At 37.2% G+C, this 144,179-nt stretch overlaps 9 protein-coding genes and 2 long non-coding RNA genes across 14 annotated transcripts; 5 read left to right on the top strand and 6 right to left on the bottom strand.

The window, feature by feature from the left end:
* The first annotated feature begins 2,049 nt into the window (after positions 1-2,049).
* LOC122147259 (SERTA domain-containing protein 4-like) lies at positions 2,050-14,888 on the top strand. Of its 2 annotated transcripts, none has more exons than XM_042769164.1 (4): positions 2,050-2,800; positions 12,656-12,824; positions 13,027-13,154; positions 13,768-14,888. In XM_042769164.1, exons 2-4 carry the CDS (start codon positions 12,671-12,673, stop codon positions 14,485-14,487), a joined length of 1,002 nt encoding a protein of 333 aa, XP_042625098.1. In that variant the 5' UTR covers positions 2,050-2,800; positions 12,656-12,670; the 3' UTR covers positions 14,488-14,888. The 2 variants fall into 2 exon arrangements, with proteins under 2 accessions (XP_042625098.1, XP_042625099.1); XM_042769165.1 differs by having other exon boundaries at positions 2,057-2,800; positions 13,771-14,888.
* Positions 14,889-22,182: 7,294 nt separating this feature from the next.
* LOC122147258 lies at positions 22,183-28,922 on the bottom strand. 2 transcript variants are annotated; one of them, XR_006161531.1, is made up of 5 exons: positions 28,790-28,922; positions 27,424-27,645; positions 27,181-27,297; positions 22,896-23,008; positions 22,183-22,804 (listed from the first exon to the last, which is right to left on the bottom strand). It is a non-coding gene; the product is annotated as an uncharacterized LOC122147258 (long non-coding RNA). The 2 variants fall into 2 exon arrangements; XR_006161530.1 differs by having other exon boundaries at positions 22,183-23,008.
* Positions 28,923-29,246: 324 nt separating this feature from the next.
* LOC122147257 lies at positions 29,247-31,726 on the top strand. The gene is made up of 3 exons (XR_006161529.1): positions 29,247-29,772; positions 30,239-30,306; positions 30,463-31,726. It is a non-coding gene; the product is annotated as an uncharacterized LOC122147257 (long non-coding RNA).
* A 3,608-nt stretch (positions 31,727-35,334) lies between these two features.
* Positions 35,335-48,340, bottom strand: LOC109112424 (hypoxia-inducible factor 1-alpha-like). Its single transcript, XM_019125356.2, has 15 exons — positions 48,083-48,340; positions 42,214-42,404; positions 41,974-42,119; positions 41,141-41,225; positions 40,945-41,057; positions 40,630-40,829; positions 39,228-39,334; positions 38,991-39,138; positions 38,629-38,882; positions 38,117-38,298; positions 37,899-38,003; positions 37,516-37,748; positions 37,254-37,356; positions 35,893-36,001; positions 35,335-35,764 (listed from the first exon to the last, which is right to left on the bottom strand). Exons 1-15 carry the CDS (start codon positions 48,109-48,111, stop codon positions 35,604-35,606), a joined length of 2,166 nt encoding a protein of 721 aa, XP_018980901.2. The 5' UTR covers positions 48,112-48,340; the 3' UTR covers positions 35,335-35,603.
* Positions 48,341-52,642: 4,302 nt separating this feature from the next.
* Positions 52,643-68,229, bottom strand: LOC109112021 (protein kinase C eta type-like). The gene is made up of 14 exons (XM_042769163.1): positions 67,387-68,229; positions 62,624-62,687; positions 61,738-61,891; positions 60,978-61,012; positions 60,791-60,873; positions 60,343-60,472; positions 60,097-60,230; positions 59,676-59,816; positions 59,147-59,320; positions 56,572-56,726; positions 56,118-56,256; positions 55,538-55,726; positions 53,731-53,877; positions 52,643-53,436 (listed from the first exon to the last, which is right to left on the bottom strand). The coding sequence occupies exons 1-14, from the start codon at positions 67,735-67,737 to the stop codon at positions 53,191-53,193; spliced, it is 2,142 nt and encodes a 713-aa protein (XP_042625097.1). The 5' UTR covers positions 67,738-68,229; the 3' UTR covers positions 52,643-53,190.
* A 6,028-nt stretch (positions 68,230-74,257) lies between these two features.
* On the bottom strand, positions 74,258-83,585 carry LOC109112020 (probable sodium-coupled neutral amino acid transporter 6). The gene is made up of 16 exons (XM_042769161.1): positions 83,343-83,585; positions 82,077-82,198; positions 81,760-81,833; positions 81,152-81,204; positions 80,908-80,947; positions 80,106-80,184; positions 77,778-77,860; positions 77,626-77,684; positions 77,498-77,557; positions 76,662-76,712; positions 76,426-76,505; positions 76,237-76,337; positions 75,998-76,122; positions 75,779-75,923; positions 75,586-75,680; positions 74,258-75,019 (listed from the first exon to the last, which is right to left on the bottom strand). Exons 1-16 carry the CDS (start codon positions 83,430-83,432, stop codon positions 74,936-74,938), a joined length of 1,341 nt encoding a protein of 446 aa, XP_042625095.1. The 5' UTR covers positions 83,433-83,585; the 3' UTR covers positions 74,258-74,935.
* On the top strand, positions 83,574-86,122 carry LOC109082929 (tRNA (guanine(37)-N1)-methyltransferase-like). 2 transcript variants are annotated; one of them, XM_042769159.1, is made up of 5 exons: positions 83,574-83,691; positions 83,952-84,580; positions 84,943-85,067; positions 85,142-85,796; positions 85,930-86,122. In XM_042769159.1, exons 1-5 carry the CDS (start codon positions 83,672-83,674, stop codon positions 85,983-85,985), a joined length of 1,485 nt encoding a protein of 494 aa, XP_042625093.1. In that variant the 5' UTR covers positions 83,574-83,671; the 3' UTR covers positions 85,986-86,122. The 2 variants fall into 2 exon arrangements, with proteins under 2 accessions (XP_042625093.1, XP_042625094.1); XM_042769160.1 differs by having other exon boundaries at positions 83,642-83,834.
* A 16-nt stretch (positions 86,123-86,138) lies between these two features.
* On the bottom strand, positions 86,139-103,625 carry LOC109044906 (CDK-activating kinase assembly factor MAT1-like). The gene is made up of 8 exons (XM_042769162.1): positions 103,412-103,625; positions 99,418-99,570; positions 99,232-99,305; positions 99,045-99,148; positions 98,732-98,872; positions 98,187-98,318; positions 92,561-92,682; positions 86,139-86,537 (listed from the first exon to the last, which is right to left on the bottom strand). Exons 1-8 carry the CDS (start codon positions 103,498-103,500, stop codon positions 86,423-86,425), a joined length of 930 nt encoding a protein of 309 aa, XP_042625096.1. The 5' UTR covers positions 103,501-103,625; the 3' UTR covers positions 86,139-86,422.
* Positions 103,626-105,100: 1,475 nt separating this feature from the next.
* LOC109113525 (homeobox protein SIX4-like) lies at positions 105,101-113,615 on the top strand. The gene is made up of 3 exons (XM_019126326.2): positions 105,101-106,133; positions 108,824-109,470; positions 110,136-113,615. The coding sequence occupies exons 1-3, from the start codon at positions 105,349-105,351 to the stop codon at positions 110,606-110,608; spliced, it is 1,905 nt and encodes a 634-aa protein (XP_018981871.2). The 5' UTR covers positions 105,101-105,348; the 3' UTR covers positions 110,609-113,615.
* A 5,339-nt stretch (positions 113,616-118,954) lies between these two features.
* LOC109089334 (homeobox protein six1a-like) lies at positions 118,955-123,474 on the top strand. Its single transcript, XM_042769158.1, has 2 exons — positions 118,955-119,864; positions 120,757-123,474. Exons 1-2 carry the CDS (start codon positions 119,305-119,307, stop codon positions 121,046-121,048), a joined length of 852 nt encoding a protein of 283 aa, XP_042625092.1. The 5' UTR covers positions 118,955-119,304; the 3' UTR covers positions 121,049-123,474.
* A 7,089-nt stretch (positions 123,475-130,563) lies between these two features.
* LOC109089322 (homeobox protein SIX6-like) lies at positions 130,564-133,795 on the bottom strand. The gene is made up of 2 exons (XM_042769157.1): positions 132,524-133,795; positions 130,564-131,857 (listed from the first exon to the last, which is right to left on the bottom strand). The coding sequence occupies exons 1-2, from the start codon at positions 133,093-133,095 to the stop codon at positions 131,692-131,694; spliced, it is 738 nt and encodes a 245-aa protein (XP_042625091.1). The 5' UTR covers positions 133,096-133,795; the 3' UTR covers positions 130,564-131,691.
* Positions 133,796-144,179: the final 10,384 nt, after the last annotated feature.

Below are 144,179 nucleotides of genomic sequence, written 5' to 3'. Positions count from 1 at the left end.
TTTGGACACAGTGTCAAAGACAAATTTCTGTCAGCTACAGAGTATGAAAGAGTATGAAAGATTTATGAGGGCAACTGTTTTGCCTCACACATACCTTTTTACACATACATTTACCATCATACCAGTCGTTCATGTACTTCTCCTTTCCTATGCACTCTGGATGCTCATAAATATGATGTCACTACCCGAAGTGTGTGTCTGTGTGGGGAGAGTGTATTTTGAAGGGCCCATTAAACTTTCACTTTAATCCTGAGGGAAAGAGCTCTCTTCAAAGTGCTTAAACATGGACAGCAGCTCCGTGCAAGTCAATATTTATTCCTCACTGCTTGGCTGAAGTGAATAAAGATAGATGCAGAATTGAACTCTGTGACCTTACTACCATAATGTAGCAGAAACCGAAGCATGCTGTCAAAAGCTCTAGTAAAGGATGAACAGACATCAAAACGAGGGTATGTAACTGAAGATTATTAGGTATCCTTTACTGCTGAAAGGAATAAATATTCACCTAACCACTTGTACTGGATTGTAGCCAATAGATGGCACTATTGTCGATCGTCATTTTAGGATTTCCAAAACAGCATTGTATAAAATTCTATTTGTAAAATGTACAAATGTCAGATGTAAACTAAAAAAGGGGGCATACCAAACAATAACAATAATAATAATTTAAAAGGCATAATTATATAAAAGTGATATGTAACAATTAAATGTAAATGTGTGGGTAAATCATAAAATAAAATATATATAAAAAAAGTGACGTGCATACAGCCAAGTATGGTGGCCCATACTCAGAATTTGTGCTCTGCATTTAACCCATCCATAGTGCACACACACTGTAAACACACACCCGGAGCAGTGGGCAGCCATTTATGCTGTGGCGCCTGGGGCATTTGGGGGTTCAGGGCCTTGCTCAAGGGCACCTCAGTTGTGGTATTGCCGGCCTGAGACTCAAACCCACAACCTTAGGGTTAGGAGTCAAACTCTCTAACCACTAGGCCATGACTTCCCCAATATATTAGTTATAGCCTGCTCAATGTACAATGTTGCAGACTACACAAAGTACAGAGCACTATAAAAGTGCTGGTACAGTAAACCACAATGTGTGGTTTCCATTTATTTAAAAGATGCTGTTTCTCTCTGAAGCCCCCATCACCTGGAAAAGTACTTCAACACAGGGCTGCTTGTCACACAAGAAAATAAATTATGGACTCTGGCACAGGAGTGGATGTCTGCTTCTAACCAAAAACAGGGTGTGTTTTTTGGAACCTGGAGTCAGTTAGAGGGAAACTGAGCAAGAAAAAAGCCTTTGTGTGTGTGTGTGTGTGTGTGTGTGTGTGTGTGTGTGTGTGTGTGTGTGTGTGTGTGTGTGTGTGTGTGTGTGTGTGTGTGTGTGTGTGTGTGTGTGCTTGTTCTTGTGCGGGCCACATTTCTAATAAGCATTTGTTTAAAAAAAAAAATCATAAATAGGCCAAAAGATAATTACTTGAAGTGATGGTCATTTGTGATTATTTAAAAAATAATAATAATAATAATTTAAAACAAATAAATAAAAATACAATATAAGTTGGTTTGGAGGAGAAAAACCCTGTTTGCTAATGAACAAGGAACCCATTTGTCAGGTTTTATAATAGTAATAATGCATCAAATATATTAGTCTTATTACTAATTTATATGAATACATAACATAAAATAGAAACAGCAAATGGAAGTTTGGGAATGTAGCAATAAAACAATTGATTAAAGAAATTTTTAAAAATCAAAATGGCTTTATATTTTATCATTTATTTGATATCAAGTTTTAAATAAAAAATATATACATATATAAAATAAAATAAAAAAGTTGGTCTGAAAAGGGGAAGGTTGGTGTGTTTTGATTATCATCTTAAGTTCAGAAAATGTCCTCAGAAACTGACTGATGGTTTCAATTGTTAAAAAAAGATGGGCAAAATAAAATCTAAAAATCACAACCAAACAAAAATAAAATAGATCTGTAAAGTTAGTGGGGGGGGGGGTCTACGGGAGGTCTTTACACTTTACAGGTATAGGTGTTTGTGCGTGTCAGAGGACAGAAAGTGATGAAGGGAGGCAGCCAAAGCGCCAAATAAATCGGAACACCTTGGCGTTCACTCCACCTTCTATAAGGAAAACCGGAGAAATCCGCGCAGGAGCACGGCTGGAAAATACGGACCGCCGCTCCTGAAAAGGGAAATGTCTAACAGATGATTGGCGCCGTGCCCGCCCGCTCCACTTCTGCTGCGCGCTCCCGGGCGCAATTTAAACGCAGCTCTTCTGACCAAAACCAGACACACACAAACACACACACACACACACACAAAGCACCAGGGAAGCATTGCTGCTGGGACGTGACGCGACTGATCCTGAGCAAAAAGCTGCTGCTGTTTATTCCGAGGAATGGGGCGACGCTGCTCGTGTCCACTGACGTTAACAAGCCCAGCTCAAAGCAAACGCAACAACGTCGCACCGTCTGCCGGTGAGGTCACTGTGGCACAAAGCAAAGCGACCTGCGCGGACACGCAACGGAGATTCCGTCACATCACAGAGGCTTTATTCGTGCGCTGATTGACTGCTTGGCTTTGGATGATATTTTCTCAGTAGAACCTCTATCGATTATTGCAAGACAAAAAGGCTCTCGCTGATGGATCGTGGATAAGTAGTTATTGATGAACCCAGCGGGACTACAGCAGCGGAGCCCAGAAGAGAAAACGAGAGCGCGTCCATAACAACACATCCGATTAAATAAAACAACACACCTTTGACCTAGTCACCATTATAGTTAAAGGTAAGCAAAAGTTAATATTTTAAGGACATCGCACTGCTCAGAGTTACGCGCCACCCGCCTCCGGAGGCAAACAGACATGGCACAGTGCCAACACAAATGAACTACACTTATGATCTCTCAAGTGTGTTAAGAGCGAACAACATTTTTTTAGCACTCAGAAGCACACACAGTATCCCGTTTGCGTTATGATAACTGGTACTAATGATCAAACATTACATATATAACTATATTTTGTCTTTATGAGGAATGCACAAGGCAAAGAGTGTACATTAGGTCCATGTAGTCACCTTTTTTCTTTTACATTTTAAGCACATTTTTGCCTTCACTAGTTTGTTAAATGGTCCTACAATGACAAATTAATTTTTGAAATCATAAAATATTAACATTTTGAAAATATTTCACAGTCTCTAAATGTATACATATGTATGTATGTATATATATATATATATATATATAATTATTATTATTATTATAAATGTTATTTTTTAATTTTTAAAAGTATTTTGAAACTGTAAAAATTTTATTAATATTAGCAACATTTATATCTATAGATCTATATGCATTTATATTTCTATTTTTATATATATTATTCAGAGACTACATATTAGAAATGTAAATATATATTATATATATATATATATATATATATATATATATATATATATATATATATATATATATATATATATATATATATATATATATAATTGGTTTACTATCCTTGTGGGGACTCTCCATAGGTGTAATGTTTTTTGTACTGTACAAACCGTATATTCTATCACCCTACACCTAAACCTACCCCTCACAGAAAACTTTCTGCATTTTTACATTCTCCAAAAAAAAAAAAAAAAAAATTTTCTTCTGTATGATTTATAAGCTTGTTTCCCCATGGGGACCTCAATTTATGTCCCCACGGTGACACGAGTCCCCATGAGTCAGTGTGTATTCAGGTTTAAGTCCCCACCGGGAAAGAAAAACATGTACACGCACACACAACAATGTTCCTTTCACACATTAAAACACTCAAGCTCTGTATGTGTGTGTGTTGTAAGGGCAGGGAGCCAGAATTCTGTTACCACTTGATTCCCTTACAAGGAGATGAAATTACAAGATGAAAGCACAATAACTTTATAGATGGATGCAGAGTGTGTGTTTTTGCCCTCATGAATGCGCAATTACTGTTGCACAGGAAAATTGCGCATTGGTATCTGCGTAGTGTAAGGCAAGGGACAGTTCTATGTGTATGAGGCTATTGTTGTTGTTGTGTAAGAGAGAGTCGCTATTGTGCATGGCTGAGATGGTATGTGTTTGTGAGTGGGATTATTTCTTGCTTCGTTATCAGCAATGGGTTCACTGCGCTAGCTGTGGCATCTGATCCTGGTGCCGTGGGGCAGGAGTGTGTGTGTTCGTGTGCATGTGGGTATTCCCCCTGAGATCACTGTGCCAGTTTAAGAGTGTCTGGCATACTGCCATGCATTGATCCCTCGATCTACAGCAGGCACAAAGGAAAACCAACGCAATCGTTTACCGCCTGTGGTTCTCATCAGTCCGTTCCAGTCATTTGTGTCTGGGCATGGTGAGGATTTACTTCAGGAGACTTCTGAGGGGTGTGCGGGCTGCTTGTAATTATCTAAAACTTCAAACTTCCAAACTGTGGTTTGTGGTAAAAACTGTACTGTCATCAAATTTGGTACAAACACATGATCCACAATCTGAGAGCAAGTATATACATTTATATGAGCAGGTTTTTGCATAGTCAAGCTACACTCTTCATCTCTCTGTCATCTATCTGTATACATGACTCAATGTATAATTGAATAGTTAAAGGTTTAAAAATACACATGCTGGACAAAGCTGAACTACAAGTGCATTACACCAATGTTGAAAAGTTTGGGGTCCGTAAGATATATAATTTTTTTTTTTTAAGAAACAAATACTCTTATTTGGTGAGGACATACTAAATTGGGCAAAAGGGACAAAGGCATTTATAATGTTACAAAATATTAGCAAATAAATACTGTTCTTCTGAACTTTCTATTCATCAAATAATTCTGAACTAATGTATAATGATTTCCATAAAAAACTATTAAAGGGGTCATGAACTGCATTTTTTTAATATATATAATTTTCCCTGAGGTCGACTTATAATGTTAGCAAGGATTTTACATAAAAAAAAAAAAAAAAACGTAATAATTTAGATTAAACAGGTATTTTCCCTCTCTGCAGAACAGTCTATTTTTATAGGCGGGGTGCACTAATGAAATAAATGCCCACTGCTATGATTGGCTAACAGTTCCACATATTTAAATTTAAGGTAGACACTGCTGTGACATACTCTGAAAACAACATGGGTCATTTGGGTTAAAAATGTATAAATACTAAGTATATATCAAACGATCTGGAACAGATTTACTCCCACTATTGTGTTGCGATATTACTGTTGGATCCAATACAGTCAGACTCAGCACTGCATCATCTTTTACTTTCAGTCTGAAAAGCCTATGTCAAACTGTCATTTAAAAATGAATCAGTAGTAAAGTTAAGCAAACAAACAAGCAGTGTTTCACTGATCCGATCTGGAGCCCATGGATCAAACAAGAAAGAGAAATGAATTCGCACAACACAAAAACGCTCACATCCTATGTAGATACGGTGTTAGGATCACAAGGAAAGCAATTTAAAACTTACACTGCACAGCATCTTGTAATCCTCTGAGGATCTCTATGGCTTGGTTCATAGAGTAATCCTGTGTTTGGATCTCTTTAGCATTTCCTCCCCTCCTACAACATGTGTGAATCAGTGGGCGGGATTAAAGAGGCAATGATGTTGAAGTAGGCGTTGCTCTTCTACAGAGGAGGTCTTTCATTGCACTATGATGTCATAATGTGACAAATTCCAAAACAAGACATTTTGGTAGCTTGGTTTCAATAAAAGCTGTTTTTGAACTAATGACAAAGTTTTGAGTTCTGAAAATTACAAAATGTTTTTATAGTACATTGACCTGTTATATGTCAAAAGATCCAGGCAAATTAGATTTCTCAGTTCATGACCCCTTTAAGTAGTGCAACTGTTTTTAACATTAAATACAATTTAATAAACAATACAATAGAAAACATTTTAAATTGTAATAATAGTTTTCACAATATTGCAGTTTTTACTGTATTTTTGATCAAATAAATAACCCTTGGTGAGCATGAGATCCTTTCAAAAACATTAAAAGAGCATTAAAGGGTTAGTTCACCCAAATATTAAAATTATGTCATTAATGACTCACCCTCATGTCGTTCCAAACCCGTGAGACCTCCGTTCATCTTTGGAACACAGTATAAGATATTTTATGTTTTTTATGAGTGATTTTTGTTTCTTTATTGAGAATGTATGTACGGTATACTGTCCACGTCCAGAAATGTAAATAAAAACATCTTCAAAGTAGTCCATGTGACATCAGAGGGTCTGTTAGAAGTTTTTGAAGCATCGAAAATACATTTTGGTCCAAAAATAGCAAAAACTACGACTTTATTCAGCATTGTCTTCTCTTCTGTGTCTGTTGTGAGCGCGTTCACAGCACTGCAGTTTAGTGATATCCGGTTTGCGAACGAATCACTCGATGTAACCGGATCTTCTTGAACCAGTTCACCAATTGAACTGAATCGTTTGAAACGGTTCGCGTCTCCAATAAGCATTAATCCACAAATGACTTAAGTTGTTAACTTTTTTTTTAACATGGCTGACACTCCCTCTGAGTTCAAATAAACCAATATCCCGGAGTAATTAATTTACTCAAACAGTACACTGACTGAACTGCTGTAAAGAGAGAACTGAAGATGAACACCGAGCCGAGCCAGATAACGAACGAAACATTGACTCGTTCTCGAGTCAAGAACCCTTTCTGTCGGACGCGTCCGGTTCGAGAACCGAGGAGCTGATGATACTGCGCATGCGTGATTCAGCGTGAAGCAGACTGACACACAGCGCGTCTGAACCGAACTGGTTTTCTTGATGATTGATTCTGAACTGATTCTGTGCTAATGTTATGAGCGCGGGTAAACCGAAGGCTTGAATCAAGGGCAATCATCGCCAATGACGTCAATACTTCGAGCGCAAAAGAACTGGTGAACAGTTTTCTTCAACCGGTTTATTGAATCGAACTGTCCGAAAGAACCGGTTCGTGGAAAAGAACCGAACTTCCCATCACTACTAGTGATCCGAAAACCTATGCAACCGGTTCTTGACTCGAGAACGAGTCAATCTTTCGTTCGTTATCTGGCTCGGCTCGGTGTTCATCTTCAGTTCTCTCTTCACAGCAGTTCAGTCAGTGTACTGTTTGAGTAAATGAATTACTCCGGGATATTGGTTAATTTTGACTCAGAGGGAGTGTCAGCCACATTAAAAAGGTAACAGCTTACGTCATTTGTAGATTAATGCTTATTGGAGAGGCGAACCGTTTCAAACGATTCAGTTCGATTTGGTGAACTGGTTCAAGAAGATCTGGTTACATCGAGTGATTCGTTCGCGAACCAGATATCACTAAACTGCAGTGCTGTGAACGCGCTCCTAACAGACACAGAAGAGAAGACAATGCTGAATAAAGTCATAGTTTTTGCTATTTTTGGACCAAAATGTATTTTCGATGCTTCAAAAACTTCTAACGGACCCTCTGATGTCACATGGACTACTTTGAAGATGTTTTTATTACCTTATCTTATTACGTTTTTTTGGGGGTGAACTAACCCTTTAACATACACATTTAAAAAGATAAATTACTATAGTCTGAAATATAACTTTTAAAATGGATGTAAACAGTTTGTAATTCCCTTTTTTTTGGAACTTGAAAAGATTAAGTGATTTTAATAATATAATGCTTAATTAATCAAAAAAAAAATTTTATGTTTTGTGAGTTTATAAGACAAAAAAATATAGAGACTTTCTATAAATAGACTTTCAGTAGACACATATAAAGTATTGCTGTCGAAACACAAATAAATCACAACCATAACATAATAAATCAGAGCCCACCGTGATGTAAATATCACACTCATTTAAACAATAGCAGGAATGATGTGATTACCCTTTGAGTATACAGAGGGCACGTGTTGCCCTTCCCCTGTCTCTAACACACACACACACACACACACACACACACACACAGAGCTTCAGGCTCTGACTCTTAACAGCAGGGATGCATGGGTAGCCAGAACATTCCTTCAGAACTGATGTGGCGTTGTGTCAACACGATCATGTTACTACGCTAACCTCACACACACACACACACACACACACACACACACACACACACACACACACACGAGGATGGGATGCAGGGCTGCTGGCCGAAGTCAGTATAATTTTTCTCTTATTTTATCTGTCTAACACCGTTACAGTCTTTGCTTGCAGTATAGACATGGTGTAACTCTTTTTTTTCTCTGTCCCTCCGAGTTGGATGTAACCGAGACAAGCTGAGCAGCCACAGAGCTCTTGGCAGGCGGGAAGGGTGTTCCTACTTCTCTTTTTTTCCCTCTTTCATTTTTTTCCCTCATTTCCCCCTCTCTTTCCTCAGTTTTTGTATGTGTGTGTGAGACATGTTTAGATGGATGTTTTACCTCCTCAACTGGGTGTTGCCTACATTTTCTGTCTGAGCATGTGAGAATGAAAGAGACTACCTAATGACCTAGATTACAGTCTGCAGGATGTGTTCAGATCCCCAATGCAACATTTTGATTCTTAAATAAACCTCCTCTGTCTCGCTGATAGATTCAGGTCATGGAAAGCTTTAACCCAAACTGTTGAATGGAAGTCCTGCACCCTGAGGAGGACACATATGGTTTAAATGCTTCCAGCACCCAGACAGAAAGCAGTTTCTGAGCAGATGGATGATAGTTCCTGGAGAGGTGTGTAAGTGTGTGTGTAATAGCCTCATGGTTGGCAAACTCTCTACTGCGGTACTTATGGCAATACATTGGGGTGTCACTTCAGCAGGGTGTGTTTCACACATGTTACTGTGTGACTCTTTGTAGTCAGTGTGGGTTCTGCACATGCGTGCATGAATTAAAGATGTATCTCATGTCATTCCAAATCTGTAACTTTTTTCTTCTATGGACAAATTACAAAAAAAGCACAATTAATGCATCATAAACTGGTTCATACAACTTGCATTCTCTGAAGCCATACAAACTTTGTGTTAAGAAATTAAAATTTAAATCATTATTCCCTGCTCTCCCTCTGCCGTAGCTTTCATATTAAATGTCACTTTTAGACATCATGTCAGCTTTGAAGTTATTGACAATAACTTTGATTTCACAGATGTCAAACATGATGCAGTTTGCTTAAAGGCACAATATATAACTGAATGCAGACATAAATAAGACTTGAGACCTACACTGGAAGCCAAGATTTTTAAGTGAACAACAACTTGGTTTGTTTGTTTACAAGACAAAAATATCATATGACTTAGAAGACTTGTAATATAGTTCTTGAGTTGCATGGACCACTTTTATGATACTTTTATGCTGCTTCTTTGTCATCCCATTCAATATTCAGAATTTTTAACTTTTCTGTTCCACAGAAGAAAAAGCAAGTCATGTGAGTGTGTAAATTAAAAAGAAATAAATACATTTTGCTTGAACAATTTTTTAATGTTTAATAAACTCACTAGAAAGTCATAAATACCCACAAAATATTGTTGTCTCTCTGTTTCACCTTCATATTTTGTCATAATTTACATCTTTGAACGTGTGTTTATATCAGTTACTCATGTTTCTCATAAATCATGGGTCTGTTTCTGGTTCAGGCCGTGTGGGCAGACTGTGGCGTTTCTGATGACTCTCTAGTTCTGTGCATGTGCCAACGTGCCTCTGCTGCACAGACCAAGAACAAGTTTGTGGTTGACATTCACTGGAGTTTTAGAATGATCTGTCAGCCTGGTGTTCCAAGGAGCAGAGCAGGATATGAGCTGATGCCTAAAGCTCTTTTCATAACCTGTCTAATTGTGCAGTGCTTTGTTTTCTTTCTGTCTGCTCTGACTCTCTTTCTACCGACAAAGCATTTTGAAATTTTTTAAAATAATTTCAGAAGATTAAATTTCCTGGTAGAATAACCACTCAATAAGACTATTGTTCTTAATAAGCTATACATGAGAAGTGCATGTTCCGAGAAGTTAGCTAATTTGGCAAAACCTGCCTTTGAGGGCCTTAGAAGATGTGGACAAATAATCGATAAATTGTTTAAAACAATCATAAGAAATATGTTAAATACTTTATATAAATACATTTATTTTATTTCAAATAAATGTTGTTCTTTTGAACTTTCTATATATCAAAGAATCCTAATTATATCAAATGTATGTAAAATGTAAAAAAAAAATTAAAATATTAAGCAGCACAACCGTTTTCAACTATTATAATAAGAAATGTTACTTGAGCACCAAATCAGCATATTAGAATGATTTCTGAAGGATTATGTGACACCGAAGACTGGAGTAATTGCTGCTTAAAATTTTGTATGTATATATATTCTATATATATATATAGTACAGTAAGTCCCCATTAAGTAAATGAGTGAGTGAGCTTTACACAGCTTTAACAGCTTTTATGACCCAGTAAAGAGCATCATGAGCTTTGGATGTTTTAGTTTTAGTAAGTTAAGCCAAAGACTACATTACCTCAATGGAAACTTGTAATTGTGGTTTTCGCATAGGAAAAACCACAATAGCACAACTGAAAGCTTATCCCTTACACGATTCCTTAGTTTGAATCACTCATTTTTTCTTTCTTTCACTCTTTAGCATAAACTGCTTTTTATCATTTGTAGTTTTAGCATTACTGAGCTTCACAGTTCTAGTACACAATCCCTTCTGTACCCTGTGATATTTGTGTATGTGTGCGTGTGTGACTGATGAGTTGCAAATCCAACGGATCCAGCACCTTTTTATGTTTTCTTCACATGAAAAGGAAAGTGGAAGAGATGGAGAGAGAGAGTGCATAAAAGCACAAAATGAGCAAAGAGACAAAGACAGACAGACAGCTTGTGTGTATGTGTGTGTGTGTGTGAGAGAGAGAGTGCTCTGCTTCTGTGTCAGCTCTCTGTCTTCTAAAGCGTAAATTCAAAGCAGAGTTGTGGGCGGAATGAGAAACAGGTAACAGTACAAGGGAGAGGAGGAGAGCGGGATCTGCGCTGATTAAACACGTCTCGCTCACATGAGCTCAGTGTGATCCAAACCCTGCGGACACCGACTAAAAACAGGATGAGTTATTACAGCCGGATTAAGTTTACTGCAAGAGGAACCATTTTTGCATCTGTGTGCATGCAAAGAAAAAAAAAAGTATTTGTGAGATTTTTACAATTTTAGTTTTACAGACTTCTCATTTACTTATACAATTAAATTTATTAGTTAATTTAGTGCAACTGATTATTTAAAAATTAATGCAATAACATTAACACAATTAGTCATGTCCATTAACCTGTATGCAAATTTCCCAACACAGTACATTTCTCAAAAACTTTGTTTAACCTTTTTAACACTAAAATATGTGATTAATTTGAATGATTAATTAATATATCATTTGAATTCAATATTTTAATCAGTCGACAGCCTTAATAGCTACAAATAAACATTGTTTGCAGCCTGGCATAACAGCAGTTCAATATGTGCCAATTGAACTCACTACATGAGAGTAATAGTGTGTGCGTGTGTGTGTGTGTGCAAGAGAGAGAGAAATTGTCAGTGAAGATTACTGACCTTTGTAGAGGCAGTCATCCAGAACTTTTCCTCTCTCTTCCCTGTCACTGCGTGTGGTAGAACAGAGAACAAACTGATTAAAGAGAGATCACACAAACAGATACCTTCCCTTTCTTAGCAGCTTCTATTGAATTTTGTTCTTACTCTATCTCGTTATCTGAGTGTTTCAGAGTGTGTGTTTTTGCTCTATTAGCTGTTTTAAAGAGTCTTGATGTGTTTTTCAAATGCCTTGTTAGTGTAATCTTCAAAGATAGAGGAAATAACTCTGCAACCGAAGCGTGTTACGGAGTAGCACAGTGTTGTTGAGAGGTTGCTTTCATTAAAGGGGTCATAATGAGGATTCAAATTTTCCTTGACCTTTTGAGATAAAAGAGTTCATTGTAATATGAAAACATACTGCAACTTTCAGAATGCAAAACTTGCTCCCCAATGAGAAAATAAAATGTGTTGATAACTAGAATGCAAGAATCTCAATAAAAGCCACAAAGAAACTAGTGATCATTTCAATTAGATCTTAACAGTGTTAGCTGCACATTTCAGCACAGATTGTTTTGTAAACCTGTCACAAATGTAATACAAGCTTCACAAAGTTATTGAAGGATTATGAGTTGATTGCAAAAACTTTACTGACATTAAATTTTACTAGAAGTGTGCCTCGTGTTTAAATCAATAGCAAAAACATTTTAAGGTATGACCTCTTTTATGAACACACAAGCTGAATAGTGGTACAGAACATATACTGTATTCAGACAATCTAAAATAAAAACCTGTGTTTAAAGGGATAATTCATCAAAAAAAAAGAGTAAATTATTTCATCATTTACTCATCTATATGTGGTTCCAAACCTGTATGATTTTTTTGGAACATATGTCATTTGTAACATATTTTGCATGTAATATAAATATGTGGAACAGATTTGAATATATATAAATATTTCAACTGTTTTGGTGAATACAAAGTTAATGGGGTACAAAACAACACTGGACCCCATTGACACTGACAGGGGAAGAAACACATCTTCTGTATTCCATGGAAGACAAGAAGTCATACAGGAATGACATGATGTGATTTTTAATGATGTGATTTTTTAAAATAATTATCTTTGTGTGTTTGTTTTTCAGGACTGAGGCGAAACTATGGCTTTGGTCCTATCAATGAACCCTTTTTGTGAGCCTGAGGCCGAAGCCCCGCCGCCCATCTACCATCCGATCTGGGAATCGGAACATTGCAGTAAAAGCTGTATCTCCAGCCCCTCACCACCGGGGGGTGACACCCATGGGCTCATAGAAGGTCTGAAACTAATCTCATCTCTGAAAAACAGACTTCTATGAACAGATGGTGCTGATGATGTTCTGTTCCAAAGTAGATGTTTCAAAATCTGTTATCCAATTTGGGAACTAAAATAGGCCAGAAATTCTCTTCATACTAGTCTTTGATCTAGAAGACATAGCCATTTAATGAAACTCTGTCTGAACCTTGCCATTGTCTCCAGAGCCCCGTTACAGACGAGCTCCTGATCATGTGATGGATCGTGTGGCTGTGTCACGGATCTCTTATTTCAAGAGGAAGTTTGTGGAGGATGAAGAACATGTATTGAGATTCAGGAGTTACTGCCACACTGTAAGTCTGCTAGCCCTACATAATTTTGCAAATTTCTACACAACATTTTATATTATTTATAGTATAACACTTTTACCCCTGGTTTCACAGTTAAGGCTTAAACCTAGTCCCAGACTAAAAAGTAAGTCTGAGCTGTTTCAGCTGAAAGAAACTTGCACTGATTGATCTTAAAATATGTCAGTGTTTTGTCTCAAGCACACCAGTAATGTTTTTTCTAAGGCATGTTTATAAAAATTACTTAAATGTCCTAATTGAACTATGGCCTAATCATGGCTTGGTCTAAGCCCTGTCTGTGAAACCAGGCCTTAGTAATTAATAAAATTTTATGACATTGTAACAATTTTTGCATAGTTTTTTTCAATTTCAATTCTGTTTTCATTTCTATTCCTGTTTTATTAAACTGAAATATTTTTTCACTTGGTTTTTATCTTTTAATAGTTTTTGTTTCCCTAAGTTACTGTTTATCACTACATACCTCTGCGAACAAAACAGAGCATTTCACCCTTTAACATCCTGCACCTTGATTTGATCCTCACAACACATTATGAATCATAAACTTGATAGCTGACCTTCATACCTCACTTATGAATTCACAATTTTTCTTCCGGGCCAGCAGGTGTCACCAGTCCTGGAGGAGCGCACTCACATTCTCCGTCTCTCTCTCGAGAAACTGCGTTTCATGGATGACCCAGAGTCCTTCTTACGGCGCTCCGTGCTCATCAACAACCTTCTCCGTCGCCTCAGAAATGAAATCCTCCTCCAGAGTGACTGGTGCTTCCCATCAGGTCCCACAGCAACACCTTGTCCCCTCCAAACCCCTGCCACAACTACCCCTCTTCCCGCTCCAGTCCTGCAGACCTGCATTACACCACCTGGGCCGTATCGCAAACGCCTGCGTCTGCTGAGGAGGGAAGGCCCAGAATGCATCCCAGCCTGCTGCTGTTTATACGCAGCCGGCCATTACCTTCAGCTCCCTCTGTCTGTGTACGAACGGGACGTATACTCCAACTCTCACTCTTCTTCTTCATCACAATCTTCAGTTAGATTTCCACAGCTGCTGGAGGAGGAGGAGGATGAGGAGGAGGACAGTGATGAAGAAGAGGACTCTGTGTGTCCTATGTTGGCTCTGTGTCAAGCTGAAACCAGAGAGCAGAACAGGACGTGGGATGGTCTACGGCCACAGAGCCACAGGGAAGAGGAGACCCAGGTGAAACAGAGAGAAAAAGGGAAAGAGAGGGTTAGAGGAGGAGAGGTATCACAGAGATGGATTTCAGATGCTATAGGTACTGGACACCATGGGCCTCTCACCAGGGCTCACGTGAGGAGAAAATAACATGCGAACACTCGCTGTGGAAACAAAGGACGTAACTGGTTTCCAGCGGCCTAATAGATGAGTTATACAAACCAGAATATCAATGGTCAATGTTTTTGACTTTTTAGGTACTTTTTTTGTACTTCTGGATTCCGCAACACCCCAGATCGAAAGGGACAGCAAATTCACATATTGCTTGTCTCTTGCGAAAACTACCGTACTGTGCCTTAAATGTTCTTGTTTAAACTGTTTGATGTGTTTGTAGATATTTGTGACTGAACCAGTTTAATCCACAAAGTATGGAAGCTTGTTTCAAGAAACTCACAATTCTTAGAAAAAAAGACTGAGTTGCAAAATATAAACTCACAATTGTGAGGGCAAAAAAACTGAATTGTAAAAAAAAAAAAAAAAAAAAAAAACTAAGTAACTATCTTATTTTATTTCATGGCAGAAACAAAAAAAAATTGAGATATAAACTGAGTTCTAAGAAAAATTTGTAATTGTAATATACAAACTCAGAAAAAGAAAGTCAGAATTTTGAGTTTATTTCTTGCAATTCTGACTTTTTTCTAAGAATTACAAGCTTATATCTCGTAATTCTGAGTTTATATCTTGCAATTCTGCAATTTTATTTTATTCCGTGGCAGAAATGGTCTTCCGTAGTGATGGACACCATGTGAAGTAAAAAAGATTCACACTCATTCAGAATTTTTAAAGAAAGAAAAAAATGCTAATAATAATACAATTTTATCCATTGTTAGTCACTTGAGAAATGCATGACAAGGGTTGCTGTCCATGATGATCACGTTTGCAGTGGGTTTTAGCCAGAATGCATGAGGCCCTGAAGGTGGCTTTAATGTTTAATACAATACTATTCCATTTAGCACCCTTAACATTTCATACATTTGCATATTCACGAGACAAAACATCCTAATTGACGTCAGCTGACAGAGATGACAGATACAGTTACCTTATTGTCCATATTAATCTGTTGTTTTGAAGTCCACTGATTCTTGATTATTGGTACAGATGAGAGAATCTTCATTCACTATGAAAGTTTTTATTTTCATGCACTTTCTACATTGTTTATGTGTTTTCTCTACATTAATTTTTTTTATTTCTAAAAACACATAATGGGAGACCCTAAGACATGCACACACCGCTGGTAGGAAATTAAATCAAATCTTAAAGAGCAGGTCATATGGGTTTTCAAAAATATTTTTTTTTTGCAGTTTGATTCACTTCAATGTAAACAGTCTGCAAAGTTCTTAATCAGAAAAGTGCAGGATAAATACAGATATTGTCTCTCAAAAGAAAGAGTCAACTCTGAACCACCTTAACGAGTCTTTAAATTTTAGAATCTTCTGCCTGTTACCTATATATACATCACACGGTAACACATTTGCATAATTCCCACCTGCCCGCAAAATACGAACACTCTGACCTGCCCACAAATACTTCTGCTAGTTGAGCCTGTGTTATACTTTCCACGTCCGTGAGTCCACTAGGGACTGCTATGGTAGGCGTGACATAAAAATCGTCATCGGAGAGTGTGCACGGAGACTCTGAGCGGACGACTGCGTGCCTCCGATTTTTTGTGACCGCGCAGACAAGTACGCACGGTCAGTAGGCTTCAAAAGCACCATTAAACATGTGCAGGCAGTGTGAAGAAGCCCGTTGCTACTCAAACCTGTACAATCCGTCAATAAAACAATATAAAGACAGCCAGATGTGCAATAATTCTTGGCAATTGTTTGTTCACATGTTTGTTGCGGAGTGGACCATCAGCGTACAAGTAGTCCGCATCCGCGCTGTCCGTGTACACGTCCGGATTGCTCACGCGGAAAGTATAACACAGGCTTTAGCGTGTTTACATACATCATGTCGAGAAGACGATGTGTTTTCAGCCTCACTGGGCATTCTAACACAGTTCCCACATGAACACCTCAAATAAGTAAACAGTAATAATAATGAAAGCAATTAAACTGTTCTCACATCACTTAAAGTACCACATACAAAGTTTAAACTTACCACTGAGAAACATCCTGATCAAGTCGTGCTTGCGATGGAGTCAGGCACGAATTGATAAGGTTATATCGATGCCATTTTTGTAAACTTACAGCATCTTTGTTTACAAGTAACCCTCCAAAGCAAAAAATTAATTATGGTGTTTCATTTCTGACCCGCATTGTATACAGAAAGTCCAATCACAACAAACTTGGCCAGCTGACGAATTATAGCAGAGTAGGCTTATGAAAGTGAGGAGTTTACAGACCTTAAAGTGGTCATCGGATGCTACATGCACTTTTACAAGCTGTTAGAACTGAAATGTGTGTTGGCAGTGTGTGTACACAACCACCCTATAATGATAAAAATCCACCCGGTGTTTTTTTTATTTTTATCTTGTTAAATGATTTCCTCTTTCTCAAATCGAGCTGATCTCAGATGCCTGTCTTTGTGACGTCACACAGACAGGCCCCTCCCACAATAGTTTGATTGACAGAAGCGTTTCAGCTCAGACTGGACTGGCGTCTTACCTTAGACCCCCCGGAGTGAGCTGTCATCAGTCCGCCATTGTTTCACCACGGGAGCAGATATAGACAAGAATGTTTCCTAAGCGATTGAGGTGTTTTGTTGTTGGATGTTATAATGAACATAGCAGTGGTCATTTACTCTCGACATCTGAGCCGCTGAAGACACAGTGGATTACTTTTGTTTCTGAAGAGAATGCACCCCCGATCTACCTAAACGCGTCTATGTTCATGCAAATCATTCGTGATCCAGCTTCACCTCCAGAAGAAGTGAGTGTAAGGTTTTTTGGTGAATCTTTGCAAATCGCCTTTCCTAATAATGTGCTAGTTAACGAGTTTTACGATGAATGTGGCTAAAGTAAACAGCTCGGAAAAGAGAGGCGCAGGGTCAGCAGAGCTCATTTGAATTTAAAGCGGAATGCAATAAAACAGCGTGCTGTAGACAGAGCTGTTTTTGACAGGGTAAAAACTGTTGTTTTACACTACCATTGAGAAATTTTAACCAAACTATGTTACAGACTTTTCATTAAGATCTTAATAAATCAAATCACCTTGTGGAAAATGGGCATCCGATGACCCCTTTAAGCTCAGAACTGATTTGAACGAATCGTTTGGAAATCATTGAAAAATAATTCTAATATTAAATACATTCTGAGAAAATTACAATGTTTTCTGACCTTAGATGCATTTAAACCTGTTGTAGGGGACTCCAACACAATATCAGCACACTTTAATATATCATATGACCTGCTCTTTAAATATTTTTCGGGTTTTAATGTGTTTTTTGTGAAATGTGTTCAGAATAAAGGAATGATCCCAAACTCACAATGTTCCCTTTATCTCCTTGTGATGTGATTATATCTGGCACGCAGCTTATTTCTTTGGATTCTCTCTCTCTCTCTCTGTCACACACACACATTCTCTCTCACTCATTCTCTCTCTTATTACTCTTGCTGTCACATTTTCACATCCTTCCTCTCTTCCCCAGTATCACTATGGAAACAATGTTTACTTGAAGAGAAGTCTGGGATCCCCTGAGGCAAAAAAGGTTCATGGCAAGCACAAACCCCACAATCAATCATGCACACATACACTCAGTGGTTATTATGAACACACGCATACACGTCTTCACACACCCTGAGATGAGATGCTCCTAGATTGAGCACATAGTGCTTCCGTTGAAGTAAACATGATGAGGTGATGTAATTCATTGAGTCCAGCTCTTGATGTTGTCGTTAAGTCTAGTTGTCATATGGGCTTTTCATGTCTGAAATTCAGCAAATGTCATTTTAAACTTAATTTTAAAGTTATCTTGGTCCATGTTTCACACTTAAGTATCCTCAGGTTCGTCGTCAGGTTTTGACATAACACGAAGTTCATTTGTCATTTGTTCATTTTAAAGCGACTTTACCTGTAAATAGCTACAAAAATGAGCTGTTCAAACAGGCAAGGACGTTCCGTCTTTTTTTCCGGTAAAGCGCCATTCACACATCAGTTTCAAAATACCGCTAAATTATGTGGCACCATTAACTGGAAATAATCTCTAAACAGCTGCGCCATCCGGGGTTGTGTTTGTAAACATGGAGGATATGTGGTCAGTGTTTTTCTTGATGTTTTCATTTTTGAGTCAAATTTGTCCCAGAGAGATCGCTTTAGACGACTTTAGACATTTCTTTTGCTGTGTCACAAATGACGCATTATACACTCATACACTATGTAATTATGCTCTACAGTATGTACTCAACCATGTATAGTATGAATTCTATAAGGTTATTTTTTCATTCATAATCTGAGTCTTATAGCCCATCCCCCTTCGGTACATAATTAAAGCTGCAACAGTTGAGTGCTGGAGTGCATGAAGTCCCCAACATTCCAATTTTCTATTTGGAATTTTCAGTGTGAACGCACTACTCGCACTATTTATACTACAAAACGTAGTGCATAAGTATGCGATTTGGGATTGGCCCAGAGTAGACCTCTTACGTCAGTGCGTTTTGAACTCGTACGTGCTCATACTGGTAATTTTGTGCTGCATTTACACCAAGTGACAACAATCCGGTCTCTCTCTTGAAACCAAAACGGAAGTTACTTAAACTGCAATTCATCGACTGGCCCCTAGAAACTGGCTCCAAAAGGGAGTCAATCTCATAGACCCCCCCCCCCATGTTAAAATGCCCAACTTTACAGCAGAAAAAAAAAATTTGTTTATAACTCATCCATTTAAATTATTTAAGCCTTGAATCTTAAGCCTGTATACTTAAGGGCGTGGCCACTTGAGTGACAGGTGGAGTGCCGCAGTTGTCACCACTGTCAAGCTACGCGGGCATGGTTTCAGCAAGCAGCTCCACCCACATCCCACCTCTTTGATTTTTTTCAATTATCCAGGAGTGACGCACTACCAAGTTGGCACCGTCTGGCTTCACCTACTTTGGGCTTCAGAAATGCTGTTCAGAAACCTGCGGCTGACGTCACGGACACTACGTCCATGTTATTTACAGTCTATGGTTCACACAGAGCGCATTACCGGTACTGATAATGTTAAAAATTGCTGGAAATTGTTGCAACAAATTTACCAATATTTTTGAAAATGTCCTGTTCACATCTGCGGTCTGTCAGTTGATTCAAAGATTCTGTCATAATATTCAGAAGGAGTCGTCACCACCAACAATAATCTAACCTATAGAAAGATTCTGAGTGATTCTTTTTGCTGGGAAAAAAAATGATTTGATTCACTGGGATGAATCAAAAATCATCATTCACAGCTGGCTCTTTTGGGGAGTGTAGTGGCTTGGTATTCAATGTAACCGAAGACACATGCTCAAACATTTTACACTCATTCTAAGGCCATGTCCACACGTACACGGGTAGTTTTATAAACAGAGTTTTTTCTTCTTCCGTTGCTATGAAGCACTGTCAAGAGCATGCCAAACCAACAGGTACCAATATAATCCCAACTGTAAAGCCATGTTGTCCCATCAGAAGCCTGAAAAAGTTTCCAGTTGGTAGAGATAATGGTGCATGTGCAGACGTCACAAGCCAAAAACTCCAGTTTCGCTGTTTACACAAAAAGATTTTTGAAAATCTTCACCTTGGCAGTTTTCAAAATTGTTCAGTTTCAGTGCTGCGTTTGCATGTGGACAAATGGCCAAATTGCATAGAAAATGCTGCAGTTTCGAAAATAACCATGTTCGTGTGGACAGGGCCTAAATCAGGGATAAGTAACTTCGTAGACCCTGTTTTAAATGATTCCTCTAATTCTGAATGGACTCCAAGCTTTGGAGTTGACTGTCAGTGCCTACCAAGGGTCAATCATTCTTGGGACTGATTAGCATTAAGAGAGGCCCTCTTTCAGAATTAAAAGTGGATTCAAGCTTAACAAAGACAAAGATTGCAGAAGAAAGTTTTCATACTGTGCTTGCTTTTTTTCTCATTACCAAATGTTTTGTCTTTCTCAGTCTCTCCTGAACCCTTCTTGGGTAACATATTGTTGTAGTTCAATCATTCTCTCGCACACTTCCCCCCACCAGTCTCCTTTTTTCATATCTGTGTAATGACAGGTCTGGCTACGCTTTTGAATTATTTGAGAAAAGTGTTCCCAGTCTGACTAATGATACAGGATTCGGGAGCTATCAGACAGGGAGAGGTATTTTTCATTGGGAAGAACATTATTTGTAGCATATATGCACAGTTAAACAAACAAGATGTAAACAACAACAACAAAACAAAGCTTCACACACTGTGAATGCACTTAAATGTCACATGAGTCTAATTTCAACCACGACAGCCGGCCTCAGCGTTCAACTCACATTCCCTGGGGCACCATGGCAGTTTGAGAGAGAGGAAATGTGTGTGGGTGTGTTGTGATGCACAGTATGACAAGCATTATGTCATTGTCAACACTAATAGAGGAGCAGAGGAGCATGATGCCTCTACTCTCTCTCTCTCTTTCTGTTATTCCAGGTGTAGAATCTGTATAATGCTACTGGCTCAAACTGTCATCCATCAACACATATCTTTGGCAGCTCGGAGTTGCCATGGCAACTTGCCCCTTGCCAGGAAGAGGTTTTAAATCAAAAGGCGTTCAGTGCCAGCTTTCCCCCTGCCCCTTTTCACCTTGGTCGACTTTTTTCTTTTTTCTTTTCTTTTCTTTTCTTTCCTTGTCTTGTCTTGTTTTGTCTGGTTGTTTCAACCCTCATCTGCTCTTTCTCCTTCTCCTGTCTTTTTTCATTCTTACATCATCCCATGTTATCCATCCTTACTGATTACCGGACCTTATAAATATTTCTCTCTTTTGATAAATAATTCCATTAAAAAAAATCACTCCTGTTTTTTGCTTTAAATCATCTCATCAGAAACACTGAAGGAAAAGAACTATAAAAGGTATCTGTATTGGCAAGATTTCAGTGAAAATAATCTTTAAAAGCACTTCTCACACTGCAGTGATCTTTTCATTTCTGGCTGACTGGTTTTACTGATATAATCCATTATCATAAGGTTTTTGCTAATATACTAAACATTGGCCACGGCCATAGATGAGTTGCAACACAATAGATTCTGTGTCTAAAAACAGTTCTGCTGAGTAATACAGAACTGAGTCATCAAAATATTCTGTGCTATTCCACCAGTTCTCTTAAAGCACATTAAATTAATCTCAAAGTCTTTCATAATGCTGAAGACCTCTGCACTGGGATGTGTGTTATGTACTGTATATTATACATGTTGTGTATGGGAGGCAATAACCTTGTGTAAGTGTGACTAGATTGTGTGTGTGTATTGTAAAAGTATTAGTCATATTAGTAAGCAATAGATGAAACCAGTTGTTATTTGTCTATTTATTCTGCTATGCTTGATTATATTAGTAGTTGCATATTATTCTTTGCATTACTGTGATTCAGCATACCTTTAAATATATTTTTTATAATTAAGTTTGTTGCATGTCTATCATGCGATCCAGTAGAGTTTTTGTTGATGTTTTGCATTTTAACCCAGATCACCTGTATTTCTGGTTGTTAACTGGGCCAATATGTTTTGTTTCGCTAAACAGGCTTCTTGTGAAGTAACTCTGAATCCTGTATGTATGTTATCTCTTTGAGATTTACTGTTACAAAATGAAAAATAATTTGATATGAGAAAGTTCATTATTAAAATCATTAAAATTTAGGACAAAAAAAAGTTTGTCCAAACTTATTTATTCTTTCTAAGGTTACCATATATTTTCCATACAATCAATGCTCATTTGTTTATTTCTTCCCAAAAGGAGATATTTCACTCTACCCTCTCTTGATCTGGACTGCCTTCTCTCTGTGAAATGGAAAATCCGTCAGGAAGGATTGCTGAACTCGCACCTGAAAACCAATCTTGACTTTTCAATCCGAGCCCTGGAGGCCTTTCCTGCATCCAAGCGGTGTGACATCTCTCTAACACTGGAAGGAGAGCGCCACCTGGTGCGTATCACCACCAGAACACCTGCCCTGTCCTACATGGTACATCTGGGCTCAAAGGGGCCACAGCTCCTCCAAAGGACCCATCTGGAATCTCGACTCACAACCTCCAGCCTGGCAGATAGCCACTTTGCTGGACATCACTGTCATGATGAGTTGGAAAGCTGCTTTGAGCAGGCTAAAAAAGTCCTGAGCAGCGAAGGCTGAAAATAATCCATCAGTTCTGGATCACATGGAGCTCAAGATCACCTGTGGAGACCTGCACCTCATGTACAGCACTCATCAGCCCCTGCACACCCTCCACGCCAGAGAATTTTCTTGGGCAAAACGCTGCCCCTAGAGAAGATCCTGAAGACAAAGACACACCTGGAGAAGAGTGAAGAAATGAGGAAAGATCTGCTCACGTGTTTTCAGCACTTGCTGCAGCACTCTGACCAGTATCAGGAGGAGAACGCACGTATCATTCTTCAGGGTGATAGGGAGATGCTGGAGTTTGTCATTGGCAGAGCAGACAACCATACAACTCAGTACTTCATCTTCACCGATGCCCGGAATAAAGCTCAAAGCCAGCTGGTGCAGGAAATAAAGTTGTGGGAGTATGATTAGGAATAATGGGACAGCTGCTTCCATCTCTGTTGTAGAGGGGATCACCAGACATATTAAGTTATTAATCAGGTTACTGAAGGATATAGAATTAAAATTACATAAGTAATACATTAATAATTGTATGTATTTAGGAGTGTGATTTTCTTCAATGGAGCGATCCTAATCTCTCTGTCCAGTTGTAAATTGGTTCTATTAGCTTGCCACTGTATAAAATCAGAAATAAAGTTATATTTTTAGATTATTATTATTTTCTGGCATGCCCAAAAGTGAATGTTCATTTGTATTGTTTGATACAGTATTTTAAACATTACATAGAATACATTACAGCTCTATGTGTATATGCTTATTTGAAATAAAACAATGGTCTTTCTTGTTCTGGGTCCCGTTCTTCATACGTCACTATCTCCGTTAGCTGGATTGATTGTTGACGATTTGGCATGATCTAGGATACTTTGGTTCTTTGAAGCTCATCCCGGAGTTGCTGTCATAGCAACAGGTCCGTAAGCTTAAACCTGATCGGGAGGAGGCTTATTAGGGGATGGACGATACCACTTATTTTGCTTTCGATATGATATCATTACTTTTCAAGGCCAGTATCGTTGATATCGATACCGATATGATACTTTGAACGGAACTTTTAAATTATGAAATTTATTAAATTATTAAAGTAGTAAAATGGGAAATGATACCTAATTAACTTTATATTTGAAACACATTTTAACATTCAATACGCCTTAATTATTACTTATTAGGTTATAGTTTTTATTTACACATGGTTCAAATATGTGTACTGTAGTGGTAACCATCTTCATAAGGGACTGCCAGTGACAGGCTGTTGCATGCATTTAAAAAAAAAAAAAATAAAAATAAAACACACCTTTTTATTCTGACAGCGTATGATCTATGTTAACATTACAGAATAGAACATGATCAATATAAAATTTTAACGTTCAATTTAAATAAATGTAATTGCACCAAATGATGTAGGCTACAATTTAAAAAAAAAAAAAAAAAGAAAAAAAAAATATTATAAAAATAACTCAAACATATGTTTTTTTCTGTCCTCTGATAGGCATTGTTCTGGGACCGCCGTTTCCAAAAGCATCAGCTTTCGTATGATACTTTTGGGCAGGGGCGTCGGACTGGGGGGGTAAAGGGTACCGAGTACCCAGGGCCCGAGGCAGGGGGGGGGCCTTTGAATTAATTTTAAATTGTATGATTTTAAGTTGAATTAGGTTTGTTTTGTGTTTTTTTTCTTGCTGAAGAACTCCTGTGCAAAACTAAACTTGTAGTTAGGCACTGGTTTGGTATAAAAAAAGCAATTTTCATGCTGTGCAGGGCCCCACCACCCCTCTCGAATCAATGTAAATGGTACGACCCGCAGGTCAGGTGTTTCTGCTGCGGACCTGCGGTGAAATTGAATCAGTTAATGAGACAGGAGCTGGAGTTAGCCGTGATATGAACTAGGAAGACAGGGGAAGAGTCATGTCTTTCCTTAAGAAAGGAAAATCGGGGCTCAAAAACGAAAAGAAAAGACGATTAAAGAGAGAAAGGCAAATGAGGGCAAGCAGTTGCTCACTCAGATTTTTGAAAAGAAAGGTGAGCTCCAAATGCATCATCGAGCATTGACATTGTTTTAACATAAATATCTACTCCAGGTAGAATAGCATACATTTATGTTCGTACTCTATTTGAATAATATACCAATAATTTATAGTATCACATCCTTCATAGCGAGCAAACAATATTTCTGGGTATAAATAACAGGGAGTGAGAAGCAGACGGAGGCGGAGCTGGGAGCTTAACACACTGCCACTCCAGGCAGCTGCGTATGAAGTGCCCATGAACCATGGTCTCCTCTTCTGCTGCAGTTCTCCCCAGAGTCAGAAGTTTACATGAAAACACTTTATATTTCCCTCCATTGTCAAAATCTAACACCCGCGAAAACACAGATCGTTAGCGCCTATTTTACCGCTTTGTTATGCAAATTAGTTCGCGCACGCTCTTACATTATGTACAGGATTGTTTTCAGTTTAATGCACATCTTAATGATTGAAAATGATTTACAGTATTTTAAAAACGTAATTCAAAGACTGAATGTCTAGTTTGGCGGTTAGTGTACCCTGTGATTCTATAGTCTGCATTTATTTTAAACAGACAAATAATCAGCAATTAACTTGTACTTAGCCTAAACTTTAAAAAAGGTATTGTGACAATAAAGGATATTTTAGCAACCATTTGAAGGCATATATTTCAGTTTCAGACCCTGCAGCAGCAGGCCCCTCATCATGGCCTGGTGAAAGCAGTGACAGTGAGACAAGGTGAGCTTAAATGTTAAGAGGAAATAAGGCAAAATAGGTACATTGTTATTGTACACATTTAAACTTTAAAGGGATAGTTCACCCAAAAATGAAAATTCTGTCATCATTTACTCTCCCTCAAGTTGTTCCAAACCTGTATGATTTTCCTGTATGATTTTCCTTTCTTCTGCTAAACACAAAAGAAGATATTTTAAAGAAGGTTGCATCTGTCGTTGGTAATTAAACAGTTGCATCAGTCGTTTGGTTACTGACTTTCTTCAAAATATCTTCTTTTGTGTTCAGCAGAAGAAAGAAAGTCATACAGGTTTGGAACAACTTGAGGGAGAGTAAATGATTACAGAATTTTCATTTTTGGGTGAACTATCCCTTTAAACTGTAATTACTAATTACAGTTTAAAGTTTAAATGTGTACAATAACAATGTACCCATTTTGCTTATTTCCTCTTGTAGCAGAGGCAGAAATAGAAGATGAGGTTGATATTCATATAAGTGATGAGAGGGAAAGTGAAGAATGTGATGAAGGTAGTCAGGAGCAGGAGGACAGAGTTCTTATGAGGAAAGAGAAGAAAATGAGAGACTTAGGCCATTGGTATCACTATGGTATTTGGTACGGGGGCCCAGCAGGATGGTTTGTACCCAGGGCCCAAAATTTGGTGCTACGCCCCTGCTTTTGGGAAACGCAGCCCTGCTTGAATGCACTGTCAGAAGTGAGTAAACACTCTCTGTGATCGATTGGTTCTTCCTTGAATGAGCAGGGAAATAGTTTTATCTTACAGTTATTCACTAACATAGGTTATTCGTCCATTCCAATGCATATTGTACACTTTTTTCTGTTAAAAAAAAAATTATTTTTTTTTATGTATCGATACTTTCAATACTCACGTCAGTATCGATATACCCATCCCTAAGGCTTATTTCATGTAAACCGGATTAGATCGCGGCTTTAAACGGAGGTGATACGAGAAGTCTGTTGAATTCGCAGCCACGTCTTGCCCGTTTTTACGAGAGCAACCTGTTGCGGAAAGTGCGAGAATAATCCGCAGAGCTTTTAGAATTAATCGTGTTTTGCGACACAGACAGGATCCATTAGCACAGCGCGATAACGTACTTTTTGAAAGATAGTTTTTCACGTGAGGGTGTCATTTACATAATTTGTTGGAACCTCGTGTACACATTTTTAAAAAAAAGAAAGAAAGACTGTGCCATGTCACAAATGTGGAAGTGGTCAGGATCTGTGCATGACTCAAGAATTTTCAGAGTCACGTTTATGCACATTATTTGAACGTGTTAAGGAAAAATATTAAGGGTCAAGCTCAGTGTATTACACAAACTTATTCTGGGCCTAACAGAACTGCATTTTACCATTGTACATGTGATTACGATGGGATCCTGGTCAGAGACAGGGGCCTGTAGGCAGGATCTTGTGACGCCCATTCCCTGACCCCAACCCTGGACCACAGACCCATTACAAATGTAGCTCTAGCCAGGACAAGGGCACACATTGAAATGATCTTTGGGCAACTAAAGGGAAGATTTCATTGTCTGAACAGTCTTGAGGGTTGCACCTGACAGGGCATGCATCATTGTCGCATGTGCTGTATTACACAACATTGCCAACATTAGAAAGGAGAGGACCCCGTGGTGGAAGTGCAGCTTGATGACCTCCAGGCAGTGCACTTGGACAGGATTGTGGAACACCATTTTTGAGAAAAAAAAAAAAAAAAAAAAAGTTTCCATTACTTTTAATAGTGCCTTTTTTGCTTTTTATGTGCAAGGTCACCAGTAGTGCTCTGTGTCAAATGGTGTTTTACTTACTCTGAAGTTCCTTGTGCAGCCACCATTTCTAGTGCAACTTTCTTCTTCATTAGCTGTTGGAGTTCTATTTGTCCCCTCAGTTTGTTTTTTACTTCCAAATATTCAACCTGCTGCAGGCTACATTTATAGAGGGAACAGATGTCACCCTGTGCACTTTACAGAGAAAATAAATTGAAAACATACCACAAAAAAAAAAAAAAAAAAAACCCATTAGAAAAGAGACTGATAAGCAACACTCTCCACCTCTGTATCATTCTCTGTGCAGACTCCATATATCTCATCCAAAGGACCCATCCAGAATCTTGCCTCACAACTTCCAGGCCAGCAGAGAGCCACTCTGCTGGTTATCACAGTTATGATGAGTTGTAAAGCTTCTTTAGGCAGACCAGAAAAGCCCTTAGCATCGAGGCTGACAAAAGCCCATCAGTTCTGGATCACATGGAGCTCAAGATCACCTGTGGAGAGCTGCACCCCACCCATCAGTCCCTGCACACCCTCCACATCCCGCCACCTCTCTAATTTGTAGTCTGGACTGGACAGACAGAACATTCTACCAATCAGACTGTGCCACCAAAATGTTTGCATTGTTTAAGGGAAAGTTTAGGGTAAGGGTAGGTATCGACATTAAAAAAAGCCTCAAACTACATAAGATGCTGGTAGCACAGTCTGATAGGATTTTTCGCTTGATTTGTGCTACCTACCTTTTTAATAGGAGGTAGTACAATCTAAGCGGGTAGCACAAATCTTCAGAACATGTACGAGTCAGTGCTAATGGCGAAAATCATAGTATGCAGATTTTGTCAGTAGTCATTGGCAGATTTCACAGAAATTCACGTGGTAAATGATGGGCACAAACTCCGAATTTTAAGCCTTAAATTGTAAGATTCCATTCAGATGGAGGATATCGAATATATTTGATATTTTGAGCCAAATTAAAAGGCACAATATGTAAGATTTTTTATTAAAATATCCAAAAGCAGTGTTATATATTTTGCTGCCTTGTGTACTTACATTATCCCAAATGTTTCGAAGAATGTTTAAATCAAGAGAAATAAGCAATTTTAACTAGTGGCACGGACCGTGTCCATAGTGTCAGTGTGTCGCCTACCAATGATGTCATAACCCCTCGATTTCCGGTTTTGTTTTGTAGAACACATGAAAACACCAAAGACGCTTTAATATATTATGTGTTTTATTAGACAGGTGATGACCGCACAGAGTAGCATTATAACAGAACTTTCAAATGTATCTAGTATGATAAAACAGCGCTGCTTTACACATATTCACGACCGGAAGGAGTGGAAGCGGTCGACTGTGGCATAATAAAAGCTCTGCTGCTTTCAGCCTCACCCTGCTTCATTCTGTTATGTTAATAAATCATTACCTCAACCATGAACATGATTTCTGCCCGAGTCCCGTCAGATTGCAACGGCTGTGGGGATGAAGATGACAACTTCCAGGATTCCACACTCAGTCACGGTATCATCAAACTATGCTTTTTTGTTTGGTTGGTTTGAATACGCGCCCTCTAGTGGCGAAAACATACATATTGTGCCTTTAAGATCGTTTTTGGCCCTGTCCCAAATGGAACACTTGCGGTCTTACTTACAATGGCCGCGGCGTCCGCGTGTCCGTTAAGTCCACGAAACCATAGGGCAGGGGTCTCCAACCCTGCTCCTGGAGAGCTACCGTCCTACATATTTCAGCTCCAACCCCAATCAAATACACCTGAACCAGCTAATCAAAGTGTTCAGGGCTACTTGATAATTACAGACAGGTGTGTTGGAGCAGGGTTGGAACTGAAGTCTGCAGGATGGTGCTCGCGAGCGCCCCCTTGCGGCTGTTATGCGCCCTCAATCTGCACTTCTGCCAAAACCCGCACCAGGGCGAGCTCCACAGCAGACTTCTACCCGACAGCCAAAGCGGCATTATGTCACGAAAAAGCGGACTCAGAGGAAGACCGCAAGGCTTTAGGGTGCCATTTGGGACGGTGTCTTATTTGTCATGCGTCTCTGGCCCTGTCCCAAATGGCGCACTTAATGTGGACTTTCGGTCTCGTGGACTTAAATTGCGCGTGCTCGCCGAGTCTACGAGTCCGTAGGCCGTCCCATTCAGCATTTTAACGCTCTGAAGTGTGCTCAGCAGCGCCCCTTTGTACCCTTGAAGCGGTCTTCCGCGAATCTACCCAATCTAAAGAAAATCTAAATGCAACTTATGCAAACACAAGACCTGAGTTCAATATAATTGTTTCCAGGTTTTTTCTCACACTCATAATTACAGCAATCTACCCAGGAATCCTTGCGAAATCCTTGTGAAACTGTGGTCTCTTTTTTTCTGTTTCTACTCTCCCAACTTATGTAAGGACTTGTTTATTTCCTGGAAAATGAAAGTATCGCATCCAGCAAGAGCTTTGTGAAACTGAAACTCACGGTGAAACTGAAACTCACGGTGAAATTGTCGGTGGTCCTGCAAGAGCCTGAGAAGTAGCCAAGAACGAACCTCTGATACATTTGCTGAAATCACTTTAAAACACATTTTTATTTCCTCCAAACAGAGTTCTAGCTTTCATTTGACCACTGGACAAAGATCAAGGTAAGTCAGTTCTGCTGTCTTTTTTCAGAATAGGCTACACAAACTACAAAACGTTTAGTAGCCTAGTATATTTTAAAGTAATTTTAGACATCTGTTAGATATTCTGTAAATTTCATATAATGCATCTCAGTCAAACTAGAACTAACTACAGACAACAACTGATTATTTAAAGCAAAATTAACTTAAAGCTATGAAGGATGATACCTAGGCTTACTAACAAACTGAAAAGGATATATTTTTGAAAAGTTCCCTACAAATGGACCTCTGTAATTTTTGTTTGCACACCCTTCAAATTATATCTAATCCGTTATATAATCTGAAAAGGTTGTAACTGAAAGACAGAAACATTCTGCTATATACAGTGTAATGAATGTGATTGTTTAATTTGATCACTTCAGGGTTATAAAAGTATATTTGAGATAATGACTGTACATTATTTTTCATAAATGAATGTATCTGATGACAGTTGGATCATTCTGAAAAATTTTTGGTCTGCCGGAGAAACCCATCCTCCTTCTCAATGGAAACGTCATTGTAAGTACATTGCTATTGATATGGAGGAAGAAATTAAACTTTAATTAAATGTATAAATTTTCTTTCTTTCTTTCTTTTTCTTTCTTTCTTTCTTTCTTTCTTTCTTTCTTTCTTTCTTTCTTTCTTTCTTTCTTTCTTTCTTTCCTTCCTTCCAAGCTGTTACCCCAGTTTTCTACCTGACACAGAAAGCATAATGTCTGTGATGCATGAACTGAAGGAAAAGAACTTAACAGACAACACCCTTCTCTCCAACTTGGAATTTGCTGAGAGATTCATTAGAGACCATCCTCTAAAACCGTACTCCAAATTGCTAGTCAAAGGAAATTACTTTTGTGTACAAATTGGTCAGAATCCCTCGCAAGTTTTTACTGTAACATCAGAAAACAACCAAACCTATGTCAATGTCTTTATAGGCAACCAGTGTGGTGAAAAAATCAAAACGTCTTTAATTGAGGCCAGGCACTTTTTCAACCACTCCTGCCAGGATGAGATTAAATCCTGTTTTACACAGGCACAAGAAGCTGTTACTAAAGAGGTTCTGATAAGATTGCACATCAAATGCAACAGGTTCTCAGTCACATATGCCACTCAATTTAGTGGTCCATGTGCAACTGTGGAAACGAAATGTCAGTTAAAGCTAGAGAACCTCACTGCTGAGGGTTTACTGAACAAAAAAGTCTGGCTGCAGAAAGAGAAGCCCACATGTCATGGTTTGATAGCATGTCTAGACCATCTCATAAAGCAATACCTGACCACAAGCAGTACTATATGCCACTCCTATAGATTTCTCATACATGCAGACAAAGAAATGATCAGAATCACTTCATGTGTAGAAAAAGAAAGAGAATGTGTATTAATACATGATCATGAAGGGGTCTCAATGTTTCCTCCAACATTGCAGTAAAAGTTATGACCGCACTCCAGAAAACTGCAACATAGTCTGTTGAAATATCTTCATATGCATTTTTAAAGACTAAAGATTAAATGAAATCATTATATTCACGTATTCACATAAATTCATTACGTAAAAAATTACTTTACTTTAAAATATTACTTGAGAAATAAATCATACAATGGCATTACTTGGAGTACAATACAGTATATGTAATGTTTTTTTGTTGTTATTGTTGTTTTTGTGGCAAGCAGATGTTTTTTATAGATTTACATTTGCATGATTAACTTCATCTGTGTTCACTGACAAAAATGGTAGATTCTGTGTTGACATTCTTTAACATCCTAAAAATAGACAATATGTAAATAACTTCATTCTTTGTTATTTGTAGTTCTTTATTCTGCATGTATTTTGCCTTGGATTTTATGAATTAAAGTGATAACAGTCAGCTCATCGGATACTACTGTATATATCAATGTACAACAAACAGAGAATTTCAAGCATAATAAAACTGCCTAAAACATTTAATGTATGTTTGGTGAATAATTGTGTGGTTGAATAATTGTTCTTTCTTCTTCTTCAGCTCACAATTCTAAGTAAAAAATACCAGTTGAGTTGTTACTTATTTGACAGACATCCATCGGCTGCTCTTTCCATCTGTTGTTCATCGATTCAAGGCCAGTTATTGTTAAAAGAAAGTGGAACATTATATTCAGTTACTAATAAAGTAACAAAGAGCCTTCATGAGTGTAACTCGGCTGCATCTGATAAATCACACCGCACTGGTCTGAGGCGGGGGCAATCTAAAGAAAATCTAAATGCAACAGATGCAAACACAAGACCTGAGTTCAATATAATTGTTTCCAGGTTTTTTCTCACACTCATAATTACAGCAATATATTGTACAGTTACATGAGGCCTTGTGCTGAAAGTCAAGGTTTAGTCTAGTTATTGCAGGGTTTATTTTACAAGGTTTAAATAAAAAATAAAAAATAAATCTCACTTTGGTAGCTCTGACAGTATGTTGACGCCCCCTGCTGTCCTGGAGGGATACTGCAATAAAACATTTCCTATCAACTAAAATACCCCATAATCTCATGTTTCAGAAGAACCAGAGGTCAGAGATTTCAATATGTTGCATAACGCATAATTTTGATTGTCAATAGTTGTCTCATTTGTGACAATTCTATTTATCCTAAGGTGTTAAAGAGAGCCATTTGAGTCAAACAACTTTATACTGAAAAAAGTTTTGGGGCGAATTCAGTTATGTTTCCTGAGCTATGAAAGAGTAACCTCTGAGCAATAAAATTGTGAATAGATTAGATACAAAGGGATGAATGATGTAGATATGGAAAGAGAAAGAGACCTGGTTTATTACACGTTTGAAGTGTTTGTGTGTGGCCAGGCGGATATATGAGGTTTTTCTGTTGGTGTGTGTCCATAGAAAACAGTAAAGCTTTCACATGTAGAGGGGTTTTATAACAGGTCCTTTGAGGACAAATAGTTGTGTGTGTGTGTGTATACTTGAGTGTGAATGATTGTGCGTGAATGCGCCGCCATGGAAGAAGAGTGATGTGTGGGTAAGTGTGTTTAACAGACGTAAGTGAAAACAGGCCTCCTGGCTGTCCGCTGGAAAAGCTTTTCTTCAGTCTACACATGCTTTTGCTTAGCATTTGAATGGTATACCATGTGAAGACATCAACTGCAGGAAACCCATTTGTGAGATTTTGTGTGTTTGCTGTTCCTTTTTCCAGCCTTTCAGCAGGTATTGTAATGTACTGATGTGGGATCAGTTTCTCTTAACCAAACTGCATTCTGAATCACTCAGACTAAAACTCTAAAACTGTCCACAGTTCATCAAGCTATTTAAAGCTACACTGAGAATCACTGGTTGTAAAAGAAACAGAAACATTTATTTATTTGCCCATCAGCTATGATAATGAGTGCCTCGAACCACATTCACCCGCACAGAGGAGCAGAACCGAAGGTAACACAAATTCAAATGTGTGATATTTTTATTTCATACAATAGTTTAATAAATAAAGAGCAATAATATCAAGTAACTTATGTTATATTGCCACTTTGTCTCAGCCACAGCAGAATCAGAATCAGCCGCTTCTCCAAGCAGGAGCTTACTGGTAGCTCGTTCATTAAGTGAATGATTCAGTGATTTACAGACAAAGCCAGTCACTTGTTGCATTTGTGAGTGAATTGTGCTTTAGAAGAATGATTCAGTGACTCACTCATTCAAGAAGTTCATCTTCCTATTGTGAACTTGCTGAACATGTTTATGAGAACAAACTGTTCAAAAGAAAACCAGTTTTCTTTTTCCTGCCTCCAGAAAACTGGTCGGTTTTTGATTAAAGTGCAGCAGTCCACAGAGACTGCGAACAGCCCTCTCTATAGCAACAAAAGTCAAGAATCATGGGATTTTCCCTCTAATTCAATGAGGGCCATTTACTCAACCTGGATGACAGACACAGATACAAAATGCAGTGTATAATGTTACCAAGGAATAAAGCCATTCGCCATGAGTAAGTATTTTCCCACAGAAATGTGGAAGGGACCTTCTGAGGTTTTGAGTGTATGTGTGTCTCGTATGTGTGCCCATGCAGCGTCCTGAGCGATGAAGTAAGTCCTTTGGCAAGGCCACCAGTAATTAAATACAGTTCTTGTTCTGTGTTGTGTTTGATGAGCACATACACATGAATACTGTTACAGATGCTCTTGACTCATTTGAGAATGTACTGTTTATATACAGAAGGGTAAGGTTACTGGTGTGGAGAATGGAAAAAGGCCTAACACAATAATAGGCAAAATTACATTTGTTTAAACTATGATTTGTTTCTAGACTAAGGTATTTAAGAGTTTACATATAGGAACTGTTCCATGTATATTGCAGTAAAAATGAAAAGACTTAAACTAAATATCCATATGCACTTTAAATCAGTTTAGGGTTGATTGGAGTGCACTGCATGTTTTACACATAAAAAAAATGTAAAGTTACTGTCCAGTAAAGGTCTATTGGCAATTTAATTATGTGGATGCAACTGTGCTTAATTTACTTAAGTGTTAAACTCTTCACATCATTTTATATTTTTCTCCCCTCTGTACATGACTTCATTGCACTTTACAATTAAGCTACACCTTATATTTTAAACATTTTTGTATATATTGTATCAATTAAAGTGAACTATAATGTATACAACTTTTATTTTTAATAAATGCCATGAGCAATAAATCAGCATATCAGAAAGATTTCGGACGGATCATGTGGGGTAAGTAGAAAGCAGTTAATTGTTAAATTACAATAACATTTCACAATATTTGATCAAATAAATGCAGTCTTGGTGAGTATAAAAAACTTTTGAAGGGTTTCCTGACCACAAACGTTTGAAAGGGCTATTATTTATTTATTTTGAAGGCTTTAAATTAAAACCGTACATTGATATCTGAAGCTGAATGTTGTTGAAAGACTTTTTTTATTTGTCACAGACATTACAATTGTCCTGAAGACAATGTGACACAACACAGAAGAACATGAAAAACACACAGCGGCAAAGCTCACACACCAGACTTGGTACCATATGTTATGCCTCCTATACGCCACTGTTAATGTAACACAGGAAACTCATATGGAACACAAGAGAACCTTTTAAATTGTCAATGCCCTAGATATATTTAGAGATTTAACTAAGTAGAACTCTCTAAAAATAATAATAACAGTGACTAATAATTTCAACACTACGGTAGTTTTAGGTAGTAATGTGGATCGCTCTACCAATGCTGACTACTCTCAAATGCTCTGTAATATATCAGACAGAATAAAATAACAGCCACTTTAGACATTTCACAACATTTACACATTTATATCCATGTTATCTACCATGTGGGACACACAGAGAGCTGAACAAAGAAAACACTTAGACATATCTTGAAAGTATTTATAAAAACAGCAGTGCTAATAAAATAACATTATCTGAAAGCTGCATGTAAATTATTGTCATTTGTGTAAGAATAATCTTTGCAGTTGTCACAAATACAATCTTATATAGAATCGAATATATATATATATATATATATATATATATATATATATATATATATATATATATATATATATATATATATATATATATATATATATTCTCTTCTCTGTGCGTATTTCTAACCTGTAAGAGCACAGCTCATAACTGCTCTATGAATTCAGTTTTTCCCCCATTAATTATTATTTATTAGTTTTTGCTTTTTTATGTCCAGCTTGTATTTACCATCTACTCATTAGAAGCAGAAGCATTCTAGCTGTTTTGATTGCTCACCACTATTTCTTTGAGATGTAAGTTAATCCATAATGCCACTGATATCTCCCTAATCATGGGAAAAAACAAGTATGGCTTTTTTTTTTTTAAATAACTAGGTCCAAGGCACACAGTAGCTCCTCCCCCTGTAGCAGGTGCTGCCGCCCAGTCACAGGTGCATTTACCTCACAGTCATAACGAGTAATCTGGGGGAAGGGCATCATTATGGCTCCACCCTCTGATCTGCTCAATAACCTTCTCGCAACATCTGTGTAAAAAAAAAGAGAGAGAGAAAGAGCAATTAGTTACTGTACAACCATAAAAAATAAATAAATACGATCTTGCAATATTCACAACGATTTCACACACTGACTTTTGGTCTCCATGGTGACATACCAGATGGCAGCAACAGTATCGTGGCGTGACAAAGCCCTTCTGATGATGAAGCATCTGATTTTCTGATCTTTTTCTCTGGAAAATCATTCACCACCTGCAGCACAGAATCCTGGGAGAAAACACCATCAACAGTCACTCATAAACTCTCCTTGCACACATGAATAAAATATAACAAACATTTAGGCCTCCTTAATTGTAGTTAAGTGTATTTATTTGTCTGAATGTCTGATTTAAACACCCGAAAGCGGCTTACTTTGCTATAATGCCCAGCTGACTGCACATTATTCTGTTCATAACACGACTTATTACCAAACAAATAAACATTTGGACACTAATGTACAACTCCTGTCCATCAATTAACGCCTTGTGAAGCAAAAAGCTCTGTGTTTGTAATAAGTAAATCAATCATTAAGCTGTCTTAACTTTAAACTGTTCCTTCTGGTAAAAAAATACCAGTCCATAATACATATTAACACTTCCTTAAGTGAAAAAGCCTATGTCCTGTTGTCCTCACGTATCAAAATCCAGCAACATATTTAAGAACTGTTTTTACTTGTAAACATTGCTTGATCTGTGCATATTTAGCTTGAAGTGACAGTTTGAAGTTAAAACATCTTGATGGATTTGTTTCTTACAAACATGCAGCTTTTCACTTCATAAGAAGTTACTTGATGGACTGGAGTCATGTGAATTAAAGGATTAGTCCACTTCCAAAATAGAGATTTCCTGATAATTTACTCGCCCCATGTCATACATAATCACGTTGGAAAGGTCGTGCACGGTTAGCTCTTCATCTGTGTAGTCCGGTTCAAAAAGGTAGGGTAGGGCGAAAAACTCATTTTCTCCTCCAACTTCAAAATCGTCCTACATCTTTGTTTAACCTTTTTTTGAAAATAACATTTGACTTTCTTTACACTGGGTCGGTACTTCCGCTACGTCACATGTGACCTTTCCAACGTGACTATGTAATGTGTGAAGTCGAGCTAGTGCAAGATGAGCATTTGTGGTTTAAAAGTATATAATTAATTGTTCGTTATTCTTTTTGAAAATGACGATTATTTTGCTAGATAAGACCCTTATTCCTTGGCTGGGATCATAGAGATCTCTTTGAAAAAACACACTCATCTAGATTTTGGATGACCTGAGGGTAAGTAAATTCTCAGCAAATTTTAAACAGTGGTGCAGACATACAGATGTAATGAGGTGTATGTATTTTACAATGGCGAGGTTCTGCCAATCACAATCAAGGAACTATCTGCTTTATAAACAAAGATATCTGACAGTTCATTGAAGTTAATGACCACTCAGAATCACATATTCCAGAGAGGTATGCATTAATACACACTAACGTTCAGACATACCAGCCTTATTGCTTCAGACAAAGGTATGGTCTCCAGTTTCCTCTTGAGTAGCTTTGGGTTTGTCTGACATTTAGAAGAAATATCACTGTCTTGAATAATTTCTCTAGAGAGTTACAGAAAGAAACAGGAAGAGAGACAGAAAGAGGAAGGCAACAGAAAACAGATTGTTCTTCAATAACTATTTATTTGTTCATCTGTTAAGCGTTTGTTTGCAGCACAAATCTGATCAACAAAGTGTGTCTCTCTGTATATGAAGTGTCACCTGCTGTTGCCCTGGTTTGTGGTTCTAATGTTCTGTGAAATGGTGTCACAGGACACTAAGTCTAGAGGGGCTGCTGGGAGAGCAGGGGCAGTTTGTGTGCTGCTGGAGGGGGTCAGTTCAAGCACTGAACCTGGGCTGGAACACATCGACTCAGCTGGAGAAAAAGTCTGCAGCTGGAAATCATCATTCATGGGAATGTATGGAGCTAACATCTCCAGATCCAAACCCACGCCCTAAAAAATCATCATAAGTAACAGCACTAAATGAACACATAAAGGTGCAGTACATTGTTATGTTACGTTGGTTGTTATGTGCATCATGAACTTATATACTGGCATCTGTGTAGATGCAGAAAGTTTGAACTTTTATTTTAAGTCATCTACCTGTGTATTAAAGGGTGTCTTGGACTCTATATCCATGGAAAATAGTCTTTCCACATGATCCGGTTTTAGCTGGTCACTTAATTCTGAATCCACAGGGAGATCAACCTGAATGTGAACAAACAACCAATCCAAAGTCACATTAAGAGTAAACTAGAAAAAGCATATCAAAACATTTGTAAACTATGAGGAAATGCACTGTAATTTTGACTAGACTTCACCTGGGATCTGGAAGAATCAGGAGCCGGAGATTGTGAGAAGGGGAAGTCGTCAGGTTGTAGAAGGGCTGTGGAGGCATCATCATCATTTAGGGAGAGAGGTGAGAGGGGTAGCAGGGCACTTGAAGAGGGCAACATAACATCATTGTAGAGAGGAATTTCTGTCAACACAGAGATCACGGAGTCTGCAAGAAAATTAACATTATGACGTCAAAATCCTCTGTACTTTCTTATGAATAGTCAAAATATATATACAATTCATATATTAATTAATTGTGAGCCATTCACATTTTTAATGTTTATACTGTTTAATAACGTTTAGTTATTGTTTTAACAACAGTTAGTGATAGTATTATACAGAAAGGCAAGAGTCTGTAACTTTAGTTTAATAAAAAAATAAAACAATCCTTTTTTTCTAGAAGATGTTTAATATTAAAGGTCAAACATTAGGATGAATCAGGATGATCTCATGTCAAGAAAAACTAATAAATCGGATTTCATTGTGGCGTTCAAACCTGTGCTGGTGATATCCAGTGTGAGGATAGGGTCTACTACAGTCAGTGCTTCTGGCTTCCCCTTCAGGCTGTCGTGTAGCTCCTCTCTCACACACTCTTCTTTCTGCTCGTCCTTTGCTTTTGCATCCTCTTTCAAATCTTCCACAGACACTTCAGCCCTGAGTGACTCCTTGTGGTGTTCTTCTTGTTCCTGTTTTATGTTTGTGCTGTTGGTTTGTTGAAGGGACAGGATTTGTTTGGGCTGTTCAATGCCACTGCAGAGTGAGAAAGGATGAAAATAATGCCACTTATACAAACAAGCACATACTGGAATTCAGGCCGACACACACATTTTAATGCACACTTAGTGTGTGAAGTCCCACCTGAGGATGTAGTTAACACAGACCACACACTGTGGCTGGGAGTTTTTACTGTTATAGATCACAGTGGCTTGAGTCTCTGCCCAAGCAAACCCTCCTGCTTTAGCCAGCAGCCGGTACTGTCCAGTACACACTTGTCCCTTCACAAACACTGCAAAGAGAGAAATATATAGAAAACATTATGATACTGTATGTCTTCATTTAGATTTATGTAAGTGAACTGCATTTATATGACCTTACAGTTGTGGTGTGCTTTGGTCATGTGGACAGAATCCAGTGCGTGATAGTATTCATACACAGAATGGTGCAACAGATCCACTGGATCAAAACCCAACAGCTCTTTGATCCTGCAAACACACACAAGTTGCATGCTGCTCTGTGAGGCTGCAGCTTTTCACAAGTTACCACTAGATGGCGAAGAAATCCAGGCCATAAGTCTAGATATATAGGCCACAGACTCTCTCTGCATCTGAACATGTATACTTCCTTACTAAATAGTATGTCCAAATATCTATTAATCCTGAAAGAGTAGGCAAAATACCCAGATGACCTACTTCACATGATTCTGAAGGTTTTGAGGCAATATAGTAAAAAGTAAATTTAACAGAATTTTAGTTTTGTTATTATTTTTATTCTCTGTAGTTAGAAATAATGACATTATTCATAATTATTTTATACTACAGACAGTCTTAGTTTTTTTTTTTTTTTTTTTTTTTTTAAGTTTTATACATCTGATAATTCTGATAATAATCCGCAGGGCAAAAAAGACATGCTGTAAACTTAATAGAATGTAAATATTTTCAAAATAATATTTTAAATAGCTTTGGGTTTTAATACAGTCACAAGGGAAACTTTAAAAATAAATACAATAATGTAAATAATATAATATAAAATATATATACACTACCTTTCAATAGTTTGGGGTCAGTAAGATTTTTAATGTTTTAAAGTCTCTTATGCAATACACAATACACAGCACAATACAACTGAAACTGTAATATTGTGAAAAATTACAATATATAAGATAACTGTTTTAAGTTGTATTATATACTTAAAATAATAATAAAATAGTTGACTTTTCAGCAGCCATCACTCCAGTCTTCAGTGTCTCCAGTCTACATGATCCTTTAAGAAATCATTCTAATATGTTGATTTGGTGGAAACTATGAAAAACTTTTTTTCTGACACCATGTTTACATGAATAAAAGTCCAAAAGAACAGAATTTAGGAGACTTTGGTTCTTAAGTCATTTAATTTATTTCAAACTATTTCTTAATTTCTTACTGAGCCTAAATATTTGAAATACAGAGCATAAAAATAATTAATTTTAGAAACAAAAAGTTGTCTTTATATTTAATGCTTAGTATTTTTCTCACAGAGGTTGTATATATAAATTTTTTTTAAAGCTGCCTATATATTTTAGGAAAAGGAAGATGGGGGTCCATGGTATCAAAAGGAAAAAAATAATAATAATAACAGAACTATGCAATGCACTTCAGACATTTTAAGTATGAGTTAAAAGTGTCCACCCTATAAAAAATGTTGCTCAGATGTTAGAGTCAGATGTTGCTGCTGTCAGCATATAAGCATTGAATTTTGTGCTGAGTGGGGCAGGTGTTATTGTACAGTACTGGGACTTTACCTCTCATCGCAATAGGTGAAGCGCATATCTAAAGTGTGGCGGCTGAGAAAGGTTCTAGAGTCCAGAGGAGCTTCAATGTTTGCCGGGTGTTGAATAGACTCACAGATGAGCACCAGGTACGCAGAACGCACATTTTTTTCCTCACACACCCCCTTCTTGATGCAATCTGTTGTGTGGATATGGCCCGAACAGCGCAGCACCTGTCAGAAAGAGAGGCTGATAGGGATAAATATGGATCCAGTTTCACTGTGTAGATGCTTTCAGAGTGAAGTGCAGTCACATGGTCAAAAGTGAAGCACAAGTAAGGGGTGGTACCTTCCAGGAGGCAGATTTGACATTGACAGTGCGCCCTCTGCTGGTCAGTGTACATTTCATCCTCAACAGAAAACTTCTGTTTGTGTGCTGCTCCTTCGCTTTCTTAGACAAACCTAAATGTGGGAAAAGGGAGAAAGATGAGCGTGAGTGATCATGATTATGACTGAGACAGAGAAAGAAAAAGAGAGAATATTACCAGTCCTGTGTGCCAGCATTTCTCTGAGCTCCTCATGGTCACATGGATGAGTAAACTCAAACACACTGTGTCCAGTAAGGTCGATCTACAGGGGAAATAATGGTTTAATACACATAAATCATGTTATTATTCTAATTTGTAAGACCTGGATACATATTCCTAGCCACATTAGTGATTCAATTTGTCCTCAGACAGTTTGCATTTTACAGTGAAATGTAATAACTGATTACAACGGCTACAGTAATACCTAATTTATTAGTACCCAATGTGTACAATTACTACAATAATACCCAATTTCTTACCCAAAATATTATTATTAAGCCTGCTATTGTAAAACCTGGCGTACTGTTTTACTTTTACTGTCCAGACTATTCAAACTATTTGTTACTCATGCACTACTGTTCAAAAGTTTGGAGTCAGTAAGATAAAAAAAAAAAAAATCATAATAATAATAATGCTTTTATTCAGCAAGGACAATTTAATTAAATTAAATTGACCAAAAGTGACAGCAAAGATACTTTCTATTCATCCATGAATCCTGAAAAAAAATATAACAGTTTTCATTAAAATATTACACAGCATAACTGTTTTCAATATTGATAGTAATAAGAAATGTTTTTTGAGTACCAAATCAGCATATTAATATGATTTCTGAAGGATATATGTCAAACCGAATTGAGCCAAACTGTAACTAAATTTCAGATTTTCATAATGTTGTTGATGCGTTGTAACATTCATGATAATGATCATAATCAAATCTAATTATTGTCAGTTCATGTTTTGAAGCTAGTACAAAAAAAAAAAAAAACCTTTCAGTGTGAGTTGGAACTCACCTGAGGAAGGCCCAGACACTTGCTGACACTCTCTGACAGGTAGACGATGTCGCCATCAGCAGAAAGAACCATGAGAAACCCATCTAGAGCTTTCAGATATGAACTGTTCCACCGAGAGTCTAATTCAGACTCCACGTCCAGTACATCTAAAGAGAGATAAGAATGAACACATGCTGTCAGTAACAAACACAGCAGAGCCACCACATGAAACTCACCTAACATTTGTCCCATCTCTCTCACCTGTTTTCAGTAATTTACGCAGGCGCAGGTAACTGAGTGCTAGTCTCATGACCGATGCTTTGTCCAGGTTAGAGGTGACACTGTGGGGGAGGGGCAGTTCTCTGGCCAGTTCATAAAACACCTCTGCCTCTTTTCCTCTCCGACAACGCGCCGCATCTCTGGATTTCTCCTTCCTTCGCTCTGAACTCACCCTATAAAGAACACATGCACAAATATAATCCATAATAAGGGGCTGTGCTGTGTGCTGTCAATGCCTTCAGCAATACACACCTGTGCACTATGAAAAACATACATCATAGAGCTTTAAAATGCACACATAAGTTTCACAGTGTATAAGCCAGCTGGAAATATTAAGCAAAGGTGCAGTTGAGCAAGCAAACTCAGGATGCTGAAAAAATATTGACAACATGATATGATGTTGCACTCTAGGGCTTCTGTTTTTTATAAACAATAAACAAACAATAATGTATTATAATGTGTGAATCTGTATTGTGAAGTGCTGTGTAATTTTGTGTTATGTAGGGTCAAGCAGGGCAGTTCTCCTGAACTGAAGACAGTCGCATTATAAACAGAGACTCGATGGAGACAAGGCAGACAAAACCACTTTCACACACACAAAGATCCTACTGTACAGTTCCTGACATCATGATGTTTGCTGTGAGCTGTTCTCAGGGCAAATATGGAAAACCAAGAGCTCATAAAACTTCCTTGGACAAGACTAGTCAGAGAAGTCAACACTGTTTAATTGATTTTGCTTGATTTATATTTCCACTGTCTCTTTCTCCAAATTTGAATCATGAGAAGTCACAATTTATATTGTAATATCATTCAAAAATTTGACATATATATCCCTGTTGAAAAAAAAAAAACAGCATATGCTGGTTAGGTATGTTTTGAAGGATGGCAGCTGGTTTAAGCTGGTTATGAGCTGGTTTAAGCTGGTCATGTGTTGGTCCTGAGGAGGAGCTAATTGTTTAAGGACTAGCACATAACCTGCTCAAACTAGCTCATAACCAGATTAAACCAGCTCATAACCAGCTAAGGTCCAGCTTAAACCAGCTAAGGTCCAGCTTAAACCAGCTCAAAACTAGCTAAGGTCCAGCTTAAACCAGCTCAAACCAGCTGCCATGCTTCAAAACATACCTAACCAGCACATTCTGTTTTTTCAACAGGGATGTATGAGTTTGTAAGCTTTTATATGTTTTTATACATTTGTCAAGTATGAAGGTCACATTAAGTTTGATGCCGACTTCACATACCTGAGGGTGTAATTGTAAACTTTGTGTCTGAGCATCTTGGTCCTGAGATAAGATGTCAGTGGGCCCAATTTTGCTATGTGCTTATATATTTAGAAAAGGGTGCATTGACAGATGCACATGTGAAAAGTGAAAAGCATATTTTTATTCTAAAAACATTTTTGCCATCAGTTTTCTACATGGCAGGTAAAATTATTTTACTGCCACTAAAATGTTTACAATTATCTAGATCTAATTTGTGTTGGTATTTATCAATGACTCTGTCTGCAGGTTACATCATTACGCCAGTAGGTGGCAACAAGTGATTGTGTTTATGAGTCAGTCACTGAGGTGAGGTTCACACTGCAGGAAAAGTGGCCCAAATCCAAATGTTTTTTTTATTTTTTTTGCTCATATGTGACTCAGATCTTTTTGATTCATGAACAATGTGAACAGCACAAACCAAATGCAATCTGATCTTTTTTATTCTGATTTGTGCCACTTTCATATATGGTCCTAAATCTGTTTTGCAATATGACCGCATTCAAAACGGAACTCATGAAACTTTTACTTCTTAAACTTTTACTACTCTAGAATGACGACATTCGTCATAATTCCTCAAATTATTTTATACACCAGTAATTACTTGATCTGTAAATATGACAGAAAGTTTCATTCAGAAAAGTGATTCATTTGGGAAGGACACAAGTGAATGTCTTTATGAGTGAGTCATTGAATCAATCACTCAACCAATTTGTTCAAAATACTTATTCATTCAGGAACAAAAGTGACTGACTATTAATGGTGTCAATGAAATAAAACTGCCTTATTTTTTTTTTGATCCAGTAAAGATCCAATACTTTTCAAAAACTTTCTTTTGTTTTATCTATCAAGCATTTTACATTTTACATTATTAAAATAAAAATAAAAATTTGCACTACATTAAAAGCTACATTAAACATTAACATTAAATAGCAGGCCTAAATAAAATAATTAAATAATACATTGAATAATAATTCAATTACATAATTTTTCAGCTTCATGGATATTTGTAAAATGCATATAATGTGCAACAAAATAATCTGGAATGGGAAAATGCATAATTACTTTTTATGAATTTTTAGATTATATTACATTTGAAATTTAATTAATTTACAATTCTTCAATAATTCAACCTGTCCACTTACTCACTTGACTTTCATTTGATTTCAATGGCCCCTTGTTATACATACTTTTTTCTAGATTTAGTTGTTAGCAGACATTCTACAATATAATTGTTTTTATTAGTGTTGTCCGTGTGCAAGTGGACCGAAAAGTTTTTGTTTGTGTGTGTGTGTGTGTGTGTGTGTGTGTTTGTATTTACTGTCTTTCTCTTGGGCCCCTCATGAGACAACACACAGCTATACATTAGAGAATGTAAAGCTTACACATAAACATACACTCTTGAACTCTGATAGCGCACTTTGAGGTCTGTACGCTGATGCAGCGCAGTTAGAGCTTCTGGATGCTGGCCAGTCTATCGCCTCAAAAGCGAATGCTAGAGAAACCACTTAGTCGTCTCACCCCTCTTCCTGTCTGTTTCTCTGAATCACTCCACCTGTTTGAGCATTATCTGCAAATGCTGTTTCAGATGCAACAGAACAGTGAAGACAAAAAAGACATTATTCATCATGTGCCAACCAACACACAGTCGCCCCGCTGACCATTTCCCATTCAACACACTAATTATAAATATACAATGAAACAAATGTAGATCCATTAAGGTCCCATTTTTGTGTATGTACTTGAGCTGTAGGAAACATGTTTAGCCCAAGAGTACACAACTGAAACCCTATTACTAATCTGTTTCCATCATTAGCATATCTGAGTAACCTTCACACTACAATGACCTTGACTACACGGTAGCCATGGTTCATAGCAACATTATGCAGGCTCCTTGTGTAGGTTAGTGTGTGTGATCTTGTCAGTATAAGTTAGTGATCGATAATAGACTTTTTTGTTTCAGATTATACTGGATATATCAGCCAACATTTCATATTTAATAGTGCATGCTTATTTCCCATATTTTAATATTTTAACATAAAATATTTGAACATCACCATCTATCACTCACTTAAAATTGAATCTTTAATAAGTGTTAAATGTAATCTTTAGTAAATCTCAAAACCAGTATCCAATTTCCATACTGTACATTTTAATGTTGTCATGCATTTAAATCAAATGATTTTAGTTTTTAGCATTTTATACTTTATTTAAATATAATAGTAACAAATTTTAAAACTGAAATAGATTATTGGAAAAAATATATAAACATTGTATATTTTAAATCAGTGTATCTCTATGGTGTTCATCATTGAAAGAGGAACAGTGGACACCTTTTTTACGATCTGTCAAAGTCTTTGAACTCTGAAAGGTTCTGATATACTGTAGGACATATTAAGTAGTTCTGTAGATTACTGTAAGTTACAATACAGCCACTCTGTAGGAAATTACAGATGCTGCCACAAACCACAAACCCCTGCTGAGAGAACATTAAAACATCAAACAAAGCTTTGTGTAGTATAATAGGTGACAAAGAGCCCCAAGGGAAGTTATTGAACACTTTGCAATAAGGTTCAATTTGTTAACATTAGCTGAACATTTCATGAAACTGAAATGTTAAAAATGTATTAGTAGTGAAATTAACAAGAACCAAAATGAATACAGTAAATGCTGTAGAATTACAGTTTTAATAATAATGATCCAATAAGCTTTCTGTCAGTCAACCTGCTCCGTTTTCTCTCCTTCTGACCAGCACAAACTGCTTCCTGCAGGGGACTACATGATTGATTATTTATAACACACACATAAGGCACACTCACTATAGTCTAAATATTTTACCAAGGACAGTGCATACATACTTGCAGGAAAATATCTCTGTTTAATGCATCTCCACTACATTTGCAACCTCAACCATTATTATGAACAATGTGGTTTATAACCAGTTTTAAGAGAGTATAATGTTTAATACTCTCTTTCTGAACCTCTTTACAGCATGAGCAGAAATTCTCTCTGTGTGTACGAGTAATCTGTGTGTTTAACAGGACACGATATAGGATCATGCCGGCTTTTGAATAGAATCTAGGTTAATGCCATTATCCTATAATTTAAAGCTCTCATGCATCATTTAGAGCTTCTTGGTATCCTGTGGAGTGTCCAATAACCACAGACGTGTTAATTAAATCCATACAAAAAAAAATAAAAAAATAAATAAAAACCTCTTCCATTAGAGGGAACCACGACAAGATGGCAAGCAGAACATTATTTAAGCAAAGGTCAACATTCTTCATCAGCTGTATGATAATAAAGTCTCTTCTATTTACGAATTCTGTTTCTAAGAGGATGAATGGCTGGTTTGATAAGTGCAGAAGCAGCCTAACCTTTCTCAGCTTTGTTTTACACCCCTGCGAATGACAGCAGCGACAGGCCACAAGCTGATAGCACACAGGGGACCTTTACCATAGAGTCAAGAGGAGAGGTGTCAGCTGATCCAGAGCAAAACAACTACAGTTGGCTTTCAGAGGAGAGCAGAGAAACACCAAAGATCTAACCTCCATGTATTTGCAGATTTAAAAGTGGGTGAGACCAAACAATTTACATGTGTTGCACAGTCATTTTAAATGTAAATCTTGAATGGTGCTACAAAAATATAAAATTAATTTCATAATTAATTTTTAACAATACAAGTCACTTGTAATTCAACATTGAATGTAATTCAGCTATTAAAATTAATTATATAAACATGAACAGGCTAATGTACTGTAAAGTGCATTGAATATCACAGCAAGAACCCAACCCATTTAAATATAAGGTGCAAAAAATCTGTTCTGGCGCTTGAATAGGTTTAAGCACTTAGCCCCACTTTTTAATTAAGTGGCACTAGGCCGTATCTTCCAGCAAGGCTCCTGGATGGTTTTTAGGGAAGAGATGATCAATCAAACCCACTATATGTGATGTGGAGGTTTAACGGGTTCATCAGAAATCCTTCAGCACTCCGCATCTGCAATCTTGGACAAATCCAGACTCAGATCTCTTTTGGACCAAACATGTGAATGGTGTGAAAAAGAGTTTAGTCCTCTAGCCTTTAAAGTAGAATCCATTATCTTAACAGTGATCAAGATCAAATGTCGAAAAAGACCGTTCTCACTGCAGTGAGGCAGATTTCCTGCCTCAACAACAGCTTGTTCGATTTAGTCTGATTCGTGAACGAATCACTCAGACCGGTTTTGTGAACCGGTTCGAATGATTCATTGAAAAGAAAATCTGTTATCCCAGGAACCTTAGCGCGTAACAGATGTGATAGTCCACTTTTTTATAACAATGTTGTTTTTTCTACAAATCTTCCGTTTCTACAGTACGTTTTAAAGCACAAATCTTGCAAAGCCTGCAAATACGTGAAATAAATACACTTGTCACGGTTTCATTCATACAGAGGTATGAATTATAAATGTAGGCTAACAACAGGTTATAAAGGGGAAATTGAGAGACTAGGCTATTGATAACAACTACAAGCAATAACGGAGAAAAAATAGTTAATGAAACAATAATACTGCCAACACAAGCGCATATCTAAACAGAAAGTGGTGCTTGTTTACCTTTTTTTCCCAGGTGCGAATGAATCCATGGTCAAACGGGACTCCAACACACACACACAAAACCTTTGCTAAACCCCTCGTTCGTTCAGATGATAGTAAGTCCTGAATGTGTTTTAGAATAAGTCCGGCTGGAGTTCCAGTGTTTTCGTTGTATAAAGTTAAATTAAGTTAAAGTGATGCTTCGCCTTTCCTCTCTTGCTTTCTCCGCATCTGTCTGATGGTTCGCGTGGGCGCGCAGTCACATGCCTCGGAGTGATCGAGAACGCGCGGTGATGTTCCATTGAGGATATTTTTGGCACGTGAGCCAGTAATTGCCATTATACGCTCCTGTAGAAGCTGCCCTGCGCTCACCGCTGTTGAATGTGCTTACAGATAATTGGATGTGGGACATTTATGAGGCCACGTTTGAAGACATGAAGATGAAATAGACATGAAAAGTCACATATATGCAAAAACAAAGCTTTATTTTTATTTTTTCATTTACTAATCAGTTTTTAGGTTTCAGCCTATTTTCTACCAAATTTTGTACAAAGATGATTCTCAATCTCAACTATGTTATGACATGACATAGAATTATTTAATATACTGTTATACTTTATATGCAATATGTGCATAAAATGTCCATAAATTGGTATTCCCATTCTATAAAATGTATCTGTATCTAGTTTGCATATTAATGTGATCTTGGGGCAAACCATAATGAAAAAAGAAATGTTATAATAGGAGTAATAACTTGGGAATATTTTCATAAGAATATTGCATATTTCATAGGAATATTGATCTATAATTTCTTTCCCAATTGACTTCTTGTGTTTTCTTTCAACTGTTTAATTTGACCTGGTGTCCTCTACAGAATACATATGAAAATTATAACGTTTTAATGACAAAAAGTCATTCCGATTCAAAACCCCATTAGATTTTTCTGAGTTTTTTTATAACAAATAATTTGATTATTAGTCCAATTTAAATTATGAAATATTATTATATTTCCCTAAGTGTGCTAAATTTGATCATTCTGACAATATCAGTCATTTTTTAAAGACCAAGGAGAAGGTGTGTTTATGATCAAACCTCCAAACATTTGATAATTCTAAAAAGCCCTGAATGTGCTCTGTACAGGACATCCAGAGATGTGGCATGTCTCAGAGTAATTCAATATAATATAATATCCTCGACAGAGGACAGAAGTCTATGCCTGGGTCCCAGGAGGATATGGTTGACGGACACTATGCTTACCATGGTAAAACAGTTTTCAATGTATCTGATTATTCAAATGTCATCAATGACATGCAATAACTATAACTGGGGAAGTCGTGGTCTAATGGTTAGAGAGTTTGACTCCTAACCCTAAAGTTGTGGTTTCGGGTCTCAGGCGGGCAATACCACGACTGAGGTGCCCTTGAGCAAGGCACCGCACCCCCCAATGATCCCCGGGAGCCGCAGCATAAATGGCTGCCCACTGCTTCAGGTGTGTGTTCACGGTGTGTGTGTGTGTGTGTGTTCACTGTTGTGTGTGTGCACTTTGGATGGGTTAAATGCAGAGCATGAATTATGAGTATGGGTCACCATACTTGGCTGTATGTCACGTCACTTTCACTTTTTTTTCACTTTAAAAGGTCTCTTTCTTTTTCCATATTGAAAGAGGCATGTCAACAAACATTTTCCAGTCCAAAAAATTCTTGAATGATGTTCTTTTTCCCAAATTCCAGCCCTGTGACCAAGACGAGACGTGCACACCAGCATAAACCCTGTCACCTCCTTTTCCACACAACCCCATGGAAAAACATGAGAACATTTCCCTGAAACCAGCCACACTTGCTTTCCTCTGTAACAATCATTAAGAGTACACGTGTTGACTATTTAAACATCTGTATTCTTGAAAAAAAGAACCTGTCCTTTTGTAAACATTCTTTTTCAGAATAAATTATTAAAACCTTTCCAATCTGATCTCAAAATATATTTTATCAGGCGACAGTTTGAAGAAATTCATACAATATTATTCATATGGATTTTTTATAAAGAGGTCCACCCTTAAACTGTCAGTGGTTGTTTGTTAAAGATTGCACGAATTCATACAAATTAACCACCAGTTCGCCATAAGTTAATATAGTTCTGAACATAGCCATGAGAGGCTGTTGACTTTTCTCACTGTAATGTTTTGAAAATCAAAATTTCAGATCCTATAAAATGAGTGAGTTTCCAATTGGAATCCAGTGGATATTGAGGAGAGAGCAAACAAGGCTAGATGAGTTCAATCCTATGCTCCATCTCCACTGTGTCCTTGAGGTAAACATTTGCTCCTGTGTAGTTTGCGGCTCAGGGACTGTTCCTGCCAGGTCTATTATACATTGTGTTTGGATGAAAGGGTCTCTGCGAAATTACATTTTCAATTTATTAGCATTGCTGCTTCTGGATTGCAGTAAAGAAATGTGATGTCGGTGTGTGAATGAGGAAAGCAGATGGACACGTGCCAACTCTAATCTGCAGTAATCTCCTTCATCCACCGGTTCAGAGATGATCTCTCCATCCCTCAGCAGGGGCCGAATGCACACAAAGGGACTTTGAAAGGAGGGCTCAGAGAAACATGCAAAGATCTTTTGGCGCAGCATTTAGTTGATGTAGTACAATGAACATCAAGCTATAAAATTCACACACACGCATGTATTATTGCTCTGTCAAGCCTCATTAAGCAATAAAGTGAAGCATAAAAGCTCTGGCCTACAGGTGAAGCACTGAGTGTATATACAGTATGATACATTTGATGTCAGATGTCTTGATGTCTTTTTTTTTTACCCATGGGGAATAATGATCTCATCGTTACAACCTTTCATTTATAAACCCAGAAATCAATACAATAAACAAAATCAGTCCAAGCCAAGGTGAGCTGAAGTGGTGCTAAGACAGAATGGATGTTCTGCATCCAATAAAGGGCATCCGTACGGGCAGAAGAGAAATCAATAAAATTTAATTATGGCCCACTGGACCTGCATGGCTGGAAACTGATCTGTCACCAAGGCCTTTAAGAGAGGCATTACAGAGGGCTAATTTTATAAGAGTTTAGACACAAGCATGGAGGACAGCAGTCTGTAGCCAATACACACAGCTGACAAATAAATCTGGGCCATACATTGTCTGTTTGTTTGATTTGCCCTATGTTGACATGTGTTGTAAGCCAGGATGTTGCACACATGTTTAGCTGTTTCTTAAGAAAACAATTGCCCTAAGATATATATATATATATATGTATATATATATGGGGTTTTTAATGTTTTTGAAAATTCTCTCTTATATCATGGTGGCAGCTTTGGCCTAATGGTTAGAGAATTGGACTTGTAACCAGAAGGTCGCAGGTTCGAGTCTCGGTGCTGGCAGGAGTTGTAGGTCAGGGAGTGAATGAACAGCGCTCTCTTCCACCCGCAATACCCACGGCTGAAGTGCCCTTGAGCAAGGCACTGAACCCCCAGTTGCTCCCCGGGCGCTTATAGCTGCCCACTGCTCCGGGTGTGTGTTCACGGTCTTCACTTCTCACTGCTGTGCACTTGGATGGGTTAAATGCAGAGCACCAATTTCGAATGGGTTACCATACTTGACAAATGTCACGACTTTCAAGGTAAATTCTCTCATGCTCATCAAGGCTGCTTAATAAAAAAAAAAAAGTGTTTAAATGTCTTAACTGTCACTTTTGATCAATTTAATGTGTAAAATAGAGCTGTCAGTAAGAACAGTTCAAAACCAGAGACATGTACAACACAAATTGCATTCCTTATTGGACTGAGGGGGAAAAGGGGGAAAAAAGCCATGCAGGGAACAAAACAATCTCACAGGATGAAAGGTCTGATATGAAGATATCAGACATCTTAGACCAGTGCCTTTTCTGGGAAGAGAACAAACACCGCATCCACAATGAATAGGTTTATACAAAGGACCACAGTACAAGAGATGTGTGTGGCAAAGAGATGTTAAAATATGAATAAAGAATATTAAGCAAGACACAGAAAATGACTGTGGCAACTGGCATTGAAGCATCAGGAAACTCCTCTGTGTATAAACCATTATAAGATGTGTCATCCAAGCACCACAAGACAGTGTCCTTGACCATACAAGGATTTCCATGTCCGCATACCCCCACTGCCAAAGACTGTAAATGGCACTAAGCTCTCTGTGTTTGTTGGTCTTCAGGGTTGTAATCTCCCACAGGAAAGTGGGCTGCTGACGCTGATTCTCCAGGAAAACCTCAACTATTGTAATTGGGGCTGGGCCAGACTTGTAAGGGCAAGTTGCTCAATGGGATCTCCCATGACATCTCTAATGTTTTTCTCACTCAACACCAAAGATCTGTTGCTAATCTTCTTTGCCTTCATTCATCAGATGTAAGCATGATAATGCAAAAATCAATAGGCCAGACTTTTTACAGATGTTTTTTTTTTTTTTTTTTTTTTTTTTTTTACTGTTACTGTTTACTTGTTAGCCTTTAACCCCTCAGAACAACAGAGCGGAGATGGCTTTTGACGAAGTAACAGACAGAAAAGGTCGGCAGAGAACTAAATACTGCAAACTTTATCAACAATAAAATACATCTAAAGATGCCAGTTTAATCATGGGTGGAATTTTGACCTGATAATAACAAACAAACAGACAAAATAACAAACTGCACAGATGTACACAGAAATGTCTGAAAATATCTTACAAAACTAGAGTCTCTATTTAAAAAACATTCTCATGAGTCTAATTTTTTACTGGTTCCTTGACAGCAGAATAATTAGTGATGCTTCTGCATGACGTTTGGCTGTGTTAGTCTCAGCATGTGCACAGTAATCAAATCAAGTTTCCTAAACATCTGGATATGAACACTGTTAAATCAGCTACAGTAGATATGGAACAGACAAACTGCTGTCTTCCATGATGGAGTCTCCTGGAGATCTTTGCATATCACTAATGATGTTTCTGACACAAAGACAATTACACTATTGTTCTAAAGCATAAGCTTAAGCAAAAATAATCTTATAGCTTAGGCAAAGACCAAAAAGCTAGGCCATTGAAATGCACAACCGGTTTCAATACACAGATATTCAAATGTTTCTTTAGACTGCTCCTGAAAGTTTCCATTGTCACAATTCATTTGGTTCTAACACATCACGTAATCCTCCCGCATTTTGTTCCTTCATGGCATCACATGTTTCTTCCTCTTTGCATTTCAAATCTGAAACCACTTTCCACAGTTCAGGGGAGGTAAAGGAGAAGTCACGGAACTCATCCTGATTGATGGATGGGATGATTGACTCATCGATGGGTGTAAGAGTAGGATCCTCTTGGGTGAAGTCTGGATCAAAGTTATTCACATCTTCTGCAGTTTTCTGGATTTTAGATTAAAAAAATAATTATACATACATACATACATATACATATACACATATATATATATATATATATATATATATATATATATGTGTGTGTGTGTGTGTGTGTGTGTGTGCGCGCATTTACATTTACAATGAATTTGATTATATATATATATATATATATATATATATATATATATATATATATATATATATATATATATATATATATATATATATATATATATATATATATATATACATACACATATACATACACACTTATTTATTTAACATTTTTCAACTCACAATTCTGGGCTTGAAAGGTGGTTCAAGCTCTCGCTGGTTAAGTTTGTCCCAGTCAATGTCAGTAAAAAATGGGTGACTGGTTACAGCAGCCTCTCCTCCCTCTGCAGCCACACAACCCAGACGACGGGATGGATTCTTTGTCAAAAACTGAGAAAAATAAAACCAAAACATGATGTCATGTATATGTCTGTCAATCATTCACCTACATTTACACACAGAAAACTAATACACACCTGATATATATCAGTTACATTACTAAAAATGAAAACACAACAAAAAATAGGAAAGTGCCCAAAGGTATTGAATGTTGTGAATCCTATCAAATCTCCATAGTGAGATTACACCAACAGTACGTCAGACTCAATTCCTATGAGAACGTGTATAACATAACACACAATCACTTGTGGGTGACTGTGTGGAGAGTATCAATGTGTGGTATCAAATATAACCAAATCAGATTAAATCAAATCAAATCACATCCTGCCCTCCTTTTATAGCCATCTAAAACACAAACATGCATGTGTAGACACAAATACACACTCTCGCTGGGTAAATCTGACACCCATTAGGAAGCACAGCTGGCTATCATACCTCATCAACTCTAAACAACACTGACAAACTTGTTGTTTTGAGGGATCATCCAGTTTTACAGAAGAAAAAAAAACAAAAAAACAAGCGATGCACCAATTTTTAAATTCTCCGTTTATAGCTAATATTATAATTTTAAACTTATTTCTAGAAATAAGTTAAATAATAAAACAATCATTTTAAATGTTCAATAAACATTACAATTGAATTTAGGCATCACAATATTAAAATATACATAAAAAATTGTTACAACAAAGTGTTTTTAAAGTTTAATTTTACAAGAGTGTTATATAACAGTAAAGGTAATCTATATGTAAAAATATAGGGGAAATTTTCATGTGTAATTAAATATCCAATATTGGCCGATGCTGATAACCTAAAAAAATAAAAAAATAAAATACAATATTTGCAGATAACTGGTACTGGTATTGTCCATTGTTTCATGTAGGGTTCATGTATATTTCTGGTCTGTCTACATATGATAACACCACAGCTGTGCAACAGGACTGAGTTCTGCTATTCCATATTATATTATAGTGCTTTTCAGCCACTAAATTGATCTATTCTTTGACTGTTGTTGTAGGACCCAGGTTTAAGGATTTCAGGCAAATATTGTGACATTCTGCTGTTGAATTTTCAGATTCAACTGGGAATCATCTCCAGGATTATTACCGGTATATCTCCTCCACTATTCTTCACAGTGAGAGCAAACACTATAGATTAAAGTTGATGATACATGGGGCAATGCTGCCAAGCAATGTTGCTTGAGCAATTCACTTTGAGAATGGGTGACAAATTTGTATCTGGATACTTTAGATGGGTAGTGGGCCCTGTGTCTTACCTGGTTGCCTGTTGAAGGCAACAATGCCCAGCAACATTGCTCAAACAGTTGCCCCGTGTATCATCACCCTAAGAGCAGGGAGTCATGTGCATGTGTACATTTGATGTGAATGGTTTTATTTTTAGCCACAGTCAAGTGGTAGCAGTGGAATGTGGATCAAGGCTAAATATAGTTATGTAAGAGAGGGAAGAGCATGAGCATCAGAGAAAGAGATCAGATGGGAGGTATTTACGGTTTACTGATGTTCATTGTTGCATGAACTGTCACTTTAATTCACTCCCACCAATCAGGACATATATGCACTCAATCACCGCTCCATTCAAGTCCATTTATGTCTGTATGACTCCAGGGCTCTTAACCGAAAACTGAGCAACTCACCCCTTTCAGTATGTCCACGGCATTTGTGCTGAACCAGGACGTGTAGATGATCTCTTCAGTCAGGATGGACTCAAAAAGGTCATCCTCATTCTCTGCCTCAAAGGGGGCGTGGCCAGATAACATCTCATACAGCAGCACACCGAGAGCCCACCAATCAACCGATGGCCCATACAGCATCTCCTGGAGGATCTATATGACCATATAAATATTACATTTAGGACATCCTGCCATCTCTCTCTCACACACACACACACACGCACACACACACTTCCAAAGATTATCTTTTCACCAAAAACTAACAGACACCAATAGAAGCAGTTTATATCTACAATATTATATTATATTTTGAAGGAACACAGGCATGAATGAGGAGTTATTTTAGTATTATTTATATGCTAAAATTTTGAATTGGCTTATATTTTCAGCTGGAAGTTGGCAACTCATGCTTAAAGTCAATCTGACACAATATGAATGCAACATAACACTTCTGATTCTTCTAGAATTTTGTGATGCAGAATTATGTGTTCATTTTAGACTGCCATTGAGTGTGTGTTTGAATGGGGTGAGGTGTTTGAATCACCTCTGGAGCAATGTAATCTGGGGTTCCACAGAAGGTTCCAGTGACAACACCTTCAAACATTCCCTCCTTACACATGCCAAAATCAGCCAGTTTACAATGACCATCCTTATCCAGCAGAACATTATCCAGCTTCAGATCCCTGAAATAATACACATATAACAATATGCCCATATTCAGTCCATTATGGCAGAGAGAGAGAGAGAGAGAGAGAGAGAGAGAGAGAGAGAGAGAGATTAATGTATGTTAATATTTTTTAAATGTTTGGTAAACCACTTCTGCATGAAAACCTGCATTATAATCTTTTTAAGAAAAATTACAAGTGGCACTTCATGTCATAATGATTGCGTGCCTCTGACACACACAAAAATTTAAGGGGAAGTAAAAGATACAAGAATTTTCCTTTTGAATTAAATATCCTTTTAATTTCTGTCTTACGTGCATTTGTCTGTCTAACCTGTATATTATTCCATTGCTATGGAGGAATATTAAAGCAGATGTGATCTCCGCTGTGTAGAATTTGGCTCTGCTCTCCTCAAACTTTCTCGATTTCTGAATATGAAACATCAGATCTCCTCCATTCACAAACTCCATTACAAAAAACAGCCGCTCCTGTGAAAAGATTAAGAAATTAAGATAAAGATTAATTTAAAAGACAACAACAAACACTAGATTACCACCTTCAAAATCAGGAAATTCAGCTCCTTACAGGGAGTCTTTTAACCAACCAGACAGTTAAGCCAGCATGTCACAGCCATTAGATGATTCATGGGAGAGACAGACAAAGCAGAAACATAAATACTGTTTAGTCAGCAAAGAAGACTGCAGGAGACATAGTATTATGGGACTTTGAGAGTTGAAAGGTGATCTAAAACGAAGTGCATCATAAGTTTGAACTGACAGCACCAAGTCTCTGTTTGAGTCCAGCACGGCCAATGCATCAAACTCAGACCGCACACCCAGAGACCACCCACAGTCGGTTTACTGACCGTGTGATACATGCTGCACACAAAACAGGACACAAGCACTTGTGAAATGCAATGATTTTCAGTAGTGAAGTATTCAGAGTAAGACGGTAGAAGATGCCCACAATAAGAACAGTGTGAATTACTGCAAAACTCTACCATATTTAGAGATGACTTTAGCAGGTATAGTATAACGATGCATTATCCAAAATATTTATTTGTTATAGAAGAAAATCATGAAAGATGGCCATTTTGCCTAACCCATGTGGCAGGAAGCCCACCATGGTAAACTTACACCGATTGTTATTTGATTTTTGCAGAATACATCTAACATCATTTTAATTATTTTCTTTTTGTATTTTATGTATAACACTAAACCAAACTTTTATTTATTTATTTTATGCAATTTATGTAAAATGCTAAGCCAAATATTGCATTAATTAATATTATGGTAATTATATAATACAATAATAAACTATTTTGAGATCATCCGCTGCTCAATATACAGCATTAAATTAAGATGATGTTTGAATCTACACCAGAAACACAAACTATCTATAATGCTTACCAGAATATATCTTAATTACAGCTAATTAGAACCAAGCTACACTTGACAATGCATGATTATTAATGTTTGCTTAAAATTCACTTTAAACCAACATCTACTGTATTGCTACGTGCTTGCAATAACTTTCGATTGTGATCTAAAGCTGATTTTGATTCTAAAATAGGCAGATATGCACTCTTTGTATGTTTTATAATGGATTGAATGCTACACCTACTTCTATTTGGTCATAAAAATCCTTTATTGTTCTGAAAATAACGAGCTGCATAAAAAACATACAGAAAATGTGTTGGGGGGGGGGGGGGGGGTTCGACACACAGGACGAAAAAAAAAATCCTTGCTTTTTCGCACCAAGAATGATCCATAGGGATCTATTGTTTCAATTTAAATGCATCATCGCACCGAATTTTCGTGTTCAGTGTGAAAATGCCTTTAATGTGGTATGTTCCATTTCAAACTTATCCTTCCCCAAATTACATGTAATTTGTAAAAAAGAAAAAAAAATGACTGTGCCTGGCTGCTTTTCATCAGTCAGACAGTAAGTGAGCGGCTCCTCACCGGAATGAGATAAGTAGACAAGATTTGTACCATCAAAGCGCCATGGCACATCCACTAATGACCAAGTCCATCACATTAACAAACACAGACACGCACATTCACTCTGCAACAGTGCCACACACCTCAAGCCCTCTGAGATCACTGATATTTACCACCGTGTTGTGGTGCTATCTACCATAACCCGGCCCCAGAGGGTCACGAGTGTGCTTTGTATGTTGCTCACGTGTGGAGGGTTAAGAGATTGATTGTGTGCGTCAGGGCTGTGAAGGAGCAGAGACAAACCGGTTCATAAATTCCTTTCTTCATTACAAACACACTGTACATTTGGCAGCGAGACCTTGAGGATGTTCCTGCACATCCATGTTCACGTGGACTCTGCAGTAATAAATCCAGAGAGGTCATCATGTCGGATCTGTTCTGCTGGACTGAACATGAAATCTAAGTCTTCAAATCATTTTGCAATCAGTGTGTGTGTGTGCGCATGTTTTTAAAACCTTGCTTACAATCAAGGTATAGCAATTAAATTAAACACTTTAGTCTTACTAAGGTTACAGTGTGTGGGTCAGTATGATTGTAAAAGCTACATTAGGGGATTCAGTGTTGATCTCTCTATTCTAGAGGCTTCAAGCAAAACACACAAGCAGAACATAGCAGACCGCTGATCTCTCACAACACACAAAGAGTGAAAGTACACATACACAGAAAATGCAAAGTAGAATTTAACCAGCGTGACATACTGATGCTTAATTCTCTACTGCCCCCTACTGATGAGGTGAAAACTACATGTTCTCATTTAAAGAACATATAATATACCAGGGGTTCTATGGCCCAATTATATATATATATATATATATATATATATATATATATATATATAGATATATATATATATATATATATAACAATACATAGCTAGGTGAATGTGTGATGTGTCTGTCCCTCACCGGTGTTTGGAAGCAACAGTAAAGCTGAGTGAGGTAAGGATGAGTGGAAGCGAGGGATAACACTCGTTTTTCTGTCATCGTGCACTCCACATCATCATCCTGCAGAATGATGTCTTTCTTTAACACCTTCACTGCAAACACCTGATCCGAACCATTCAACCGGACCAACATCACCTATTTACACAAAACACCAACAGACTCGTGAAGTACATGTGAAACATGTGAATTATCTTTCCTTTTATTTGTGAGGACATACTGTATTCACCCAGACTTTCTGGCACAAAATTGTCAGCATAATATTTTAATATGAAACAGCACAGCCCAAAGACGTTTATTACATTGTTTAGAAGTCATTTGCACAGCAATGATCCAAAGTTGTTGTTTTTTTCAGAGAATATAATTTTTTTATGTACACCGAATAAAACTTCAAACAGTTACATAACATTATATATGTAAAAATAGTCTGCAATCTTTGTGCTACACAGTCATATTGGACCTGATGTAAAAAGGAACTGTCTTAAACACAGACCTTGCCAAAGCTGCCTTTTCCCAACACCTGCAGGAGTGTGAAGTTAGAGATTCCCAGCTTTTGATCTGGGTCTTTTTTAGATTGCCCTGGATCTCCTCTCACGCTCAATGTACGGCACTGAGTGTCCATACCTGCGAGACCCTGAGAAGAGAGACAAATGATTTTTTCCTTATAGACTTTATGTATGACTCATTCAGTACACTTTATAATTCAATATCAATTGTTCTGCTGATGGTCCTTAATTTCGCGGTTTACTTCACTAAAGTTTATTTTGTCCTATTTTTAGTGCATCCAGCCAAGAATGTACAGTTATGTGTAATGTCAATAAATCACATAAAACTTAAACTGAGGGAGATTTACACACACAGACAGATCACATATTTCACTTTTGAAAAGACTGAGTGCACATGTGTGTATTTACCACTGCGTTGCGTTTGGTAATTCCTCCCGGCTGAAGGCCCATTTCTGCCAATTTATTGGCCAGTTCTACATTGTTGACTCCACAGTTTGGGGCAACATTTCCCTTACAGCGGATATGGACATTCATTTTACAAACTACAGACATAAAAACACAACAGACCAGATGAGCCTCACACAACAGCATCAATAAGACTGATAGATGCATTTATGGTGAATAAGGAGGGCTGACAGAAAGAGAGAAAGGTACTTTTGCAGTGCAATCCTTGCCGTACGAGGCCCCACAGCAAAGAGCCACAGTGGTCACAGAAAGTAGGAACCTTATAATTGTGGATGTTGAACTTATGGGGAATGTTTATACTGAAACCCTGATTCGTAGTCTGTAAAAAGAAGGAACAAAGTATATATATATATATATATATATATATATATATTAAAAAAAAAGAACAGAACGATTTAGCAATTCTATTCCTGACCAGTAGGTGGTAAAATGGCATCTGTGTTTATTAGGACACAGCCAGCAGTCACTTCACCAACATATGACACAATTGGTCTGTGTTTCTCAGAAATTCTATGGTCATAATTTCTAAAATTGTCCACAGTTGAAAAGAAAAACCCAGATAAGTCATATTGTGAGAATCCCCCCACACACACACAAAAATGGACTACAAAAGCTTTTTAGGTTAGGGTTGCATTACCTGTTCCTTGGCAGGTTTCTTCATGCGTGGACAGACTGTAACCACAAACTGATGACATCGCTTGTGTACCACACAGGTGCACACTAACATGCACACATACAAACACACACAGCTGATTATAACCTATAATACAATCAATTTAAACACAGATCATGTCCATTAATACTGAGACAGAGTGTCAAGTCACCTTGACATTGGTAGCCTTGTTTTCCAAAAACACCCCTGGAACAAAGAAAACAACAATTAAAATATAACAAATATTTAAATATGTACAATTAAAATATAACAAAGTTTGTTCAGCCACTCACTTTAAAGGGAATTTGTACACACAATTCCCTGTAAAACACTTTTATTCTGTAATTTATATTGTTCTCAATGTTTGATAATAATAATAAACTTTATTTGTATAGAAAAGTAGTTCTACACACAATGCAAAAAAAGTGTCACATAAAGGGCACCTGTCCATTTACAAAAGAATGAACTCTACCTGACATTCTACAATGATTCAAATGTTATTGATTAATTTGATCCTAATTTGTATAGGAACCTTTGCCTGCAGGATGTCACTGCAAAATTCAAATGCAAATCAGTCATAACAATGTACACATTTTTATCCTTTGTGTGCTTGGCTAATTTGTTCATAGATTCTTAACAATAAGAGCTTAGTATTGTCATATTTTACGGTGTTTAAATCCATTCTTAAAAAGACTTACGAATTTTTGATTTAGCTACTGCTAAAAGTTTTTAAAAAACACCTTCAGTAACCTTATTACAGGGACATTCCCCCTGCAGATGAATATAAATATCTTGCTGAAGGTCTTACGGTCATCCCTAATGGGCTTTAACTCATAAGGTTTCATTACATATTTTAAAACTCTCACAAAAACATGCTATTTAAAAAAAAAAAAAAAAAAACGATGTACATTTGTCTGTCAAAAGTGCAATACCATATAAAATCTTTACAGTGGAAGCAGAACGTTGGTTGCTTTAGGAAGGTCGACATGAACTTGTGCCCGTTTACTTGGTGGATTTTTCTTCGAACTGCTTGTTGCCGTTTTCGAGTAAATTCTTTATAGGAATGCATGTTTCCTCCAGCATCATCTAGACACAGAGAAAAAGAAAAGCTTTTATTATTTCATGATACATGATCTTCTTACAATACATAGGTATTTCCTATAATGCCATGTAACATTCTGTTGATTATATGAGGGGGGAAGAGAGACAGATTATGAGCCCCAGGTTCACTGGTATTATTAAGTCTAGTCTATTCTCTGCAGTCCTAACCACAAGCCTTTAAAGGAAGCCAGCTTCACACACCCCTGCACAGTGGGTGAGCAATTCGCACATAGCATACACTTCACGCATAAGATGCTTTGACAGATGCTCAGTCTAAAAAAAACTGACTGAAGTTGGCTGTGTGTGTCTTAGTGTGTCATAGCATGGGTTGACAAGTCTGGTAGCATGTTAATATTTAGTTAAGTGATACCTCAACAGCAAGGGGAGGAAATTAGTGTGTGTGTGTGTGCATGCGTGTGTCCACCATCATGGCCTAGACCAGTGCAATTCATCAAGAAGAGTTTTATATTTTCATCTTTTATTCAGTCACTGGCTATGAAACAGACCATGTGTTCTCGATACGCCTCTGTGTTCCAGTCCAAAAATAGCCCAATCACACTGACTGTCAAAATGATGTTTTAAAATGTATAAATAAATCTATATTTCTGCATGAAAAGATTTAAAAGAAATAGAAACAATTAAAAAAATATATTTAAAAGAAAGAAACCAAAAAAGAATAAAAGAATATTAGAGGAAAAAATGAGAGGAGGGACTCACCATCTACAAATGAGCCTGTGAGAGTAATCAGGATGTAGACCTTACCCTCAGGTTCAAGATCAATCTGCAACACACACACACACACACAAAAAAAAAAACATTAGATATTAATTTAGACACTGATTATTAAAAAAGTTATTCTAACATTTTAAATTTAACAAACGGTTAAAAGTTTGGACACAACTACTCATTTAAATATTAATTTTCATTATTTTTATAATATTTTCTAAATTCAAATAATAGCAAAATGATCAAAACTATCGAACAACACAAACAGAAGTATGGGAATTACTTGGAGATACAAATGTTAAATAATTTTATATTTTTATTATATATATATATATATATATATATATATATATATATATATTTTTTTTTTTTTTTTTTTTTTTTTTTTTTTTTAATTTAAATGCTTTCCACACTTTCTGACCAAGACATTTTTATTTTTTTATAGTTATTTGTGACTGTAAGAGCATTTTTTTGTGTTTTTTGATAAAGAAACAATTAAGAACTGAGTGTAACTGATGATGTCATTTTGATGACTTTTCTGTGACCTTGTAAGATTTCACCATTTTCCCTGATATTCACAGGCCTTCTAGGAAACATTTTTAAAGTTCCCTGGGATTTTCAATTTGTCCAGGACTCTGAGAAGCCCTCTGCACCTGTGTTGCAGTCTGGAATTAAACCACGCCATGCTGGTATCGTCTGGCCAGAGAAGAACTGGCCCCCCGACTGAGCCTGGTTTCTCTCTCCATTTTTGTCACCAATGGAGTTTTGGTTCCTTGCCAATGGCGCCTTTGGCTTGCTAAGTTGGGGACACCTGACTGACTGATTGCACAGACACTATTGGAAGAGAGCTGAACTGGATGATGACATCACTGAATCATCAATGAACTGACTTTAACTGGAAAATGACTCTTTGTTATTGTCTTCTTGCATCATTGACCAACTATTTTCCTGTTTGACACTGTAAAGCTGCTTTGACACAATCAGTATTGTATAAAGTGCTATACAAATAGGGGGGGGGGGGGTGTATAACACTTTTGTATGACAAGTCTTTTTTTTTCATGTTAATAAATTCAGGCAAACATGCACGTTGAAAACAATATCTGTGCCAAATACAACCAATCACACAACCCATTGATACCGTCCACAGCAGTTTTACATTTACAACATGGAAAATGTAAATGAAGTCAGGCAGGAGTGAGATATCAGAGCTGGACTTCAGATTACTGTAGAGCAAAAAGAGAAGAGAGATAAATGGAAAGACAAACTCAGAATTGGAAAGAGACAGCAAGTTGTAAAGGTGGTGTGGGGGGCGTTTATGAGCCTGTGGTAAACTCTAGTTTGTAGAAAACCAACTTTGTGGGCGTGTGTTGACGTGCATGTGATCCAGAAATAAACCCCATGTGCTTGTGTATGTGTTACAACAGAATCATGGGTAAAAGAAACAAACTATAGGGATAAGAGATATTGCATGCAAACAGTATAAATAAGGGAGTGGCCAATCAGATTAACCAATCAGAAAAGACATCTTTGGATGTCAGCTCTGAGGCTGTGTGGTTGAATGGATGATGGTGGTCTAAATTGAAGTCTGATGATAATTAGCAAAACATCACTAACAACATCTTTGTTGTCAATGATCAGCCATAATTAGCATACAGTGTGCTAAACATACATTTTGCCAGTTTCTTTATCACATGCAGACTACATTTATTTAGAAGTTCTTTTTAAACTATTTTGCTTTAGCAACTTTCAACTGAGTTCAACTGAATATTTTTTTTCCGCCACACTCATACTTCCTTTCATTTAGTCAGAACTGAAAGCAGAAAAATTCACACAGACTATGACAGAGTGTTTATCTCCAATACACACAACTTCCATTTTATACACTTTTGATGCTAGTTTCACTCACTGATAAGATAGCATAACAGAAACTGCTGGATTCCTAGAGGCAGTTCCCATATAGGGAAGCTTGTACACATTCTTACACACACACTTACTTGTGTGTGTGCGGTTTTGAACTGCAGGTTTCACATACCATCTATCCCAAAAGCCTGAGGCTCTACACAGAAACAAACACACACACTCACAGGAGACTGAAACTTGGCACAAAACGCTCACAGCCCAGATAGACTGAAAGCAGAGTTTCATTAATTAGCAGCTATGTGACCTGCAGCTGCAGAACCAATAAAAATGGGGCACTGTATCTTTAAGTTCCACTGAACTTCATCTGGAACCCAATAGAAGGTGATTAGATGTACAATAATGTTTAAAAGTTTAGGGTCAGTATGATTTTTTCTCTTACATTCACCAACGCTGCATTTATTTGACCAGAAATACACTAAAAACACTAATATTGTGAAATATAATTACACATTAAAATAACTGTTTTCTCTTTTAATCTATTTGAAAATGTTATTTCTGTGATGGCAAAGCTGAATTTTCAGCAGTCATCACTCCAGTCTTCAGTGTCAGATGATTTGGTGCTGAAGAAACATTTCTTAGTGTTGAAAACGGTTTGTGCTGCTTAATATTTTAATAGAAACCCTGATTCTTTTTTCAGCATTCTTTCAAAGTTCAAAAGATATCTGAATAATTTCCTGACTTATTTTAAATGTTTTTTTTTTTTGCAACAAACATATCTGAAACATATTCAAATTGGCATTTTAGATGCATACATGCATTGTTTACATGACATTTTGAACAATCATCTAATACTTTTTATTTTTTTCTATTTATTTTTTTAACCATTCTATTTCATCCATTACAGTTTGACCTCAAATAATTGAGATTATATTTAAAAACATTTCTAGACAAGTATTTAAAAATAATAATAAGTCACTTAAAGTATACACTTTCCCTTATACATACAGTATAAGTTGTACTTAAAATAACCTTGAGGCTAATAACAAAGTGTATCCCCATGCTTTGGTTTACTAAATGAACAAATGTTCAGGACATGTACAGTAAAAACAAGATGATCGGTATCTCTAAAAAAAACTGTCCCTGTGCATATGCATTCTGGGAAAGGAGAACTAACAATACTTGAGCTGAATAATAAGGTTACAAGATGACGTTCACCACTTCTGCTGAGGAAAAGCAAGCCGATTTGCATGTGCATGTTCAGCCTGGTCACTGAAATGCTGACAACAAGTGTTTTACAACTACTGTGTCCTAGTGACCAAGCTGCTGTGTTGGGTTAACACACCGATATGGATTAGATCTGAAGGTTGCATGTAGACATGGAACTGGTAGTGTTTAGATTACAGAAGATGCTAAAACCACAGAGCAAGAAGTTTCAGCTGGTCTTAGCTGCACTGAATGTCCAAATTGTATTGACTGACTGTGCACTAAGCCTTGGCTTCTTTTCATTAACCTCTGATCATGCATCAGGATAGCTTCATCTGCATCTAGAACTGCAGTCAAAGGCCTGATTCTGGATCAGTGAGCAATGCATTGTCGGACATGATGAGGGTGTAAGTGTGAACCCACACAGATGATGGTGGAAAATGATAACACTCATGACTTCAACAAGTCTGCTATACACATACAAAGGAAAAACACAAGAGCACAAAACAATAAAAGACTACACAAACAACAACAACAGAACAATAAAATAGAACAGAACAAAATAAAACAAAACAAAAGAGCACAATTCAACACAACAGAGCATGACAAAAAGGAACACAACACAATTACACCAACAGTGTGAGGTTTAGGGGAAACTGGGGAGTGCTGTAATACCAGTTTAACCAATTAGAAATTAACTATAGGGATGAACTCGCATAGCTTAACACAAAACACAACATAGCACAAGCTTTTCGAAACTTTAAAACAAAAGTCTTTAATAAAAATAAAAATACATTTAAAGCATTTAAAACATATTTTTAAAAAAAGAAAAAAAAGAAGCAGCAGCAGCAGCAATATCATAGCTGCAGATGGAGAGGGCTGTAACACTTTCTAATGTTTTTCTGCAGAAGACAAAGATTGCACAAAATCATGCAAGCCACATTTGCCACAACTGTGATAAAACAGGCTGATCAACTTCAAAACCAAAACAGTGTGCACTAGCCTATGTTTTACATATATCTGATTTTGATTTCAAATGCTGTTTTGAATTAAAATTCATCAATTTTAATAATTTCATAGCATTCATGTGGCTCAAACAGTAGAGCATGGTGCTAGCAACGCCAATATCATGGTTCGATTCTAAAGAACAGTTGAACTGATACAATGAATACTTTAAAGCCAGTGCAAACACTTTGGTCTGCCAAATGCATGAACATCAATTTTGAATCAAAATGTTTAAATTAAATGTAGGTAGATAGGTATGCAGTATGGCGATGGAGGATGGCATATTCATTACTTTAAAAGGTTAATTTGATTATCAGAATAATTCATGCATATAATTTAACATGTTTTCAGGTAGCGTTACAAGTGACCTGGTAGAGGGACAGATTGTAACAACAGCATTCTTCTAACCTTATATTAATTTGCTTACTTATTTAATTAATTTTTATATTAATTTTGATAATTAGTACATGAATAAACTTTTTTTTTTTTAATTTGCTGCAGGCAAATATGAGAATATTGTATCAAAGTATAGGACAGCACACATGAAACAGTACAGTGTCATGTCAACATACAAAAATCAATCTCCACTAATTTTAAGACAGTTTCTTACAATCCTTAAGGAAAAATGCAAATGGGTGATCAGTTCATGGGAAATTTAACACAGCTATATAATAAACATTCCTCACCCATCCTTCAAAAGACTCCTCTCGGTTCGTGGTCTTCATCAGATCATCAAACTGGATGGTGCAGTTGGCCACGAAGTCATCGTACCCGATCGGTGCGTCATGAAAAACGGCCAGCTCTACCTGCTTGCCGTTGTTGACGTTAACGGAGAACTCCTCGTTATAAGTGGGCATGTTGGTTTTCTGCTTGGTGTGCGTCTGTCCGATCTTATACTCGTCCACTTTCACTACGATGTACGGGTCCAGGGTCTGGTTCACCTTGCTGAACATCACGGCGTGTCGCATAGAGGTGGTCGTGTGCTTCAGGTCCACCGCTTCGCCGATGCGCAACTTCAGATACCCGTTAAACTTCATGGTGTCCTCTAAACTCGAGCCTAGCAAGTCTAAGCCTAACCGACTTAGTGAATGTTGGACATTATATCACTTAAATGGGAAAGTGTAAATGCACAAACGCACACTAGTTAGAAGCCTCTGCATCTGAAACAAAGCGCTGTTTGAAACACCTGCTTTGCGGAAGGACTGCAGCGAGTGGGCTGAATGGGGAAGTGAAGGAGTTCACGCCTGACTACGCGTCTCCCTCAGGGGAGTCAGTCACAATAAGAAATGTTTCTCTCTGGCTCTGTCTTTAAATCTTCTTTTTTTTATCCGTAAGTCGACTTATTACGAGGTCGCCTTTGCAAATTTTTCCTCGACACTTTCACAGTCCGTCCATATTTGCTGAATTTTGGACTTAAACGCGACAGACAAACCTTTGTATGAAAAACTTCTGAGAGGTCTGCTGAGCAAAAGGGCGTCGAGGAAACTGCAGAGAAATTGTCCAGATATTTTTCTTTAAACAAAGCCACAGGTGGACCATCTCTGAAGTACCTGCATGTGGAATTTCGTTGAAAATGAAAACACACCTGACTGATCGCGAGCATGTGGAAACACCGCCACCTTTCGGCAGAAAGTACTCGTTGAGTATTTGTTAAGTATTAAATAATGTGCAAATATTATTTGATGATATTGTAAATAAACAACTGAACAAATATATATATACATATATACATATATATATATATATATATATATATATATATATATATATATATATATATATATTTTTTTTTTTTTTTTTTTTTTTTAAGTTTTCTATTCTATCTACTTCTTTTCTGCATTAGAACTAACCAAAACTTCTCACAGCACTTAAATATTATTACTCTTTTGTTGGTTTTGATTGCTTCTGTTGTCCTCATTTTTAAGTCGCTTTGGATAAAAGCATCTGCTAAATGACTAAATGTAAATGTACATTTAATAAACATACATTCATGTATAATAAATTGTACATTAAATAAATGATGAACATCATCTGATTTTTATTAATTACTAGATATTTAATTTGGCAAACAAACAAATGAATAAATACATATATAAACAGAATATGTATTGCATATACATTATTAGTATTACATTTATATAAAACATATACGTATTTAAAGGGGTCATATGATGCTGCTAAAAAGAACATTATTTGGTGTATTTGGTATAATGAAATGTGTTTATGCGGTTTAAGGTTACAAAAACATATTATTTTTTCAGATACTGTACATTATTGTTTCTCCTCTATGCCCCGCCTTCTGAAACCTGTTGATTTTCACAAGGCTCATCTCTCTGAAAAGCGAGGTGTGCTGTGATTGGCCAGCTATCCAGCGCGTTGTGATTGGCCGAATGCCTCAAGCGTGAGACGGAAATGTTAGGCCTCTTAACATATTGTGATGCCTTGGCCGGCCATGAGCGACGAGACAAAAACATAAAACCCATTATAAACATGATATAAACATGATTTCTAGTCGTGTTTTCTTTTGGAAGTCAAAAACAAAGTAGTTTCGCTTTCTCAATGAAACCTTGAGTGAGCAGAGGCCGGAGGCCCAGAGTGAGCCGCGGCCAGCTTGAATGAGCAGAGGCAGGTGGCTTGAGAACGGTGTGGCAGGCGGATTCTACGAAGGAGCGTACCTTGGTCTTGCAGCAACCACATGTGACGACCCCGGGCTGGACGCCGCTTTGTCCACGGTGAAAGCCGATTTGGCGATCCACAGTGCAAAGTTGATGTATTTCCTCAGCGACCAGCACGGATCAGCCCCAGGCATGACGAAACGGATATCGTCCTCTTTTGGAAGGCCAAAGAAAGTAGTTTCGCTTTCACAGTGAAACACACATTGTCTATATGACATGGCGGCAGTGGCAACAACAATACTACAACGAGAATAAAAGGTACACCTTCTTTCTTTGCGTGAACATCTGGGTGGTGTTATGCACATATTCCCACATACTGACGTAGATATGTGGGGGCGTGTTAGAACGAGCCGTTTCAGGGAGGCGTGGACGAGTGTTAACTTTTATAAAGAATATCTCTTTGGATTTGAGACTTTAGACTTTGCAACTTTACACATCTTCTTTATTCACCAAGAGCTTGTAACACTCCAAAGAGAAAGGAAATTTTGAAATTGCATCATATGACCCCTTTAACAGTAAAAATTTTGACAAACTTGAATGCATTTATAGTGTGTTTCCCATTATATTAAAAACTTTTGTTCTGAAGGCTTAAATGCTTAGAAGAATTTATATAGTCTATCTATAAACAAAATGGGTTGATTGTGTGTGGGCTCTGACTGAGTTCCCCCAGATCTATAAAGTCTCAGGATGAAAGGCCCACTGGTGTCAAATGTGGCCTTTGACCCCTTTCTATCTCTTTTCCAGCTGGTGTAAATTCAAAGGGGAGACTCCAAACACTCTCTACTCTGTCCGGTGTCAGTGGTCTTATGGTGGCGTGGTGAATCTTAGACCTTTGGTGATGAAGCTTTCGATGGGATGCTAAGCTTTGGTGGATCCACTCTAGTGATTCGGGTGTAGCACCAGACTTAGTCAGCAGGAGACACTCATGCGCAACATTACTGCAACTTCAATTATCCAACCATCAAGCATACTTGTATTTTTCAAACATACATGTTTAGTTTCTTTATGGACGGCTTTGTAGTGTTACCATAAGTTGTCGTCTGACTTTGTTGTTCCAGCTGTTATGCTGTTATGTTATATATCATATCATCTCTCTCTCCTGAGTTTTGTGTGGTGTGAAACAGTATTAAAACATGTATTCAGCACCAAATCAACTTTAACAGTCTTCATGGTTAGCCCCCTCCTAAGTCTTCATTAAAGAACTTCCCTTTTCACCTGGAGTGCAGTGTGGGAGAGTTTAAACTCAGGCCATTGTGAGGAAGATCTGTTCTGGACACAGCAGTTTTATTGAAATCAGGCAATTAATGCACTCTGAGCTATCCAGTGTGTGAGTTTCTGTTCAGAACATAGCAAATGTGCATTTCAGGATATTTGTGTGTATAATGGGCCTCTGGTGTTTTTATGCTTGGTAACACAAAGCCTTTGTAATATAATTGTTATAAATGACTTTACTATCACTTTTGATCAATTTAATGCATCCTTGCAATATTATATTACAATATTATATTGCAATGTTATATTACATTATTATATTTTGCAAAACCTAGTTACTGAGATGTAACTGCATCCCAATGTGGCAACTATCCCCATTCTCCCCATTCCATAGCCATGCATGCTTACTCGTTCACTGAAGCTGTTATAGAAATAAACTATACCTGACTAAACACAAATACACATGTACAAACCGGGCAGGTCCCATTCAGCTCCCATATACAGTTTGAAATTGTTCCCAAACCTCTGATTTACACACACACATACTAGTACTCTTACTCACTTATTGAACTGCTGCTATTTCATGTCAGGCTGTGTGACTCGTAGAGATGTGGATGAGGTATTTATGGGTGAAAGGCCAAAGTGTGTGTGAGTGCATGTTTTCTGGCTGGTATTATTACTCAGTGTTTGGGAATGGCAACAGCTGCAGCAGGAGGGCGTTAAAGAAGAAAAACAAAAATCAGAGCAAGAAATAGAGAGTGAATGATGGAGAGAGTGTTTGGAGAGAGGAGTTTAAAAAGATTGTCAGGGAGACCGAGCATAGAGGACAGAACAGTTTTAAAGCAGAGAAAGTGTGTGACACAGGGCAGGGTAAGTGTGTGTGTTTGGGTAAAATGAACTCCAAATGCGATGTGGTCTCAGCTGAGACCAGGCGTCAGAGCAGAATTAGAGGTTTTAGAAGGCAGAGAGAACAACAAAGAGGAGAAAAATCATCAATCAAATGACACTGTAGAGGTGAGGTAGTGTGCGTAATTGGATTTGTGTTTCTTTCTTCCTAACAGAGTCCTCAGAATGATTTACTGAATCTCTGTGACACAGGGAGCACGGTTACTGATAGAGCATGAAAATCAATTCAGGACAAAGGAGAACAACAGAGATGCAGAAAAAAGAAGTCCAGGGAAAAAAAAACAGATGTCAGAATGAAAGGGCCAATTGGCATGAAAGAAATCAGACAGACATACAGCAAAATCACGTTCTGTAGGCAGCGGTTAACAGTCAGCAGATGTTTCTATTGGTGTGTGTGAATATGGACTGTGGTCTAAAGGTAAAGCAATCACTGCAGGGCTAATTTAAAGCTGAAAAAAGACATAACTCTTGCCTGATAACCAAGACCAGTGGATCTCATTTTCCACTCATTTAAACCTAGCATGAAATGCAAGAAAAGTTTTTTTTTCTTCATACCTGTTTACTAAAAAGGCCCAGTAATGATTTTTAAGTTGTCTTCTCTTACTCATGCATTTGACTTGCAAAGCCAGACATTTAAAGTGAATGGATGGATCGCACAAAACCTGCTATATATTAAAAAAAAATACTGCATTACAGTAATGAACATCTGATTACAAAAAGAATAATACAAATTATTAAAAAATATTTTTTCATTTATTTTATTTATTTTTTGTGAAACATGGACGTTTTTGAGACTTACCTGAAGGGGGGGGGCAGATGAAACCAGCAGTTCAATTCCAGGCTGCAGAAAGGTCAGATTATGCAGAAGAATGACCTGGTTCCTGTGGTCTTGCCCCGGTGGCCGTCTAGGAGACAAGGTCTTTACTGGGGATCTGTCTCTAGGGCTCATCTAGTTGTCCTGCTCTGCGCTGACATTCAGGGCTGTAGAGGTCATCTCTAGGAGTTGATCCACCATCTGGGCTGGATATGTACTGGATCCGGGTGACTGCAGTGACAATCTGATCTGGATACTGACTGGATCCGGTGGCTACAGTGACCTCGGAATAAGAAAGAAACAGACTAATATTAGCGTAGATGCCATTCTTCTAATGATGTAGTAAGTACATTGGGTGTTATGGGAAGTGTTCCCAGTTCCGGGGCCCAATTAATGCAGCCTAAAAATCCTTTAACAAGTTGTGTATTAGAAATGTGTTAGTGTGTTATGTGTAAATCAGGTTAAAGAGATGGGTCTTTAATCTAGATTTAAACTGACAGAGTGTCTGCCTCCCGAACAATGTTAGGTAGGTTATTCCAGAGCTTAGGCGCTAAATAGGAAAAGGATCTGCTGCCTGCAGTTGATTTTGATATTCTAGGTATTATCAAATTGCTAGAGTTTTGAGAATGCAGCGGATGTGGAGGACTATAGTGCAACAAGAGCTCATTCAAATACTGAGGTGCTAAACCATTCAGGGCGTTATAAATAATTAAAAAGATTTTGAAATCTATAGATGTTTGATAGGGAGCCAGTGCAGTGTTGACAGAACTGGGCTAATATGGTCATACTCCCTGGTTCTATTAAGAGCTCTAGCTGCTGCTATTTGGACTAGCTGGAGTTTGTTTATCAAGCATGCAGTACAACCACCCAATAAAGCATTACAATAATCTAACCTTGAGGTCATAAACACATGAATTAACATTTCTGCATTTGACATTGAGAGCATAGGTCGTAATTTAGATATATTTTTGAGATGAAAAAATGCAGTTTTACAAATGCTAGATACTTGGCTTTCAAAGGAAAGATTGCTATCAAATAGCACACCTAGGTTCCTAACTGATGACGAAGAATTGACAGAGCAGCCATCGAGTCTTAGACAGTATTCTAGGTTGTTACATGCAGTTTTTAGGTCCTATAATTAACACCTGTTTTTTCAGAATTTAGCAGTAAGAAATTACTCCTCATCCAGGTTTTTATATCGACTATGCATTCCGTTAGTTTTTCAAATTGGTATGTTTCGCTGGGCCACAAAGAAATATAGAGCTGAGTATCATCAGCATAACAGTGAAAGCTAACACCGTGTTTCCTGATGATGTCTCCCAAGAATAACATGTAAAGCGTGAAAAGTAATGGCCATAGTACTGAACCTTGAGGTACTCCATACTGCACTTGTGATCGATATGATACCTCTTCAGTCATCAATGTGTGATCATCAATCCACTACACCATGGTTTCATCATGTGATTGGTGTTCACACAAGTTAACCATGTACCACAAAGCAGTTTTTTTCACTGACCTCTTATCTGTAGTGAAAATTTGTCTGAAATCTTTCTGTCATCCCGAGTTGCACAATGAATGTTGCTTTAATCACACACCTCAAGAAAAACAGAACTACCATATTTCACCAAGTACATGCAAGGTTGTGCACATTTGTCAGACTGCCTTACATTGGGCGGTCTCTCAAGCTAATGCACATATTAGAAACAGCAGGAGAGAGCAAAGGCCAGAGTCTACACAGAGAGAGAGAGAGAGAGAGAGAACATTTGTTTTCCATTATCTGACATACAGAGAACCCTCTGTCCAAATCAATGAAGAAAAATCAGCCTGTCTATCTATCTTTCTCACATACAAACCAGCAAAAACTCACCCTAATGCTTGGATCTCTTAGACTAAACATGGATCACAGACTCCATTCCAGATGCCATAGTACATGAATCAGTGAGAAACCAGTTTTAGTTTTTATTTCCCTTTATTTATTGAAATCCACATAAAAATACACCAAAATTGTCCTTTTGGACGTGTAAACAGGGTTGCAATGGTAAAAAAACAAACAAAATCATTACCGTTCTGTATGTTTTCTATTTATTTATTTTTCTTTATTTAAAATAGAAAATGGAAGGATCATTGGGATTAGTGTGTTGGAGAAGAAATATCCTGAAAGTTCAGAAAAATCTTTAAAAAACAAATCCAAGCTTGTGAATTCTAAAGACCAGAACTGGTTGTTTTTTTGAGTCAGACAAGCAGATTTTCCAACTCATTAAACATCTGTGTAAATCTAATATCCCACATTCAGTTGTAAAATCAGCAATGCTGTCTTTCTATGGATGACAGCAACCACCTAATTCAAAGATTCTGTCAAAATCTCTGTCATTCAGTAAAGATTAATATGCTTTTCAGTGCTCTGCTACATTTTTTAATTTGATTGTGCCTGTGTTCAGTATTCAAGTGCCATAACAATGCTATGAGCACATTAGAAGTGTCATAAGAGTGCAGCTGGCTCATCTCATTGGGATTGCCTTCTTTTGGTTCAGAAAACAGCCTCTGCAAGGTGTGTAACCTGTAAAATAAGGTTTCTCCTCGAGGTAGGATGTGTTGATGCTAAATGTCCCACAATGATGATGTCAAAGGTCAAGGACCTTGAACCCAGGAAACAATGATGACACACAGGCTCAACACACCAACAAACAGACCAATCACCATCAGCAAAACAGCCTAGAATGAAAAGAGAAACTTGGAAAAGGTGCATTTGGAAAGAAACTTAAAGAAAGCAACATAATATCAGTAAAATAATCAACATATCAAGTGAACAAAACAAACAAACAAACATGTAATTCATAGTTCCATTCAGACATACAGTACACTACCGTTCAAAGGTTTGGGGTAGGTATTTTTTTTTATTAATATTTTTATTCCACAAGAATGCATTAAATTGATCATAAAAAAAAAAAAAAATTCATAAAGGTTACAAAAAGTATTCATTTAAGAATCCTGAAAAAAAGGTAACATGGTTACCACAAAAATATTAAGCAGCATAACAGTTTTTTTTTTTTAACATTGATAATAATTAGAAATGTTACTGGAGCACCAGTTATTTTTTTTTCTATCAAATAAATGCAGCATTGGTGAGAGCTCATTTCAAAAACATTTTTAAAAAAAATCTTACTGACCCCACTTTTGAACAGTAGTGTATAAAAAAAGTAAAGGAAGTCTCTCAAAATCAGCTGTCCTGCAAAGAAAGTCACGTATGTGTTAATGAATATATGTAAGACTTTAGATACCCCTGCTGAACTGAGAGATCTCATTGGCTCAGAGCTGATTCTCAAATAAAACATCCCAGGATACACAAACAGCAAACATGTGGAGGTCGTAGAACCTGGAATCACACAAGAAAAGGTATGCACACACACACATAAACATGTTGAGCACTGAACTTCACAGTAAAACACACAGAGCATATGGATACACACTCACCCACCACACCAAAGACATTCCTAATGTCAGGGACGAAAATAGCGAGCAGCAGCACAAAAGTGAGGATGAAAAAACAGGAAAGTGCATGAGAGAGCCAGGAGAACTCCCTGTCTCCTCTGCATAACATCAACACCGCTTTACGTGCCTGAGAGAAAGAGAGAGAGGATGTGTTTTCTGAATTTCTTATTTAAATAGTTCACATTCTGCCGTTTGACTTACTGGGAAGTGAATGAGCGGCACGGTGAGCAGAACGGCCAATAAAATCGCAATACGCACTGACATCACCACAACATCCCGCGGTAGGTAAGTGTCATATCCTAGCAACAGCTCTGATTCCACATGTGCTGTGAATAAAGAAAGTTTGATCAGATCAATCCATTTATCTTCCTCATTTACGGACATCATTTAATTAAAAAAGTTTGCATTGTGGGACTGTGTAGCTTAAGCAATGTTCTTACTATAGAAGGTGAGGTATCCAAACAGGGCAGAAATCAGATACACCACAAAACTAAGAAAGATGCTGACATTCGCCACATTCTGCATTCTCTGCTTTGTGGGTCTGAAAAACATACATAAACATATAATTAGGTAATAACAGACTATATATGCGGCAGATGCACAGAAAGAACAGCAATGAGTGAACTAACCTGTGTAACTCACAGTAAATGGGTAAAACTGCCGTATGGCACAAGAAGGAGAAAGCCATTGTTGGGACGGCATAAGCACTCTGAAATGCACACACACACAGAGTCATTTCTCACCCTCCTGATGTGTGTGGGGTTATGCTTTAATATTACAACTAATATTTGGGTTTCTAATAGTCCTGCAAAGCGATCTTTAAATCAAAACATAGCTCTCCTTTCTAAAGAAAACTCACACTCACCTTAATAGAGAACACAAACATCTGTGGGGTGCATTCAGAGGTATTTAAGCTCTAGGGGTAGAAAAATAAAATGAATGTGAATATAAAAATTTGAATCAAATCAGGACAGCAACAGAATGAAAAAATTCTCTCTGACATCACATTATCTGTAGCTGAATATCGGCACACCGTTTAAGGAAATAGAGGCTTTGACCTCTGGCTCACGCGGTCAAAGGCCACTTCCCTTATTATAACAATGCTACTTCTTGTTTCTGATTGACTGGGTCTGAATTGACTACACAGAATATCTGAGAGTAATGATTTAATTTTTTTTTATATATTTAAAAAAGTATGTATAAACAACAAATAAAACCTTAAATTTCTAAAAGGTTTTAAAGATTATCTTTAATAAAAAACAACCTAAAACTGAATCTAGTCTCAGTTATCTTTTCATATGAATCAACTGAAAAGTAAAGAGTCCTGAAGGAGTTCAAGTCATCACTATCTGAGAGCTAAAAAAACAAAAAAAAAACATCTTTTGTAATGAAAATTAAGTTACATTGAGGTCCTTAATGGGTAAATTTAAATTACTTTAACTATATAGTCTAATGTTCTGGAGCTGCCTGAATTGTGTTTTGGGTATTAATCTGGGGTGTTTAGGCAAGCGGTTCGGCTGGGAGGGTCAAGTCAAGTCAAGTCACCTTTATTTGTATAGCGCTTTATACTCAACTGATTGTGTCAAAGCAGCTTTACAATGTCAAACAGGAAAATAGTTTGTCAATAATGCAAGAAGACAATAACTAAGAGTAATTTTTCCAGCTAAAGTCAGTGTGTGTGGGTGTGTGTGTGGTCTTTACCAGGCTCACAGTAGAGTTAACTGGCAGCGGGCAGGGAATGGACCATTTTTTTACCACCACCTGTGAGAGAGATTAAAACATCAACATAGGAAAGATACAGAGAGAGAAAGAGAGAGAGAACAACTCACCACTACGGTAAAGAACAACATGAAGAAGAATGCGAGACTGCTGGTATATCCCAAGAAACCTGAGGAGGAGATAGAAACCAGTGATACACACTCTCTCGCACATGTACAGAGTAATAAAGAATAAATTAAAAAAACCCTCTGATGACACTCACCAATCTTAGGAAGTAGAGCCAGTGGCAACACTACAATTAGAGTCACTAAAATCAATAGTGTAACACCATCCTCAAACCACTTTCTAAGGACAGAAAATAAAATGCATTTCAAAATGGCACATAGTGAAGGATATACACACTTTTCAAAGTTCTGGGGTCAGTAAGATTTTGTTTATTAATGTTTTAGTCTACTATGCTCACAAAGGCTGCATTTATTTGATCAAAACCAAAGTAAAAACAGTAATATTATGATATATTATTATAATTTAAAATAAAATGTCTTTCCTGCGATGTCAAAGCTGAATTTTCAGCAGCCATTGCGACAGTCTTCAGTGTCACATGAACCTTCATAAATCATTCTAATATACTGATTTGCTGCTTAAGAAACATTTCTTATCAATATCAAAAACAGTGTTTAAAAACTATTTTTGCCAAAAATGTGAGATTTTTTCACGACTTTTTGATTAATAGAAAGCTCAAAACAACAGCATTTATTTAAAATAGAACTATTTTGTAAAAATATCTTTACTGTCACTTTTGATCAATTTAATGCACCCTTGCTAGATAAGATTATTAAGAAATGAAAAAATCTTACTGACCCCACAGAGTGTTTTAAACCCATGGATGTGTTAATCACAAAACACTTATCTGCTTCCCAAATCAACCCTTAAAACATTGCAATGCTGGAAATCCCCAAATCTAATGTCAGAAAATTAATAAGAGAGAGCAAAAATAAAATAAAATAAAATAAAATAATTGAAGAGAAAACTGAGACTGATCTGATCATCATATTCAGCAGTATATTTACTTCCAGCAACTCAGTGTAGACAAATGTCTTGTTAAGGGTTTAATTTATTTTATTGTTTTTATAATATAAAAATCACAAATGTAAAGGGGGAAAAAAGCACAACATTTTTAATTATAAATTTAATTTTTAATTATAATTGAATTATAAATTACTAATTATATGATAAATAAATTATAATCCCTTTTCCATTGATTTTTATTCTATTTATTCTTTTCTCTCTATTATCTCCCTCTGTTGTTTTGTACTGTTCAAACGTTTGGGATCATTAAAAAAATACTTTTATTATATTATTTATATTTACATTGTTCCAAAAATTTATATTTCAAATAAATGCTGTTCTTTGAACTTTCTATTTATTAAAAAATCCTGGGGCAAAAAATGAAAATAAAGTAAGGTGAATGTGTATGTGTGTTCTTTGAACTGGGAGACTGAATCTTGAACAGGTTGGTGTGTGTGAGAGAGATCTCGAGTTGATCTCCTGTGGTTCTCTCTTAACAACAGGGAGGTACTAGACAGCCTAGCTGATCCACTTGAAGAAATGAAGATAAATTACTCCACTGAAAGAAAAATGTTATTTTACAGTAATTGACTAAAGTTTCAAGCGTTTATTTGTGATTTCTTTCTTTTCCCAGATAGATGGAGTAGTGATGTTTGAATGTGTCTGGGTGTGGTCACAGTAATTGTGCTGGTAAAGAGGATCTTGGGCAGGCATGACACTCGTTGGGTGGAACATATGTGTGAGATTTACGTGAACGGACCTGAAATGCAAACCAGCTGTGTGGGGACGGGGCACAATCAAACCACTGCTCAGAACATCGGCTAATAAAATAATGACCAGTACATTCTTTACTCTGGAATACTTGCTCTTTTCTCCGTTTCAGAAACTCCCTTAAATATAGAGAAGTGAGAGAAAGAGTGTTTTTCTGCCAGTCAGTGAATGACCTGGTGTGAAAGTGTCCCTTTCTATCTCTCTTTCATTTCATCTATCTCTCTTCAACATTTGGAATCATGTTTCTATTTTGACTTATAATGAATTCAGATGTAAAACTTTTCAACTCCGTTTATGTGGTATGTAAAACATATTTGTCGTGATAAACCATATGTACTACCATTCAATTTTGGGGGAGGTAAGATTTTTAAATCGCTTTTGAATTTATGTGATTAAAAATACAGTTAAAACAATAATATTGTGAAATAGTTTGTATATATATATATATATATATATGTGATTATTTCTATTTGAATATATTTTAAAATGTAATTTATTTCTGTGATGGCAAAGCTGAATTTTTAACGCCCATTACTCTAGTCTTCAGTGTCACATGATCCTTCAGAAATCATTCTAATATGCTGATTTGCTGCTCAAGAATACATTTTTATTAGTATCAATGTTGTTGGTTGCTCGGTTTCTACTTTTTGATATGTTCAAATTTAACATTAAATATGTTCTGATTGGCACTGGAAACTTGCATTGAACATTATCAGAATGAAGTGTGAGGATGTGGTATAGATTTATTTACCCAGAAGTTCCTGTGCTCATAAAGCCAGTGACGGCAGCAGGCATTTCAGACTTCAAGATGAACAAGTAGGTGGACATGGCTAGAGAAAGAGAACAACAGCACATTATACATATAAGCCATGCAAAACCTCATATACACACTAAAACACCCCATGATGCAAACATGCACATCAATCTACTCAGAAAATCAAACTAAACCATGCCACAGACTGAGACACATAGCCTACTGTATTTAAAAACAGCACAGTGCTGAGATCAACATATTTTAAATTAACACTAACATGCTAACAGACACACACAGGTGATTAACGATTGGTTGATGGCTTGTAACCGAATTGCGCTCACACAAACACACAGTTGCTGCCATTCTAAAGACAGTGTGAAAGTGAGATGGATTTTATGTTAAGTTAGATTAATGGTAAACAAAATTCTGTTTTACTGCTACTAAACACCAGATAACACACAGAATACTCACTACAGTTCACAGTGAGTAGCGAGCAGTGTTCAGAGAAAGACAGAAAGAGAAGACAAATTTTTATTTTTCTTGTTATTTTTTTCACACCATTCTTAAGTATAGCTGTTGTTCACTGACTAACCTGCTCTGCTAAGTACTTTGGCAATACAAAATAAAAGTAATATATCCTCCCATTAAAACATGTTCAAACTGAGAGAGAGCAAAAGAGAAAGAAAGGAAAAACTCTGCATCAGGGAATCCTAGTAATTCGGAGTTCAGAGTTCAAAGGTTAAGTTGTATGACTTTAACCATATAAACAGTTTAATACAAGTGAAAGAGAAAACCGCACCTCCAATGTTCTGAATGAGAATAGTACACGCCACCAGAATCTGCACAAAACAAGTGAAAAACATGTTTTATAGGAGTAACAAGGCACATTTTACTTCTGTGGTGAATTCAATTATGATGAGTTCATAGATAAAGACACAGTTATTTATTTATATAACAAAATGAAACATTGAAGTACATCATTCCTCATTCAGATTAAAAAAATTATATGTCAGCTAGGTATTAGATCTGCGATATTAACCAACCTTGCCAGGTCTGTTGAAGGCTCTCTCTCCAAGAGCTTCATAAGAGTTGACGCCTAACACACATGAACATATGCAACAGTGAGGCCTGGTTACAATTTAGAATCAATAAATACCATTTCAATGTTTATAAACTGCCTACAACACACCACTGTTTATCAGAATGGATTCCTCACCTGATGTACTGTATACTGGAGCAGTGTTATTTTAGAGTTACTGCGATACTATTATAGTTTTTTAATATTTTATAATAGTTTTTATTTATTTTTTTAGTTTTGTTTTTATTTTAGTTTATGTTTTAGTAATTTTGTTGTGTGTTTTTGTTATTTTTTTGTTTATTATTTTTTAATTAAATTTAATGTTTATATATATATATATATATATATATATATATATATATATATATATATATATATATATATATATATATATATATATATATATATATATATATATATTTTTTTTTTTTTTTTTTTTTTTAAATCGTTCATAATTTTATTTCAAGTAGCATACATGTTTTTTTATGGTTTTTGTTTTACTATAATAGTCCTGGTGAGGAGTTAAACAGGAGTAAGCAGAGTAAAGAAGAGGTCAAAAGTGAGAGATATTACCTGTCTTGTCACAGAGGAGCAGCAAGAGATGTACAGAATAAGCAGCCAAACTGGAGACCACCAGCAACAGAATACTGTGAGAAACACACGCAAAGTTCCTCTATTGAGAAGTCCTTCATTTCTATCCTTGTGTAAAAATATAATTTTTTGCATGGCTCTGTTTATGTCATTGTAAGTGCCTTACTAGAACTGCAATTTTTGCTTAAAAGTAAAACTGAGGGGCACATCAAAACAATTTTCTGTTGTAATCAATTATGCCACAAATGCTGTCAACACAGCTGAACTTGTATTGAATCGGGAACACTGTGTGCGTGTACCTGAATCCAATTATGCCCGTATTGGCCATAGCATAGGAGAGACCCAGGATGCCACTACCCATGATGGCATTCATCAGGTTAAAGGCAGAAGACCAGAAGGACGCACCTCTAGCTTGAACACCCTGTGAGGAAAATAACAGACCAGGAATTATACATGACAGTGGAGCAAACTGAGACTAAATAGATCCTAGATGTTATGCAAGCGACAAAGCATGCACAAAAAAAAAAAAAAAAAAAAAAAAAAAAGTCAATGTCAAACGAATGTCATTACTGTCTGCTTACACACCAAGTTACTGAAAGCACAAAGGGAAGTGAAATCTTTGCAAAGACAAAATAAAACTGCATAAGATCAGCATGTGATGATGAGAAAATGATTACAAAGCTTGTAAATACTAGTACACCACTGCATGTAAAGATACACTAGTTTAGACTGGATTTACATTAATAATGTACATTAATTTACTTTGACATGTCTAAAATTTATTTTCTTTTATGCCCATGAGGTAAAGCACTTTGTAAATAATGTTTTCTGTAGGCCTATACTTTGTAAATGCTGTGCTATACAAATCAATTTAGTCTTAGTCTTAGCAGAGAAGCAGCTAAGACAAGAGTTTCTTAATGGAATTTTGCATCATTTTAACAAAAAGAATAATAAAAAAAATTATGATAACAGATTTAACACATAACCTGGAAACACAACATCAGTTTGTTTAAATATATAATTATGTCCACAAAAATCTAAACATTTAATAAACAATAAATGCATAAAATATAATACATACATATGGAACATATTTTCACCACATAAGGAAAAAAAACTGCTTTGTTTAATCATAATTATGGCATGAGTCTCTATGACGACAAGACACAAGTCACGATTAATAATAAAAATAATAAATAAATAAAAAAAAAACTAAAATTTTGCTATCATAGTTATGACTTTTTATTTCATACTATTGACTTTAGGTCATAATTAACATTTCTGCTAGAATTATTTACCAATGCACGGTTTTGGGCGAAACATGAAATGTTTACATACATACATAATACATACATAAAACAAAAAATACAAAAATAAATACTATTATAAAATAGAAAAAAAAAAAACATAGTGAACCTAGGTGTCAGATTTTCATTATTTAGCTATTATTTACAAATGTGTTCACGCTCACAAATGTGTTCAATCTTTCGTTTAATGGCATGTCTTCTTATTATTTTTATTATTTTAATATTAATGTTATGAGGGAAATACCGGGTGTGGTTTACCTGTGCTGCTAACAGCGGTGTGCTCTCCTCTCCGATGGGCTCATACTCGCTCCCCGTCTGCACGCTGTAGTTTGCGCCTTCTTTCCACATGTTCCGCCGTTTAGTTTACTGCTACGCACCAACCAGAACCCCACTTCTCGTTAGCGGAGCCGTCAGTTCATGTACCCGGCTCTCGTACCACCGGCTTCAGAGAGACTCAAGAAAACATTAACGTCACTATTCACGTGATTATTAAAAAACGGTCACATGATCACTTATGTCAGACGTCACACAGACCAATCACGTCTGGCACAGCCGAAATCTCGGTCGCTTAGAAATGACGTATTCGTATGGCTGCCGGCTGGAGAGGGTGATCTGTGACAGTTTATTTTGTTTTTATTATAAAACTAAAAGTTATGTTTTGAGTGTGTTGAATAACACGGGTTAAGCTCTGTTGCTAAACAATCTTGTAGTTTATTATCAAGTGTAGACAACAGCCTGCTGCTAAAACATGTGCGTTTATATAATTTTTATGTATGAATTCACGAAGGTTGCAAATTCTTAATTTGTCTCATTAGACTCTTTTGTACAGGGCATGACTTCATCTCTGTCTCTTTCTCTGACCAACAGATCTGGCAGACTTTTGTTCCTTTTCCCGAAACATCACAGTTGTGTCTCTGTGTCTCAGAATTTAAACCAATTTGCAAGAATTTCCCTCCAGTTCTCTTCTGTTGTCCATTCTCAGAAAGCCATGACTGATCATCTACAGACTGATTTGGGGCTCTACAAGCCCCCTCAGACAGTCCGGGGCATGACAGAACTGGACCGCACAGCTTTCAGTCAGACAGTCAGTGTTCCTGCAATACGAATACCGACCAAAGTTCTCAACAAAGTGGTGAAGAGTTTGAAGAAAGTGGCACTACAGAGGCCAGGACTCAAACGGGTTGTCGAGGAACACAATGAAGATGGAAATAAAGACAGTAGTCAAGGAGAACATCGGCTGCTGCTTTTGGACCCAAACAACATTACGTCTACAGATTCGTTTGACAGCGAGGAGGCAGAAGCTCTGAAAGCATATGGGGTGCCTCAGGAGATCCAGAAGTACCAAGTGAAACTCACCTATGAGAACCTTAAGAGTGAAGAGATACTGCGAGCTGTACTTCCTGAAGGACAGGATGTGACATCAGGATTTAGTAGAGTGGGCCACATCGCTCACATGAACCTGAGAGACCACCAGCTCCCCTACAGAAAACTAATTGGTGAGAAGAGATTATAAACAAATAAATCAACTTAAAGAGACACCCACAAATTCTGCCATGATTTACGCACCTTCACGTCGTACCAAACCTGTATGCATGTTGCTCTTCAACTGATTTCAGTTAGTTGGCAAGGCAACATTTCTAATTTTCATTTAGTTTTTCATCTAATATTTACATTTTATTTTATTCCAGCTTTATTTCAAGTAACAAAGTGTTTTGAATAGTTTCAGGTTTAGTTAACAATAATAACCCTGGTTTGGAATGACATGAAGGTGACTAAATGATGACAGAGATTTCACTTTTGGGTGAACTGTGCCTTTATGTTTAAATCTTTTTTATGGATTTTTGGTGTTTTGTTCCAGGTCAAGTAATCATAGATAAGAACCCCGGCGTTACGTGCGTGGTCAACAAAACCAACACCATTGATTCCACTTACAGGAACTTCCAAATGGAGGTTTTGGCAGGAGAGAGTAACATGGTGGCAAAAGTGGGTTCATCTTATATATAGAGTCAGCATATTCAGTTACATCAATCTGTAATGTTCCTTTCTTCCTCTCTCAGGTACGCGAGAATGCCGTATTGTACGAGTTTGATTTCTCTCTGGTGTACTGGAACCCTCGACTAAGCACCGAACACGAGCGCATCGTTTCCCTTCTTCAGCGTGGAGATACCGTAGTGGATGTTTTCGCCGGGGTCGGTCCATTCGCGATCCCAGCAGCCCGTCGTGGCTGCGAGGTCCTCGCTAACGACTTAAACCCGGAGTCCTTCCGTTGGCTCCAGCACAATGCTAAACTCAACAAGGTTGACCGAAAAATAACATCATTTAACATGGATGGACGGGACTTCATCCGAGGACCTGTACGGGAGCGCCTGCCTTCTCTAATGAAGGGATCACAAAAGATTCATGTGGTGATGAACCTTCCCGCACTGGCTCTAGAGTTCCTTGATGCTTTCAGAGGTCTGCTGGGCCCAGAGCCAGACCAGAGTCTTTCCTGTCTAGACGACAACTTGCCACAGGTGCATTGCTACGGGTTTTCCAAGGAAGATGACACTCAGAGGGATGTAGTGGAGCGGGCAGAGGCGAGTTTAAAGATTTCCCTGCGAGGACAGTGTTCTGTGCACCTGGTGAGGAATGTGGCACCTAATAAGGAGATGATGTGTGTGAGTTTTACATTGCCGAGAGGAGTACTGTACAGCACACACACTCAAGACAGAGGTAAGAGACTCTCACACTCACTAGTGTCATTTGGCAGTAGTAGGCTATTAAAACATGAAATAAAAACATACACACCATGCCGTAGTAATGATGGCAGGTCATTTCAGCGAAATGTGTTTCTCTTTCTCCATAGATATTTCAGAGGAGCCGTGTCCTAAGAAACAGAAGTGTGAGGATCTGACAGACTGAATTCACTCTTTGGTCGTGTTAACTTGCCTGTTAATATGTTTTAGTTTTTTGTAATTTTTTTTTTTTGTTAAATAAATTATCATTCCATGTGGGTGAATGCTGTTGCATTTCTTTGAGACGATCACAAAACCAAGACTGACACATAATTTTTGTGTGTGTGTTTATTTAACTGAAGCAGCATTACAAAAATAACAAAACCTGATCAAACAAAAAGAAAAAAAACCTGTACGCCTATTAAAGTTTGTTTATGTCACTCTTCAACATGAGCTCCAGTTTATTCTGAAGCTGGCCCTCTGAATGGGTCATATTCACAAGGAGTCCTTCACAGGAATCTTTTCCATGTGTCCAAACACTCACAGCCTCTCCCTTTACTTGTCAGTGGGTCTTTAGGAAGCCTTGTGAACAGATGGAGTGGAAGTGGCTGTAGTTTCGTAATATCATGAGGGGAAGAGGCCACTGAAAGCATCCTGGACGGCGCGATGGCATGCTAGTCCTGATGTATAACCACCAGCCTGATCCTGCGGAGACGCTGTGCGCACATGATTCAAATACCTGGACATGGGAGAAGATGATTAGTTATAATAGTGAATAGCTTAACAGAGGTTTCCAAACAGACAATTTTGGCTTTGAGTATAATCTGGTTAATCCTCTAGAGGGAGCAGCTCTGCTGTTTTCCAAGCATGAGTCCATGGATTTCCCAACCACAGCAAAAAAAATTGTTTAATTTTAAAATTTATCAGACAAAAGTGTCTGCTGTTCCTATAATTATATTTTTGAAAAATATAATGTTATATAACATATTACTATTATTCAAAAGTTTGGGATGGGTAAGTTTTTTTATGTTTTGGAAAAATAAAGTAAAATAAATTGTGAAATAATATAATAATGTAAATTAACTTTTCTTTTTAATGTATTTTAAATTGTCATTTATTCCTTAGTTTTGTACTGCAAACCGTATATTTTATACAGTATATTTAATGAACCACATATTTTTGTGCAAGCCGTGATACATTTTTTGTAAAAAAAAAAAATGTCTTTACTGTCACTTTCAATCAATTTTATGCAGTCTTTCTTACAGATCTCAAAAGATTCTAAAAACAAAACTACATCACATTTAAATATTTAAGAATTCCTGTAGATAACTAAAATATCAATATTAATATGTAACAATCCGTCAAAAATGTCACTTCTTACATCATACATTGTTCTCCATTGTTCTCCAAATTGACAGCTGCCAGTTACCCACAAACCATCAGGACAAGCATCAGAAACCTAATGCTTGTGGGAGGAACTCTGAGATCTCACACTAGCCCAGCACCCCCAAAACTCTCCAGCAGCTGGAGTCCACAGCGGCCATTCATTATGAGAGAACTGAAAATTACATGTAAACTGATACTACAGTGAGAGTGAGAGAAAGATGGAAAGAGAGAGAAGGAAAGAGAGGGGAGTGATAGAGGGGGTCAGGTATCATCAGAAACACTTAAGCTCCTCTCAGCTTCACACACTTTCTAAACAAACAGAGATTACTGAAGCACTAGACCATGAGCTAATGCTGCTTCAGTTCTCCATCATTAATCCACAAACCACACATACCTGTATAAATCCACAAGTGAATCACTGTTATCACTTTTTAATCCAGATTCAGAATGAAAGAAAGTGGAAAAAAATAGTCTTTAAAACTAAAAATGAATTTGTTAGCATTAAATAAAAGTGCATGACCTTGATAAAATGGTTTATGTCCACCACATGTGGTAAAACTAATTGCAAATTATAAGAGCCATTTTATTTTCCATAAATTGTATATTATACATTGTATATTGTAAGCTATTTTCCATAAATTGTAAGGCTTGAAAAAAATGTTTTTCTTTTGTAACAACAAATGGGACTCACAAACTAAAATATTACATTTTTGGTAATAATAAAAAAAGTTCAAAACATTAAAATAAATTAATAATTATACATATTTTTATATGAATGGAACTCTCAAACCTAAGAACAAGAAGAGAAGTCCTAAAGGAAGAAAAGATTTAAAAGAAAACTGGAGGGAAGTTTGAAAAGTGACTAATGTGGGTTTGGACTATGACTAAAATGTTATATTACTGGCTGTCTGAATCTGGCTCCAACTATCTTGATGTATCCTTAACAGGATTGACGTGTTGCTGACATTGCTCGTTGTCAAATGGATGAGGTTGAAATTCTGACATGAAGTGAGTAGTGTTTTAGTTAAAACACGCAGCTGTATCAGTGTCGACACACTGTGGTGATGATGGTGTGCGTGTTTTTTTTGTCAGAGGGATCTGCGTTTCTTGCCAGCCTTTGATACCTAATAGAAGTGTGTGTGTGTGTGTGTGTGTGTGTGAGAGAGAGAGAGAGTTTGAGAGAGACTTTCCGAGCACAGGATTCGGCACAGAAATGTTCCCCTCAGAAAAAGCAGAGGAAACTCTCAAGCAGCTGTTGGACAATCTGTCATTATAACAGGGTCAGTGTCACACACACATTCCTCAACCAGATCTGGTTGCCCGCACTGCTATGTCAGACACACATATATCAAACTGCAACTCATCCATTACACAAATATCCTTATCAGAGTTCAGGGAGCAAACTCATCTATGCAGGAGCCGATAGAAGACCTGGGTCATTAAAACCTACTGGTCCGAAGGTATATTGCTGTTTACAGAAGCAGCATGTGTCTGTAATGCATGAAGATGTGTATCATGGTTTATGTTGTGAAGTGAGAAGGCAACAACTAAGTCTGAATGAGGCGAACAAAAACACACACCCATACACACATCTGGGAGATCATGGGTGAAGATTCCTTGCTCAAAGGGTAAGCCACACCATTGTGAAATGCAAAATTCACTCAAATCTGTGGACTGAGAGAGAGAGAAGGTGAACAAGTTTAGTTTGTTCGTTGAATTCCCATAATGCACCCTAGGGGTATGTTTTAAAAGTTCATCTCTCTCTCTCACTACCTCTAACACACAGAAATGGGGGCCATTTGCAAGCCAAATTTACCCTTGAAGCCAAGGCCAGAATCTTTGTTTTAGGCTTGTTTGCATATGCAAATTTCAAATCTCAACTCTCAAAATGCAGTTTCCAAAAAAAACTTACAGACAGGGAGAGGTGGAGGGATGGATGGAAGTCACTCAATGAATTATACTAATGAAATGTCTAATGAAGATCTTTGTGCTTAATATTTTTAAGCAGTAATTGTTTTACTAGGTTTTAAATGATTGCCTTAAACATGGCTATGTTCACAGTACCTCTTGTTCTTTATTACCTAAATAAACAACAATCAACCAGATTCGAAAAACACAATAAAGCTATTGACCCTGTTCACACACACTCCCTTTTCTGACCTGCTGATGGATTACTTCCTATACAGCACAAGATGACTTCCTATATGGCAAAGTGTGTTTCTATAGAAAAAGTAGTCTAAACATTGGCATGGCGAAAGACAAGTCCTTGGCAAGAAACTCAGAAACTCATGAAAACATTTAACACTAAAAAATAAAAAAAAATAAAAATTATGCAAAATAGAAGCATGTTCTCTAGTAGTTTCAGATTTTAGGACTCACTGAATAATTACGCACAACACAAAATGAATAAAAAGGAACAGAAGTAAAAAATAAATCACTGCAGGTTGTCAAACTATTTGGAATTTTACACTACCGTTCAAATGTTAGGGATCAGTAAGGTTTTTAAAAAAAAGAAATTAACTAAAAGAAACTTTTATTCAGCAAGGACGCATTAAATTGATTAAATTTAAATGAAAATAGAGACATTTATACAAAAGATTTCTATTTGAAATAAATGTTGTTTTTTTTTTTTTACTTTCTATTTATCAAATAACCTTTAAAAAAGGTACCATGGTTTCCACAAAATTATTAAACAGCATTTAAAAAAAAAAAAAAATTATAATAATAAATGTTTCTTGAACACAAAATCAGCTTATTATTGAATGATTTCTGAAGGATTGTGTGACAATGAAGACTGGATTAATGGCTGCTGACAATACAGCTTTGCTAGAAATAAATTATATTTTTAAATATATTAAAAAAGTTATTTAAAAAAAAAATATATATATTTGTTTCCCACAATATTACCATTTTTACTTTTTTGATCTAATAAAGGCATAAGAGACTTCTTTTCAAAACATTCAAAAATCTTAATGAACCCAAACTTTTGAATGGAATTCAATGTAACCTGGATTATTTCAAAACTTTAACAAAACCTAATATAAACACAGACTCGCATACAAGTCATGACCTGTCCAATACCAAATGCCTCTTAAGCTAATTACCTTATCCAAATCTCTGCAGACATGTCTCCAAACTCACCAGAGACATCACTCAACACTGACTGAATGTGTGTGTGTGCGTGTGCTTGTTTGTTTGTTTGTTTGTTTGTTTGTGTGTGTGTGTGTGTGTGTGTTTGTTTGTTTGTTTGTTTGTTTGTGTGTGTGTGTGTGTGTGTGTGTTTGTTTGTGTGTGTGTGTGTGTGTGTGTGTGTGTGTGTGTGTGTGTGTGTGTGTGTGTGTGTGTGTGTGTGTGTGTGTGTGTGTGTGTGTGTGTGTGTGTGTGCGTTTGTGCGCTTGTGTCCTGAGAGGTTCAGATGGGAAGTTTACTGCTCCATCAAGGGAGACTTGTACAGGCAAAATTTTAAATATATTTATATACAACATTGTAAGAGTAGAACATATTAAGGCATAGTTATCAAAAAAAAAAAAAAAACTCCGCTATTCATACAACACACATACACATTACACAGATGCAGCTGACTGCACTTGAAAACATTGTGTGTGGAGGAAAGAAAACTTTAACCCAATCACCTCCTTTCAAGACACACACACATACACACAGCTGTCTTTAATAAAATGCCCCACCCAATCTGTATTTATACAGGTACAGAACAGGGACGGACACAGAGGACAGGGTTCGCCTCGGGGGTGAGGAGGAAGTGAATACATACATGACCCTCCAAAAACACAAACCAGTCCAACATAAATCTCCACTAAATCATTGTCAAAACACACAAAGACAAATAGCAAAAAACAATCCGTCTCTCTGTCAACTTCACACACATACACACACACAACACTCAGAGACTCATCCGCTCTCGACTTCAAAAGACTGAAGCTGGAAAGAAAAAAAAGATTTCAGAACGACAGAGAAAAAGAAACAAAGAGAGAGTGCTCCACCCTATATTTTCTTTTCATAACCCTCACTCTTTTTCTTCTCCTGTCCTCTGCTTTTCAGCCCAAACCACATCACAAGATCCTCTGCTGAAGATTCCAGTGTCTATCTATCTATCTATCCATCTATCTATCTATCTATCTATCTATCTATCTATCTATCTATCTGTCTATCTATCAGCATCTGTGACAGAAACACACTTACAATGGAAGTCTATGAGCCAATACTTGCATTTTTGCTCCATTGACTTCAACTGCAAGTGTATAACTTAGAGTTTAGATTAATTTTAATTTAAGGTGAACATTCAGTCAATAAATGATTTTTGGGTAAACTATCCCTTTAATACTATAGTCATCAGTAGCCTAATAAAAGCTGTTTTATTTTACGAGTCGTCTCATGGGAGCAGACATGTTGAAATTATTATAGAGGTAGGATATAGTCAACAGCATTGGCAGAATAAAGATCACTGCATTAACGAGAGGTCCTAATATATACTAATATAGCTTCAAAGAGTGTGTGTGTTTGAGAAGAGTGACAGTGCGTCTTACAGAGAAAGTCAAACTTAAGTGAAGCGTGAAACTGCAAGCATAGCAAAAATGTCTGCAGACTTCCTGTTTACCCTGGGAGCAGGGCACCATGGGAGATGTGGTTTATTTGTTTGAATAAGAGGTCATTTATCTCTGTCAAACACACACTCTTACTGCCAGAAAGGGAAATGAGAAGGTACAAATTACAATATCCCTATGCATGAATATATCCCTATGCATAATAATAATTTTATTTAAATATAGTCTGTTCCTTGATACCCATCAATTAACTGGCATAGTGATAATATAATATAATATAATATAATATAATATAATATAATATAATATAATATAATATAATATAATATAATATAATATAATATAATATAATATAATATAATATAATATAATATAATATAATATAATATAGGTATAATTTTATTTAATTTGTTATAATGTAATATAATTTAGTTTTATATTTTTTACAGTTTTTATTTGTGGGTTAATAAAAAAATAAAAGTAACTTGTTGCTTTTTGCCTTGGCATGCATATTACTAGCATACTGACTGTTTATTAGTATTTATAAAGCACATATTAATGCCTAATTCTGCATGACCATATTTTAGATCCCTAAATCCTACCCCATACCTAAACTTTATGACTATCTTACTAATAAGTCATAGTTAATAGTTATGTAATATTTCCATGTTCACTAAAAGAGTTAAAAGACTCAACAAGGTAGACTCTGACCCAACACTAATGTAGTTAACTAATGTTAACCAATGAAACCTTATTGTAAAGTGTTACCATAAAATAATATAATTCACATTAGCAAAATGCAAGTGATTCTTACCCTAATCGGCCCAACTGATCCAGTTCTGGAACGGGCGGCCCATATGTGTCAATGCACAGAGGCTGATAGACGTATAACACCTCCTCCACACGAGACACAGAAGCCAAAGACACAGTCTGACCCTGAAGGAAAGAGACAGAGGGAAAGATGTATTTTTGCACTGTTTAGACAATACATATGCATATTTTTTTTGTCATTGTCACTACTAAACAAAAACTTAGCTGATTTAAATAGACTGCCCAATTGCTTCAAACCCGGCACATAAACACAGAAAATGATTGACAGGCAGAGATCATTTCTGATTGGTTAAGTATTCTGACTAGCTAAAAAGTCTAAGTCTATGGCTGTCACAGAAACAAGTGTGATTTCTGAGGACAACCATTTAGAAAGTAGGTACATTTTAAGCATAATATGTTTTTAAAAAATGCTTAGAGCACCTTAAAATGTTACACTGAAAATATTATTTTCACTTAATTTTCTTTAAATTATTTAATTTTACATTTTGTTTTATTTAACACACACTCGTTGAGTTTAAAATGGAACCGTAAATGCAGATAACCTCATTTAAACAACACTAACAGACATTCTGTCTGAGATGATGTCTCTCACACACAAATGCATGAGTGCCAATAACATCCCTCTATGGATCCAGATCCAAGCAGGGGATCTATAGATGTATGACAATGTCACTCACTGCCAACATACACACACACACACACACACACACACACACACACACACAAAGGCAGCACACACAAGGGAGACTGAACTTGTTGGAGACAGACAGAAACCACAGCATGGAGGGAGTGTGTGTGTGTGTGTGTGTGTGTGTGTGTGTGTTTGTGGAGAGAGGGAATTTCCATGGGATAGCTTCTCGTTACTTTGGTTTGAAAGTACTGCATGCATTTAAATGGCAACAAAACAGCAAAGTAAAATAATGCCACACAAAACAGGGAGAGAAAAACGAGAAACCAGAGCGTGAAAAAAGAGCACTAGTGAGGTTTTATGATCTGTTAATTGACAATTCATTAAACATTCCTGAATGTGAGCACCTGAAATGTGCAGTCAAGGTCCAAAATTACATTTTTGCAACACTAAAAAATGGATGGCAAAATTTCATATTTCAAGGAAATTCATATTTCTTATTCTGTAATGACACATTAAATTGATCAAAAGTGAAGTAAAGACATTCATAATATTACAAAAAAAATTGTTACATTTAATGTTACATTTTTCAAATAAATTCTGTTCTATCAAACTTCCTATGCATCAAAGCATCCTGAAAAAAAATGCATCATGGTTTCCACAAAAATATTACACAGCACAACTGTTTCCAGCATTTAATAATAATATGAAATGTTTCTTGAGCATTAAATCAGCATATTAAAATGATTTCTGAAGGATCATGTGACACTGAAGACTGGCTGAAAATTTAGCTTTGCCATCACAGCAATTCATTTTAAAATTTTATTATATAGAAAACCATTATTTTACAATTTAATAATCTGTATTGACTGTATTTTAATCAAATAAATGCATAAGAGCATAAGAGAATTATTAAAAAAAAAAATACTTCTTACTGACCACAAACCTTTGGACAACAGTATATATTTTAAAATAATTTAGAAAAAAATAGCGGCTTGAGACCCCTATCATTCTTGCTATTCAAATCAAACTTGTATTGCTTCAATGCATTTCTTCAACAAAGTTACTGGCCAGTTAGCCATTTTATTTATTCACTGAAAACTATTTTTCCTCACATTGACACCAGCAAACAACAACACACACGCAAATTCACAAAAGCAGATGCAGCACTCCAATTCTAAAAACTGAACACTTAAACTTTCTACATACACACCAAATGTTTGTGGTTAATAACGAATTCAAAATAACAAACACAAATTATCTTGTCCGCCCAGTCTGATCAGTTCCAAACACAATTTGTCTAGAGATTTCCATGTCAACACATAAAAGCCATCCCATCATAGATTACCCTGTCAACAGCCTAATACAGTGGAAAACTCTTCAGAACTCCAGTACACACACACACCACTGTAAACCACTACCGCATCTTTACCAACTCAAAAATGAACATCTGTGCTCAACATATATTTGAGGTGTTGTGTGTGTGTGTGTGTGTGTGTATGTATAAAGAAATGCTGCTGATTCTGAGCATGCTGAGTGACTATAGATACATATTCACTCCCCAGCTTCCTTAAAACAGAGCTGCCGGCTCGATCCATCTTCATTACTGTGCGGGGGTGGAGAGGGAAGGAAATCCCTGAGCTGAAACACCCGTCCGGTTGTCTGCGCATTCAGAGTTTCACTCCAAGCAGTTACACACAGCTTAACAGGGCCTTGTGTTCAAATTAATCATATATCTGCTGCGTTTCGACATTCAGTAACGTGCAGCGCTTTAACCTCACCCCGGCCTGGGCAGTGAATCAGTCCATATGTTTGACATTAACACATAGTAAACATGTTTTTACGAGGCGGACTTGAATTTTACATTTTTAAAATAAACCATCACCCCTGGTTCTGCATTTTAGACTGTCTTGGGAGGCACAGAACATTTTGACTGGCACAGGAAAGGCTCTACGTTGCAATGGCTCATTTGTTTGTTCATTCTGTGGGTGTGATCATTTTCCTCACCAAACCAACAAATGCCAGTTATTATTTCTGAGGTGTGTTGGTAATGCATCTTGCCAGCATTCAGCTACAAGTATCAACCAGAATGTGGGACTGGATTTGGGAAATTCTGTTATAAACTATTCCATCTTAAAGTTGGCTTTAGGAAGAAGACCAAAAGAAAGCTGGGTTTCCAAACAGTTATTTAAATCTTAAAGGGAACTGCATATACTTCTGTAGCATTTTATTCAAATCAAAGTTTCTTGCACCAAAAAGAGTCATAGTTTAGTTTTACTGACCATAATTATATAGCATAAAACCAGGCTGTTTTTGCTACTGTACCTTTAAGGGTTAATGTAAATGATTATTATGATTAGCTATTCTCCTTGTATCAGTGTAGTGCACACTGTCGGTCACCAGGGCAGACCAAGTTGACCACAGACTTTAAAGCTTATTCTGTGAAGAACCACCAATTTAGACATTAAGAGCCATAAGATTGAAATTTAAAATAACTTTCTGATGTAACATTTGAAGTGAGTAACATAAAATCAGATACAACTCTATATATAAAAATACATGTGCGCCCAAGAATATCTTGAGTACAAACTACAAAGTTCCTCAGTCAAATCTCTAAACATCTTTAAAAAAGAAATATGGCAAGAACCTTGAAATCACTGTCAAATTCAGCTAATTGTTGCAGCCTTATACATTGAAAACATTGTTTCCCATTGGACTGATAAAATTAAAGTGATGTAAAGTCAGTCAATCAGTTTCCCCCTTGCTTTTAGATTTTTTTTTTTGAAAGAGTTCTTAATTCTGATCATTTAAATTTACATTGAATGCATTTGACAAAAGGAAAGCAATAGGGCTAGCAATTGTCATAGGCATCCTGATTCATTGACATTTATATTTAGTTGCTGATTTGATAAGTATTGCAATTTTTATTTAATTTTTTTATGTATTTAGAATTTTATACATTTTGGCTCTCAATGTCCAATATATTGGTTTCTGTTTAACTACTTTAAATATTTAATAATCAAAAAATGCAATAATAAAAGTGTTCTTTAAAGTAATTTTTAAAAAAATACTGATTTCCGTTTATATCTTGATTGGATCTTTTTTTATTTAGATTACAGTTAGATTGTGTCATATATTAATAATAATTTTTTTATTTAAATAAATTTCATGCCATCCTATGACCCCACTGGAAGTTTTCTAGGGATCCCTGATTAAGAAACATTGCTTTAAAGCTAAACTCTATACAACTACTACATAAAATCATTTTTGTTGATAACTATTGCTAAAAAATCCTCATAAAAAGGATTGTCCATAACGTTTTTACAAAAGTACATTTGACAAAACCCAATTAAACATTGTGTGTTCTGGGCAAATTTCTTTTTCGTTAAGTCGAGAGGAATGTGAGAGAATGGCAAAAGGTTTCTGTTTCACATGGGATCAGGCGGGAGAGCGCGTCGGGACTCTGACTATGCAAGTCTTCAGAATCAGGACGCTCCAAGGTCAACAAATATAAACTGTCTATCAGCACCTCTACTGACCTTCACACACACACACACTCATCTCAGATCAGCACATTTTAAAATGATCACACACTCACACTGCTCTGCATGTGCCACAAGCAAAAATGTCACAAAAACCTACAGATATCACTACAAATACAACAAAATATACTCATCAACACATTATCTTAAATATCTTGCCCTATTCACAGCAAAAAAATCTTCAATCACTGAATACACAGTGAGAAAGTGTTCTGAATTTATCGTGTAACACTAGTGAACATACATCCAAGTTCAGTGGGGATAAAGTGAGCTTTGTGGACCCTCCAGCTGGCATTAACTGAGCTCAAGTAACAAGTGTGAGAGCCAATGCCCTCTCCATGCCCTGTAACACACACTATTTTGATCTCCAAGCCTCTACTAGCTCTCTCTCCACATGTATGCCGAGTATGATTCTGCCTGCAAAAAGTCAGATGGACACACACATTGCTTAACTGCACAGCTCAGAAACATCTGTGTGTTAAATATAACTATACACACATGCCTCTTGCCTAGTAGTGTAAAGCCATCTAAAGCTGACAATCAATTTTTTAACAAGTAATACCCTCCCTGTGCCAAGATCCATGCCAACGTACACACAAATAATCTCTCAATCACACACACACACACACACACACACACACACTGATCTTGGATTATATACACACACACAAACACAGACAATTGTGCACACTGTTTCTGTTTTTAATCTCAAACAGCAGTTTTTTGAGATGTGCTGTATTTCTCCCCCTCCTCGTTTGCATACACATTCATGACGTGTTGGTTCAGGTCTGTGTCCTTTGCAGTGACCGCTGACGGGATTTTTTTAAAAAGAAAAAACCTGTCGTACCTGCTTTACAACACAGGTGCACAACAAAATGATATAAACACACACACACTCCCACGTCATACTCAAACACTACCTAATACAAACATGCTGGTGTGTCTGTGTGTACACGAATGCTCATACACATAGTGTGCTAAATATAACACAGGAAACATAAGATGTTTATAAACATATGAAAAAAACATTTATGATGTCTATGGTTTAGAAGGTCATTTACTGATCTCATCTGTATTTAATGTGTAAATTTATCATTTGTAGAAAAATAAACAAACTTAATACGTCATTATATTTATAATTACATTACATTTATTTAGAATACACACACACACACACATATATACATCAAATTAATTCCAGGATATATATATGTATATATATATATGTATATATATGTATATATATATATGTATATATATATATATAATATATATATATATATATATATATATATATATATATATATATATATATATATATATATATATATATATATATATATATATATATATATCCTGGAATTAATTTGATTAATTATTAATTAATATGATGTCAGCCCTACCAGTTGTGCATGTGTGTATGTGTGTTTTTCCCTCACCATCATTATTCCAGTAGAGAAGATGTTTGCTGGCTTGACATTTTGCTTCTGTTTTTCTATCTGGGTCTCCAGTTGAGAGGCTCGATCTTTATGTTGGGCTAACAGCACAGCCGCGGGTAACTTGGAAATTTCCTGCAAACACAAACACAACATTCAGGATATGATTTTATTTTAGACACTTTAATTGTCAGTGAAGAGAGGACAGTGATGGATAGGAGAGGAATATCAGGAAATAACAGCTGGACTCAAACTTGCATCGCTTGCAAAAGCACCATAACTCAATGTGCCAGAGCACTAACCACTGCCACAACTCCAACTAGATAAGGATATAGTTTTATTTATTGTGGGTGAAGTATACACAATATTTTTAAGAATTTTCTACTTGTTTTACATGATAGTCTATAGACCTACATTACCTTTACAGACTACCAGTTGACAACTCTGGACACAAAGGACAAAGTCTAAAGTCAGATGCACATGCTAATGTAGAAAGGCCATGAGGTATCAACCCATGGAACAAATCAACACTTAAAATGTGTGTGTACCAGTTCATCCAGCAGGGCTTGTTTGTTTTTCCTTTTAGCCTGTAGTTGTCTCTGTTCCTCCTGCAGGGTCTCCAGTCTCCTCTGCTCTGAACCCTGCTGCTCCTGCAACAACAGCTCCTCCAACTCCTCCTGCTCACGTGTCTAACAGAGAGACAATTCAATTAAAATATTTTTTTTTAAAAATGGAAAATAAAAAAATAAAGCTCAATTGAATCTGGAGCACACACACAAATTGCTAGGCTGTGACTGCAATGAGATGTTATTCTGATGAAATCATCCATCTGCTCAATCAAAACTATGCACATAAACCCACCAATTTGGCTTTGTTTCTCTGTATAATGTCTTTGTTATCTCGCTGGTACTGTTCCATCATCTGCTTGGTCCTTTCAACATCTATGTTATTTGTCAGGTTAAACACTGGAGACACACACAAAAATACATTTGAAAACACAAAAAAAGATTATTTAAAAACAAATAAATAATTGATATATGCATCTCACCAATGTCCTCCACCTGCTCCAAGTAGTCATTATATTCTTTCAGAGTGTAAAAATCAAATTCCCTCTTATTATAGCTGAAAGATGAGAAGAAGAAAAAAAGAAAGAAAATAGATACATCATTAAAATGCCATAATTAGCCATTAAGACAATCCTGGATGCACCTATACACTTTTTTCTGCCACATACATTTTAAGAACTTTCTTGCGGATCTCCACCTCTTTATCGATGGCTGGATCTTCGAAGAGCTGCACGCGGAAATTACTCTTTCTGAGAGGAGTGTTGCACTGCACACAGTTACCTGAACCACGGACAAACAGCATCTCCACACAGCTCTCACACCTGAAACACACACACACACACACACAAACATTTTACTCATACTGGCAGAATGTCTGCTGAAAGAGGGTCAAAATAAACAGTAATGAAATGTGAAATCTGCTGGAAAAGCCTTCAGAAGCGATTCCACACAAACACACATTTCAATCATCTCACTGCTTCAGAGGGTAAAATTTGGCCCTAAAAACTTTCCAAACAGAGCCATAAGTTAGACTAATGGATAAAACAGAGGTCTGATATGTGTGTGTGTGTGGTGGTCTTACTCGATTATAATGGAGATGATGGGTCGGGTTTGAAGCAAAGCAGACATACATATTAAGGGCTGAAAAAGTACAGTGTGTGTTAAAAAAAAAACAATGTTACATCTTGCCCAGGATTTGTGTATATAACTAATGCTGAGTTTCAACTAGATTTTCTTAAAAATACAGTAAGCAATCTTTCATTTTCCACTGAGCAGTTAAACTTTCCTTTTCTCTGTCTTTTTTTCATTTCCCTGCTCTTTCTACAGAATAAGTTGCTCACTGAAACTGTTCAATATGACAGGTAGTGTATATGATACAGTGGACAACATTTCTGTAAACAATCTTTGCTGGTGACAGGAAATTAAATATAAATATTTAAAAAAAAAACTTTTTGTTTTGTTTTTTTCTGATGCTGTCAGTGAAAATTTACCAGGGCAGGTAAAGCAAATTTTAAGTATTAGTCTGATTAGGCTAGAAGGTTAAAAAAAATGTATGTATTTACAGAAAATTAAAATGATTTCCCTTCTTACTAGCTGAACTTACTATATATATATATATATATATTATAGCTATATATATATATATATATATATATATATATATATATATATATATATATATATATATATATCCTTTTTGATCACTGAACTGAGATCAGGACACATAGCAGACCTGAACCTGTGCAACCTGCATCAGCACCACAACTCAAAGTGTCAGGAACATGTGTACTAACCACTGCACCAAAGCTCAGCTTATATCTAGCCTGGGTTTTCTCTGTTCACTTTTTAACTTTCTTTAGAGGGTAGACTCTATACTTCTCCCTGACTCATGACCTGAACAGACACAAGGTGAGAGTGCACGTGTGTGAGAGAGAGAGAATGACAGACCTTTAAAAAAGCCAGCAAAACACAAGTACGAACACAGACTCTCATGTGAATAAATGCTAGACATTCCCTGCTCATTCCTCCACTCCCAATCCGTGTTTGTCAGCATGTTGAGAGGTTACTACACTCCTCTAACTCAGCACAACTGACCCCATCACACACACACACGCACACACACAAAATCTGCAAACTCCTGCATTTCACACACAAACAAGCACACATAAGCTACCTGTGACCCTCTCATCAACTATCTCTCACACACACCTACTTGTGCCCTTCCCTCTCACTGCTGCAGGTCATCAGGACACACTCAGCATCAGCCTTACAGTCAAAAACATTGTTTCCTCAACCACAGGCACTTTTATGTCCCGTGGCTGATTTTTAATAAAACTAACAGATTTCAAGTTTTTCAAATGTTTTTTTTAATTCGATTTTATTGTTTGTAGACCCAAAAATAGAAGAACAATTATTGAACATTTCAATATTTATTACGTCAAAAACTATCTATTTTTGCAAAAAAAATATTGTCTCTCAGTTCTGGTTGTGATTTTAAAATCAACCCAAAAACTTTTTTGTACTTTGTTACCAAGTACACAACAGTGCCGATAAAAAACTTTTTTGAGATGATAAATGAGACATGATGTGTGTAGAATCAAGAAAAATGTAGGTAAACATCACTATTCATGTTTTTTTTTTTAAATACAATTTACAATTTTTCTCAATTGCTTTGAATCAATTCTCAAACAAGAATATATTTTCTCAAAAAAGTAAGTTTAGATCTTAGAACAATTAGTTCAGAAACTTGATTTGAATTTCTTATTAATTTAAGCATGTTTTTCTCACATGTGTAAAAGAGTAAGTAAAACTATCCACAATTGGCACCATTGCTAAATTCACATGGCTTGCTTGATCAAAACTGATTTCGAGTTGATTATCAGTGAAATGATCATACTCTCCACAACTTCTAGGCAAAACATCCTTTCATTTTATGAGCCATCCCATGCAAAATGATCATTCAGTTATTTAAAATTGGTCAGACACACATATATAGTTGTGGTCAAAATTTTACATACACTTTGCATTATCTGCAAAATGTTAATTATTTTAACCAAAATAAGAGGGATTGTACACAAAGCATGTTATTTTATATTTAGTACTGACCTGAATAAGAAATTTCACATTTTGTAATTGTTGCGTATGAGTCCCTCAGTTGTCTTCAGTGTGAAAAGATGGATCTTAAAATCATACAGTCATTGTTGGAAAGGGTTCAAATATGCAAAAGATGCAGAGTTTCAGGGGACTTGAAAGATTTTTCTGAAGATCAGCAGGCAGTTTAACTGTTCAGGACAAACAAGGAACTCATGAACAATCACAAAAAAAAAAAAAAAAAAAAAAACAAAGCTATGGATCTTACAGGTAACAACACAGTATTAAGAATCAAGCGTATGTAAACTTTTGAACGGGTACATTTTTATAAATCCAACTATTATTTTCTCTTGGGGACTATAGGTACATGTCTTTGCTGTGAAATATCTTATGCAGGTCAGTACTAAATAAAAATTAACATACATTTTGTATAATCCCTTTTATTTTAGTAAAATTATTAATAATTTGTAGATACTGCCAAGTGAATGTATTTGACCACAACTGTATATTCCATAAATATCTATGAAAGATTTTTTTCTGTTTACATGTAACACAAAATAATGTACTGTATACATTTAAATATACTACTATTAACTTTTTCCAGTAAACGTATACCTGTTGTTGAAATCTAAGCTCCATGTGCTATACAATAGCATTCAGCTACATAAACCTGAGTGTCAACAAAAAAGTAAAACAAAAATGACATTTCCAGGATTGACTGCCACAGTATAAAAAAAAAAAAAAATTCTAACCTTTATGAATAGTACAGCAACGAAATAAAAAAATAATTTTGGTAGCAGACAATGGCCATTTACTAGCTTTGTTTCCTTCATCCTGATTTTCTGCATACAGAGCGGGGTGTGTGTGCTGGACTGTCTCCAGCAGTGTGTCATCAGTGTGTAATATATTCATTCATTCTCTGAGTCTCAGGTCAGCAGTCCACCATGAGTCCTTAAGCTCTCTGCAGGTCAAAGGCATTCAGAGCGAGAGGAGTCACATGACCTCAGACACACATCATCCATGAGATCCACATACTATAATGCACCCTCTCTGTGGCTAAATGACTACTCTCGTGAACCAGATGAAGCTCTAGTTTGAACACACGTTTGTCTGTATTTATCCTTAACACATTTATCATTGTAATAGTTTTCACCAAAATACCACTGTTACAATTTTTTGTTATTACTAGAAAAAAAAAATGTCAACATTAGGTCAACTGACAGAACTGTCACTGCGTTGTCGCTACATCTTGGTCGTGTGCATGAAACATATGAAATGTAAATGATTATAAAAGCGCTTTATAATATCTGAAGAACATCACATGCTAATTTATTATGATTTTACAGTTATGGCTGAAACTATGGTTCCCATGGTAACTTTTTGTAAGGAGAGTCTCAAGACAAAAGTTAGATGTCATAATAATATCGGTTTACTGCACTCACAGGTTGAAACACTGTAAGACTTTACTATACAAGTAAAACGAACCAAACGCGTATAATAAAACTTTTAGTCTTGGCCATCACGAATAAGTCCTAAGGTTTGAATAATAAGAGATATGAAACAGGTACTCACAGCGTGTGTCCACACACATTCACCATCAGCTTCAGAGATGGATTTCTGTATTTGGTCGTCTTGCACCTCGGGCATCCCTGATCATCCATTATTATTATTATTATTTGTTTTATTCCGCCTGTAAAGGAATAAACACTAATCAACACACTCCACAGCGTATAGTAGTGTTACATTCAAAATCGCCCTGGTGGAAACAAAAACGTCTATTACAACCGTTCCCATTCAAACACTGCTCGAGTTTGAGCGATGTCCAGCGCTGAGTTTTAGCTATAGATAGACAGACAGACAGACAGACAGACAGACATAGTATAGATAGAAAGATAGACAGACAGACAGACAGACAGACAGAGTATAGATAGAAAGATAGACAGACAGACAGACAGACAGACAGACAGAGTATAGATAGAAAGATAGATAGACAGACAGACAGACAGACAGACAGAGTATAGATAGATAGATAGATAGATAGACAGACAGAGTATAGATAGAAAGATAGACAGACAGACAGAGTATAGATAGATAGATAGACAGACAGACAGACAGACAGAGTATAGATAGAAAGATAGACAGACAGACAGACAGAGTATAGATAGAAAGATAGACAGAGTATAGATAGATAGATAGATAGATAGATAGATAGATAGATAGATAGATAGATAGATAGATAGATAGATAGATAGATAGATAGATAGATAGATAGATAGATAGATAGACAGACAGAGTATAGATAGAAAGATAGATAGATAGATAGATAGATTATAGATAGGTAGGTAGTCAGACAGACAGACAGACTTTGTTTTGATATATTGTTAGTATGACAGACAGAGTATAGATAGATAGATAGATAGATAGATAGATAGATAGATAGATAGATAGATAGATAGATAGATAGATAGATAGATAGATAGATAGATAGATAGATAGATAGACAGACAGACAGAGTATAGATAGATAGATGATAGAAAGATAGATAGATAGATAGATAGATAGATAGATAGATAGATAGATAGATAGATAGATAGATAGATAGATAGATAGATAGATAGATAGATAGATAGATAGATAGATAGACAGAGTATAGATAGATAGATAGACAGACAGACAGACAGAGTATAGATAGAAAGATAGACAGACAGACAGAGTGAGTATAGATAGACAGACAGACAGACAGACAGACAGAGTACAGATAGATAGATAGATAGATAGATAGATAGATCGATAGATAGATAGATAGATAGACAGACAGTCAGCAGAGTTTAGATAGATAGATAGATAGATAGATAGATAGATAGATAGATAGATAGATAGATAGATAGATAGATAGATAGATAGATAGATAGATAGATAGATAGATAGATAGATAGATAGATAGATATTTTCATAAAAAAAATCCATTTGGTTGTATTATATAACAATAATTGTCTAAAGTAAGGGTTTTTGTTATTTTTTTTTTAAAGAGACAATACTATAAGACCAAGTATCCTTTAGACCTAATAGACCAAGAACCTTTCAAACGGAGATAAATTGAACTAAGGGGTAGGGCTTGTCGTTTTGTAAATGTCTGTGTCGTTTGAAGTGTCTGTTGTATGAACAGTCTGAGTCTGTTAAGCTTAAAGCAAACACAAAGCAGCACACAAAGCCTCGAATGAGATCTCACCTATAGCGCAGGTGAGCTGCGGGAGCGCGTCACGGCTGAGTGACAGCCTCATTTCAGTGTGTTCGCCTTGAAGCTGCGTTCGCCCCGCCCCTTTCGAAATTTCGTGTAGCCAATCATGCGTGTCCCCCTCAAACTATCGGGCTGAGGAGTCACGCTGCTGGAGCGAAAGGGGAAAAGACACCCGATATCACTCGCATGGCGCACGGGTAACCGGATCAGTTTTGGGCAGAAACGAGGCGGGGTGACGGACTAAAGGAATCTGAGGTGAAGAATAAAAGCAATGTCTGTTTCCTCTTGTGAAGTGACAGTGGCAGGCGAGATCAAAAAGGAAAATGTAAAGTACGCGGAGCCCCTCGAGAGCTCCACGGACAGTCGGGGGCACGTCAAACTCCTGATTCTGGACACTCCAGTGGCCAACGGGATGCTCGTCAGGCAGCAGCAGACCTCTCCTTTGGAGCGCAAGATGCCCATGGACTCTTTGTCTTCGCACACTTCACCCACAGCAGCCGCGACCTCTTTGGCTTTCTCACCGGAGCAAGTTGCATGTGTTTGCGAGGCGCTTCAGCAGGGGGGCAACGTGGATCGACTCGCCCGGTTTCTTTGGTCTCTCCCGCAGAGCGACTTACTGCGCGGGAATGAGAGTATCCTTCGCGCTCAGGCGCTGGTGGCTTTCCACCAGGCGCGTTACCAGGAGCTTTACAGCATCTTGGAGAGCCACAGTTTCAGCCCCTCATGCCACTCTGCCCTGCAGGACTTATGGTACAAAGCCCGGTACACGGAGGCGGAGAAGGCCCGCGGTAGACCACTGGGCGCAGTGGATAAATATCGCCTGCGACGTAAGTTTCCGCTGCCCCGGACCATCTGGGATGGAGAGGAGACGGTATACTGCTTCAAAGAGCGCTCCAGGAACGCGCTGAAGGACCTCTATAAGCAGAACCGGTACCCGTCCCCAGCCGAGAAAAGGAATCTGGCCAAGATCACAGGACTGTCCCTCACACAGGTCAGCAACTGGTTCAAAAACAAGAGGCAGAGAGATAGAAACCCGTCAGAGGCGCAGTCCAAAAGGTGAGAAAAACTAGAAACCCACAAACAGAAACTTTGTTCAATGAATGAATGAATAAACAGGAAAGACGTTTGTCAAGAGTTTTAATTGGTTTATTGACAAGATTGAGATGGAGGAGACGTTTTAATGCTTTTAAAAATGGTTCATTCTTGTCTGCTTGTGTTGTCACTTGTTACAAGTCTTTTTCAATTTAGACTAATCTTTAATTTATTCTTAATGACTTTGAATTACAGAGAAACAAAAACATGCATTGGTCGAAATTTTAAAAGGCAGCTTCTAAAGGTCATCCAAACATGTGCGTAAAATGTATCGCGTGAGTCATCACACCTCATGTATGTGTGTGTTTATTTTTGAGTGAGTAACTATTCAGGATCCATTGAGGCGTAAGCTTCGACCCACCACATAAATCACTTATCTTTTTACCCAGAGAGGATAGGAAAACCTCCTCTTCAGCATTCGATTTTAATACACACACACACACACAGAGAGAGAGAGAGAGAGAGAGAGAGAGGGAGAGAGGGAGAGAGAGAGAGATGCACTGGTAATACAAGGATTCACTTTGTTTTTCTCTTTGTAAACAAAGCTCCAGCGCACCTGGTTGAAGTGACCTCCCTCCAACACATATATAATTTTTCTTTTCTTTTCACAGAAAGCTGATGTCACACGTTGCTTGAAGCATCTTGATCAGGAATGTTTTTGTCATCAAGTATATTTAATCACTCACGTGAATGGGACAATTTTATAATTTACAGCTGTATTCCACAACATTAAAAAAAAAAGTTTCAGCTCTTATCCTAATAATTCATCGTTGTAATTCCAAATGTGGCAAATATGATAATATGTATAGGCCATGTCAGGCGTTTTTAACTTTTATAGACTCAGGACCCCCATTCAGAGTCTCTGCCAGATATCTCTATAACAAAGATCTGCTCGATAGCATTTTATTATTTATATTATTAACAACAACAACAACAACAACAACAAAAGTACCTTTTAAAGTGATTATTGGATTACGAGTTTAAACAGTTCAGTATATTTTAACTTATATATAAACCTTATTAAAATAAACAACGAGATAATAATTTAACAATACTGAAATATGTTTTTAAATGGAAAACCAAGGAATAGAACGGAACAGTGTTCTCGAGACGCAGTTAAAAACGCGACGCAACGGCCAAAACTCATGTACAGTCAGACAGAACGCACCTTGTGTTTAATCTCCCAAACATGTAATGACGTTATCACTAAAAAAAAAAAAAAAAAAAAAAAAAATTAAATCAAATGCCAAAATCTTTTGGCTGGCTGTGAGAAGGAACAGTTGTGGAAGTCCTGTAGGAGTCACACAGCTGCTGCAGTCATTCACTAAACGCGCCCTTCTCCTCAATCAGACGAATTTATGTTTGAACAGCTGAAGGCACTTTGAAATATAGTGGATGAATCGCGCTGTATTGTACTTTAAAATATCCGCGAAATTTAACCTTTTGTTACTGGCGACCCATCCCCGTTTGGCGAAGGGCACTGTGGTCAGAGAGCTGACCATTTGTGAAGTCATGCTGTGTTCGCGGTGTTGTGTCGCCATAGGACTTATTGCGCCAAATGGTGTGCGTGCGTAAAAAAGAGTCTGTGGTATAGACAGGATTACCGCTGACACATGAAAACTGTGATCTAGGGGGTCCCGCGGTTTGAAGTGGATACTCACTTCTCCATTTGTCTGTGCGCGCTCCCATCTACATCTTCCTGCAACTGCGTCAGCCCGCGCTCATGGACAGTTTAGCAAAGAATGAAAAGTAATAATTAATTATTCATCCACTCTTTCAGAGTACTTCATTGGTACGAGTGTTTAGCATACAATATTGCCAAAAGCATCAACCACAGTGTTAAAAAAAAATTGTAATTTCAATATGCAATAAAAAAAACATCTTTCAGTGAGTTATAGATGTTAATGGACATTTAGACTGCGTTTAAGAAAGAATTCAAATGAATGTGGTCACCTGGATTTGATCTTTTTCAGACAATTTAGAAATACTGAAAGAGGATTAAGAGTTTGTCCAAGTATTTCCCGCTTGTATTTTAAAATATATCACAGTGAAGAAGAAAGTGTGCCTGTCAACCTTACCATCGTCACAGTGAGCACAGATAACATTACAATTTGCTTCATTTGTACTTTAATTTTCCTAATGGAACAAAATGCTTTTTTTCCTAGCTTTTTATGATTTGGTTGGTTCTTGTTCAGCAGTCCTGGTCTGAAGCTGCACTCTGTTTCTGTTCATTGTACATATACATTTATGCATTTGGCAGACACTTTTATCCAAAAAGACTTACATGGCATTCAAGGTACACATCCACATTTTATCAGTTCTTGCTTTTCCTGGGAATTGAATCCATGAGTCATGACCTTGGTGTTGCTAACACTGATTTTGTAATGCCAAAGCATTCTCAGTTTGTGAAATGTTATTAGTTCAGCTGTGTGCAATAAGAAACTGTGCAAAAAAAATGAAGTAGTATTATCAATAAAAAGTGGTTAAAAAATAAATAAAATTACATTTCAATTCAAAAGCAATTCAAGAATTTAACAAGAATATTTAAAAGTATTTAAGAAGTTTACATATACCGAACACAAATCTGTTATAATGAGCTAAAGTGTAGTGAAGAGACAAAAGCTTACAACTCTCTGTCTTTCACTCTCTCTCAGTGAGTCAGATGGAAATCACAGTACGGAGGATGAGAGCAGTAAAGGTAGGGAGTCTCTGTCCCCGTGCCCAATGTCAACGTGTGCTGATGGGACCATGGGTAATGCAATTCTTCCTCTCTGCTCTGGAGCTCTGGAGGCCGGGGTCATTGTCCAGCAGGCTGGAGACAGCAGGACCTCTGTCTCGCCACCGTCCGTCATCTTTAACAGAGTCTCAGTCAACACTCCCACCTCTGTTTTCCACAACGGCACCCCTTCCTTTCTCTCCACCACAGGACATGTCCTGTTCAGTGGCATGAACTTGGGACTCCAGTCCCTAGCTTGCAGATCAACAGCAGATGTGGAGATGGATGGTACAGGACAAATTAAAGGGGTAACAGCAGATCCTGCGCTGGCGTACCCCTCATTTCACTGCAATGGGAATGGGACAGACACAGAGGTGAAAGCAGAGGATGTGAGGCAGGATGTGTCGGTCCAGGACCAGACCACGTCCATTAGCTCAGCATTCACTGTCACCCCATCCAACGGCTTGCAGCTTGAAGGTTACAACTTGGTTCCTGAAGGCAATGGGACCTCGCTACTTAGTAACAAGGTGGCACTTCCTCCCTTGCAACTCTCATCATCTTCTTCACCCTCATCAGTCACACAAGGTTAGTGAGTCTCATCAAAGATAGCCTCATTCCTATGAGCAGGATGAGAAGACACAAGTGTGTTGTGTTTCTTTTGTGTGTCAAAGACATGAAGTTCATTTTGTTCCTATTTATTAATTTATTGAAAAATACATTAGAAGTACAACTCATACACAATGACGTAAATACACTTGTTTTATGATTATCATGTTTTTAATTTCTATATTAAATATATTTAATTATTAAACATTAAATAAAGAAAAAAATGCCATGGTTATACAACTGTCCTGCTTTAAAATAATGAAATTCTTGAAAAGGAATCCTTATTAAGTGCCATAATGTATTGTTTTTGAAAGTATCTTATTTATTTGTTTATAGAAAGTTCTAAAGAACTATATTTATTTGAATTTTTTTTTTATTTTGTAACATTATAAAAGTCTTTACTGTCACCTTTAATTTAATCCATACTTGCATTATAAGTCACAAAATATGACCTTTTATGAAAGGGAAATGTTAGGTCATAAAATGTCAGAATTTTCCCCTTTTTTGTTGTGGTCATTGACCCATGAACCAAATAATAATTGAATATGAACTGTACATCCTTAATATTTGTATACCACTGAAAAAGTTGGAGAGCTTTATCCTCCCTCTCATCTTCTGTCATTTCTCATTCCTTTTTCTGTCAGGCGTTGCTGATGGCAGTTCTCCCACAGGTCTGTGCCACAACCAGGTGGAGAGACAGGACAGGCTGCAGCTGACCCCTCTTGAGTCCAGCACAGCACTCTACAGTCTAAGCTGCATTCACACACTGTCTGCCGTGAAGAAGGAACCTTTGGAGACTCCTGATAGATACCTTTACCACCTGGGTTACAGTCCTGACCCCACCCACAGCTCCCCCACCACACTTAACACCACCATTTCAACCACCCAGCAAGACTACACCACTCTCACAGTGAGCGCACCCTTACTCGCCCAAACAGACCTTACTAGTGAGTTCAGAGGTCATGATGCCCAGATGACCTCAAACCTAAATGGAGACTTCCTATGTGCAGTTTCAGAGGGAGGGAAGGGAGAGATGAGAGAAGTGGAGGATGAAGGGGGAAAACAACTGACAAAACTAAAAACAGTGCATATAGAGGAAGAGATGACTGACCTCTGAATGTGGAGAAGTGGAGAAGGAGGTAAAATACTTTTTTACAGAAAATCACAACATTATTTTGAATTATTGATTGAGGGTTTTTTTATGTTTTCAGCCTCTGAATGTTTTGTATTATTCTGAATTATTTTGGCAAATCTGTCACTTGCTTTGACTCCAGTTTGATTTGGAGAATCTATGCAAAGTCTGGAGAACATTTGGAGAACTTTTTTTTCCCCTCTTTCTCTCTATTTCCATTGTGTATAACAGGGATATTCAAACTGGGGTCCAGGGACCATCAGAGGTCCATGTGATTTTGCTAGGGGGTCCGTGGAAAAATTTACCAAAAATATAGTAATATAAATAAATTAATTACATAAATAAATAAATAAATAAATAATTGGCATCATTATTGTTTAATTCTGGCTGAAAATCCAGAGATTAATTACAATTATTTTATTTTTTGAATTATTTTATTCCTTGTTTCTCTACTTCTAACAAAACTGTTATGTAGAAAAAAGACACAAGAAACAGAGTAACATAAAATAAACTTTTATGAAAATATTTTCCAGATAATATTATAAACACAATTAAAATATATTTATATTTTTCACAGGAGAAACTGGATCTTTATACACAAACATAAGTAACTGCCTTTTGTATCTTAGGAATGGGCTCCCTTGGAAGGGAATAACCATGGGAGTCCAAGGTATCAAAAATTTTTAAAACCTCTGGTATGTAAAAGAAGAATATTTTTTTCATATTTGCCTCCATATCCCTTCCATCAATCATTTCATACTATTTTAAGTGTTTTCATGAATTTTTGAGCTACAGGTACTAGACAGCTTTTATTTTCTCTCTGTCACTCACTCTATCTCTCTTCCTCTCACACTGGGGAGTGTAGACGTATGTGTGTTTTATGAGAGTCACCTGCTAGTTTCTGCCAAGAAGAGTTGAGTTTAGCAGACAGGTGGACATCTGGTCATGTGTCATCTGAGTCAAACCCTTAAAGGTCACCCCGCTATGGAAACACACATGCACAGACACACTTTATTCCCATGCAGATTTAAAATGCTAAATCCATGACAATATTTGTGGCATTGTCATAGTCATTACATTGCCTACAGCTTCCGATTACATTAATAATAGGCAAATAATATGCATTGTAGACAAACAACACCAATATCAATACAAATACAAAATGTTTGCTTATACAAATTAAGGGATGAGTCAGAATGGTTGGTAATCGACTGCTTGTCACAGATGCTGTAACAGATGTTGTACGACTGTCAAAGTTTAGGTTTAGTTTATTATCTGTGCACAAAATATGCTAAGAACTACTTGTTTAATTTGAGATGCAAACCGTTTTGAGACCAAAATATGGGTAACTTAAAACTTCAGGTCATTTAAAATAGTGAAAGCAATTGTTTTCCTAAAGGATTTGATTAAACTCACCATCCGTGTTTTGCAATGAACCATCCCTGCAAGCATACAATGAGAATTTTCTGTCAAACCTGAATATCACCTAAAAAGCAATAGTAAGCAATAAGAAAAATCAAGCTTTTAATTTATACTGTATATTAAACTAAAAACATCTGAAAATATATTAAAAAGACTTGTCAGAACAGTTGTAAATGTAAAAAATAATATATGATTGTGTATGTGTGTGAGTTTGTATATGGAAGAGTCTGTGTGTGCATTTACAGTTGGTTTTTTTTTTCCAGTTTGTTCTTTGTTTGTGCCTTCTTGCTTTCTTAAACTCAGCACTTAGTTGGTCTTCAGGTTCCCTGTTTTTTTTTTTTTTTATTATTGTTATTGGTGCTGGTTTGACATCTGCAGTATTTAACTCCATGATGAAAGCTATGCAGCCATTCTGGGAATGAGAAATGATTTTAAAAAATGACAGATAATGAATGAAAAGTTTCCTAAAGGGTTATACGAAATTAAAAGGATATAGGTGCAAAATGAGCTAATGTATGGCTGTAAATGTATGAGCAAAAAGCAAAACAGCCTTGTGAATAATATTTTAGCATGAACAAAAATGTTCAAGTTATGATATATTTTTCTAAAAAAAAAAAAAAAAGAAGAAGAAGAAGCACAAAGTGTGATTCATTAAAAATTTATACTGGAAAAACAGCCTCAATCGAGTGATTTCATTCATGACTGAAAGATGTTGTAAACTTTCGACATAGATTTGTTTGCATTTACGTGTTATGTCTACAGAGGATGTTAAATATTCAGACGGACAGGAAACATGCGAATAAAAAGATTTAAGTAGCCAGGGAGGGGAGGGAAACAGAGACCTGATACAAAAAGGCCAGGCAGGGTGCTGGAAAATCAGCAGTGATCGTTTGCACATGCCTGGTGGTCTGGAGCTTGTTAGCAAGCTGCTCTTGTCTCAGACTCCTAAATTCAAATAAACAGGAGGGCGATTTCTGGAGGCCCTGCCGTCTCCTGTTTTAGGGCGGTGGGGTATCCAGAAGGAGGTAGAGAAACAGCCAGATAAATTCTCTCTGATTTGTAAATGACTCTTACAGATGGCATTGTGTGAATCTAAGACACAATGCTTCTGGATTAAAGGAATAGTTAACCCTGAAATTAAAGTTTTCTTACCTTTGCATCCACGCTCATCAGTGGATCTTCTGCAGTGAATGGGTGCTGTCAGAATGAGAGTCCAAACAGCTGATAAAAACATCACAATAATTCACAAGTAACCCACACAACTCCAGTCCATCAAGTAATGTATTTTGAAGTGGAAAGCTGCATGTTTGAAAGAAAACGTTGATAAACTGTTAAACCATTGTTTCTGGTTAAAATATACCAGTCCATAATCCATAATAACAATTCCTCCACTTAAAAAGTCCATCCCATGTTGTCCTCTCACTTCAAAATCCACTAACATATGCATTTAGTTGCTTGTGCTGAACAATTTAAAGTTAAAAATCTCTTAATGGTGGATTTATTACACACATCCAACTTTTCACTTCACAAAAGCCATCTCAATTACTTGTGATGTTTTTATCCACTTTTTGGCACCCATTCACTGCAGAGGATCCATTGGTGAGCAAGTGGTGTAATGCTAAATTTCTCCAAATCTGTTCTGATGAAGAAACAAACTCATCTAATTCTTGGATGGTCTGAGGGTGAGTACATTCTCAGCAAATTTTCTTTTCTGGGTGACCACAAAAACTCAAGCTAACCAGCCAAGCAATTTCAGGTCCCAAAGTTTTTCTCTGAAATTTAGCTGAAATAACTATTTTGGATGCCAAACAAAACTGAATATACAATCATCTTAGCAATACTGCTGGAAGTCTTTTAGCATTGTAGTTCATGACTCCTTTAGGGAAAAACAGGACAGGACAAAAGAACAAGAGAGATAATTGGAACAGATTGTATGAAGAAAGGAAATAGGAGCATTGTCATCTGTTCCCAAACAGTCTACGTGATGCTGTTGACATGAGAGATGGCCAGGTATCAGATAACACCAGCTCAAAAAAATAACACTGTGAGAAAAAAGAGTGTTGGTAAGAGTTTATAATGTGTGCTGATTCTGTTTTTGTGCAATGGTTTTATGTCATATTTTGTCATTAACAACATGCAAATAAAAATGTGATGGTGATTGAAACCACTCAAACATACCTCACACTGAGCAACAATAAGAAGCGGTAATAAAAAAATATGAACCTCTCACACTGAGCCTTATTAAAAACTATGACCTTTCACCTTTTGGGGTTTGAAAGGAGGGGTGCTTAACCCTTAATAGCAAACAGAGCTGGATTTGTAACCTGAACCTCCCCCCACGCCCCCACTAATGAGAGGTCAAAGGGCACACGCTGCTCCTCGGCTGTGTTTCATACCTGTGTGTGTGTGTGTGTGTGTGTGTGTGTGTGTGTGTGTGTGTGTGTGTGTGTGTGTGTGTGTGTGTGTGTGTGTGTGTGTGTGTTTCATTTACTGGTGAGGTTTTGATTATATATATGATCCAGACCTACTGTGTGAGTTTGTAAGTGTGAATGTGCAAATGTAAATTTAGAGTGCCAGATATACTTGCAGACAAGGGAATGTGAATACCGGCATTTATTTGAAGCATTTTCCCTCAGTTTGAACTCTAAAGCTTGCACTGAACAGATCAGTTCCAGGAGATGTGCATAAATGCTGGTAAACTAAATAAGAAGTTGAACTTGAATTAAAACTGTCTTCCCATAAACCTAAATAACATCAAATTGTTTCATCAATCTTTCATTCTTTGCCTTCTGGGATATGAGGCTGTCATTCATCTTTACTGAACACTGACCTCTGCAGACTTACACAATTTCTTTGGTATGCCTGCCAAGAGAGAGGGAAGAAGAGGTACAGGGATGATACATACAACAAGTACAACAAGTTTTGTGCAGTTACAGGCCACTAGTAGTTTTCAGATAAACAAAGTGTGTTTCTGTAAACAGCTACAGATTCAACTGGGCAACATTTCAAAAGGATGCAAAAGCATTTCTAGGGTAATATGGGGGTAGGGTTATTCTGGAGTAATTATAATTATTTTTAAATAATTATTTTAAAATAAAAATATTGAAAGTATAAGGTACATCTTTAGATAAATGTGTTTGTGTAATTGAATGGCACAGGTTGTTAAAATAAGAGGATGTTAAGAGGATGCAAGGATTTCAGTGAAACACACACACATACATAAGGGTTAATCTCTGCCCCCTGGTGAAACAGGACCACAGAGGGAGAAAGCAGCTTTTTTTCATTACTTCTTCTGTCCGCCCACACACACCACTCTGTACGAGTGCGGGACAGACATTATTCTTCAATTAATTCAATGGTATTTTATCTTGTCGTTCCAGATTCTGAGCTGAAACCACATCTGCACTGCATAGAAGAACATAAGAACAAGACAGAATTACAGTACTTAACAAACAAAAATAGTTTATTAATAAAGAGTAGGAAATAGATTATAGCCTATATATTTTACACGGCGCTTCTTATAAACTTAATTTGTCCGTTTGTGGGAAAAGCGGATAGATGTCACTGCCTGGCGCCCTCTTCCTGTATACGAATATATGACACTTTGAGTCTGCAGATTGCCAGACTGACAAGTTGTATTTGGATCATTGTACAAGTAATATACATATTTTAGAACTATTGGCATTAAGAAAAAAAAAATCTAAATTCTAAAACAACCCCTACTACATGTTTGAGTAATATTTATTAATTATTATTATTATTATTGTTATTAATACTTATGAATATCAATATATAAATACTATCAATATTATTAATATGTTTAATTATTTTCTTTCTAATTGTAATCTTACAAAAGTAAGATGTGTAAATCAATAATCCAATTCGAATTTAATTTTAAATGTCATCTTCTCTCATCGCCTGATTGTTTTATATAATCCTTAAATGACGCAAACCTTAAAACACATAATTATTTTAAGGACAACGGAGACTGATTGTACTGTAGCCTACTGTAAAATGTTATCGTTACAACAACAACATTTTTGTTTCCATCCATTTATCTTATTCACCGTAGTTTATGTAGGCCTAGCCTAGTTTCTGCTGTATTTTAAATGTTGCTTAAGTTAATCAGTAATTAAATTCAAGTGCAAAAAAGGGCAATGAGATTATCATTGCAGGCTGTGACTGATACCTTAAAAAATTTAATCAGGAACTACATGTACAGTTTTCCACTTTAGTGATTTAAAACTGTTAAATCTGTTTTCTTCGATTTGGCTATGCTATTGTTGTTTTCGCATATTCAAATCAGAAGCAAGCAAACCATTCAAATAATCTCAGCTCAGTTTATGTGCAAGAATAATAAAAGTAAACTATAATGTAGTTTTGAAGGTTTTTGACGTTCTACGTAATAAATCAAGCCACAATATAAACATGTAGTGAGTATGACTGTTGACATCCCATTGAGCCCCACCCCAGTCGGTTAAAACTGTTGCTCCGCCCCTGTCAGGTCTGAAAATAAAACAAATGCAACCAAATCATGTTTAAAGTGCAATCAACAATGCAACTCTTACTGAAAAAAATTGTTGCTGTTTAAAACGAATTAAAAAGAAAAAAAAAACTCCAGTAGTCAATATTATTTTAAAACTTGACCTGGTGACAGTAGTACTGGATGGCTTTTTATCTCTCAAGAGGCTGCAACAACGTCTAATTAGCGGTGGATTCTCCTCCACTCAGTCTTTCATTTACACCTCACAGAAAACTCATAAACACACACTCAGTGAAAAGAAAACAGTTTACACCTTCACAGTGGTGGAGTGCGGACTACTTAACATGAAATACAGTGACGTTTATGTTGCACTTATTGGGATGTTTTGTGTGGGTGTGTGTGCGTGTGTGCGCGTGTGCGTCTGTCCTCACCCTGTGTCTTCACAGTAGAGCCCTTTTGGTTGCGGCGTGTCTATGAGCTCGCGCGCTTCTGTTGGTCCGTAAAACATCTTGAAATGATTATGATCTGAGAGCGGGCACGCCGCCGTGCTGGGGGCTGGTAGACGATCGGGAGGATCTGGTGTGGGATGGAGGAGGGTGCATTGTGCTGATCATACCGTAACCTGAGCTGCCATCGGCCCATGTACTGTTCAGGACAGAAAAGACAGAAAGTTTTAGGCACAAATTGGTTAGAAATTTAAGAACAGGCTATATTCGTGCACAACATAGAATTGGTACTAATACGGGTCACACTTCACATTATGCTGTGCATTTATAAAAGCAATTAATACTAATTGTCCTTATACATTAATTTGTGACAAATATAGCTGTTTGCAAAAACAAGGTGTGAAGTGACAAAAATGCAATATATATAGGCCTATATGAGTTTTGTGTTAATGACTTCAGCAGCAGAAGCTCATATTTATTAATTATTTACAATTCTGATTCTGGTAGAATATTTAGATGAAGTAGATTATTCTAAAATATAACATCTGCTTGTTGAGTAAACCATGTTTGTTCAATGGCATTAATAAACCATTAAGAAAAAAGAGAGGGGCGCAGACAATCGATTGATTGTTTTTACAGGTGTTGAGAGGCCAATTAAAGATTACGCTGATACTAATTAGCATTAGGGAATATTTAAGGTCCAAAATCCTCACATCGAGTGGAAAAAAAAAATAGTGGAATATTTTTCCAAAAAATAAAATAACCTCAGGCGGGCCAGCTGGATTTCCCGGTGTCATGTTACGGATATCTTCAGAGATAAAGAGCTGTGACCGGGAGACTAAGAGCTCCTCGAGCTCACAAGTTATTCGCTAATGGATCGGTTTAGTGTTTCAGACCCAGCTTAGAAAACCACAAGGACCAAATGCTCCAACGGCGGGGCGTTTTCAACAGGATGAATTTATTAATATAGGCTACACTGCTAAAATAAAGATTATTTAATGGATCATATTCAGCTAAAAAAAAAAAAAAAAAATATTAACAACAGAAAACAAACAATAAAATGTATGGTGTTCTTGAGTTTCTATGTGGTTCTTTGGAGATTAAAGAAGTTCTTGACATTTCAGTAAGGTTCTTACTGGAAACATTTTACATTTTTGGGGACATTCTTAAGAGGGCAGGCCATATAACTATTATATACAGTTCATACACAAGATAACTGACAGAAATAAAGTCGATGTAGATTTAAATACATTCAATTATAGTCGATATAATTAGATCCATCAATAAAATAAGATTATTCTCTCTCAAGGTCAAGTAAGTTCAACTGGCAGAAATAAGAGCTCATGTAATTCCCGTATTTCATTCATTCATTTTGACGTGCCATTTCTTATCAACTCATGTAAGGAAATATTTGCACATTTATGAATCATTATAGGTACTGTATAATTTATTAATTCGCAACACGAAGTCAAGAATAATTTATTAGAATACCACAGCCTACTTAATACTTAATTTCTGCGATGTGTCACTGAATCACATTAAAAATATTCAGAAACGTATGTTTTTCTGCACCTCCCGTTTAGTGTATTTGACACACTCTTGAATCTGTCCTCACACGTCCACGCAATTAATAAGCTGTGAAAATGCCACCTAATTAGGAACACACGGTGGTCTTGTTTTTTTTTTTTTTTTTTTTTTTTTTTGAGGGGAGGGGGTGGTGATATGATAAATTAAATAGCTAGAATGGCTTTAACTCAAAGCACTAGTACAAATAATTATAAGTGAAATATAGAAAATATGATAGTATTGAGAAAAACGGAAGGCGATGTAAATGCTGCATGCAAGGCTGTGGAGGTGCTTGTGATAATTTAATAATTGTTTAGTAGCAACTGCAGTGTGTGTGTGTGTGTGTGTGTGTGTGTGTGTGTGTGTGTGTGTGTGTGTGTGTGTGTGTGTGTGTGTGTGTGTGTTCAAGGTCTCCAGTTTCAGGCCTTGACGTCCGTCCTCCGGGGAGGAAACGGAATGGATCTGTAGATGCAGTTCTGCTCTGCTGGCCGGTTTCAGAACAGACCGGGGCGAGCTAATCACGGAATGACGCTGTACTGGATTTCTCTGTCATATATCCATACAGACAAACCGCATCCGAATCTCGCGTGCCAACCCAGAGGGTGACAGTGGTGCCACACCGGCTGACAGGCGGTTACTAAAATTGGAGCTGCATCAACAGATAAACGTGGCACGGGGATTTTTGTCTGAGAACTCATTAGAGAGGAATACCAACAGAGCCTCGGATTAGCAGGATATTACGTGGTGGATTGCATCGGGCCGCAATGTCAATCTTGCCCTCTTTCGGCTTTACGCAGGAGCAGGTCGCGTGCGTCTGCGAGGTGCTGCAGCAGGGTGGGAATCTGGAGAGGCTCGGACGTTTCCTTTGGTCCCTACCAGCCTGTGACCATCTTCACAAGAACGAATCCGTGCTGAAAGCGAAGGCCGTGGTGGCATTCCACCGGGGAAACTTCCGTGAGCTCTACAAGATCCTGGAGAGCCACCAGTTCGCCGCGCACAACCACCCCAAGCTGCAGCAGCTGTGGCTGAAGGCGCATTACGTGGAGGCTGAAAAGTTGCGGGGCCGCCCGCTAGGCGCTGTGGGCAAATACCGTGTGCGTAGAAAATTTCCTCTGCCCCGTACGATCTGGGACGGTGAGGAGACCAGTTACTGCTTTAAGGAGAAGTCGCGGGGCGTGCTGCGTGAATGGTACACGCACAATCCTTATCCATCTCCACGGGAGAAGAGGGAGCTGGCGGAGGCAACGGGACTGACCACCACACAGGTCAGCAACTGGTTTAAAAACAGGAGGCAGAGAGACCGGGCATCTGAGGCAAAAGAGAGGTGAGATATAGGCTAATAATAATAATAATACCACACACACACACACACACACACACACACGCATATGTGTGTGTGTGTGTGTGTGTGTGTGTGTGTGTGTGTGTGTGTGTGTGTGTGTGTGTGTGTGTGTGTGTGTGTTTGAGAGTAAGCGAACTGATATGCAGGAAATAAAGTTTCCAAAAATTAACGCGCAAAATTAGCGTTGATTATTGCAGTCATTGGCAGAGAGAACAACAATAGGTTTGGTTTTTATCGTTATATCAGAAATATTATATTGTCACTCAGATTTAACTGTAAATACGAATCTAAGCAACATCAAGTTAAACTAATTTTATAGTTAGTATATTTGTCATTTATAATTTAATACTTTATATATTTCCTATTTTTAATTTTATAATTCGGTTAAGATTTCTTAAAGTCCTTTTTTCTCTAACGAACGAAACAATAAAAGCAGAAGACGAGGGGCAGATTTTTCTTACTGTAGTGAGAATTTATTTAGGCCTGTATTCATATAATTTAATTGCAGATTTTAAATGTTGGAGTTAATATAATGTTGGTTTACTTTGAATGATATTCTCTAAAATTCTCTCGTTTTTCTATATTAAATCTGTGATGACAGTTACCTTTTCAGTCATCTTGACATAACAGACGACGCTTGCTGTGTGAACAGTTATATATTTTTTTATTGTGTTAAAACCATAAAGTAAATTTAAAGCATTAATTTTTCTTTAGCTGATGTAATAATTATTTTAAGATTAAACTATTTTGAAACCATAACACTAGGCCTTTATGTTAAAGTATATCACTTTCTTAAAGGCTACTATTTAGCCTAATTCTAGGCCTATAACATGTCAGTTATATGTATGTTAAAAATGTAATATTCACCCAACAGAGAAAACAGCGAGAACAGCGGCGTTGGCGGTAAGCAGAGCCAGCGGTCTCCGTTCGACGGAGTGAAGTCGCTCATGTCCAGCTCGGAAGATGAGTTCACTCCGCCGCAGAGTCCCGAGCACAACCCCGTGCTGCTACTACAGGGGAACATGAACAATCCCGGGGCTCCAGCATACCCAATGCCCGGCCTCGGTGCGCAACGTTCGGTGCATAACATGCAAGGACATCCGCATCAGATCCAGGATTCACTGTTGGGATCTCTAACATCCAGCCTTGTGGATTTAGGATCTTAGGACGTCTCGTTCACATTTTAAGCGACAAGACTTAAAAACATAAATAACCAATATGTACGGTGTTACTGCATATTCTTATGACACAGAGGACGCTTGCTGAAATAAACTATTATTGTGCAAATTATTAGAAAAAGAGAGAAAATCAAAAGAGCTTCTCTGAGATTTTGGAATTTTGGCGGACAAGTGCGTACATTTTGTAAAACGTGAGGCCAATATTTAAGAATATTCATTTGATGCATAAAACTTTAATAATTTATGATGTTTTAATCAAGGATTAATTTATAGAAATTGTTCTGTATTGGACTACGAAAAGCAGGGATTTTTAATGAGAAAATCATTGGCTTCAAACATCTTTATCTAAACTCTATGGAAACTTTGTTTCGTTCTTTTTTATTTAGTTTAAATGTATGTAGCACTACATTTAATTTGTAGCTTTTTTAAACACATTATTGTCCACATTTTCACGTCAATTCAGCGCTTTGAGCATTTATGTTTTACATGGAAAAGCCTGTTAACCAAAATAAAGAAAATCAGGAAACCACAATAAATAAACACAAAGGCTCAAAATAACAAAAATATGCCAATCCACGTGACGCGTCCGAGCCGGAAGAGGGCATGCGCGTGAAAAATGAGAACGCCAGAAACATAAACAAGAAAAATCGCCCCTTATGCAGAGGGCAGAGAGACGCCAAGAGGCGCCAGGCTGCGCGCAGGGCCGAGTTTGACTTTTTGACCATTGTTCAGTAAAACGAAATATAAAAAAGGCCAAACCGGACACATGAAATCACTTTAAGCCTTGTAACTATAGGTTTGATAAACATTTATTAGTTCATTACGCTGACCGACTTCACAAAAATTAGAAAATGGAGACAGAGGGAGAAAGGGGGAGTATTGCTAATTTTTTTCTGTTTGTTATGTCAGTTCTGGGCCACTGAAAATTGACACGATCCACAAGAGCCGCTCTAAAGACCCTCCACCCAAAACGCCTCGTCCACACCATAAGACTACAAAACATTGTCAACCCAATTGTGAACTTTTGTTTCTTTTTAGCGAAAACTCCAGACACTGACAAGCAAATGAAATTTTCTACATTTCCAGCTCCGCGTATGAAAACCAACATTTCTGGAATATTCGGCAGTGTGATCAACATGAATTCGCCTCTTTCTGTCTCTTTTACGTCGATAGTCTCGTGTCAGTGTAAATGGATTTGAACAGAGAGCGCAGAGGGTTTCCGGGCCCTAATTAGAACCATTCTCCTCGTTTAGAGGGGCTTGATTGCAGGAATGAGGGGGACACCCTTCCAGCCTGGAGCCACAGGGTGCTGCACAACAATCTATCTATCTATCTAAAGCATATTCAATATTCACTGTCCCTTTTAACAATACATAAACACAGGCGATTTTTAAAATACCTTTAGGATTGGTAATAAATATCATATCATGCCTGACTTAAACTGAGGAACTCATTCTTCCCCCAAAAAGGCAAATGCTGGGCATGAAAGTCAGCTGTGGTTTTAATCAACAGTCTAATTATATTTTGCACATATAAACATTCCTTACATCTGCTTTCCTCATATTGGTAATTGAGAAATTCAAATAGCAAAATGGTTTCTTTTGATTTTTCTGCTGATGTGGCCAGCTCTGTGTTTTGTCAACCATTTGGTAGACCATAGATTGGTAAAAAGAGTATGAATCAGCTTTGATTTGTTCATGATAATCAAACCCCTGCCAAAGTGTCATTATTAAACATCTTTTTGTTTAATTTGTCACATTGAAGTTTCTTTCACATTGAGAACATAGGATAAAAAGCATCCTTACATTCTTACACAATAAATCTCAAACAATCGATTGAGGTACATTCTTTTTTCATCAAAGGTCAGAAATTTTTTTTCACATTGCGTATTGGTTAGATTATGATGTCATAAGTGTTGTTACTGTTCTCTGGCACAGACAAAATGCTGTGAAATACTTCTGGTGGCAAACCTGTATCTGACAGTCAATCTCACACACTAGGATCTGTTTGTCAGATAGCTTCACCTGCCCAGGTTGTCACTCATCCAGAACTCTCAAGGAAACTGACCCTTAAATGGGTTTTTGGGGGAGGGGGGCCGCACTGAAGGAGCTTTTAAAGTGAGTCTCAAGAGAGCCAGAAGAGGGGTATTTTGTTACCAATGATGCATGGACCTGACAACACTTCAGCCAGCCAGACCCCCGACAAAGACTAACATGTGTTTGTGGGAAAGGGATATGGGCGATACATCAGTTTTGAAATACACTTTTCTGAAGGTCACTGAAACTGAAGCAGTCATTTCTCACTTACAGTAAGCAGGACACACACACATACACACACACATCTCAGAGATAAGATCAGGCTTATATTAAATATCTAACAAGAGGAACTGCATCTGTAGAAACTTGCATTTGCATTTTTGTCTCTCAAATGAAACAAAAAATAATAATTTAAATGTTTTAGGTTTGAAACGTATTTTCATATTTGTACATATGTTTTATTTTATATCCCTTTTAATTTTTACTTTGCCCTTTTCTTCTGTTAAATAAATACATTACACAAACATAAAATATTTAATAACAACACTAATAATAATAAAAATACATTTAATAATGTTACAAAAAAATTATTTGAATTTTGTTCTTCAAAATTTCTTCATAGCATCTTATATTAAAAAGATGCATCTTTAAAAACAAGGCCTGTCGAAAAAAAGAATTCATTTTGGCAGCTCTTTCTGGGTTGGAAGCATAAAGCCAAAGTTTCACTCCCCAGAGAGAGGGAGAGAGAGAACAGGATAAAACTCTAGATGGCTCCATTAAAGAAAAAACTCAGGAAATGAAAACAGAAATATGATAGCTTCCTGTTTTTCATTGGGACTTGGAGCATTCTCTTTTTGGGGTATAATTACGACAATGAGATCAGTGTGATATAGTTCAAAACCTTAGACACACACACACACACACCCTCATCTTGTAGTGTAATCCAGGTTTCTCTGGCGTGCTGCTGCTGGCTGACATTCCGGTGGCATTTTTTTTTTCTTTTTTCTTTTTGTCTTCCTGGATCGCAGTGATCTAAATTCACATTGATTATGGAATTCCGGTGAAGTCCAGATATCAGCGGGAGAATTGGACAAACTACACAAAACAGTTTCCCAACAGGCATTACAAAAGGGCTTCTCTTCTTTTCTCTTTTCTTATCTTTTTCTTCCCTTCTTACTTTACTCTTTGGCTATGTGAACATTTCTGTGATTAATTATGTAGCTAGTTATTTAATTCAAACAGCATCATAATTAAACATCAACATACAAAATTTCAATGAAGAGACTGATCAATTTTCCTGATAAAACAGGAGGGAATTCAAGAGTATCCGTACACACACTTTTCTCTTATTTGTCCATAACCCATGTCTTGTACACTTTGTTTTGCTAACACAATGGCTCTGTGGTCTTGACTCATTATCTCATTAGCAGGAGCTGGAAAGAATCATAATTACTGTGGTGCAGGGTTATTTACCACAGTGTTTCTTCTGCCCTCTGGTGGTTATGTTAAGCACCACAAAGCATCAGAGAGCAGTGTTTAGACTTTTGTTGTTCTACTCAAAGAAAACAACAGATTACATATAAAAAAAAATAATATTTGTTCTGGTGACAGAAGCTTCTACTTCTACTAAATATATAGTAGAAACTTAATTTTCTGTAAAGCTGCTTTGAAACAATTTGTATTGTGAAAAGCGCTATACAAATAAACTTGAAAACTTGAAGCTTCCAGTATGCAGCAACAACACGCAGATAGTAATAAAGATATGTGAATTAAATACACACACACACACGCAATTTTTATGGTAGGTTTATTTTAACAAATAGAGACAGAATATCAACCAATACGTCCAGAAAAAAACACATTATATAAAGGTTATGAACTGATTTGCATTTCAGTGAGTGAAATAAGTATTTGATCCCATACCAACCAGCAAGAATTCTGGCTCCCACAGATTGGTTATGTGCCCATGTGGACCATCCTGTCACTTTAAGAAGTTCCTCCTAATGTCAGCTTGTTAGGTGTATAAGACACTTGTCCACACAATCTGTATCTTCCATTCCAACCTCTCCCACCACCATGGGCATGACCAAAGAGCTGTCAAAGGATGTCAGAGACAAGATTGTAGATCTGCACAAGGCTGGAATGGACTACAAGACCTTCAGCAAGAAGCTTGGTGAGAAGGAGACAGCTGTTGGTGCTATTATTCGGAAATGGAAGAAATACAAAACAACTATCAATCGGCCTTGGTCTGGAGCTCCATGCAAGATCTTGCCTCATGGGGTAAAGAAGATGATCATAAGAAAGGTGAGGGATCAGCCCCAAACTACATGGGAGGAGCTTATTAATGATCTTCAGGCAGTTGGGACCACAGTCACCAAGCAAAACATTGGTAACACACTACGCCACAATGGACTGAAATCCTGCAGCGCTCACAAGGTCCCCCTGCTCAAGAAGGCACATGTACAGGCCCATTTAAAGTTTGCCAAAAAACATCTAAATGATTCAGAGAAGGCTTGGGAGAAAGTGCTGTGATCAGATGAGACCAAAATTAAGCTCTTTGGCATTAACTCGACTCGCCGGGATCAGAGGGAGAGAAATGCTAACTATGACCCCAAGAACACCATACCTACAGTCAAGCACGGAGTTGGAAACATTATGCTTTGGGGCTGTTTTTCTGCTAAGGGTACAGGATAACTTCACTGCACTGAGGGGCAAATGGACAGGGCCATGTACTGTAAAATCTTGGATGAGAACCTCCTTCCCTCAGCCAGAACACTTAAGATAGGTCATGGATGGGTCTTCCAGCATGACAATTACCTGAAACATACCACCAAGGCAACAAAGGAGTGGCTCAAGAAGTAGCACATTAAGGTCATGGAGTGGCCTAGCCAGTCTCCAGACCTCAATCCTACAGAAAATTTGTGCAGGGAGCTGAAACTTTGAGTTGCCAAAAGACAGGCAAGAAACCTTAAGGATTTAGAGAGGATCTGTAAAGAGGAGTGGATCAAAATCCCTCCTGAGGTGTGTGCAAACCTAGTGAACAACTACAAAAAACGTCTTACCTCTGTGCTTGCCAACAAGGGTTTCTGCACCAAGAACTAAGTCATGTTTTGCTTGGGGATCAAATACTTTTTTGACTCACTGAATTTGCAAATCAATTTCTTACCTTTATATATTGTGTTTTTTTTTTTTTTTTTTTTTTTTTGGTTGGTATTCTGTCACTATACATTAAAATAAACCTACCATAAAAATTACAGACCCTTCATTTCTTTGTAAATGGGCAAACTTACAAAATCTGCAGGGGATCAAATTAATATTTTCCCCACTATACAAACAGAAATAGACAAAATCTGTATGTACAGCTGTGGTATATAGAATAGAATAGAATAGAATAGAATAGAATAGAATAGAATAGAATAGAATAGAATAGAATAGAATAGAATTTACAGGAAATGGAATAAGATAGGTAGTATTAAGCAAACAAAGTGGCATTGCACATCTTTTTATTGAACAGTAGGGGAGAGCTTTTAACTGTTCATGAGTTAGATTACCTGAGGGAAGAAACTTTTCTGGCAGTCCTGGCATTTGGAGCTCTGTAGCACCAGCCAGATGGGAAGAGCTCAAAAAGGAGAAGGCTTGGATGTGAGGAATTCAAAGTGATTTTCTGAGCCCTTTTTCTCACTCTGGATGTGTACAGTTCTTGAAGATTGAGCAGGGGAGCACCAATAATCCTTTTATTGTCTCAATGACAGCTGAGTAGAACTGTGTGAGCAGCTCCTGTGGCAGGTTTAACAATGTGATTGTCCCACTTCAGGTCCTGAGAGATGGTGGTGCCCAGGAATCTGAATGACTCTACTCCAGCCACAGTGCTGTCTATGATGGTGAGTGGGGGGAGTACAGGGGAGTTTCTCCTGAAGTCCACTATCATCTCCACTGTTTTGACCGTGTTCAGCTCCAGGTTGTAAAGATTTCACCAGACAGAAAGCTGCTCAACCTCGCTTCTATATGCAGACTCATCATCATCCTAGATGAGACCGATGACTGTAGTGCCATCTGCAAACTTTAGGAGCTTGAATGAGGGGTCAGTAGAGGTGCAGTCGTTGGTGTACAGGGAGAACAGCAGTGGGGAGAGAACACATCCCTGAGGGGCGCCAGTGCTAATGGTGCAGCTGTTTGACATTCATTTCCCCAGTCTCACTATAGCTGTTGCCTATCTATCAGAAAGCTGGTGATCCACTGACAGATAGAGCTAGGAACAGAGAGCTGGGATGATTGTAATAAAAGCTGAACTAAAGTCCACAAACAGGATCCTCACATGAATCCCTGGTTTGTCTAGATGTTGTAGGATATAATGTAGTCCCATGTTGACTGCATCATCCACATGATCCATAAGCAAACTGCAGGGGGTCAAGAAATACAAGAAACAGGAAAGAAAAATCCCCTTGGAGATACGAACAATTATAGGAGGTTTCTCTGTATAAATTCTTTGAGGGCAAAGCTTAAAATTTGAGATATTGGTGCATGACCTGTAGACTGGCTACAAATGAACCACTTCGTATATTATGTGTCGAGAAGCCAGGTATTTCTATTTGTCTCCCCCTAGCGACTCATTGGAGTTATTGCATTATAAATACATTGCTACACATTTGTCAACACTCTCATACTCATTCGACAGTTTTATCCAACGTTTAATTCCGCTAACTAATCTGTTGTCATATCAGTAACGTAATCTGAATGACACTGATGTGACATTCATGATCTCAACATGTTTACACACTTGAACACACACCTGATGTTGAATAAAACAGCATTTTCTAGAGCCTATGTCTAGCCTTCATCTTTATTTTGCCCTTAAATAAAACTCATTTTTCATATATTATAGATTATGCATTTATTAAACACAACGAAAGGCTTACGTTTTAAATATGCTATGTATAGTTGACCTGCAGGATTCTGTCGAAGTTTTTGAGTTTCCATCATTGTGCACATTTCAGTGGGTTGATATGGTTTGTTCCAAATACTGTTGATCGACTTGTTAAGTGAAAAGCACCCTGCTAAAAAAAATAAAAATAAAAAAAGATAGCTAAAACCAGCCTAAACCTACCCAGCCTTGTCATAGCTGGTCAGCAGGCTGGTTTAAGAGGGGGTTTGGTCACTTCCTTAGCTGGTCAGGCTGGTCTTGGCTGGTCGGGCTGGGAGACCAGCTGGAACATTTTTTTTTTCCAGCAGGGCAATGATGTTATTGTGTGGTGTATTTTGGACATATAATGCTCACTGTCATTCCTGCCAAAAAAATCAACATCCGAGGCTAATATTTGTCAAAACAAAAGGTTGAAAGGTAGTTTTGAATCTTGCCAAACTGAGAACGCACTCTGATTATGGGGTTGTCTGTAAATATCAGACAAGAAACATACATTTTAACTCAGGGCCCTTAAGAACCTTAAATGAATAGGCCAATTTATAATTATGAAATGTTCATGAACATTTTGTGACGTGGAAAAACTTTTTGCAGACACTTTTATCCCAAGCGACAAGTTAGTAATTAATTAAATACATTAGCACTATAATATCGTGTATCGGCGATCTCACAGGCTGACAATAGGACGATTTGAGTAGTATGGAGCATATAGGCTATCGCCCAACACAATGACAGAATTGTATTTTTTGAGAACAGATTTAGTCATTTACGTTTGCTTAGGATCGTGAAGTAGATTTGAAATATGACAAAATGTCGTTTTAATTTGATTTAAAGTGGTTTAAAAAAAATACATACAACGCAAGGCCAGAAAAGTGTAAATTATGGTCGAGAAGATCGTTCCTGTCGTGTAGCTGTCCACGGTGCTGAATGGCGCCTCTTTCACTGAGTGCGATTTTGTTAATGACTTAAAAAGCAGAACATTTATTTGTGTGAGGATTTCAGACACATCCAGAGTCTGATACTGTAAGTTTAAACCACGATTTTATTCTGTCTGTATAGCTGGACCAGCGTAGACGCAGCTCTTCCGTGCACACTTTACCCATAACTCCCTCACACACATTTATAGTTTATATTTTTTTATACAGTTTTACAGTGCCGAGTTATGATTCTTGATTTATGGTCTTTGTTTCAGTATGATGATGTAGGCAAATGTCCATCTAAAAAGGCCACTGAGCAGCTGTAAGTCATGCTATAGGCCTACCACATTTAACCACCAGAGGGCGCAGCCAAAAGGCAAAAGAATAATATATAAAAGCAGGAAGTAAAGGTGTATAAGACACATTCTACAACGTAAGCATGTATTTATGACAAAGACAAACATATGAAAACATACGAACCCTATACATTTCCAAGAGCTTCATATATGCTTTAAAGATTGTACTTATTTTATATTTATTCGTTTAGCAGACGCTTTTATCCAATGTGACTTACAAATTAGAATAATAGGCCTACATGAAGGAGCGATTAATCCAGATTAATCCATACCACATCAAAGTACCACATTTCAGAGTACATTTGCCTTTAAAAGCATACATGAATGTGTATATAACACATAATTTTCTCAACCCATGGTTTTCACCAAACACTTAATTAAACGTTGATTAAAATAGTATATTTTAAGGCTTATTTTAGAATTTTCTCTCCGCTTGCAAAAGGATAAACCTATTCTGTGTTCAGTTCCCGAGTAACTTTTCATGCTCTTTGTTCCATCAAAATAAATCTATGTCTATTTATGATGTAAAATTTAGGTTTATTGTTTTTTTTATTGTTATTATTTTAGGCCCATACTTTTAGACAGAGAATTCCTCAAATAAACGTCCCAGAATGTCACACACTCACTCAAGAAAATGAAAAAAGTCAGGATTTCTATATAACTCTGGCAACCCGGGAGGTGAGTTTTCATGCTGAGGCTTTGGGGAGGGGAGGCGGGGTGCTTCTTTGTTAGTTCGGCCCTCTCCAACTCGTCATTAGTGCTGATTACCGTTGACCAATTTGACAACCTTATTGACTGCTAAAAAGACTTTTCATCGTCCCACCCTGCACTCCCCGGAGCTCAAAAGAAACGGAAATTTTCCACCATTCTCTATCCAGTATTTAAATAAAGCCGTGCTCCTTTCCCTTCCCTTGCTTTGGCTCCTATTTTCTCCTTTTTCTCGGAAGGAACACTTGGTTTGGCCCCGCCGTTGTTCGGACTGAAAGAAGATTGAAAATACAGCTTGTGCTTTTTATTGAGAGCGTTAATGAATGGCGCGGGTTAAACCCAGGTGCGCGCCGTGAATCTTCAGGCAGTTGGGAAACAGAGGCTCCGTGTTTTTGCGCCTGCTCCTTCACTCATTTGCGGCATAAACACCATACGCAGATATGAACGCTAAGAAGAGCGTGACCATGCTTTTAAAATATTCCATTTACAAACATTTATTATCCAAATAAAAATAAATATTTGCAAGGATGTAAAAAAAAAAAAAACATACATTTTCTCCTTTTCTTTTATCGTTCTCTGGCTCTTGAAAAGGTGAACAAATCTCTGGTTTTGAAAATGAGAAATTACAAAAACGATATGTTTAAGGGAAAAACTGCTTTGTTGTGACTATAGCCTAATAGTCGAATAATGTAAGTCTTAAAGATACAAGGCATTAACCCACTAGATTAGCCACGTGTGAATATCTTGTGAATTACATATTAGTTTAATAAACAATCCTGCGAATTGACAGAAAATCATTTTTTTTTTTTTTTTTTCAATCAGCAGCATTGCCAACCACCTTTGATAAACTAATTTTCTGCAGCTTGCTTGGGCCACTAGTAGGCTACGTTTTATTTAAACAGCAGATCACAGCTTGGGTTGTGTTGACATCCGGGAGAGCGTCTCGGCCTTTCGCTGAACCTGTGCTGTCAGAGCGCATTACACCACGCGAAGTATTTTTGCCAATTACTGCTCGAGTGTGAGAGAGATTGAGCTCGCAGAGAGGCATTAAAACATGCAACATATTTGATCCCCGTCTGTTCTAAATCTGTTCTTCAGCATGTTTACTTTCGGGTAGACACATGGGTTACAATAAAAATAAACATGAAATAAAACATATTGCACGGCGCAATTTCACACCCTGGAATAAATAAAAGAAAATACCGTTGTGATTTTGCTATCGTTACTTCAACAGTTCAACAGTGATTTTATTTTTTTAAAACATGGTTATCTTTTTTCCAGAAATTTCACGACGTGCAGAAATATGCACAACGAAAATAATAAAAAAGCACACAAATAAAAGGCCTAGAGGCCAATGATATTTAAATAATTAAATAAACATTGTTTATATATTAAAAAGACAAGTGAACATTAAAGCATTATTCAGTCTTTTCATGATAAAGCACGCACACATACAATAACAGGTTCGGCCCTCAAAGACATTAAAGATTTTTTTCAAAAACTCCCACCTGTCTTCGTGAGAAGTACTGCGCATTTTTGTTGATCACATCAACGAATGGAAAATGAAGTTGTGTGACGGATTTTCCATCCTTCATTTTAGCCTCTCTCTGGGCCAGTTGCAGGCACTCAAGTTTTTGTTGTTTTTGTTAGATTGTCTCTTACTGATCTCCTGTTTGCTCTTTTAAAGCCTGTCACGTTAGATGTCACATTCACTGTCGCTGGAGGTGATGGAGATGGCGGAGGTGGCGGTCTTACTCGTGAGACTGACTTCTGGGCTTGAGGCGGGACCCAGACGGTCTACTGTGGTGTCATCGTCCCCCAGTGATCGGTCCGAGCCACCGGACAGAACCTGCTGCTGTAGCCTGCAGGGGTCAAAAAAGACCAAAATGTCAGTGAGGGTTACAGCTTACAGTCGAGACAATGGAGAGAATCTGAAATAAATGTCCTCAGCTCTCTGATGTATTACAGTAATATCTGGTTAAGTTCATCTGTCTTGGATAAAGACTGAATTGTAAATCTATATTTACGAAACACCCCTTATTGAGTGTGGGAAAATACTCAAATCTTTTGACGATGATATGCTGTTAAAGCGAACTTTAGAGGTTGTAAGTGCAATTGCATGAACTAAATGAATTACAGAATTTACTGTCAACTTTACAGTTTGTTAAAACGAGGTTTTAAAGGTTAATCCAGACTAAATATATTTTAATTGTTATACCTTTTATTTTGTATTTTTATAATATTAAATCATTCCGGGATGAAACATCTCGAGATATGTAAAATAATTAGTTTTGGGAATATGTGAACAAAGGGAGATTTGCCAATAACTAATCTATTTGGACATTAATTTTAAGTTAAATTTCGCAAGAAACTCCAACGAAATCTAATGTTTTATTTAGTTAGTTTGTTTGTTTTATTTTTATTTTTTAAGAATCAAGATAATGACAGTAAAGTAATAAATAATAATAAAGCGAACATCATATGCACATGATCAGCGCCTTTATATAGTTCAGTGGAAATCTGTATACCTGTTCTTGGCTGCTGCAGCCCGGTCTCTCTGCCTTCGGTTTTTAAACCAGTTGCCCACTTGTGTGGGCGTGAGTCCAGTCGCCTGTGCCAGCTCTCTTTTTTTGCTCGGGTTCGGGTAAGGGTCCTGCAGGTACCACTCTCTCAACAGATGCCGCGTCCTCTCCTTGAAGCAGTGCGTTTTCTGTTCGCCGTCCCATATCGTACGAGGCAGTGGAAACTTCTTTCGGACGCGATACTTGTCCACGGGTCCTAACGGACGCCCACGGAGTTTCTCAGCCTCCTGGTAGTGCGCCTCGAGCCAGAGCGCCTGCAGCTTCGCGTGTGAGTCCTTGGTGAATTTGTGGTTCTCTAGTATGTGGTAGAGCTCGCGGAAGTTACCCCCGTGAAAGGCCACGACAGCGCGCGCGCGCAGGACAGACTCGTTCTTCCCGAGGACTTCGCAGGCAGACGGCGCCACCGGGAGTGACCAGAGGAAGCGGCCGAGCCTCTCCACGTCGCGCGCGCGCAGGACAGACTCGTTCTTCCCGAGGACTTCGCAGGCAGACGAATTCAAGATGGGCAACTGGAACATGGAGACTGTAATCTCTCTCTTCTTTTGGTCCTCCTGTCTGGTTCTGCTCCTCGTCGGTCTCGTCCGTCTTTTTGTTCAGAAAACGGCAAAAGTTAACAGCTGTGTCACAAAACGAGCTGAGGAGCGATGCCGTGCGGCAGGCTCAAGCAGCCTGAACGCCAAAAAAATTTTTTTGATTGAGTGTGAGCATAAAAAACTGGAAGCAATGTGTTTTCTGGGGAGCAAAATAAAAGAACATTTAGCCCCTGCTGCCGATATTCTATTGGGCTTGTAAGATTGGCTGCCTGGTTGCCATGGACACACGTCAATCACTGTCAGGTTTGCCAATCACGCGTGAAGCTGCACTAGATTTCAGCACCACCCAGCGCGCAACAGCGCCTTTCACTGAAAACGTCAAAGCGTCATTTTGACCTTTACGATTGTGCTCAGAGACGCTGAATGTAATGTTGTCATCTGCTGGAAATCTGGAAGCAACCCCCTCTGAGTCGTCGATAAAACGATAGGAAGGGGTGTCTGTTAAAATACAGAACACACTATGGGCTGAAAGACATTACTAAGACTTTAAAGCATATGCAGTATAAATAATTACAAATGATTGCCTATTCAAAAGTGACACTTTTTGTAATTAAAACAAACAAAACAAAAAAGAGACATGTTTCGAAACCGTGCCTCCAAACAAAACGCATAATATTTCAGTGACGTTTACATGTTTAGTGCCAAACCTGTGATCACTGTATAATAGACTAAAAATGAATTTTAATGAAGAAAATGTGCTTATTAAAAAGTAAAACAAAAATGGAAAATGTCACGCGGCATACAATTCTATGCCAGGACTAACTCACCACGTCAAACTTAAAATGTATATAATATGGATAGACTAGCCTATCCTATCCAGTTTTCAGTACAGCTGTCCTCTGTTTAAAATCACGCAGTTCATCTTGTTCTCGCTTAAGATGAGGTGGTTGTAAGTGTCCGGTCCCATTAAGGCATGCCTCGTTTCAGAGGTAAAGTTCAGTCTGACGGAATTCTGATATCATTTTCACAGATACACAAGTTCAACCGAAAGTGCTTTTTGCACGTTTTATATGATGGAGGATCCAGGCAGGGTTAGGCAGGAACTTGTTTTTCTTTTGCCGTCTGCACTAAAGGGGGCTGTCGTCATGATGCCTCTCGCGCACATTAATCAGAATGCCAGTTAGATTTTAATGCACCTCTTTTATTAATACAAAATATGCGTTTAACGTGTTTAACATTTAGCGTGGTTGAAAAAGTGCAACGTTTCGATTTTAATGGTTTGGCTTTTTGTTAACAGTGAACCTAACGCATGTCGCTCCTTCATTACAAAATGATGGAATACAGTCACATCAGGATGACAGATAATAGACCAAAAATAGACCACACAAAGATATCAAGCCTATAATCTAGGCGGAGGATCCTCTGTTGTTTGGTAACAGTGTTAATCAATTATCCATAGCCTATAGGCCCGAGCAGGTTAACGCCATAATGGCGTGACAGTTGGCCATAATGAGAGGTAGACAAAGTAAGATGATTAAAGCGTCAATTTAATTCCATCTCATTACAGTTTTTAACGCCGACCAGTAAAATCACTAAAAACAAAGGATTTGCGACGCCATGCATATATGCGCCATGGAGGCAGCTTTGGGAAAACCACTGGATGAGCAGCAGTGCTAAAATATTAAGAGTTCTGTAAATATTTCATACACTATGACATACTGTAACCTCAACATAGGGAATATTTTTCTACTAAGTCACCCACTAAATAACACATGGCTTTTGATACATGGGAGGCGTGTGGGGGGTCAAAAGATTTTTATTTGTTGTCCAACAATCCATTACTCTTAAAATAACTGTCATTTCACATTGTCAAACGAGCCTCTCCACGGTTTCAAACTACTTTAAAAACAAAATGAGACATTTAGGCATGGTAGTTACCGCGGAAATAAAATGAGGAGACTCGTTCGTTCCGCTCCTCGCTTTTGCACCGTAACTTCAGTGGCGAAATGACACTATGCGTCATGGCAAAGCGCGAGCCCGGGAAGGAGCGCGCACGAGCTGAATAATAAGGATTGCACACATAATGTAATGCCTGACACCGCTATGCCTGAACGACTGAGAGAGAGAGAGAGAGAGAGAGAGAGTGAGTAAAGATAAGGAGTGACACTCATACAAAGAGTTCTGTTATCTGCTACAACACATAAACACACAAATCAGGCTTGATAACACATACATTGTATAAATTCTTCATTTTAACCTCCACGAAATAAAGCTGATGCTTTTATTCAAAGTGACTTTCAAGGTTGTATTTAAGATATAGATGTGTGTTCCCTGAGAATCAAACCCATGACATTGCTCCTGCTAGTGCTGCTATTTAGATACAGGATTATTTAAAAACAAGAATATAACATGAATAACCTAAAATATACAACGTATAAAACATAAACATCAATGATACCTGATTATGTTATTCCCTTACAAACCAAAAGTGAACATCAGATCATTAGTTTTAAGTTGAGATGCTTATGTCTATACTGATGTCAGAATGGAGATGAGAGGCAGCAAGTGTTAACACATACCATCCCTGTGAAAATCATAAAAAAAAAGTACTTCCTCAGATTGTCATTGAAGAACCTTCTGGAGAACCTCTAGGTACACTTTAGGGCAGGTCTAAAGTTCCAGAAGCTCCCTGCAAGAACTCCCCTTCACAAGAGAAAGACTTTATTTAGCAAGAATGCATTAGGTTGATCTAAAGTGACAGTAAAGACATTTATAATGTTAGAAAATATTTCAATTTCAGATGCTGTTCTTAATTATTTTTTATTTATTTTATTTTTATGTTTATATTTATCATGGATTCCACAAAAATATTAAGCAGCACAACTATTTCATAATGTTTTAAAATAAATACTTTTAATACTTTTATTCAGAAAGGTGACAGTAAAGAGACATTTACATTGTTTTAAAAATAATCTATTTAAAATAAATAATTAAAAATGTTTCCTATCATATCAGAATATTAGAATGATTTATGAAGTATCACTGAAGACACTGAAATAATGGCTACAGAAAATTCAGCTTTGTCATCACAGGAATAAATGACATTTTAGTACATGTCATGGTACATGTTATTACTGACACCATTCTGCTAACCAGAGGTCTTTTGCACTGTCAAACTCTGGTTTACTTTAGACAGAATGCACGCACATACATTAGAGAAATGCCATCCGCTTTGTTGTCCTCTCAGCTGGTTGAGGCCGAATGCTGGATGGCTCCTAAACGCCAGGGATTTACTTTCTAATTAAGATATCATGTTCGGCAGAGCTGGAGTGGCTTGCTAATACTCCACTGGCCCAGATAATAGCCAACGAATGATGGATTCAATTAAATATAGTCTTTGCTAGCTTTAGTACATAGACAAACCAGATGAGTTACAGAGCTCTGTGAGTGGGTGGGCGTGTCCTTATGACAGATCAGTGTCCAGCCATGGTACTGTCCCGTTTGGATGTAATCTGGGATTTAAGGTAACAGAGAAGACCTCTTATCCTATGTCCCTTCTGGCTTATCCTGCTCCCTCTCTCTCTCTCTGTGATCCAGCAGCAGGACATGGATAAGCAACATCCATTTCCGAATGTTGTTATTCGGTTTGTCATTTTTTACTGTGTTATGCTATAAAATATATTGTGACTATAATTGCAAAATAATACAGTCATGTGACTACATAACAAAAGTCTCCAATCTCCACCATTGAAGCTTCTCTCATTTATTTTCATGTACACATGCCCAAAATGCAGACACGAGCATAGACTCTTTCATGTGTGCAAATGTATTCAGATTGGGTGCAAAAAAGTGCCACAAACAATGCACAACAGTTGCTAATGTTACTAACTAATACTGGAATCCTCCATTAGCATTTTGATTTGCATTAGAAAAATTAAACACCAATAAAACAACAACCCTTGGCTTTCAAACCCTACAATGCAATATGTAGTCCATCACAGACACAAATGAGACAGCCATTTTTGGTCTACATTAACTGTTACCTAGCAACCAGACACACCAGCACTGGAGATGCACCGCTTATCCCTGATCTGAAAACCACTGCTTAATCACAACGCTTGTATGACTTATGGTGACGTATGGCGTCCTCATATCTTTGCTTTTGTCTTGATATATATGAAGGATTTTTTGGAATCCTAATGGAAAAAAGTTAATGATTTAATGAAGTTAATGAATTTAGACAAGCTCGCAACAATACATATGACTCTAATTATGCAAAAACAGACCATCTGATGCACATATAGTATAGAAATATTTTATCTTATTATAACTGTTCATAGGGACTGCTGCAACATTATTTGAATGTTTTCCCCATGGCTGTCTATTATTGTAGTCTTTCGATACCCAAAATGTAAAACAAATAAATATAAAATACAACTACTAATGATACTATTAAATGATACTATTAAATGATACTACTAAAATACTAATGATAATATGAAAAAAGTTGTCACATAAAAATGAAATGGCTAAATAAAATATAGTATAACAGTTTGTTTGAAAACCACCTTGTGACATGGAAAACATTAATACATTGTCCAAAGCATTTATATTTTCTAAGATGAGAGGTGAAAACTTTGCAGATAAGTCACTGCACTGCATAATCTCTAAAAAAATGAATTTGATTAAACAGCGCAACATAACATTCAGATATATGGATGTCAGAGAAATAAATAATCTCTGCCTCTGATGCCATATATGCTGAATGCCTTCTGACAGTGGTAAACAGATTTTCTGTTGCTGAATAAGCTCAGCTTACAAATAAATTACAGGAGTGTGTGTGTGTGTGTGTGTGTGTGTGTGTGTGTGTGTGTGTGTGTGTGTGTGTGTGTGTGTGTGTGTGTGTGTGTGTGTGTGTGTGTGTGTGTGTGTGTGTGTGTGTGTGTGTCAGAAGGATGTTTACGGGTGGGCGTGATCTCTGTACTCGGGGCGTATGTCAAATGCCAACCTGACACTTTTGATTTTCATAAGAAAGATCTAGGAACTACGTGTGTGTGCAGGAGAGCGACTCAGACTTGGCTGTCTTAAGGCAGATCATTTACTGGTCATTGGTGACAGGTATGCTTCCAAATTACTGAGCTAAAGGAGAAGAGACAAAGAGAAACAGGTTACCTTTCTAAGAAATTTCTATGTGTGTGTGGCAGTGTTGATGCAGTGATTCTGACAACTAGTGACAGCAGAGAATCGTCTCACTTTGACTCCCAGCAGGCACTCACACACAGCACTGAGTAAATGTGGCATGTGGCTGCACTAGGTCTTCTGATCGTCTGCTCTCTGTCCTCTGAGAGCAGTCAGGGGATGGTGCTGTGCTGTGATACTCTTGCAGTGAGTGACTCATAAATCTGAGATCAAGCCTTAAGCCCTGGAGCAAGAGAACAATGTACTAGATTTAGCTATTCTCTGTCTCACTCTCAGTATCTCTCCTGTACATAAAGAGAGGGTTGGTCTTTAGTTGAGTGAGTTTGTCCAAGACAGTTTATCCTCGTAAAGATACACAGGTTAATCTTTTTAGCCAATCAGCTAAAAAGACAAAGCCACCTGTTATAGGCTTATTTTAAAGTTCAGCAATCACTTTATAATGCCATTACCCACACATACGCATGCTTGTTTTTCTTTCATGGCAGAGACTTTCCATTGACTTCTACTGAACCAATGATATTATCTCCTAAACTGACTCTCACATAAAAAGCGAGAGAGTAAGAAAAAAAGAACATTATGAGAAACTGAAGTTACAGGTGGTTGCAATTTTATGGATACATTTCACAAATAAATAAAAATAATCCAAACCTATCAAAGTGGGGGAAAATAAACAATCTAACCCCCTCTTCCTTGGCCCCCATCTGTCTCAGAAAGTTTTTGGTCAATAAGATAATTCAATTAATACTTTTATTCAGAAAGGTGACAGTAAAGACACTTAAATTGATTTTAAAATAATCTATTTAAAATAAATGCTGTTATTTAGAACTTTCTATTCATCAAAGGATATTGAAAAAATGTATCACGATTTCCACAAAAATATTAAGCAGCACAACTGTTTTCAACATTGATAATAATAAAAAATGTTTCTTGAGCACAAATCAACTTATTGATTTCTGAAGGTCATGTGACAAGACAGGAGGAATGACTGATGAAAACTCAGCTTTGCCATCAAAGGAACAAATTACATTTTAAGAGACTCACAAATTCATTTATTTGTTTTTATGCAATGCTCCATAAGAGCTTGCTGATCTATTTATCCTTTGTTAAGTGCCATTACCTATATTCAACACTAGTGCATGGAAAAAAAGATTAATGTATAAAAAAATAAAAAAAAGTAGACAACCAAAATTCAGGAAGAATCTGGAGAAACTAGCACATCTATAATAGTTTGTCTGGGTCTCTGGGACAAAGGTGAGTTCTATACATATATGTGAAAAGTGATTGAGCTTTCATTCAGAATCAAGTTTAACAAACAATATACAATTTGGTGGTGATGACCCTAACATTATTCTGGTTCTGTTTTCCTGTGAATTTATTCAGTCAGTAAAACATTTCAGAAAGACAGATTTTAGCTTTAGAAACTGGTCCTAAATTGAGCACTTGTCTGTCAGTCACCTAGCAACAAGTCCTCCCCACAAATGCACCATCCTGCTGTCTCTCACCCAGCTCCCGGCCTGCTGAGAAGGGTCTGAATCTCTCTCTGTGTGTGTAAGTGTGTGTGGAGTGTTTTGGGGGCTGTCAAGTTCAGGGTACTCTACTCCCTATTGACCAGGAAGTCCTTTCTCTGAGCAACGCACAATACCAACAAAGACAAAGCTGCCAGGAAAGAGGACAGTCCCTGAAAAACACTCACACACAGAGTCTCTCATAATAATACGCACGCTCTCGCGTAAGAGGCATATCCCAAGGAAACACACATACACACGCACAAACAGCAGGCCTCCCTAAAAACACGGGGGGCTCTGCCTTTGTCTGGCAGTCTAATGAAAATGATGTTCTTTTTCTATTTGGAGCTTGTTAAGGCTCACAGATTCTTTCACTTTGCTCCCGCTCTCACTCCACTCCCCCACCTGCCCTCCGTAAACGGAGGTGAAGGCAAATACTGCGGAACAGATGAGGACGCTTCCTTATGTGTGTGGGTGATGCTTTTTCAAAATAAAGCGTTCTGTCACAAAAAGGAAATATACACATCGAGATCAGATGCTGCGAAACGGCACAATTTAGCCGAGCGCGCCTATAATCGCGTGCACATAAACAGACACGTCAAGAATGTCAACGATAGGCCTACTTTTAGTTTCAGTGATTCACTTCTAACGCATACAATTACAACAGCTCTCTTAGTCTCTTAAAGATGCGTCCCCTTCCATTCTGGTGAGAGTATCAATAGCGTGGAGAGCTTTCCTTTACATGGTCGATGCCTTTGCATAGGAATGTCAGTGGCCTGTAGCAGAACCACGCTTTATTAAAAGAAAAAAAAAAAGTCCATCTGGATTCTTAGAAATAAGTAACCTTTCTGACTTATAGTATTCACGCTCTTCGTGCGGCTTCTGACCTTGACTGTCCGCACCAGAATACGATTTCACTTTAGATTTGCTGTCATTTTGAGCAGTGACCCACGGAAGTACATAACAGAGACGGCATAAATGGCAATGAAAGGAATGTTTCTGAGGTGAAGGCCACTCAGCGTAAAGGCAAAGCTATAAATGGTCAGTTATGGGCCTTTGATAGACTGTGAAGACATTTTAAAAGAGCGTGGCTGATGGATGTTTTTTATCCATTACATAAAAAATCCATCTGTTTTGGATCCATAACAAATATTTACTACAGAGATTTCTGAGGCATCTAAATGGGCACAAATCTGTTGGGCAGCTTTGCGTTGATGATTTTAACACGTTTAGGGTCAAAAATGGGAAGACTTTGTCACTGTTTTAATCTGGGTATTCCGAGACAGATTTAATCCCTATAACATTCCCGTCATACTGTTTCAGAGCTCACTGGCTTTATAACCAAGACGGCTTAATTAGAGAGATTAGATGTGAAGCTGTTTCTTCAGTGCAGTGTAACAACACCCCTAACAACCCTAAACTTCAGGGTAAAACAGGCTACATCAGGGTAATCTTAACCACCGGGTAATATAGCCACGTCAGAGTAACCAATATCCTACATCATAACTTGCAGGATCAAATTCATCAGTGAGTCCTAAAACTGACTTCTGGGTTCTATTTAAAGGTATAGAAACTATAGATTTGCACGTAGGCTACTGTAATCCGTCTTGCGCATCTAAATAAATATTTGTAAGAAATCTGGAAAATCTTGTTGATTCATAAATTGTTTAAAATGTAGTTGGTCAAATTAGTGTAATTTGTCACGCATGTCAAATAGTACTGCCGTAAAAACGATTGAATAGAGAGGATTTTATACAATTTTAACCCTGAGACATTTTCTATCTGACATGTCAGCATTAAAATCACCCATAACATAGACACAAGATGAACTATTCTCCTCTATGAATGTCTGAATAAAAGCTAACCTGTTCAAAAATTCATCCTCATGGTCATATGATTCATACGGTGTATAAACATTTAAGACAATAAATTTCTTTTCATTAAAATTACACACTAGCCCTATGGCCCAGTCAACATTTAGGCGCACCATGAGTCATATTTGATGTTCCACAATATTGCTACACCACCAGCTATCCTGCTGAATTTTTTGATGAAAAAAAAGGGGACTAGGCTACATAGAATGTTCATCTACGACCTAATTCAATTATATAACTAAATTATTATGCAACAACATGTATTGTCTAAAACATGATTTCTTACCTTAACAACAAACTGGGCTTTCACTCTTCATACTTAAATACAGAAAGTGCTTTGAATGTGCATGTCTGTTTCACTCAGAATGGTAATTGGAGGCGGTTGAACTGCGAGCCGTAAATCAACAACCTTCAAGTAGAAAAACGTCCTTATCATAATTGGGCACCGAGCTATTGTGGGCCGCGGGGGTCTGTCAGACCACCCAAAGCAGCGCTTCCTCCCTCCGGGCTGCTGTGGGACAATAGCGGGCCACTCGAACCGGCCACGCACGGGAACACTATAATGGGGCCTGACAAGAAACAAAAAGTCTGAAGTATTTGCCACTTATTAAAATGTTTCAGCAGGGTCGTGTTGTGAGCGGCAGATATTTATTTTATTCCCTTAGTTAAAAAGTAGCCTATGTTTTACACGGTATTTTTTGCCACTTATTAAAATGTTTCAGCAGTGTATTTTTTTGGGGGTGGCTAATTCGTACGAATTCGTACGACCACACTCGTACAAATTCAATACGATTTTTGTCAAATCGTACGTATTTTACGAGTTGGACATTCGTATGAATTTGTACGAATGAACTACACCAAACCCCGCCCCTAAACCTACCCGTCAGTGGGGTCTAGCCAAATCGTACGAAATCGTACGAGTGAGGTCGTACAAATTCGTACGAATTAGCCACCTCGTAAAATACGTACGAATTGGTCGTGAGATAGCGTTGGTATATCCCCTTAGTTAAAAAGTAGCCTATGTTTTACACAAAACAATTTATTCTGACTGTTAGTTCTGTTTTTCAACTTTGGTGTTTCTGGAAAAGTTTAAACCTTTGAAACGATTTTTTGAACTACATTATGTGTCTAAAAGTGTAAAGGTCAGAGTGATTTATACAGAAGTATTTCAACAAACTTTGATTTTTGAATCAGACATTCTGGTAAAAGGTTTTCAATTTGAAATACATCTTTCTAAACTATTTGTTATCTTTCTTAATGAATAATTAATCTGCTTCATGAATATACCAAAAAAAAAAAAAAAAAAAATTAAAAACACTCTGAAAGATGTAATGTGAGGTTTTTTTTTTCTCCTCACCAAACATTCCAAAGTGAAAAGCAGAAGCTTTGCTGTGATTTATTCCCAGCAGGGAAATTAAATCAACTTTGACTATGAGAACATTTTCTAAAAATTCACATTCAAAGTTGGTGAATTGAAGGTGAAGGTGTGTTCACCTCCTCTTATGTAGCAGTCTTTGCTCTGTGAATCTAGATCCATTAAAGTCACATCCCGAAATCGTTTTTGCCCTTTTCTATTGAATTCTAATTTTATAGTATTTGCCTACCGATTAAAACAAAACAACAGCGCTTTGAAGAGACTTCAAAAGACATACAGTACTGAATGTACATTTAATAAGGAATTAACAGTGTCGTTACATCTATAGGGCAAGGCAAACAGTGTGTCAGATTAATGAATGTGTGTCCTTCACCTTCATGCAGGAGAAACAGAGATGCAAAGAATAACATTGAGCTTCACTGGTTCATGTGACCAGCTGTGTAAACTGCATATGAACAGCATTCAGAAAATTACATTAACCTGGAATAAAACTTTACTAACATACAGGAGATCTGATAAGCTACTTCTCAAAAAAAGCGGGCAGTGACACAACTTGCCCCACAAGCTGTCACATCCAAAATGGGGAAAACGTTTGACTTCTCAGATATGTGATTTAATCATTTATTGTTATTGTTAGACAAAATTATTCAAGATTTTATAAACTTCTTACCAATATGCATGATATGTTTCAGACCCATACAAATTTGCTTTTGACAACTTATTTTAGCTGCTATGTAGGACACTCACTTTGACAGGAAAAAGTTTACCCTTTTTATCATCTGTCTCTCAGTCACAGGAAGTGGTGAACTATGGGTTCTTCTTAAATATTATTTTATGCAGTAAATCACAGGACCACAAAACTTACCCACTGACTCACCTTATTAGCCTACTCCATTCTTTCCTATCAAGTTCTTCTTTTCAGTGATTTAATGTCTATTTTATTATCCATAGCATAAACCATAAAGTATTCAGAAACTTGATTAATATTACAAATTATATCTTGAACTCCAAACATAAGAGGATTTTTAATATCACTACAACTGTATTTTAATTCAAACTTATACTTCTGTAAGTTGCTAATAGCCTTTAGAAAAGCATCAGCTAAAAGACTAATTA

The sequence above is a fragment of the Cyprinus carpio genome, chromosome A13 (genome assembly GCF_018340385.1).
Source record: "Cyprinus carpio isolate SPL01 chromosome A13, ASM1834038v1, whole genome shotgun sequence".
Classification (NCBI taxonomy): domain Eukaryota; kingdom Metazoa; phylum Chordata; class Actinopteri; order Cypriniformes; family Cyprinidae; genus Cyprinus; species Cyprinus carpio.
The sequence above is the reverse complement of the archived record's forward strand: the minus strand, read 5'-3'. Positions and strand labels throughout refer to the sequence as shown.

What these genes read in the sequence shown, in the direction of transcription:
- LOC109089334 (XM_042769158.1), top strand. Translation starts at nt 119,305, where the DNA reads ATGTCAATCTTGCCCTCTTTCGGCTTTACGCAGGAGCAGGTCGCGTGC. An exon ending in GCATCTGAGGCAAAAGAGAG is followed by an intron (nt 119,865 to 120,756) that starts GTGAGATATAGG and finishes TTCACCCAACAG; the next exon opens with AGAAAACAGCGAGAACAGCG.
- LOC109082929 (XM_042769159.1), top strand. Translation starts at nt 83,672, where the DNA reads ATGGCTGCCGGCTGGAGAGG. An exon ending in ATGGCTGCCGGCTGGAGAGG is followed by an intron (nt 83,692 to 83,951) that starts GTGATCTGTGAC and finishes TCTGACCAACAG; the next exon opens with ATCTGGCAGACTTTTGTTCC. An exon ending in AGAGTAACATGGTGGCAAAA is followed by an intron (nt 85,068 to 85,141) that starts GTGGGTTCATCT and finishes TTCCTCTCTCAG; the next exon opens with GTACGCGAGAATGCCGTATT.
- LOC109044906 (XM_042769162.1), bottom strand. Translation starts at nt 103,500, where the DNA reads ATGGATGATCAGGGATGCCCGAGGTGCAAGACGACCAAATACAGAAAT. An exon ending in CGCAAGAAAGTTCTTAAAAT is followed by an intron (nt 99,306 to 99,417) that starts GTATGTGGCAGA and finishes CTCATCTTTCAG; the next exon opens with CTATAATAAGAGGGAATTTG. An exon ending in TCTCTACTGGAATAATGATG is followed by an intron (nt 92,683 to 98,186) that starts GTGAGGGAAAAA and finishes TCTTTCCTTCAG; the next exon opens with GGTCAGACTGTGTCTTTGGC.
- LOC109089322 (XM_042769157.1), bottom strand. Translation starts at nt 133,095, where the DNA reads ATGTTCCAGTTGCCCATCTTGAATTCGTCTGCCTGCGAAGTCCTCGGG. An exon ending in GCTGCAGCAGCCAAGAACAG is followed by an intron (nt 131,858 to 132,523) that starts GTATACAGATTT and finishes TGACCCCTGCAG; the next exon opens with GCTACAGCAGCAGGTTCTGT.
- LOC109112020 (XM_042769161.1), bottom strand. Translation starts at nt 83,432, where the DNA reads ATGTGGAAAGAAGGCGCAAACTACAGCGTGCAGACGGGGAGCGAGTAT. An exon ending in GGCTCTACTTCCTAAGATTG is followed by an intron (nt 77,685 to 77,777) that starts GTGAGTGTCATC and finishes TCTCCTCCTCAG; the next exon opens with GTTTCTTGGGATATACCAGC. An exon ending in TGTTGTTCTTTACCGTAGTG is followed by an intron (nt 77,558 to 77,625) that starts GTGAGTTGTTCT and finishes TCTCTCTCACAG; the next exon opens with GTGGTGGTAAAAAAATGGTC.
- LOC109113525 (XM_019126326.2), top strand. Translation starts at nt 105,349, where the DNA reads ATGTCTGTTTCCTCTTGTGAAGTGACAGTGGCAGGCGAGATCAAAAAG. An exon ending in TCAGAGGCGCAGTCCAAAAG is followed by an intron (nt 106,134 to 108,823) that starts GTGAGAAAAACT and finishes ACTCTCTCTCAG; the next exon opens with TGAGTCAGATGGAAATCACA. An exon ending in ACCCTCATCAGTCACACAAG is followed by an intron (nt 109,471 to 110,135) that starts GTTAGTGAGTCT and finishes TTTTTCTGTCAG; the next exon opens with GCGTTGCTGATGGCAGTTCT.
- LOC122147259 (XM_042769164.1), top strand. Translation starts at nt 12,671, where the DNA reads ATGGCTTTGGTCCTATCAATGAACCCTTTTTGTGAGCCTGAGGCCGAA. An exon ending in CACCCATGGGCTCATAGAAG is followed by an intron (nt 12,825 to 13,026) that starts GTCTGAAACTAA and finishes CATTGTCTCCAG; the next exon opens with AGCCCCGTTACAGACGAGCT. An exon ending in TCAGGAGTTACTGCCACACT is followed by an intron (nt 13,155 to 13,767) that starts GTAAGTCTGCTA and finishes CTTCCGGGCCAG; the next exon opens with CAGGTGTCACCAGTCCTGGA.
- LOC109112424 (XM_019125356.2), bottom strand. Translation starts at nt 48,111, where the DNA reads ATGGATTCATTCGCACCTGGGAAAAAAAG. An exon ending in TTCACCTATTGCGATGAGAG is followed by an intron (nt 39,335 to 40,629) that starts GTAAAGTCCCAG and finishes GTGTGTTTGCAG; the next exon opens with GATCAAAGAGCTGTTGGGTT. An exon ending in GACCAAAGCACACCACAACT is followed by an intron (nt 39,139 to 39,227) that starts GTAAGGTCATAT and finishes CTCTCTTTGCAG; the next exon opens with TGTTTGTGAAGGGACAAGTG.
- LOC109112021 (XM_042769163.1), bottom strand. Translation starts at nt 67,737, where the DNA reads ATGAAGTTTAACGGGTATCTGAAGTTGCGCATCGGCGAAGCGGTGGAC. An exon ending in GCAAGGATTGCACTGCAAAA is followed by an intron (nt 60,231 to 60,342) that starts GTACCTTTCTCT and finishes TTATGTCTGTAG; the next exon opens with TTTGTAAAATGAATGTCCAT. An exon ending in CAGATTACATTGCTCCAGAG is followed by an intron (nt 55,727 to 56,117) that starts GTGATTCAAACA and finishes ATGGTCATATAG; the next exon opens with ATCCTCCAGGAGATGCTGTA.